Source organism: Hibiscus syriacus, unplaced genomic scaffold (assembly GCF_006381635.1).
Source record: "Hibiscus syriacus cultivar Baekdansim isolate YM2019G1 unplaced genomic scaffold, ASM638163v2 tig00016563_pilon, whole genome shotgun sequence".
Lineage (NCBI taxonomy): Eukaryota > Viridiplantae > Streptophyta > Magnoliopsida > Malvales > Malvaceae > Hibiscus > Hibiscus syriacus.
Genome location: NW_024062387.1, coordinates 82,273 through 201,889, shown reverse-complemented (window position 1 = coordinate 201,889; position 119,617 = coordinate 82,273). Strand labels below are relative to the sequence as shown.

Sequence of the window (119,617 nt, the reverse complement as noted above, 5' to 3'; positions counted from 1 at the left end):
AAAGTTGAAGATCTAAATGCAAGCACCTAAAACATTTAGTGACAATTTATATAATTTACCCTAACGGAAGTGAAACAACCGTTACGTCGGGGACCATATTGTAAATAAACTAAACATTTGGTGACTGTATTGCAAGTTTTAAAAGTTAGAGGATCTAAATGCAAGCATCTTAAAAGTTCAGTGACCATTTATTTACTTTACCCTTTATGTTATAATAAATAAAAGAATGTTATAATTTTTCCGGGTAAAGACAAACTTAATTCCTTTAACTTTTCAGGAAAAACATATAAATTATTCGAGAGTGGACCAAGCTGCGCGTGCCGGAGAGGAGTTTCATCCATCTCGGGAACTTTCTAAATCCAACGGCTGATATTTTGTTTTGACAGTCAAAGATTGATCGATATCCGCCACGGAAGATCTGAGAAAAGACAAGTGTGGAAGTACAGTTAGATGGATCTAATCATCTGATATTTTGTGTTTGGCATGTAAATTAATTAAATTCAGAAATTTTTAAGTAAACTATTTTTATATAAGTCAATAATTTTATTAAAAAAAGAAAAATCATAATTATAATTAAACACATAATTAAGATTTTTTCTTAAAATTGTTGAGACAAAATTAATAACTTAAATCACATAAAGACCATATAATGAACGATTAAAAAAAATTTCACTAAAACTCGAATAAGAATATATATAATCAGATCTGATTGCATCGGTAAACGAACAATAAAAAGATATCAAACTATTTAAAGATCATCGATAAAATTACAAATCAGTGTCGAGCGACATACAAAACCTATCCACAAAAATAAACCAAGTATACAAATTTAATATGAGGGTCAAATGTAAAAATCAACATGATCGCAAATAAACGTCATATTGATAAGTTATGACAATGTGAAATAATCAAAAAATAAATAAATAATGCGTCAAAACATATAGAAAAACGTGTTTAAATACTAATTTATTGACAATTAAAAATAAGATAAAAATAAAGATGTAATATAAAAAATAAAGAAAAATAAAAATATCAATAATTGACAACTAATATCAAAATTAGTTCGCTCGCTAGTCAACAAAGGTGAAAAGAATAAATGTTTATGGCAAACCAAAAATTAAACTAAAAAATAACTAATTTGAGAACTATAAAATTATATAAAAAGTTATTACCTTGTAATAGTTTGTTTTATTGAATAAAAATAAAATTAATATTTTTTATATATCATTTTACTACTCAACTTCCATTAACTTTTTCGTGAAATAAATCTCAATGAACACTTATTGGTATAAGAATGGGTCGAGGGGTGGGTGGGGACATCAAATTTCTTAAAAATTTAAAATTATCATATATTTTAAATTTATTATACAATTTTTATTGAAAATTTATTTCACCTTCCTTGAATTTTAATTTGTATTTTTCTAAAATTTTAGATGTTCGGCCTGTAACATAAAATTTTACGTTCGTCCATATATTATTATATCACATATGTTAATTTTATCAATTGAATTATAGTATAGATGATAGAAGATTTAATTATATTTTTTATTAATATTAATTTTAAATGTGATCTCAAAATAATATTTTCTTAAATTTATTTTTTTAGAATATCTAGATTTAGTTAAATTCTTGCACATGTACAGAAAATACTATTTGTTTCAGTTGAGAAAAATAATTTATATTTTATTACTAATACTGCTCTTTAGATTATTTTCTCTAATCTTAAAATTAAATAATACATGTATTCCAAATATAATACGATTGAATCTACATTTTTTAAATTTATTAAAATACAGCTTCGTATATTCAGAAAATAAGCTGCCACGACGGATTGAAAATTAACCAAACAATACACGTGGTCAGTTCCAATTGGGTCGTGGGCTCCTGCTACCTCTATTCCGACATGGTAAGAAGCCTTGGGAAAAACACGTGTTTTGGGGAAGAAGTGTTTATTTTTTAGTTTTAAGGTCAATTAAAAGAATAAACAAATTTAAGGACTTAATTATTAGGGGTTAGGTTACCCCTATATATTGCATAAGCATTCAATTATGGAATTAACAAGCTTTTCACTCAATCGTAAGGGTTAAATGCAGTGTAATGCACCAGACATCTTTAATGAAATAGTAATTTATTAAGTGATTTCAGTGATAAAATAAAAGAGTAATCTTTAAAAATCTTAATTTCGAGTAGTTGTGTCATATGTTGTGTGCGTTGTTAATGATTAAAAAAATATTCTGATAAAGTATTATCTTATAATCATCGTAGACTACTAAAATATAAAATTACGAGTCTTGAATTGTAAAATAAATAAAGCAAATTAAAATACATTAAATATCATAATTTTTAAAGTTTCTTCTTTAGAACATGTGGGGAAAAAACATAGCTCGAAAAGGAGATAATCCCATTGATTAGGCGGTTAATTAGTGAGAATATTAGGCATGCTTTTGTAGGGATTAGGGAGTCCTTTATTTAGTTGTGCAATCGAAGTTGGAAATACTTTGTGGTTATAACTTTATTATATTGTTAGAAGATATGAAGCAAATTATTGTAGTGATCACATCCTAATAATTAGAATACATTGAAAAACGTTAGTCTAAATAATAATTACATGATTAGGAAACTGGCAACATCAAACACTACTAACTAAAAGCTAGACAAAGAAAGGAACTGGCTTTTGATATAGCGAAAGAATATGCTAATAATATAATTAATTAAGCCACAATATATACTTTTACGAACTCATCGACTGAATTTAGTGATTAAAACAAGTGTGGTTCTTCATTGAGGTATTAAGTTCAAATAATTATATCTTTGGGAGAATGCATATCGTATATCAATGACTAAAAAAGATAAACAGACACTATATTGTTACCACAATAGACTATTCGACATATATATGTATTATTTAGTATATCGTAGATAGAAATGTAATTTTACTAATAAATATCAAATCGTAACCAGATTTATTCCATGATCCCTTCTAGATGTAAACTTTTTATAGAGAAATAAATTCACAAGGTGGGAGTTACAACTTGCAACCAACTAAAGAAGGAAGGTAGATGAGAGTTGGTCCATTTAAAAACACCGTTTTTTTTCCCACCCTTATATTAATGATTTGGTGATTTTTTTTTATTACAATTGCGACGTGAATGGGATGACTATATTGTTTTGTTTTTTTTTTATTGAACATTGAACATTCTTTCAGTAGGTAGAATAGGTTTAACTCCAGCGATGAGATATATTTTACTTAGATTTGTTTATGGGTTGAGTTATAATTTAGATTTGTTTAGCTTTTAATTTCGATTATATTATCTTTTTTAATATCAATATTGTTCTACCTTATATAGGTTTAACTGTGATATTATTTTAAAAGTAGGGTAAACTACATAAATAGTTACCAAATTTTTAGGGTTCATTCAAATTTTAAAACTTACAATACATTCATCAAATTTTTAATTATTTTTCAATAAGAACCCTGACATTTTCTCTCGTTAGTTTTATCTGACGTGTTAACCTTCTTCTTCTTCTTCACCTTAGTCCGAAACTAAGAAAAAACATCAATGAACACATTATTTTCAACCCACTGTTCATCTCAATGGGAAGTCTTCTTCTTCTTCTTCTTCAATGAACACATTATTTTCAACCCATTGTTCATCTCAATGGGAAGTTTTCTTCTTCCATTGTTCATCTCAATGGGAAGTTTTCTTCTTCTTCTTCTTCAACAACATCTTAAATACAATTGATGATCTCACCAACAAAACCCATGAAATTCACACCTTCTTCTTTAACAACACAAACGAGATTGTTTTTAACAGTTTGGTGGCGGTGGAAGCCATGACTACCACCAGCAGTGGCAGTTAACAAATTAGAAGAAAGAAGAAAAGGGTCGTAGAAGGAAAGAAAACATAAACATATTTATTCAAGTTTGGTAGTGGTGGAAGCCATGGCTACCACTGTACTTTTAACATCAAAGAATAAGCATGAAAGAACTCTATGGAATTTTCAATTTTCAATTTAGAAACAAGCACAAGACTCCCCTGAGCAATAATGGCAGGGGATTACATTCTTGGGGGTCAGAATCCTAATATTTCCCCATTTTCAACCATTCAGAAATCTCACAGGATTACAAAGAGGGGGAAAAAAAAGAAATCTTGGATTGTAATTTTCTACCCATTGATCTCGCCGATTCAATAACAAAATACAACATAGGTGGGAGGAGGAGAAAGAAGAAGAAAAAGAAGAAGACTACATTGCATGTTCTAAAATTTGAGGTACTAAAATGAAAGTACCCTAAAAGTTAGGTGATTATTTCTGCAGTTTACCCTTAAAAATATAATACCTCTGTACTACTATATTGCAAGTTTTAAAATTTGAGAGATCCAAATGCAATAAGCTTAAAATCGAGTGACTATTTATATAATTTATACTTAAATTATCGATTTCACTTTTTCCTCATCGATTGGGCCTGAATTGGCTGTGGGAATCGAGAGTTAATTTTATAAGGGTCTAAAATATAGACCTCTAAGTCATGGGTTCCTACTACCTAGCCCATTACATCTCATTTACCAATCAACTTGAGAATTCTTCTTTTTTTTTAAAAAAAAATGTTTAAAAAATTGATAAATATATTTCTAAACTCCCTTTACATTTAAATTTTATTTTAATATAAGATGCTAAAATATGAAATAATTTACGAATTATTCCAAAATGATCTAAAAACCACATTAAACAATTTTTTAATCAAATTACATCTTAAAATCAAATTCAATTATTAATATATTTATCTATATATATACATATACCCCTAATTTTATATGTGAAGGTTGGCAACACTTCGATGATAAGGAGAAGCACATCCACGGCATTTTATTCACTTTTACGTCGCTTAAGATTGAAACCGTCACTAATTAATATTTACTGATATTTATTAAAAAATGTCGGTATAAGCAATTTGTATTGCCAATGTTCTGTTACCTTTTCTCAAGAAAAAAAGAGAGAATAATATAACGTAGTACTTATTTAAAATTTTCTTAATTTATAGATAAATCTATGAAAATTAACATTTATTTTTACCATTAAAACTATTTTATGAGTTGATTTTGTTAGTCCTCTTAATTAGCTTAACCGAGTGATTATTTTTTCTGTTTCCCTGCGGGTTGATTTCGTTAGGACAAGTAAATAAATATGACATTGACACATCCATGATCTAAATTGGAAAGCCAAGGACAATGTTTCAACCCTGTAGGGTAGGAAGTATTAATCGGTGACGTGAAAAACGCGCAGAGGGTTGAAATAATCCATGTAATCGCCTTATTTTATTGTTCCCCCTTATGAAGTTAGAATTTCCAGACATTGAAATAGTTTGACACTGACGTAACTATGTTCTAAGACGAGGAAGACAACGACAATGCTTCACTACCTCTGTCCTTTTTCCCATGCAAACCATAGGTCTTCTGTGTGGCATTTAGGTTTAAATGTGTCACAGTTTCTTTCTAGGTTTAAATAATCCATTTTCACTCAAACTTTTTAGTTTCAACCGTCAAAGAGTTAATTTAATCTTGATCCCCAAATATTGTATAGGTGATTATTCAAAATGTGTTTTGGTCATTGACAGTGCACACGCTTTCCATCCATGGCCCATGTATGTGAAAATTAACAAAAGAAAGTGTCAAAGAATCCATCCCCCGGGCCTGAAATACATGAACCTCACCAAGCAAAAAGGAACTTCACCAAATAGAACACTGCAAGAGTGAATGGTTAAGGGACACGTGAAAGCAAAGGGACTTTACCTTTAAGCGAAGGGTTCTGTTGCATTTGTTGAGTAGTAGTCCAGCACCAAAGAATTGAGAGACTACATATCCTTGAGCTATTTTCATCATAAATCTAGCATGAGAAAATGAGACAATGATGTAGCCAGAGATGTCTTGCCGATCCATAAATTACATTTTTTTGAAACAAAAATCCAACGGATCCATAAATTGCATGGTTAAATAATGATAGTAATTTTTTCATATAAACATGTAGCATGATTTATATGATAATGATATAAATATGTTGGCCGGCAAGTCATCCTTGGCTGCATCGTATATATATAATCTCATTTCCCCATGCAAGACTTGAGATGAAAAAACATTGCGATTCACGGCAATAATTCTCTCTCCCCAAGCAAAACAAAGCATCATTTCAACCAATGAATTGAAACCCAGAATCCCATAAAAGTCCCAGATGAAGAGATCTAGGAACTTTCCCAAAGAAGACAAGGTATAAAAAAAAAGAAGAAATCAACCATCATCATTCAAAGGAAGAAAAAAGGGAAAGGCAGAGAAGAAGAAGTGGGGATTGGAGGAGAAAGGTGTTGATGGCAGAGGAATGGGTAGGGTTTTGGTTATTTTTATAAGAGAAAAAAGGTTTTCACAAATGGAGGATGCGAGAGCAATAACGGGGCATGCATTTACACAAGGAAGGCAGCTATGGAACTGAGTGATAGGGGTTCTGGTTGTCCATTGGGGTATAAGAGGGAAAGTGAGTATCTGACAGCCATGGATGTGACTTTGCATGGAGGGTGATACAACCAACAGTCTTCAGCCTTAAAGATCTGTCCTTTTCATTTCTAGTCTGTCTGGTTTATTTTTTTCTGACTTCTTGTTATCGACTGTCGTTTAAGAGACTTCTGATTTAACAGTGCACTAATTTTACACTGTACTATCAACAATAAATTACTAGGGAAATTAATGGCAATATTCTCGGCGTAATACTTCTTTTCCTATCAAAATGGCATATAAATATAAAATTAGGGTAAAGTATAGTAATGCTCACTGAACATTTCAGAAGCTTGCATTTAGGTCCCCCAACATTTAAAACTTGCAATACAGTCCCCAATATTTATTCCGTTTGCAATATGGTCCCCCAACTTAAACCACAGTTAGAAAATTAGGATAAATTATATAAATGGTCATTGAACTTTTCAGTCACTTGAATTTAGGTCCCCCAACTTTTAAAACTTGCAAAACAATCATCAATTTCATTCTAAACCCCAATTTCCAAAGTAATTCAATTTTATTCTAAACCCTAAATTCCAAAATACTTAAATTAAATTCAATTATGTCAAAGTTATTATTATTTAATTTCATCTTATTTCATGTGATACGTATTTTTTATATAAATATAATAGTATAATTCTTATCTGTTGAAGAAATTTTTTAATTAAAAAAGTAGTTAGGATATAAAAGAGGTTGAAAATAATTCGAATTTTAAATTTATAAAATGTTATTTTGACGTATAAATAAAAGTGTAAACTACTCGGTTGACAACTTAACTATCTAGCCCTTTTTACTTTTGTCATCGATCTTTTTAAATTTATCAATCATACCACATAATTATTTAACTGTTTCAACTAAGCCACTAGTTGTTACCAATTGATAAAAATGATGATGTGGCAGTTAAAAGGAATTGACATTATTATACATTCAGTCTTTATTATTTATATAATCAATTTGGTCCTAAATTAAATAAAATTAATAAATTAATCATTTAATTAGGATCTGACATGTGTTTGCACATGATCATGACACGTGTCATTGGTGACACGTGTTACCACCTAATTATTTATATATGCTATCAATTTGGTCCTAAATTAAATAAAATTTAATAAATTAATCATTTAATCAGGATCTGACATGTGTTAACACATGATCATGATATGTGTTATTGGTGACACATGTCACCTCCTAATTAGAAGAAAATTAAGTTACAAAGAAGTAAAATTTGGGTCTTGGGCAAACTCAAACCTGAGTCACGCAAATGAAAGATATAGGGTGGAGCCACTAAGCTAACACCATCGTTTGTGTAAGAGATATACAATAATACATATACTAATAGTATGACCAATGCCAGAAAAAAAAGAATATAATGTAAAATGGAAATAATGAGATTGAACTTCGGCAAAAAATTTGAAAGCAATAAATGATGGGAAAATATTATATTTTTTACAATAAAAAAATATTATATTTGATAAATTGTTTGATAGATTTAATATATTTTTTAAATATTAGTTGATACAATATTTAAAAGAAAAATTTAAGATTTATATATTTTTAAACTAAATTTAATAATTATATTTTTCATATTTATAATTCATGATATATATATAATCTTAAGTTGAGTATTTCTAATATAATTAATAATTTTAATTTCTTATTAAAAATAAAATATTCAAAAAATATAAATGATTCATACATTAATATATGAATATATTTTTTATTTATACATCTAAATATAAATATACATTTATATAAATATATTTTTATTCGTTGTGTCTGTGCCTTGAACTCTTTCTTCAAGCCTATATTACCTTAAATTGAAGTATTTTAGAATTTAATTAAAGTATTTTAGAATTTAGGGTTTAGAATAAAATTGAATTACTCTGGAAATTGGGGTTTAGAATGAAATTGATGACTGTTTTGCAAGTTTTAAAAGTTGGGGGACCGAAATTCAAGTGACTGAAAAGTTCAATGACCGTTTATATAATTTATCCTAATTTTCTAACTGTGGTTTAAGTTGGGGGACCATATTGCAAACGGAATAAATGTTGGGGGACTGTATTGCAAGTTTTAAATGTTGGGGGACCTAAATGCAAGTTTCAGAAATGTTCAGTGACCATTACTATACTTTACCCATAAAATTATTAATTAAAATGACACATTTTTAGTAAAGGAAGCGAATTTCAAAATGCATAGTTTATAGGATGTGTCTTTGTATTATAGGTGATATATTTTTTTTAAATTTCATACATTGACTCATTTTAAGATTTAAATGAAATAAATTTTATTAAAAAATAAAATATATAATACACGTCCAAGTCACATATTTACACAAATATAATTAATCATCGACGGCATTGGCACATGTATAGTAGAAAATGATATTTAAATAAAATATATTTAATAACTTATAGATATAATTACAAGAATTAAAATACAGGGGCTCTTCTGCTGGGCCAACCGAAGGAAATTTGGATTTTTTTTAGATCATTATGGATTTTAGATTTTTTATTTAGCCCATTAAGGCGTTCGGAATTTTATTTTGAAGAATACATAAAATGCTATAGTGAATCTGGAACTCGTCACCTCGAGGTGATGAGTTTGAATAAAAAATATTTTTTATTCAAACTCGTTACCTCAAAGTGACGAGTCCCAATAAAATATATTTTTTTATTAAAATTTATCACATTGAGCTTAAAAAATTAAATAAAATATTTTTTTATTTAAATCGTCACCTCAAAATAACAAATTCTAATAAAAAATTACAAAATAGGCCACATACACTCTTATTTTGAGAACTACAGTATTTTCTAAGGTGCAAGAAACTCGTCACCTCAATTTTACAATTTTTTTCTGGGCTGCCCTATTGGGCAAATAAAAAAGGGAAATTTGCACTTATCCTCGTTTGGGAACCTGGGCTTTGGCGAAACAGAAAACTCATCTCCTGCCCCATGGATCTCATGGAAGACCTGAAAGGAAGAAGACGAGACAAAATCCAATAAAGAGTGCTATAGCAGACTGAAACGGATAAGAGAATGCGCGGTCTAAAATCAGAGAGGACCCAAATGGCTCAAGCTTTATTCAAACCAGCGAGGTTTCTGCACCTTAACCACGTAACTAAGCTCCTAAAAGTTTTATCCGATACAAGAAATTTAATACTAGGCAAATTAATCCATTCCCATTTGCTAGTAACCAATCAAACCTCCTTAGGATTTAGCATACAGCCGTTAAACTCCTTGATCAATATCTACTTGAAATGTAACCAAATTTCTATTGCCCGGAAAGTGTTTGAGAGAATGCCCAACAGAAATTTGGTTTCACGGTGTTCCCTTATGGCAGGGTATTTGCAAACTAGGTTTTCACTGGAAGTATTAAAGTTGTTCGAAAATATGATTTTGATGGATGGTTTGAAGCCTAATGAGTATGTTTTCGCAGTAGTTTTTTCGGTTTGTTCCGATGGTGGGAAGGCATTAGAGGGTAGACAGTGTCATGGTTATGTGGTCAAGTCAGGGTTGGTTTTTCATCAGTATGTTAAGAATGCACTGATAAATATGTATTTAAAGTTTGATGACTGTCAACACCCAGAGTCGATTCAAATTTATGAGAAAGTAAAAGAACTTTTAGCAAGGATCAAGCCATTGTGATACATACCAGATGCTGCTGTGTTGCATGATGTGGAGGAAGAGCAGAAGGAAAACTATCTTAGTTATCACAGCGAGAATTGGCCATTGCATTTGGCCTCATGCATGCTCCCTTAGAGGCACCGATTCGCGTGTTTAAAAACCTTAGAATGTGTGAAGATTGCCACTCTGCTACGAAACTTATTTCTAAGCTCACAAACAGGATGATCGTCGTGAGAGATGCAAATCGCTTCCACAGTTTTCAAAATGGATGCTGTTCTTGTTCAGATTACTGGTAATAAATTAACTGACTATTTCTTTGGATGAATGGAGAACAAATTTGCATGTTCTAGAGCGTAAGGGCATGGATTCAACTCCTATCTCCAGGACACCGGGGATCTATTATACTCATTCTTTGTACCTGGATCTCTGTAAGTATTTCAACGGATGTTCTTAAATAGCTTAGAGCTGCCCCTAAGAAATGAAAAATGGAATCACAGTATATGAATGTTATTAGACTGATTCAGAAAAAATTATTCTCCATTAGTTTTACAAATTCCTGAAAATCTATTCTGCCATCTCTATTTACATCAAAGTTGTTGATCATTTTGTTGCAATTCTCAATCTTTAGACCTTCCTTTAGACCCAGAATACAGAGAACTCTCTGCAACTTTTGTGCATCAATAAACCCATCTTTATTCACATCAAACACATCAAAAGCTTCCTTCAACTCTTCGAAGCTTGGCTCTTCCTCAAACAGCCTGGAAAGCTCATCAGAACCAAATGATTCATTTAGCTCCTCACTTTCTCGGCTGCAAAAAAAGCCCAGATTTCCCATCAACTTCTCCACATCTTTTCCGCAAACTGTCACACAATCTTCTTTCTTATGAAATGGAGCTTCTTCGGTTGAACACTCAAAATTCTGGGTTTTCTGCAAGTCGGGTGATGCCTTTGAGCTGCCATGTTTGGATTGATGGAAAGACCAATAAGTTAACAAGAAACTTTTAAAGCTGTCATAACATGTCAAGCTAAGAAACAACAAGATCATACTGATATCAATGAATGGAATTAGGGTATAGTTTGAGTTTGTTGATGATGCCTCCATTTTGTAAGACCAAAAAGAAGAAGAAGAAGAAGAAGAAGAAGAGTAGAACTATTTGATTGAATGAATGAATTAGGATGTAATGATTGAGGATTGGGATTGCGGTATTTGAAGGCACCATAGATGGCAGACCTGGTCAAGTTTTCAAAGGCGGTTAAGAGGGGAGGAAGCTGCCTATGGTGCAACCGAGAGACCACCTAGGGAACTTGGTCTCCTTAGCTGTCTTCTTCTTATTTGCATGGAATGTGTCTGGTTTGTTGCTTAGAACCTACCGCTATCCTATCGTGTAGGAAAATAGTGTTTTTCAATGGGATTTTTGTTGTCTTTTTGGGACGATGAAGTTTCTTGGAATTGAAGAGTGCTGTGTGTAATAGGCGGTTGCTGCGTTTGCGTTTTCCACTACCCCATTGACTACTGGGATTATTGTTTTTCTTTTATGACTTTGGACAACATATTTAATAACAAAAAACATTTATTTTAATTTAATTATAATATATAGATATTAATATATATATATTATAAAAAAATAAGATTTGTTCGGGTCAAGCCTATAACTTCAAAATTTTATAAAAAATTCTAAATATGAAATTCGTGAACTTGTCTATTGGATGGAATCAAAATATGTTTTGAATTTGAATTAAACTATCCATATATATTAAGCATGTCTCCGGCCTCCTTGCTCATGTGGAGTAGTGGGAAAAAAATTCTCATAAAAGACTCTCCTCGTATTATTTCTTAATCTAGGGTGATTGCTATAGTGTAAAGGAGTCAGGAACACCGTGCTACTTTAAATTTTTGGATAGAAGTCGCATAATAATCCATGCATTTTCAATTTTACCAAAGCTAAAAACGCATAGTAATCTTGGAGTATTTAAGTAAAGACTCCATACAATGGAGTATTCTAAAATATTGTATCATTTGGCCTTGTCCAGAAAATAATGTTGGAGGTGGATTACTTTGATAAATATTTTTTTCAAAAGACATTATTTCAACCATTTCCCCATTACTCCTGTTAAGAAAATTAATTTTAATATAAATATTGATATTATGTAATAATATGATATAACATAAATAATAAAAATATTAATTATAAATAAAATAATAATTTAATTTTGAAACGTAAAATAAATTATAAACAAATTAAGTGAACAAAAAAAAGAAAAGAAACTTTTAATTTCATTCTAAACAATGAATTCGAGGTATTATATAACATTAATTATCGTTTATTATATACATTATATTATTGCATACCAGGCATTAGTGCCATGACAATTAATAATTTTTAGGTTTAATTATAAAATAAGTACCCAAACTATAATTTTTAGGTGCCCAAACTTTTTTTTTAATTGTCTAGGTGCCTAATTTTACTAACGTTACCACTTTAGGTACCCGGGTCATAATGGCCATTAAAAAATTCCGTTAATAGACACATGTCATGTTTTTGTAATTTTGAAAATTTTCTTTTTAAAAAAACTTAAAATAATAGTTTAAAAAAAAGCCCAAAAATTTCAAAAATTAAAAATCTCCCCCAAACTTTGAAAAACCTAAATATAATCCCTATACCCACGCCACCCGCCACCATTGTCGTCGATCGAACCTCCACCCGGTCACGCCTCCATCGGCAACTAGTTACCCGACAACAAGAATGACCATCTCGACTAAATCGGAGTCCGTAGGGCCTAAATCCCTAACGCCATGCCCTAAATCACAACTCCAAGTCGCCTCGACGACCGCCTTGATAGTAAGGACAAGTCGTCCGACTAGGGAGATGATAAGGATAATGTCAACAGTAGTGGCCGTGGTCGACAAGGGAGGTAAGGTTAAGGTTAAGTATTTGAGATTTTTAGGGATTTGGGTTTTTTTTTTATAATTTTAGATAAATTAGGGTTTTTTAAACATAAACATATTTTAAAGTCTTTTTAATATATTTTTTAAAATTATCAGAACACACGTGTCACTTAACGAAATTTAACAATGTATTGCCCTGGCACTTAAAGTGATAACGTTTGTAACATCAGACATATGGATGATTCAAAAAAAAGTTTGGGCACCTATTTTGAGAAAAGGGTATAGTTTAGTCACTTATTTTATAATTAAGCCTAATTTTTAAAAGTTTTATTAATTTAAACATGATTAGTATATAATGATAGTTTGGAGATGAAATTGGAATATTCAAAAGTTTGAACATTAATTTTGAATGAGGGTCAAAATTTGAAGATGAAATTGAAATGTTAAAAATTTTGCGGGCTAATTTAAAATGAGAGACAAAATTTAAAGATAAAATTAAAACATTCAAAACTTTAGAGACTAACTCAAAAAGATTATAATTTAATAAAAAGTGATACAATCAAATAAAATTAAAATATATTATGAAATAAATATATCATATATTATATTTAAAAATATGAATTTAAAATATAAAACTCGATCTGGTAAAATTTTGTAGATTATTTCAATCACCCCACTTTATGTATCTTTAAATTCCTGCTAGCCAAACATAAAATTAGAAAAAAAACTTGTAAATAAAGACTAAAAAGAAAACCCCAACGAGAAATAGAGAAACCAACGTCCAACTGAGAAATGGAATTTATTATTATTATTATGCCAAAGTAATATTTGTTTTAAATATTCTTAACTATTTGACAATGAATATTCGGTCATTCTATTGCAACCGCTGGTACTCGAGCCCATAAACTCTATGAACAACAACGATTTTTTTAACCACTGAGATAAGTTAGTTCGCGCGGTTTCTTAAGCTGGAAAATGAATATTTTTTCCTCAATTAAATTGAGTTATTATTGGATCATGGGTTAAATGCTTATTAATGATGAAAATAAATGAATAAGTTTGCTTACCAAATGATTTGTGTGACCATTTATATATTTTAATTTAATTAATTCGTTTATAAATATGAACGAGTAATCAATATTTAGAGTCAAATTGAATTTGACTTGAAAAATCGTATTAAAATTATAAATTCAGACTAACAAAAAATTAAAATTCCACCATCTATGGAATTTGAACTCACGTCTTCAACATAGAAGATATCATAATGGTAAGTAGATACCATTAAACCATGCTTACGAATAAGTTTGTAAATGAGGCGAGGCAGATGGTGAGTTATTTCAACTTGTTCGGTTAATTTGAAAAATACTCAATTCGAGTAGACTTGATTCGAGCTTGAAGTCGACTCGATTTCGTAGTAAGCCGAAAAAAGCTATTTGATATTCGACTCAAAAAGCTCACGAGCAACTCGGAAAAAATAATATATCATTTTAAAAAAATGAATTATTAATAATATTAACATTATGTGCTATTTATTTTTTTAAAAATGCAATTTAATATTTTTCATGTACTTGAGTTTTAGGTTTGAGTTTGAGCTTTAACCGAGTTAAGGTTAAGATTTTTTTTTTGATTTCAAGCTTTTTCGAATTTCTTCGAGCATCAATTCTTGGTTTCAAGTTCGAGTCGAGTTTAAAAATTTTAGGCTCGCGAACTTTCAAGCTGAACCAAGCTCCATTTTAAAGTTTTCGAGTCGAGTCAAGCTCAACAATAATCAAACTCGACTTAACTCGTTTACGGCCTTATCTGTGAATACACATAAGAAGCTTATTATCGTAAAACTCTTCTTTATAATATTAGAAGTTTAGGGTTCACTTTAAATCCCAAATCTCAATGAGTAATTAGCAGTACTTTGTAAAGAATGTAGAAAATTTTAATTGTTCAGAGCATTTGAAAAATTATTATGTTAAAAAATAAGGCTCAATCATTATTAATTTCTCTTCGATTGATCATTTATTAAGAGGATGCCCATCTACGTCCCTCAAAGCTTATGCTTAAATACACAAGCTAAAAAGCTAGTATATATATATATATATATATGTACATGTGCACGTTGAAATAAATGTAAAATTTTATGTTAAGAGATACGAAATTAATAAATTATATTAAAAATATAAGAACCATCAATAGAAATATAAAAAAAAAACCTTTAAATTACATAAAAATTTGAAATTTTCAAAAAAATGGCCAGATCTTCTGCATCCTTCACTCCATCCCTGAATGCATGTAGGGTACCTTGGGTCAGAATCATATCCTCGGCTTGTAGCTATGGATTATTGGCAAATATGAGGTCTAAATCATGCAATATCAGATAGCACAATCCAGACCCCAAATATCTATTGCCAGATGTATTATCCAACATTTACATTACCTGACCCATGTCCCCTTTCTTTTCAACCATCCCAAAATAACACCTTGGGTTCATGTAGCCAACTTTATGAGATAATATTTATGTATTTTGCTTAGAAACCTGATGTGTAAAATAAGAATTTAATTCAATTGATTTGTACAAGATTTACTTGGTAAGAAAAGGCAAAGAGACAGGCAGAAGGAAAGGGAAAAGGACAGAGAAGAACAAGAGTATTCATGCATCACATGGTTTGGGTCCCATAACCAGTTCATGGCTCAAATGGAGACCAAAACTTTCAGGCAAAGAAGAGGAAAAAACACATCAAAATATTTTCATGTTTGTTTGCTGTTCTAAGCTTTAATCTCTTAAAACATGGTGATTCTTATTAGTTCGATTTTGACATGCAACAATCCAAGTGAAATAAACACAGTACTTTTGTATGGAAAAACATTTGAATTTACATGATAGATTGATGTAGTAGACATGCATCAATGCCTTTAAGACTCATTTCAAAGGTTGTTTCAACTATATGAGAATTTAAACACGATTATAATACGGGAAAACACTAATTGCTAAAAAGGAAGTGTTATAATAGTGATTAGGGAAAAAACAAAAGAAAAAAGAAAAGCAACCACAGAAAAGAAAAGAAAAGAAAGAACTTTATGATAAACTTTCCACCTTTTTGGTGCTAGTTGTTTGGATTCTATGGTTATGGAAAGGGAGAGATCCTTGGACTTTTTCTGAATACAATTCATCTGTCAAACAAGAAGGGCCTACATGGACCTTTTTGTGCCTTCCAAGTTGCATATATATATATATATATATATGATACTTGAAATACATGAAAAAATTTATAATATTTACATTAGAGTTCAAGAAATATAAGCAGCAAATGATAATGGATTCTGCATCAGTTCATGAGAATCAAAGAATCTGCATTCTAGATCTTCAGAAAAGACAGATTTAAGGAAGATTTGAAAGAAACTCGAGTTCCCAAATTTATTTAAATACAATGGGGATTTATGGTACAGAAACTTACTTGGTCCTACCTCTCACCATCTTATATATATATATATATCATGTACAGAACTCTGCAAACCATCTAACTGAAAAACCCTGATCATACCATTAATGGAAAGGAAAGGAATTCCGAAAACAAAATTAAACTGAAAAAGGAAAACGGGAAAGAAAAATCAGTTTCTACTTAAGCTAAACACTCTGCCTTCAAACCCCTCTTCCTTTTGTTCTCCTCAGTTATATACTTTGAGAGTTGGTTATATAGAGGGGCGATGGTGAATGAATATGACCAAGCGGCTAACGAAGTAGGACAGGTTTCGTATAGTAATTAAGCAATTAAAAGTCATAATTTACACGATTATGAGCTCTCGTGGAAGTTTATTGACCTCGACAATGCTGCTGGATTTGCCTGCAAGACTGGAGAGGTTTCAGGAACCTGAGTCCTTTCATCACCCTTTGATTGAAATGCTTTGAAGAGTCCTCCGCCGCCTATTGAATCAGATTTGTCATTCTTAATGCCAAGTGTCGCCCATATAGAACTCTTTGCTGCTTCTCCAGGATCATCGATCCTCAATGTTTTCGGAATCCAAAGGCTTCTCTCAGCATTTTCCTTTACTGGCTCCTCTTCTCCGGAGTTGCTTGGTTTGCTCATGTTCTCGTCTCGTGAATGTTTTCCCAAGGTAGGGGAATCGGGACCAGCGTTTTGGACCGATTGCTTTGGTGTAGAAGGCTGAGGCTGCCATGGGGCGTTCCATGTGCCTGGTACGTTACAACCCCCAGTAAGCAGCTGCGGGATAGAATGGCATTGGAAAGCAGCCTGGAGGGCAGAAAGCAGATGGAGGTACAGGAGAGCTCCATTGAGTTCCGGTCCACGGGTAAGGCCAAATCGCCCTGGATAGCATGGCATCTGAGGTGGAAAACCCTGACAATTCTGCATCATTTGATCTTGCGACCTGGCTTTACCTGCCTCATCCTTTGAAGTCAGGACAGATGATCCATTTGAACACTCAACCCCGTTTTCTCCACCTATAAGAAACGGGAATTTTTAACTCCTCAGGCTTATGAAATCCATTCCGAGTGGTATTATGCATTGTTTTATCTGCAAGGTTCAAAGCAGAAGCCATTGACTCATAGAGGGGTGTGTCCGAGCCAAAGGTCAGAACTGTACCATTAGCTTTTAGTGCAGGATGGTGAACTCCATTAGGAATCTCAGCACGAGCATTCTGCAGAGCTTCAGAGACAGTTATGTGACGGTAGTGAGAAGCTGAACTCTTGTTCTTGCGACGTCCAGCACCCACGGGCACATTTCTCATAGTCCCACCAGCTGTCCAGTATCTCTGGCAGTTCTTGCAAAAGTGTCGGGGTTGATTGACATTGTAATTGTTGTAATAACAAAACTTGGTGTCCATGCTGTTGCAGCGGGGGCATGGAAGAATTTTAGTAGGTTTCTTCAAGGTTTTGTCTTGCGGGTTACTTGTTTCACTTTGATCTTCTTCTGTTTGTGAAGTTTTTAAAGCAGGGCTCTCCTTCTCGACTGAAGGTGTTTTAGTGTTGTCACTTGCTCCGGAGATTGCCTCCAGATTTGTAGACTCTACAGAAGTAATCGGAGGAGCACTATCATCCTGTTCAGATCCGTCTTTTCTATCTCCAACTTCATGTTCAACGTCTGTTGTTTTATCTCCTGCAGCGTCCTGAATAATTCGAAGAAAGTAAAATCAGCAGGAGAACCAAAAGGAGTTGAAAGAACATGATCATGTACATAACTAGAAAGTACAAATCATATGAAACTATGTAACCACATAGAGAATCGGTTTCACACCGACAGCAACCACCCTTCTAACAGTTGTAAAAGAAATCATCACAACAGAGAAGTTGCTTAAGAACTTAGGAATCCATAAATGATATGTATGGCTATGTAACCAGCACGGATAATATACAAACATGAGAAATTTTAATATGGCTAAGAATCAGATAAAAACTGGTTGTAACTTTCTCGTGATTCCAGGAAGATTGAGCTTTTACTATATCACGAAAGCTAAAAGTAACAAGGAGCAGATTTTGATTTTGCTTAGACTTATATTGTGGTGATCCTAATCATAGCTGACAATCCTCATGGAACTAAGTGAAAAGAGATCCAGATAACATCTCTCACAATTCACCAGCTATACTGAAAGCAGTCAACCAGGTGAATGAAGCTAAACTACCAATTTCAAAGAAGCTAGCCAGAAAATTTTCCAAGAAAAAATGGAAAGCGATGAAACCCTGAATAAGATTCCAAAACCATTTTCCAGAAAGTTGAAAGAAAAAAACATTAAACACAAATAATATGAGGGGTAAAAAAACTACAATTCAGCAGTTAGGCAGCAAGCTACCTTATAAACACAGCTAACCAAAATAACCGAAAAGCAGTTAACCGGGATTTCATCATGAATAATTGGATCATGCTTGAGAAATTACATTCAGAGAAGCCAATCCTAACTTAACAAAATGAAAAACACAAGTTCTTAAACCACGATCCAAAATTAAACCAATATTCTAATAATCGAGCATAATTAACATTGAGGAAGCAATTTTATAGGGGGGGGGGAACTAAGAATCAAAGACGACCCTTTTTCCTTTCCATATTCGAAACAAAGGGTGTTCTTCAAAATTCCCAAAAGAAGAAATTAAAATAGAAATTCCTCTGACCTTTTCTTCTTCTTTTTCTTCCCCTTTATTTTCCTTCGGTGAAGAATTTGTGGAACAACAATGATCTTGATCAATATCATCATTGTTGGGTTTTCATCACCACAAGTAGCACACAAGTCACCTGCTGCTACTTTGGGAGATTTCTCAGGCAAAGGGATCATTTTCCCAAACAATTTGATCGCCGGATCTTTTGGTTCCGACATTTCTGTTTTCTCTCTCTGTGTCTTTTTTTCCCCCTTTTCTTCTCCCTAAATCCTTTAGCCAACACAAACTAAAAACTGAAACTTTCTAGAGAGAGAAAGTTTTGTAGCAAAAGCTGACTGCTTTCATACAAACTTTTATTGTCATCAGAAAGTTAAAATGAAAAAAAAAAATACTTATGCAAAAATAGTTTTTACTTTTTTCCCCTCTTTTTCCTAGTTTTTTCTGGGTTGGTTTGTGGGAATAAAAATAGCAGCCTAAATTACGAAATAAGGTCAAACATTCAAAATATTTGTCGTTATGGTACACAAAATAATGTATTCAATAAAAATGAATTATAACCAAAAGAATAATTAAGATACTTTCTTTTCCAAAATAAATTAGGGTATATTTTATAGGGTAGAGTAGATCATATGATTATTAAAAGTTACAAAATATTCTCATAATTAGGATATATTTTATTGAGTCCACAAAACTACTAAAAATTACAAAATGATCACTTTATTATTCATATATTCCAAACTCATCATTTCTCATATAAAACTAAGGTCATCTTAGTTGGACGTTAATATTAATTGTGATACGATAAATCATATTTTAATGATGTCTGCTGAGTCGAAGATATATCTCAAGCACTGACTCGACGACGTAACGTAAATGAAAAGTCGATTCACAAAATACATCTCAAACGGTTATGTGATTAGATTTTATCATACATAGTCAACAAGTTAACTTCTAATTCAGGTGGTCATTAATTTTTATCGAAAAATAATGAGTTTGAAATGTATGAATAATTGAGTGATCGTTTTGTAACTTTTAAAAGTCGAATGACTCAACAGATAAAACTACGTACTTAATAACCATCTTGTAGCTTTTAATAATCGTGACTCGGCAAAGTAACTCCCCGTGACCGGGGATCATTTATGTATTTTACCCACTTTCTTAATAGAATATTAAAAAGGAGTTTTTATTATTTTTTTGTGATGAATAGTTTTCATTGTGAGTGCAAAGCATAAATAAGGGTATGTTATGACCCTGTTTTGTAATTTGGAAAAACAAAAGCGTAGAAGGAGACGATGGTCTCGTAGAGTCTACATTTTATATTTGTTTAAAACAAGGAAGGAGGATTTTCATCCACAACTTCCTTTGTGGCCTCAACAATATCTTTCTCTCTTTTCATTTCTTTTCTTTTCGTTTTTCTTCTTCTTTCTTCTTCTCACTTTTTGCCATATCATACCACCAATTATTTTTCTTTTCCTAGCTTTATTTAAAGATAATTTTAATTCTAAATTAAATATTATGTGCTTAATAAATATAAGTGTATCCAAATTTCGATATATTATTTAATATATATAATTGCATGACATATATATATATATGTGAAAGGTTAAATGATTAAATAGATGATTGTTATCCTTAGAGGTATCACTCTCGAGCACCAACGACTGCATGATTTGAGAGTTCATTGTCAAATGATTGAGAGTCTTTAGAACATATGCTATCACTTGTAATCGCAATAGATTAATAAAAACTACACTCGATTAAGCAATATGATTAGCATGAATAGAGCTATCTTAGTGATCAAAGGAATGATTGTTATCCCTAGAGATTTTGAGTTCGAACACATTGTATGTTAAGGGTATTTAAACATTTATTATCGAATAAATTGAGAATCTTTTAAAAATATATTACTTTATAATTACCTTTAGATTAATAAAGAAATAATATGATCACGGTTAAGAATTACAAAAAAAAAAAGACAATATGAATGCACAAGAAGACGAAAACATCCCTGATCTTAATATATCATGAGAAGTTTTGTACCAAATATTTATTATTACGATATATAATATTTCATTTTACTATATCAACTCATGGTTAGTATTTATTTATTTTTCTTCTACCAGAAGCCGATTAATTTTCCCCCTTTTTACAATATAATAAAGACTTCACGGTGATTGCCAACTATAAAATCTTTTTGGTGTAATTTGTGGTTGAAATTATAAGGTGGCCCATTGCTCCACTTCCTAGTCCTTTCATATCTCTTTTCTATGGTTCATAATCTTATTGCTTGTTACATCCCCCCTGCTCACCCATGTGACACACAACCCTAGTCTCTCCCCCCCCCCACACATTATTTTATTTTTCTTATTATATCTATTTTTTTAAAATAATGATAACGACACAAACCAAACAATGTTGATAATTAAAGATACGAATATTATTTTTAAATATATCAAATTTAAACAAATCGCATATAAGATTATTTGAATATTTATTATCAAATATTTAATTTTGTTGAATATATATTATATTATAATAATTTAATAATAATAATACCGTTCTCCGATTTTTATTTTTAGTTTTTCGTAATATCGTCGGACGATGAATATGACGAAAAGTGTTAAAATAATACCCCCACAGAAATTAGAAAGAAAAAAATCCATGTCACCGTCGGGTTTTTAAAAGCACCAGTTGTGCGGGTCCCACGGACGAGTTCCGAAGGCCAAGAGTTTTTGCCACATCAGCGTCATATTCCCGCATGGACCCCACCTCAGCAAAAAGAGTAAAGTGAGAGAAAAAAGGGTCAAAAAATCAATAAATAATAAGAAAATCATTTTCTCCCTTTAGTTTTCTCACACGCGCGAATCAACTTTCTGTATAAATGAAGAATCTTTTTCTCGTGGCTGAGAATTCTCCTGGGTGAGTGGAGGATTGGTCTGGGATGACACGTGTAAGCTAGCAATCAAAGATGGAGCATATCTTTTCGGGTAAACTACGCGTTTAGTATCTCAAATCATTTTTGATCCATTTTAGTACCTGAACTTTCAATTTTTCAAAACTATATTTAATGTTTAGTTTTTGTTTCATTTTAGTATCCACCATTTAAAAAAACTTAACGTGTGGAGTACCTAAACTATCAGTCTTAGTCCGTTTTAGTACTAAACTTTTAATTTTCTTCAGAACTTAATTTTAAGTTTTTGGGTAAATTATGCATGTAGTACCTAATTTTGGTCAATTTTAGTACTTAAACTTTCTAAATTTTCAAAACCATACCTAAAGTGTGTTTTTGTTTCATTTTAGTACCCCATTCAAAATTTAACATTAAGTTTTGAAAAAATTGAAAGTTTAGGTACTAAAATGGACAAAAACTGACAGTTTAGGTACTAAACGCATTAAGTTTTTTATGACGGATACTAAAATGAAACAAAAATTAAACTTTAGGTATGGTTTTGAAAAATTAAAAGTTTAGGTACTAAATCAAACAAATGATAATTTAAGTACTAAATATGTAGTTTACCCTAATTTTTAACTGGGTACTAAAATGAAACAAAATTAAACGTCAAATACGACTTTTGAAAAAAAAATAGGTACAAAAATGAACAAATTTATAATTTATGTAATAAACGCATAGTTTACCTTTTTTTTAATTAATCATTGGTATTTGATCTATTGACCGGTTAATCCAGATCAGATTTTACAGATGACCATTATGAGGGCGATCCCCCAACCTAGTTTACTTCAGACACAAATACCATTATTCGAACCTTGACATTGCTTAAAAAATCTAGTGCCTCATCCCACCAGAGATGTGAACGAGATGAGGGTTTGAGATGATCATCAACATCCACCGTTGAACTTTCCCATGAATAAAATGGTAGTCATCTTTTCCTTACTAATTATTCAATTATTTATGAATTAGGTCAAAGTGTTGCAATTTGCACTTTTGGCCATTCACCTACTTGCTTCAAATGTTCTAGCTCTTTTTATTTGTAAGGTAAATTACGTGTCTAATACCTAAACAATCAATTTTAGTTCATTTTAATACCTAAACTTTTAGTTTTTTAAATCATACTTGAAGTTTATTTTTTATTTCATTTTAATATCATGCCGTTAAAAACTTTAGTTTTTGTTTAATTTAAGTATCTCCGTTCAAAATTTAACGTTATTTTTTTTTAAGTTTAGGTACTAAACGGACCAAAATTGATAGTTTATATACTGAATGCATTAAGTTTTTAAAGACGGGTACTGAAATGAACTAAAAACTAAATGTTAGGTATAATTTTGAAAAAATTTAAAATTTAGATACTAAAACAAATCAAAACTGATAGTTTAAATACGAAATGCGTAGTTTACCCTTAAATTTATTTTATGTGTATTTTTCCAAACATTTTATTTAACTTTTATCACCCATGATCTATTTTTTCATTCTTTTTTAAGAGATTATCTATTTATCTAATTCTCAATTTTGTGCGAAAGATTTTAAATATTTATTGGATTAATTTTTTAAAATAAAAGCAAATTTGTTATCTTAAACTACTTAATGAACAACTCTTACTAATAATTTTCCCCCATAATTTTCGCTATCATAAATCTTTGTTCACAAAGAACTCTTTAAAATAATGTTTAAAACAACATTTTAATTTATACATAAAATCAAATTAATATCACTAAAGTTATCGTCAAAATACCCTAAATTAACGTAATTTGGAAAAAAACAAAATTAACATAATTTGGGGTACGAACAAAGGCTCGACTGAATATGAAATAAAACTTTTGATGAGCTAGTTTTATCGTTCGACAACCTGATTTAAGATTAAGGAACGATAGGGAATATGTCCAATCGAAAATGTTATAAAAAGTTATAACATTTTCCGTTGGACGTAATATAAAATGTTATTTTTATTTTTTATTTTTCTCTAATATTTTAGGTTGTATATAACCGAAAATAGTATTCCTTTTATAACATTCTCAGTCATATTTATATTTTTATCCTTCCTAAAATTTTAAATTAGACTATCGTCCTTAGATGTTCCTCTTAACGGGCTTGAATCTTGATTTTGCATCAATGAAAGAGATACTTCTGGGGAAAAACTTATAGCACATGATTGGAAACACTGAATTCTAGGAAAGCAAAGTTCAAAAGCCCATGTTGTTTTTTCTACCAGCGTGTCTGATTCTCCTTTACAACAAAAACATGGCCCGGAAGCAATCCAAAAGCTCGATCATGAAGATTTTAATGCCAGGAGGATAAAAAGACCTTCCCTGTCCCCATCTATTTCTCTAATAACCGGCCTTTCCTGAATTTAATTAAATCAATTCCAGTTCTTCTCTTGATCCTTTTAATTTCCATCTCAAATCCCATTCTGTGATTGACAAATCCAAAATATTTTTGGTGTTCTCCACGAGAAATTTAATCAGTTGAATACTAATTAAATCACATGATATTGGGGTGGGAGTAATAAAGTTGTTTCCTCCTTGTCCCCATCTGGGTTTGGCGTTTTGGTTGGAGGAAAATTGATGGGAGTGTCAATTAGGGACTCCGTTTGTTTTTGGATTTAAAATTCTGGGTTTGATTTGAAATGGTTTATTTCCATAGCTCAATCTCAGTCTGCAACTCGGTTTACCAGGCTTCTTCAGCTACAATCATGGCAGATTCCATGAATTCAAATGATATTGCGATGAACTCGAAACCACCACCACCACCCATCTAGGAACAATTTTACAAGAAACAAAGGGCATCCAATTCACCAAGTGTTTAAAAATTCCATGTTGTGGAAGATCAAGATCGGCTGCCATGATGTTGTCATCTTCATTGCAGTGGTATCCGCTTGTGGGTTCTTGTTGTCTCCAAGAATAAAGTGCGTATCTTTGAAACTGATTGAATTCACTGGAACTGCTTTTAATGTGACTGGAGAGGAATCGATGAGAGCTCCAATTATATATGGATCTATTTTACTTGGTTCTCCTGCGCTGCATTAACTGCTTGATTTTGCACCTGTATACAACAATAGGAAATGCAGGAACCCCAACTGCAAAGGGCTTAGGAAGGCAGCCGAATTCGACATTCAGTTAAGAAGGGACTTTTCGAATTGTCCTGCGATCATCACAGGGAATTGGAAGCTGAACTGAAGAAGATGGAACCGGTTAACGGACGAGCGGTGCTCGTGTTTCGAGCTAGGTGCGTATGTTCCGTAGGCAGGTTGGAGGGTCCGGGGCCGAAGAAAAGAAAGATCAAGAAGTAGGATTTCGGAATAAGAACATCATAGATAGAGTAACTAAAAGCAACACAGGAAGTTGTTACAATGCAGTGAGTTGCAAGGATTATATATACAGTTGGTTATAGTGGAGACTATAAGAATGTTTACCTTTCATCTATTTAATCACTATCTTAATGGCAGCAGATTCTTCAGAACTTGTGTTTAGGGTTCTTGAGTTGCAATTTCTTAAATATATTTTCAACAAAATCAATCTCGCATTAGAGTAACGATAAGACTTTAATACTCATTAATATTATTTTGAACCTCATCGATCTCGTTTTATTATGAAAAATCAAATCGATTTCATCTTACTGTATCAGTTACATATATTAATCAATGGATCTACTTCAACATTTGGAGATGGTGAACAAATTTGGTGATGAAGTCTCTCAATCATGTGATGTTATTAAAAGGAGAGTAGAGACACATTTGATTTTTTTTAAATTTGTATTTTATTATACCGAGTTCTTGTGAGAAAATGACCATGTATTATGTGTCTTAAAATATGATGTACTTTTATGTATACTGAACTTTTGTCTCACGATTTTTAAATAAGATATAACGAGACATATTTATGATGAATATTTAAGATGAAGAATTATTTTATGAATGTTAATTATAATTAGAACTCTATGTATTAAACGAGATGACTATGGAAAGGCCATTTGTTGGGTTAATTGGGTAGGAGGGGTTGCACCTCAATATTTTTTAAAAGAAAATATTTTAATTTATTGTTAATTTAGATATTAGTCAAATAAGATATTTAACGCTCTTAAATATTTAATATATATTTGTCTTTTTTAATATTTGATCCTAGTTCCTTAATGACGATGTGCGTTGGTATTAAGACTTTAATGTTCATTAAAATTAAAAATTTTATGATATATACTCATTATATCTATAAATATAAAATATTGAAAATCTTTATACTACTAGTATTAATAAGAAAGCCCGTTTTGGGCTTATATTCCCCAACCAAACGCCGCCGTTCAAGGGTCTGGGCACCCGTGTTTTGCAAGGATGGGGTAACTACACTTTAGGTCCCTTCTCCTTTGTAATGCTTATTTAAGTCATTTAATGAAATTATTTACTGTTTTATTTCGAGCCTTTTAGTTTTAATGATTGCATTTCAGTCATTAATTTTTATATTATGTTTGATATTATAATTTGGTTGTGATTTATATTATTTCGTTTTAGTCACTGTTTCAGTTATTGTGCATTTCCTTTGATATTCGGATTTGGTCATGAAATTTGCAAATGTTATATATAGTCATGTTTGTGTTTTATATCATATTTGTCTATATTGATCTGGATTTAATATTTTCAAATATTTCAATTTAATCACTGATCCCATGCATTTTTATTATCTTACTGTTATTTGAATTTGGTCACCATATTCGTATATTCTATTTTAGTCATTGTTTGATGTTTGGTTTAATTACTTGTGATCTTTATGTTTCTGTTTATTTCATTTTAGTCCTTACTCTTTATATTACTACTTTCGTGAATGTTTGAATCTGATCTCGTATTGTGTAATATTTATTTTAATCATGAATAAACTTTGAATTTTTGAATTTTTGGCATCAAGTTCTAATGCTTGTATTTAGTCATTTTCTGTTTTTTAATATATTTGGTTTAATGTCTATTTTATTTTCTTTTGTTTTGGGCATCTATGTTTCTTTGTTATATTTTAGTCCTACTAATGTACGTTATGTCATTTTGTGGATATTTGACTTTGGTCTCAATGTTTGTAATAGTTTCATTTTAGCCTTGATTTTATATGTTAGGTTTTGGTTGATGTTCGAATTTATCCCTGACATTTGTGAATATTTTATTTTAGTCATTATGTATGATTTTATGTACTTGTTATTCGGTATTTGTATTATGCAAATAATGTTCTTAATTTCATTTAACGTAAATATTTTATTTTTGTATTTGCAATTACATTTTTATATTATATTTTATCTATGTATGAATATTTGGTTTATTTTCAAGAACACGTATGCGTAGAATGAGCGTGGAAAGTATCACTTGGTCGAAGTGGGCGATCCCATACGGCATTTAACGACATAGGAACTTGAAATAAATTGAGTATATTTTATTAATTAATTTGTTTAAATGATGCAATGTGTGTAACAATTTACTTATTTTATGTAAACTTCAAATTTTTCATTTTATTTTCGATTCATTTTTTAGTTAATCAATTATTTTGTTGATACAAACGTCAATTTATTTATATTGATTTGCATTTTATCAAGAGGGAAATATTCTTTATGGATAAGAAATAGTCGAGTAGCTTTCCGATTGAGGATTGCTAATTTCGAGATTTCTTTTCGAGTTAAAGAATTTTTTTTAATTATTTAATTCGAAGCAATTAATCAATGTTCGATAAATAGATCATATTTTAACTTATATTCGATTTATAATTTCCACCATTTACAACGATGTGTAAGGACACAGTACCAATTTTGGGCGTTGTGGGAGTGTTACCCTTCCCCGCACGTAACCGACTCCCGAATCCATTTAAATGAATCTTTGGTAACGCAGATCGAATCTTGTTCTTAAAAAATGATTTTTCTTAAAATTGTTTTAAAAGACGTTTTTAGGTATTCAACCTACCTAACCAAAGGTCGATGACGACTCTTTTCAATTTTATTTCAAATTAATCCAAAACCACCAATTTTTTCAAATAAAGTTATAATTGTTTTTAAAAATAATATTTAATTGTTTTACGAAAAAAATGGTTATGACAAAGTTCTTTGAGAGATAGGTTTAACCAGTATTTTCAGACTTTATTTAAACTTCTTCATAGGTTCCTTCATTGAAGTTCATTGAGAGATAGGTTTAACCAGTATTTCAGACTTTAGCTTTAAACTTCTTCATTTTTAACACATGAGTTTATTTTTGCATCCTGTTTTTCATACTAAATTTGGCTTGCTGTTGTTTCCTCTAGGCGGACTTTTCTGAATTCTCCTGCTTCTATGATTTGTTTTCTTCGTGTGCCGAGGAAATGGCCAAAATAATATCAGTAGTTTCTCATGCTAATTAGTTACATGGAATACTTCTACTGATTATCGTTGGAACAACATCGAGGTTATCTAGCTCTAAAATAGTAGGAATTTCCTTGGTTGTATTTAATTCTCTGGCTTTCGTTGTGATTGATAGCTGTAAGCAGGGCGGTTGCTGCATGGAGATTAGTCTTGGCTGGCAGGTTTCGATTGCTTGAAAAATGGTGTAAATATGTTGAGGTATGAGCATGACTGGTACTGAGTTGCTAACAGCCTAAACTTTATGTTCGTCTTGGAGATATCTTGTGACACTATTGGCTGTTGTTCCATGTATACCCTTTAATTTTGGACAGAAGTTTCATCAGAATTGGGATATGATTATAAATGATTTATATTACTGTAATGGGTAGAAGATTTTACATGCATTCGTGCATATAAGGAGTGACATCTGCTGCTCCAGTTTGTCTGTCAGCGAGGGAGAAGCGCTCCATATTTACTTTAGTTGCCTTATACTTGCCTTTGAAAATCCTTATAGTGCATGCCAAGCATTTGAAAATGGATAAGTCTCTTGGACTAAACAATTGTTCCAACACACAAACACACCATAGGTTGAAACCTTCTAATGACTACTTCCAATCTCTTGATTAATGCAACTAATGTCTTTGATTTCCTCAGGAAAATCAACGTCACAATATTTCGGAGGATACTTGGCAGCAAGTTTTAGCTTTTAGTAGGTGTGTACATGAAAATCTGGAAGGCTATGATCCTGAAGGTATTAAGCTTCCCTAAATCTGCCCTATCCCCTGTCTTGTATCTGTGCGACTTGGATCTTAGTTGTCTGGTTTTTTTCCAGGTGCTTGGCCTGTTCTGATTGATGACTTTGTGGAGCATATGTACAGGTTTGGTTTGATACTTCAGCATTTTATGTGATTATGGGAATCCTTGTGGCTAATTTCTAATTCATTGGTTTATTTTAGGCTATAACTCTGAGTTCTATTGTGATCGTTTTAATATATTCCAACTCTTTATTTTCCTGAAGTATCAGAGTCCAATCCTAGTGTTCAGTATATATTTGGACATGAGTATAGGAGTACGGTCTTTGAAATATATGAAAAAACAGTTAAGCTTACCCATGTTAGACGTATACTCGTCCCTAATACTTAACCCTTGAGTCTAAGCAACATAGATTTTATCCTTTTGTTTTATTGTCCTACTTTTTAAGTTCTAATCTTTTCGTTTTTTGTAGTTTACTGAATAACTCTTATAAGATCACTTGCCCATGTTCATTTTGCATTGACTGATTGACAACCATGCCTTGTGTCATTTTGTCATTCATGGTGCCGATATTCCGGAATGTTCTAATAAAAATAAGGATTAATGTACCTTTTGACCCCCCGACTTTGGCATTAAGCTGCAATTTGACCTGATTTTTTTGGGGTGCAATTTAGCACCTGGCTTTGGCTTTGATATACATTTTGACCCTAATTATTTTTGTACAATTTTAAAATGATGATTAATATTTTTATTTATAAATTTAAAATTATCTGAAGTGTTAAAGATTTATACTGCACATTTAATACAAATTCAAAATTTTAATAAGGAAAAAACTACCAGAAAAATATATCGAAGTCAAGGGCCAAAAGTTGCATTAACCTTTAAACTAATGCTACTGCATGCACACTATACATAGATGCCTGAAATCCCTTATCCCAGCTTGCTCCCCACTGCAGAATTTCGGGATCCAACAAAGATTCAAACGTTTTTTGTTGCTGTGTTGATTTGGAGTCGCAGTCGTCTGCATACGAGGACACTTTGCCTGGTATGTCGTATACTAGCTTTCACATTTACCTTTGTATAAGTTTCCTGCAAATATGGAAATTGTAATGACATAACATAACGCGGCAGGATTAAGGATATATCCTGGGATGAAGAGGAAATTGCCTGAATGCCTAGACGATGAAATGGAGTCTATCGATTCGCACTTCTTGAACTCGCCAGACCTGAATTGCTCATTGAATTCTAAGAGAAGTAAGTTGATTGCACACCGATCGGTTAATAGGGAAGATAATCCTCCCCGGAATTCAACTGATGATTGCATGGAAATTGCCAAACACAGTAGTCCGATGTGTTCCTCGAAGTCTCCTTGTGCAATTGAAGGTTGCCTATCAAAGGGTTTCACAGGGCTCTTATCGAGTTGCTCCTATTTTGCAGTTTGTCCCGGAAGAATTCCCTGTAACACGAGTTCACATCCGAGTATAATATAGAACAGAATGTTTCCTTTGCAAGCCCACGATTTAGATGTATTAAAATCTCTGCAACTCCTATTTTTCGGATGATTTTGTGGGTTAATTTCCTAATGTTTGTATGTCTGATGCATTATCCCTGTCCTTATCTGTTGTTTTCCAGAATAATTATATTAGATTTGCTTTCAATCTCCAGCATTTTTGTTTCCCTTTCATTTATCTCACTGTTGAGGTTGAGCATCGAAGAAAATCAATGATTTAATGTAATACCTCCATAAATCACAAGAAAGAAAAATACAAAATCAGTAACAGCGGAACATTCTTCTGCAGGGACTGTCGAAGAAATTTATTCTTACAAAAACATTTGATATTATTATCTATCTATACTAAGACACTAAATTCATCAAGCAGCCATGCAACCAACACCAAATCTAGTTTTGGGAAACACAAGAAACAGCCACTGCAAATAATCCCCACCATCAAGGGGAAACCCTCCATAACTTGATCCATCTCCTTCTCGTGTCCTGGAAAAACACAGTTGGTAACTCTATGATCCGAGAAAGCGATCGCCATGAACACCAACACCGACATGACAGCATGAATGAAATCTGTGAGTCCGACCTTGTACTTGTCGTCTTTCGGAGATTCGACTTCGAGACCAGGCTTGAAAAGGGCCAGTCCGTTGGGCGTGACGAAACCGTAGTAAACCGTCCCGTCCGGGCCTCGGAAACTATCGGTAAAATGGAAGAAGAAGCAAGAGACCGCGCAAAGGCCCAAGAGGGAGTAAATCATCATGGTGGTAACATGGGTGCAAGCACCGTGACGGTAAACAGAAGGCAGAACCAACTCGAAGGTTAAAAGGGTGCCTGTTGGTAGGAAGTTGACAAGCATGGAGGTTTTTGATATGGTTTTTTGAACCCCTTTGGCCACGACCCTCCTCTTGCGGCCGGGTTCCGAAGGCAGGCGAGGGAGGGAGGAGGAGGTTGTAGGGTTCTCATGTGGTGGTGTTGCAGTGTAAACTTTAATACCAATTCCGTGGTCAGTTTCCTCCATTTTTTTTTCAGAACAGATAAACAGCCTGATGGTAAAGAATTGAAAGTTTTTGGGGGTGATGATTTGATATTTAAAGGCGTTTCAAATTTGGAACTTTATTTACAAGGTGGTTACTGACAGTTAAGGAGTTTGTATCAATGGTAACTATGATAAATTGAAAATCAACGTTCAAACCTTCTCCCCTTCAGTTTGATTTGAATTAATGCATTATGTGTTGTAACAAAATAATGCATATACAAAACCGTTGGTGTTTAAAACTTGCCAATTTTTTCTAAAACAGATGTATAAGTACCAAATGAAGCCACTGCAACACTCATCAAATGATCAGGCTTACTGCAACCATTTCGCCGTTGAATCTTCGGTAAATTCCCGATATCTTCAAGTAGCAGACGCATGGTAGAGTGACCGAAGCCGTGATACTTAAGAACGCTCCAACTAAGGACATGAGGAAGCCAAAAAAGGGAACCGCAAGAGCCACCAAAACGGTGCTGATCACCAGGGTGGTGCCGGCAAAGACGTGGAGCACTCGCTTCTCAATTCGATACCAACTCAGGCTCTTAACGGTATTCACAATCGGTTTAACCATCAATTCATATTTCGATATGGGGTTGACCAGGGTGGTATATATTGCAATCCTTGAACTGAGTTTGTCAGTAGGAAGGTTCAGAGTTATCTGTGATTGAACATCTGATCCGAACATTAAGTACCCAAAAATCGCCATGGACGAGTAACAGATGGTACACAAGACAAAGCAGACAAACAAGACCTAAAAGAAACCAGACAAATTCACTTCAAAACCAGTCAGACAATTGCAGAAATTACAAGATACAGACACTTCATACTTACACTGGAGAATTGGTTCCTTTTTTTCATTGAAGTGTAAAGGGTAGGGAAAACTGGATGAGTGCAATAACAAAAGGCATATAAGCTAACTGCAGTGGGAATTCCATTACAATCTTTCCCTTTTGTTTAAACCCGATACCATCAAAAGCACCGGTCCAGATGATCGAAACCAAGATGATTGCAGAAGCCAAAACCCCACTGGCTTACACGTAAGACAAGAGGCCCAAGTTATCCAACCAAACAGTAGGCAAAATTATGAGAGCTACGATCATAATAAACCCTGGTTTCCCACCGACTGTTAGTCCTCCAACTTGAAACTCTCCAATGGGTAACAAGTTATGCAAGTTATCTCCTTCGAGAATCAGAAAACCAGCAGCCACTAAGTAGAGCTCGATGTTCATAACGATCGATGCTGTAAGTCTCCCTTTGTTCCCGAATGCACGCTCGCCTATGTTGGGATAAGTTGTGATTCTTGGATCTGTGCCCAACTGTCCATGCATCTTTGAATCAGCAAGGCCGAGTAGAATGCACAAGCAGCTATGACAACCATCCACCTGATGCCAGTGCATATGGGATATACAATATCCCTACTCCTGTATAGAAAAATGGGTTTTCTTTTCATATATATATATAAACCAAATGATCAACATGTTGAAAACTGAAGAAGGAAGGAAGAAAAGTGGACCTGAAAGAGCATTGAGGCCATTGAAACAGGTTCTGGAAAGAGAGACTGTGGTTGCTGCACTGTTATGATGCTCTAATTCCTTTACTTGTTTGTTGTCTTCTTCAAGGAGAGGCACAGTGAAGGATAATTCCTCATGTGACATCACCTTTCTCCAGTGATGGAAACAGAGAAAATCTTAAATTTCAAGCGGCTTCTTGGTTGACGCTTCGATTTGTAAAAAGGTTTCCAATCACTCATTTTCTTCTTAATGCTATCCACGCATGTAACGTAAAACATTTTTACATCTTTTAGATTATTGAATTAACCGAGTGACACATAGGTTAATAATATAAATTTTTTAAATGGGATGAGTCTAAATAAAATTTCAGACGGGCACCGTCCGTAAATAAGTAACTAATCGAAGAAAACTAAAATTTTAAAGTGGACATCATTAATAAAATAAGTAACTAATCGAAGGAAACTCAAATTTTAAAGTAGGCACGTGTTCACTCTCACTAATACGTGACTCCACCACTGAAATTATTCCAATTTAATATTACTATTAACTATTCATTTACATATCTATTATACTCCCACTATGTGGGTGAAAATAATAAAATTACTCTTTTAAGTGTGTGGTTGGAAGGAGTAATTATATATATTATTAAGTTAAGGAGATTGTAAACTAATATTTGTTCTAATTTTTTTTAATTATTTGATAATGAATACCTAATTACACTCGTTATAGTCACTGATACTTGAATCTAACAATTGTAAAAATAATAACTTTTCATTTAACCACTGAAATAATTTAATTCGTGTCATGATGATACACCTTTTTCTTGTAAGTTTGAATATTTGAGTCATTGGAGGGAAAAAACATTTTTAAGATAAAGGTTTAATAATATAATAATTTATTATTTTTAAATAAGGAAGTTATTCAAGTGGACGGATAGTTTTCCCTTTTTCTTATACAAAATTTTGGTAAATTTTTAAAGAGAAAAAGGAAGTTAGTGAAGGATTTTTTATTATTATTTCAAATAAGGCAGTTAATAGATGTTTTTTTAATAGGGTTAGTTTTTATTTTATTTTTTATGTTACTACGTTATTTTTTATTTTTTAAATAAATTCATGTAGTCTAATTCAATCAAAATCATTATATATCATAAATATAGATATATATTGAAATTACAAAAATATTTAATAACTCAATCTAAATGTTTTTTTTTTATAGAAGCTACTAATTTTATTCAAAATAGGAAATATCCCAAATTATAAATATTTACATTCAAAATTGTAAAATAAGCAATTAATTAGAAAATTTTCCTATAATCATTGAAATAAAACTAGTAACTTAAGATCGCATAAAGACCATACAAAGAAAGATTAAATCTAACCAAGAAACTAGAACAAATATAGATACAAACATATCTGATCGCATAGGCAAAGAAACCGCAAAAGGAGATAAAGCTATTGAAAGACTATCGACAAACTGTAAATCAAACTCGAACGACCTGAAAAGCTATCCAAACACAAATTAGGTATCTAAATCTAATCCGAGTGTCCAAAGCAAGAAATATCACAAGATATTAGGTAAGCGTCATCTTGATCCGTCGTGGCGATGTCAAAAAGCATAAGATAACGTGTCATAAAGGCAGATGAAAACGTACTACACATACAAACTTATTGAAAATCAAAAAATAAAATAAAAATAAAGATACAATATAAAAAGAGAAAATAACCTCAGTGACCAAAAATCTATAATATAAGATTTTAACCAACTTTTTCCGGATTTGCCAAAATGACCAACAAAATCGCAATGCGATCGCTAATTCGCAACGCGATCTCCATTATCGCAAATTCGCGTTGCATTTTCGCAAATTCGCGTTGCATTTTTGCAATGCGATAGTTGAAAATCGCGTTGCGATGGTCTACAGTATCGTTGTGATTTTCCCAATTCGCAATGCGAATAAGTAAATCGCAACGCGAATTGGGAAAATCGCAATGCGATACTGACTATCGCAATGCGATACTTACTATCGCAATGCGATAATACAAAATCGCAACGAGATACTGACTTTCGCAACGCGATTCTGACTTTCGCAACGTGATTTACATAGCGCCATTCGTATTAACGCGTATTTTTTTTTCAAATTCCAAAGACGAATTTTTTCTTAATAAATCGGAAACTGAACCGTCCACAGTAATCGCAACTCATAACCTCAAACCCAAAAACACAACACTCAGCCCCATCTCCATCTCTCACTCTCTACGGCAAAATCCGTCCCCATCTCCGAAGATTTCCGTCCCCATCGCCGGCGAAATCCCTCACAACCATTCACAGTCAAAAATCCTCACAATCATTCAGAAATGGAAAATCAACCTCCGAAGGTTAGTTTTTTTTATTTTATTTTGAAATTTTTGCATTATTTTAGGTTTTTCATATTGAGATTGATGATAAGTTTACTGGTAATTTCAATAATAGATTAATCATTTCACTTAGATTTCTTATTAAATTCATTCGATTACTGCCAATACTGCTAAACTGTTTAGCCTGTGAAGTTAGTATTTGTCTTTGCTTTGTCTTTTGGTTGAAGTAATGCAGAAGAAGAATAGTTTCGAGAATGAAAATCGCAACGCGGAAATAACTATCGCAACGCGAAATAAAAATTCGCAACGCGAAACCAAAATCGCATTGCGATTTTCATTTCGTGTTGCGATTTTTATTTCGCAGTTGCGATTTTCATTTCGCGTTGCGATTGTCTGGTCGCGATAGTCATTTCGCGTTGCGATTCTCTCGTTGCGATAGTCATTTCCGCGTTGCGATTCTCATTATCTCGTTGCGATTTTCATTTCAACAAAAAGACAAAAACAGTGTTGCAAATTTTAGTTTCAAGAATAAACTACTATTTATGTTTATTGTTTTGTTTTTGGTATATCTTGACAGTGTAATTTTTGGTATATCTAACTTGGTATGTTATTGTTTTTTGTTAGAAATTTTTTTCGGCTTCATTGACATTAAGGAATAAAGTTAGCCTAGCCACTACAATTGCTTCGAAGCTTTCACCTGCACAAAGAAAATTGTTTGAAGAAACCTGCTTCGGGCCATGGCTGAGAGTACAACATCCGGGTGGAGATGCTAGTTTGACCCATTTGTGGCTTCAGACCATGACTAGCGATCTACCCGACAGTATATAACGTGGTGAGGAAGAGATATGGTTTCATTTTCCACCGGCGTATACTTGTTTTGGGCGGAAGGAGTTCTGCTTAATCACTGGTCTACGATTCGGACACGATGATGTAGGCCGGTACACTCGTCATATCACCCGCCCATCATGGTTATCCAGGGTTTTTCCTGATGAGTCAATAGAGAAGCCGAACTTACACGTCGACGACATGAAGAAATTGTTTAATAAGAAAGATGGTTTTACTCGGATGAATGACGTCGATGTTGTTCGAGTATGCCTTCTACTACTTTTGTATGCCGGCTTTTTAGACAGAGAGGCCAGACAACCTATTCCTCAGGAGCTAATATTATTGGTAGAGGACCTAAATGCATGGAATCTGTTTCCGTGGGGTTCGTATATATGGAAAGCTACCTGGACTAAGTTGTCGTCTGCCTTTGATGACCGCAAAAGTTTGCGGGGTGATGGGTCGAAATACACTTTGTCAGGCTTTGTTTGGGCCTTTAAGGTAAGAATTTCTATATAATGTTTTCAAAATTATAATTAATTATTTAACAATTACTAATGTTTGTTATTATATTGTTTGTAGATTTGGATATTCGAGGCTTTCCCCAGCATGCGGACATATGCATTAAAATCCTCAGATGATATTCCTAGGGCTATTTCCTGGAAGAGGAAACGTATGTTGGATTGGGAAGACTTAATACCATATGCGACAATAAATAATGTAAGTTAACACAAATACTATCATATAAACAAGTTATTAATAGTAGACGTTTAACTTTGTTTTAGTTTTTATATTTTTAGGAGGCCAACACTCCATTAATGAGACTGACACCCACGGAGGCTGAGCTTGCCACTGATTGGTGGCAAGCTAGTCAGCATTTTTTTGATGGCACGAATGATGAGCAGCCTCCACTTCCTCCACTTCGAGAGCCATCACCTCACCCAGAGCCATCACCTGATCGACCCGACTATACACCTCTACAACGAGAGCCATCACCTATCCCGTCACATCATCGAGTCTCTTCTCCACCATCACCTCATGATAGGCGACCGACAAAGATGCCACGACTTCTATCTCCCTATTCTCCACCTCCACGGGATGAGTCAAGGGAGTTACGTGATGAGGTCAATGCCTTGCGTGAGGAGATCGGTACTCTACGCGATAACGATGGTGCATGGCGTGTGGAGGTGTCTACTTTACGTGGTGAGGTTGCCGCTCTACGTGAGATGGTAGTATCGTTGCAGAATGAGGTTCATACTCTACGCAACGAGGTAAGTTTAAGATTTTCCATATTTAACTTGATGATAAATTTACTCGTAATTTCACTTAAATTAACCATTTCACTTAGATTGCTTAGTAAATTTATTCGGTTGCTGCCAAAACTGCTAAACTTTTTACTTTAACACTGTGAAGTTAGTATTTGTCTTTGTTTTGTCTTTTGGTTGAAAGTTTGAAATATATTTATCTTTGTTTTCACTGTTTAAATATCATGTCTGTTTATTTACTGATATTTGTATTTTATTTAGCGGACCGATAAGGTGGATGCTTTACGTCGGGTTTTTCTTGCACGACAGAGTTCACGCATCAGACGGCGTGCACGTGCTATTAAGTCTCCGTATACCCCAATAGTGCGAAGACACCGCAAGAAGAAGCCCGACTCGCCTATCATCCCTCAAGAGTCTACTCCTATCGTTGAAGAGGCCCCTATCATTCCTCGAGAGTCCCCTCCCACCGTTCAAGAGGCCACTGTCATCGTTGAAGAGGTCCCTCCCACCATTCAAGAGCCCAATTCACATGGCGTCATATGTAGGATTCTTGAGAAACCCTCTGACGTGCCGGACATGATGGATTCAAGTTGGCTCTCGTATGAGTTACCGGCCAGTACCATACCGGTATCTGAAGAGGAGAGGAAACAACTACCGGACACAATTCTGGATAACACCCTTTGGGCTAAGACCGCAGTTGATTTTTATCTACATGAGCGAAGCCAGGGGTGTTTCACTGACATATGCAAGCTCAATGATGATATCTATTTGTTGCTTGATCGGTCTTGGTGGGGCGTATTATTAGGGGTCGAAGACAATGGCTATTTCGATGGAGGGGTAAGTCTTATATTTTTCTTATATTTTCATTTGATTATTTTTTTGTAAATTTATGTAAGTTACTAATATATGTATTTTTTTGTAAAACAGCATATTGATGCGTGGGTGTCACGTCTTCTAATAATTAGGAAACTTAAGGAAAATAAAAGAAATACACGGTATACAATTATGCCGACGTCTTTTAACGCCGTTCACTTGAAGAATCAACGAGATGAATCATTTGCGTTGGGCAGTGGACAAGCTAAACTTTATCCTGCATGGTGGGAGGTCGATAAGGTTAGTGTTTATTTTAGATTGAGTTTAAAGGTATTCATAAATAAGTGCGCAAATGAATGAATTATTACTTATGATTGTAGGTGTTTATCCCTGTTTTGGAACGTAACCATTGGCTTCTCGTCGAGCTTCAGATCCCATCCCTTAAGGCAATAGTATATGACAGCATGATAAATTACATATCATTGGCTGATTTAAGAGATATTATTAAGGGATGGAGCTCTTATTTGGCTAAATACTTGGATGCGATAAATTATTGGACTCGTTCTGGAAACAAGAAGCCAAAGAAGCTCAATATTACAGTTAGCAGAGACGAGACCGCACCACAACAAACGAAAGGACCCAGAGGGGATTGTGGTCCTCTCGTATGCTTGGCGTTGGACCGTTTGATCACAGGAAGTATAAAGTATCTACCTCCCACCGATATAGATAGAGCTGCAGTAGGCGTGTGGTTTCGACATTATATGGCTAGATTGATATATACGAGACGCTGCCTACCTGCATCCGCGTTATAAAAATGTCCATAAACAATTGGTATGTTTATAGGCTTGTGGTTTGAAAATGTTTGGTTAAGTACCTAGAATTCAATAATTTGCTGTTTGTAGGTTTTAGATGTGTAGAAAGTGTTGTTTGAGCAAATGTTTGGTTTATGCAGGTTAATCTCAGAAGTGAGCTGCGTGAAAATGATGTATGGCTGCAAAAGTTGATTCAATAGTAGAAGTGTTATTTTCTCTAATAATTATTGCTTATTTTTTGATTGTTTGTTTAATTGATTTGTAAAAGGTGATTTGTAAAAGTTGATTTGTTTAATTGATGTTAACATAATTCTTATTTGTGCTTGTTTAATTGATTGAAATGTAATGGTTGATTTTGTTGATTTCAATCTGCATTATGTTGAAGGCAAAAAGTACTATCGCAATGCGAAATGAAAATCGCAACGAGAGAATCGCAACGCGAAATTAAATTCGTGTTGCGATTTTCATTTCGCATTGCGATTCCCTCGTTGCGATTTTCATTTCGCATTGCGAAATTAGCGTTGCGATTTTCATTTCGCATTGCGATTCTCTCGTTGCGATTTTCATTTCGCATTGCGATAGTAATTTCCGCGTTGCGATGGACATTAAGATGATTGCCTATTAAGTGATAACAACTGGAACAGATCATAGCAATTTTTAAACTCAAGTTACTAATACATGCCTAACTGAAAATGTTAAAAGTTCACACATAAAATCTACATAATACAACGTTTGCATTTAAAAATCACCTAAGTTAACAGTCCCAAAAGGTGAAGCCAGTTGTGATTGGGATTTTAAAGATGATTGCGATTTTGATTGCCTTTTTCTTGACACCATATGAGCTTTGGATTTTGATGATGATCCATATTTTGGTAGAGGAAAAGATGATTGTGATGGCACTGGTGATCCACATGTCAACCTTGTATGACCACTTTCTTTGCACCGACTACATGTCGATCTCTTCTTCTCTTCACCCTTAGACGGTATACGATCGTGACTTTTTGGTCGGCCAGGTAGCCTTCTGTCCATGGCTGGTGGCAAAACTGTTTGTAAGTCATCTGGTATGTCCCACTCAGAAGGATGTGAAATAGGGTAGACAATCTCGGCATAAGTCTGTCGATATACTTCTGTAGTGTAGCAATCCATAGCGTATGTGCTTGAATCATCTTAGTTTAGATGAAGAGCAACTTTTATAACATGGCCACATGGATAACCAGATGTTTACCATTTCATACAACTACACGTCCTTGCATTTAGATCGACAAGCCCATTTAAGTTATTATCCAGTACTTCAAACAAAGTGTTTGAACATGGTTCAACTCTCCATGACGTTGACTTCACAACACGTTTCGTTATCTTTTTTCAGTCCATGGTGTAACACGATGTTCCAATGTTCCTGTAAATTTAAATAAATAATACTTAGTAAAATATATGATAAGTTACGAATTCAAAGAAATAATACATGCATGATTTCTTTTCTTGTAGTACCACTGTTGAATAAAGGCTCGAAAAAACTCCATTAACATAGTAATGGGTAATTTCCGGGAATGACGACTTAGAGCGTTAATTGATTCTGCACTATTAGACGTCATGAAACCATATCTTGCTCCAAGTTGATGTACTCTTGACCATCTTTCAAACCCGATATCTTCTAGTGTTTGAGCACACTGAGGCAAAACACGTCTTAAACAGTTTATATGCTTATTGAAATCCACTTCCCGATAAGCCTTTACAGCCTTCCAGTATGTCCATTTGTGCTTTTTATACCAGCAGACCTTGATTTTAGATTTCTATACAAATGAACACCACAAAGTCCATGAAAAGCATCTGGGAAACACCTTCTAACAGCGTTGTCAATTGAGTTTGCCCTATCGGATATGATTTTCAGATTGCTAATAGGACCTATGCAATCCCTAAGATGCCCCATAAACCATGTCCATGAATCAGAGGTTTCAGATTTACCAACCCCGTAAGCTATTGGCAATATCCCATTGTTAGCATCCATGGCTACTGCTAATAAGTTTACTCCAAGGTATTGACCTTTCAAATGTGCTCCGTCAAGTATAATAACTGGGCGCATGCAAGTAATAAACGAACGAATCTACAAAATAATATACACAAGAAATATAATCATTTAAATGTGAAATGCATGTAACTAACAGAAATGAGTCAACATAATTATATTGATTTACTAACCGCAGCACCAATGGCGATAAACAGCAACTCAAAGCGTCCATCTCTATCTGTTTTGATATGAGTTACCGACCCATGATTTTTCAGCTTTAAATTGTGACAATAAGCCGGCAGTTGGGCAAACGATGCTTCTGGCGACCCCCTCAACAATTCCAAGGCATAACATTTGGCTCTCCAAGCTTGAGAATATGATATACTAATCTTGAACCGAGCATTCATGTCAGTCATAATTTCATGTCCCCGATATACCATGCCATTCAAAAACATTAACTCAGCCAGAAAACCACCCAACACCTTTTTGTTTGCCTGTCTATGGTGAGGAAAAACTTGGGTTCTTGAACATGTATGTTTATTAATAAAAGTCCTAACTTGAAACATTGCGCAATCTTTTATCCTCTTTGCAATCATACGCCACGTACAGTTTTTGTCAATCGTACACCTTGTTTCGAAACGATCTTTGCTTGATTTGTTAACTTTTAGTTGATAGCCATCTTCCACACATTTCGTATACAAAGCTATCTTCAAGTCTTCTTTTGTATCAAAACAATCATCTTTCTTGATACGAATAACTTTTGTGTAACAATCAACTGCTTTCTTTGCCAACTCTTCTTCCGGTAACTGAAGTAATTCTGGTATATTCCAGTTATACTCCCGTGGCATTTTCTTTTCTTCGGGGACTTTTTCTTTTTCTTTTTCTTCTTCAGGATTATATGAATTACAGAATGGATGTTCAACATGTTCATTCACAGTCGTAACTTCCTCCTCATTATCATCAACAACATCTTCCTCGGCAACGGGTGTTTCATCATCAAAATTCGGGTATTGACCAATATCAAAATCATTACACGCAGGGTATGTTTCTTCTTCTGAAACATCATCAAAATTCGTGTATTGACCAATATCAAAGTCCGGGTATTGACCAAGATCAAATTTCGAATACTGACTAGTACTCACAATTTTTTCTCTTGGCTCATCATCGTCTAATTGGTCAATACAAAAACCGGAATTTGGTGCTGAAAGTTGATTTGGATTTGGATTAGAGAAAAGCTGTGGGTTTTGAGACCCACTTAGTTGATTACTACCCGCTACTGACCCAACAATACTACTTCTAGGTTCAACAACATACAATGTAACATCATCACTTGAAACATTAATGTAAGCAATGAATCGTTCAACATCTTCATTGTCGGTTAACAAATAAACTTTACCATTTCTCTGATAAAATAGTCTAAATCCACTTAGGGGCTCTAAATTCAATTTCTTTGAAACACGTAACATTAGGGTTTCATAAGTTAACTTCTTTAATGACAGTTTTAGTTGAAGATTCATGGGTAAAGGCATATATTGTAAAACACCATGAACATTCTCTCATGACCCTCCAAAACACAAATCTATCCAAACATGATCAACATTAGATGATTTCATGGTTGTAACTAAACAAACGAGATGTGAAACTAAGACCTGTTGCCGGATGGGGAAGGATGTCGTTGCATATTGGAACGGATGTCGCCGGAGAGAGTGATAGATGGAGATGGAATGAGTTGCGATTTAGGGATTTAGGTTATGAGTTGTTGCTGCTGCGTATATACATACACAAAAAATTTGGCTTGCGAAACTAAAACCTGTTGCGAACTTTGAAACTCGCATTGCGATTCTGTATTATCTCGTTGCGAAAGTCAGAATCGCGTTGCGAAAGGCAATCATTTAACCATCGCAATGCGAACTGCAAATCGCAACGATAGAATCGCAATGCGAAATGAAAAAGGCAACGAGGATTAACATGCATAAACTTTTAACAATTATTATTGAATTCTAGGTACTTAACCAAACATTTTCAAACCAAAAGGAGTATATATGTTAACAAAACTTGCATTATGTGTATTTTATGTGTGCACTTTTAACATTTTCAGTTAGGCATGTATTAGTAACTTGAGTTTGAACATTGCTATGATCTGTTCAATTGTCATCACTTATTAGACATTCATTTGACTATCGCAACGCGAAAATGGCTATCGCAACGCGAAAATGGTTATCGCAATGAGAAAATCGCAATGCGAAATGAAAATCGCATTGCGATTTTCTCCTTGCGATTTTCATTTCGCATTGCGATTTTCATTTCGCATTGCGATTTTCTCGTTGCGATAGTCTGTTTTGCCTTCAACATAAAGCAGATTGAAAATCAACAAATCAACTATTACATTTCAACACAAATTATGTACACATCAATTAAACAAATCAACATTTACAAATCATCTTTTACAAATCAATTAAACAATCAAAAAATAATAATAATTCTTATTTCTTCATCAATTATTGAATCAATGAATCAACAACTTTGTGGACCCGTACATCCATTTCACGCAGCTCACTTAAGGATTAACCTGCATAAACCAAACATTTGCTCAAACAAGACTTCCTACACATCTAAAACCTACAAACAACAAATTATTGAATTCTAGGTACTTAACCAAACATTTTCAAACCAAAAGGAGTATATATGTTAACAAAACTTGCATTTGACTTACCAATTAACAATGAACACTTTCATAACGCGGATGCAGGTAGGCAGCGTCTCGAATATATTGCTCTAGCCATATAATGCCGAAACCACAAGCCTACTGCAGCTCTATCTCTATCGGTGGGAGGTAAAAACTCTGTGCTTCCCGTCGTCAAACGCGCCAAGCAAAGGCATACAAGAGGACCACAATCCCCTCTGGCTCCCGGCGATTGCTGTGGCACGGTCTCGTCTCTGACAACTGTGACATTGAACTTCTTTGGCTTCTTGTGTCCAGAATGACTCCAATACTTAATCCCATCCAAGAATTTAGCCAAATGAGAGCTCCATCCCTTGAAAATATCTCTCAAATCAGACAGTGATATGTAATTGATCATGCGGTCATACACTATTATCTTCAGGGATGGGAGCTGAAGTTGGACGAGAAGCCAGTGACGACGTTCCAAAATAGGGATAAACACCTGCGATCATAAGTAATAATTCATTTATTTGCGCACTTATTTATGAACACCTTTAAAAAATTTAAAAAATAAACACTAACCTTATCTACCTCCCACCATGCAGGATAAAGTTTAGCTTGTCCATTGCCCAACAAAAATGATTCATCTCATTGATTCTTCAAGTGAACTGTGTGAAAAGCCGTCGGCATTATTGTATATAGCGAATTTTTTTTATTTTTCCTAAGCTTCCTTATTATTAGTAGACGTGACACCCACGGATCGATATGCTGTTTTACAAAAAAATACATATATTAGTGAATTACATTAATTTTTAAACAAATTAATCAAAATCATATAAGACAAATATAAGACTTACATCCCCATCCAAATAGCCACTATCTTCAACCCCTAATAGCACACCCCACCAAGACCGATCAAGCAACAAAAACATTTCATCGTTGAGTTTGCTGATGTCAGTGTAACACCCTTGGCTCCGCTCATGTAGATAAAAATCAACTGCGGTCTTAGTCCAAAGGGTATTATCCACAATTGTTTCCGGTAGTTGTCTCCTCTCCACTTCAGATACCGGAAGGGTACTAGCCGGTAACTCATACGAGAGTCAACTCTCATCCATCATGTCTGGAACCGGTGGGGGTTTCTCAATACTTCGATATATTACCCCATGTGAATCGGGCTCTGGAATGGTGGGAGGGACCTCTTCAACGATGACAGTGGCCTCTTGAACGGTGGGGGGGGAATCTTGAGGGAGAATAGGGGCCTCTTGAACGATTGGATGGGACTCTTGAGGGATGACCGGTGAGTCGGGCTTCTTCTTGCGGAGTCTTCGCACCATTGGGGTGAACGGAGATGTAATAGAACGTCCACGCCGTCTGATACGTGAACTCCGTCATGCAAGGAAAACCCGACGTAAAGCATCCACCTTATCAGGCCGCTAAAAAAAATTAATACATAAATCAGTAAATAAACAGACATGATATTAAACAAAGACAAATATGTTTCAAACTAGCATTGTATTCACCCAAATCATTATTCTATCATAGTTCACAAAATGCTCAGATAACATTCCAGAAGTAAGCACTCATATAAACATTTAAAAGGACAACATATATAAACATTCCAGAAGAAGAATAGTTTACTTTCGCAACACGAAACTTAAAATCACAACGCAAAATGACTATCGTAACGCGGAAATGGCTATCGCAATGCGAAATGAAAATCGCAACGACAAAATCGCAACGCGAAATGAAATCGCAACGACAAAATCGCAACGCGAAACACAAATCGCATTACTATTCTTCTTCTGCAAATTGAAACTTGAATGGATTGCATTACTTCAACCAAAAGACAAAAACAAAACCAAAAACAAATACTAACAAAAACAGTTTAGCAGTATTGGCAGCAACCGAATGAATTACGAGTATGAAAAATCTTAAACTTACCTCGTTGCGTAGAGTATGAACCTCATTCTGCAATGATGCTACCATCTCACGTAGAGCGGCTACCTCACCGCGTAATGTAGACACCTCAACACGCCATGCACCATCGTCTTTGCGTAAAGTACCGACCTCCTCACGCAAGGCATTGACCTCATCACGTAACTCCCCTAACTCATCCCGTTGAGGTGGAGGTGGAGAACAGGGAGATAAACGTCGTGGCATCTTTGCCGGTCGCCTATCTTGCGGTGATGGTGGAGAAGAGGCTCGATGATGTGACAGAATAGGTGATGGCTGTCGTTGTGGAGGTGTATAGCCGGGTCGATCAGATGATGGCTCTGGGTGAGGTGATAGCTCTGGGCGAGGTGATGGCTCCCGAAGTGGAGGCTGCTCATCAACCGTTCCATCAAAAAAACGCTTACTAGCTTGCCACCAATCAGTGGCAAGCTCAGCTTCCGTGGGTGTCAGCCTCTGTAGAGGAGTGTTGGCCTCCTAACATATAAAAGCTCAAACAAAGTTAAACGTGTACTAGTAATAACTTGTTTATAAACATATGGTAGTATTTATGTTAACTTACATTATTTATTGTCGTATACCGTAGTAAATCTTCCCATTGCAAGGTCCGTTTCCTCTTCCAGGAAATAGCCATGGGAATATCATTTGAAGTTTTTATTGCATATGTCTTCATGGCGGGAAAGGCCTCAAATATCCAAATCTACAAACAATATAATAACAAACATTAGTAATTGTTAAATAATTACTTATAATTTTGGAAACATCATATAAAAATTCTTACCTTAAAGGCCCAAATAAAGCCTGTCAAAGTGTATTTGGAACCATCGCCATGCAAACTTTTTCGATCATCCAAGGCAGACGATAACTTATTCCATGTAGCTTTCCATAAATACGAGCCCCACGGAAACAGGTTCCACGCATTTAGGTCTTCTACTAATTTGATTAGATCATTTGGAATAGGTTGTCTGGCCTCTCTGCCTAAAAAGCCGGCATGCAAAAGAATTAGAAGGCATACTCGAACAACGTCGACGTCATCCATCCGAGTAAAACCATCTTTATTATTCAAAAATCTTGTCAGGTCTTCTACGTGTAGACTCGGCCTCTCCAGCTCAGGAAAAACCCGGGATAGCCATGATGGGCGTGTAATGTGTCTAGTGTACCGACCTACATCATCGTGTCCGAAGCGTAGACCGGTGATTAAGCAAAACTCCTCCCGCCCAAAACACGTATACGCCGGTGGAAAATCAAACCATATCTCTTCATCACGACGTTGTATAGTCTCTGGTAGATCGCTAGTCATGGTTTGAAGAAACAAGTGTGTCAACATCGCATCTCCACCGGGATGTTGTACTTTCAGCCATGGCCCGAAGCATGTATCCTCAAACATTTTTCTTTGTGCAGGTGAAAGCTTCGACGCAATTGTTTTGGCCAGGCTGACTTTATTTCTCAAGGTCAATTGAGCCGAATAAAAGTTCTACAAAAACAATAAACATACTAAATTAGATATACCAAAAACTACACTGTGAAGATATACCAAAAAAATAATAAACATAAATAGTAGTAGTTTATTCTTCAAACTTAAATATGCAACACTGTGAATTTCGTATTTGTCTTTGTTTTTTGGTTGAAGTAATGCAATTCATTCAAGTTTCAATTTGCAGAAGAAGAATAGTTTCTGAAAATGAAAATCGCAACACGAAAATGACTATCGCAACACGAAAATGACTATCGCAACGCGAAACTAAAATCGCGTTGCGATTTGCATTTCGCGTTGCGATTCTTGGTTGATTTAATAAGCAATCTAAGTGAAATGGTTAATCTATTATTGAAATTACCAGTAAACTTATCATCAATTTCAATATGAAAAACCTAATAATAATGCAAAAATTTCAAAAAGAAAATAATTAAAAAAACTAACCCTCGTTGGTTGATTTGGTTGATTTTCCATTTCTGATTGTGAGGGTGGCTCTGAGAGATGGAGATAGACGGATTTCGCCGGAGATGGGGACGGATTTCGTCGGAGATGGGTGAGAGAGTGAGAGATGGAGATGGGACTGAGTTGTGATTTTAGGTTTTAGGTTATGAGTTGCGATTACGGGATATACTGTGGACAGTTCAGTGTTCCAATATATTAATATTCATGTTTTGAATTTAAAAATAAAATGCTTGGCCATGATACTAATGGCGCTTTGAAAATCGCATTGCGATTATGTATTATCGCGTTGCGAAAGTTAGTATCGCGTTGCGAAAGTAAGTATCTCGTTGCGATTTTTTATTATCGCATTGCGATTTTCCCAATTCGCGTTGCGATTTACTTATTCGCATTGCGATTTTCCCAATTCGCGTTGCGATTTACTTATTCGCATTGCGAATTGGGAAAATCTCAACGATACTGTAGACCATCGCAACACGATTTTCAACTATCGCATTGCGAAAATGCAACGCGAATTTGCGATAATGGAGATCGCGTTGCGAATTAGCGATCGCATTGCGATTTTATTGGTCATTTTGGCAAATCCGGAAAAAGTTGATTAAAATCGTATATTATATGGTATTTTTGGTCACTGAGATTATTTTCTCTATAAAAAAAATACCAACAATCGATAATCAACATTAAAATTAATGTTGTTATCGATTAATAAAGATAAAAAAAAATGAGCGACACACCAAAATAAAAAAAATAGATTTTTGGCGATGTAAATATGCTTGAATAAATGGTACGGTAATTTTACTAATTTATTTATCCTTTCACATGTGTATATTTATAGTTGTAGCTAGCAGTGTAAAAGCCGGTATCAAGTCAAATATGATACATAATAAATTAATGGATAAATCATTTTTCGTTCCTAATAGAAATAAACATATATTTAATTATTTATATATTTGCGCTTTAGAAGTGTAAGTGACACATTTTTTTTATTAATACACTGAGAAGCACTCGAGCATACTAGCTTGCCAAGTCACCAGCAGACATATCGCCTGCTGCTTCCACCCGCAGGAGCGGATCTTGACATTTAATCTTGGGGGTGTCAATTAAAAAATATTTTTTTTTATATTTTAATTAAATTTCATTATTTTTTAAATTAATATGATTTTTCATTAATTGTAAAATTTATTATTAATAAAATATATAACAATAACAAATATACAAAAAAATAACAAAGACAATGTGTGTAATATATATGAAACATTTGTCCACCCATTCGGCGGCGGGCACCACCGCAGTTCTTGACGACTAGTCGGCAGCATCAACTTCGGTCTCACCAACACTGTAAATGACTTTGAAAACCTGCCCTTAAAAATATATATGAAACATTTTAGTAATCAAATCAAATTAATTTTATACTTTTACATAATTTTTATATGATTATATTTTAATAAATTCGTGTTTTGATTTAGTAATATATTTTAACTAATCATACATAAAAAAATTGTAGTCGACTTAATATTTTATCACATCAATTGAAAATATTATTTTTAAATATATATTTGACAATTACAAAAAAATCTATATGAAATGAAACAAGTAGTCAGATGATTTTAATTTTTTAAGATTAAAATTTGTAAATATTATTATGTAAATAAAAATAAATATTATAATCCAATTAAATAAGTAAAAAATATTTGGTATGTGTGAAATTGGTGGTAGATGTTGGTATACCAACCCCACCTTCACGGTTATTTTGCCCACGTAATGCTTTGAAAAAGAAAAATTCTTCACATGGTGCATTTGATCAATTATTTGTTGAACTAACGTGATTTTTATTGTAAGAGGGTTGGTCGCCAGGTGTTCCGTTCGACCTGTGCAGATCGCCAAGTCGTCCGAGCGCTTCTTGCATCATTTGGAGATAGGTCGCCAAGCAATCCAAGGTTGGCCCGTGATTCCCCAGCCTCTGCTCCCTTGTTGTCTGGTAAACCAAAATGGTAGCAACAGCTAAACCAGAAATGCAGCAACGTAAATGCAGCAACGTGAATGCGATGAAGCATGCATGCATGAAATTTTTTTAAACAATTGCTGCAAAAGCCGAAAATTAATTGGAATTAATTGGTGAATAGCTAGGTGAATAATTGGTGATATTATTGGTACCAATAATGCTTTAAAAATGTTGGTTATATATTACACGGACACATTTGGCCGAGAAATACCCTTTGGTCGCATGGAAGGGATGGCAACTTCCTTTGGTATCGCATGGAAGGGATGGCGACCAACTCTGTTACTGTAGCATCATCCCCATTTCACAAAATAATTTGTTCGAATCATTATTTCATGAATTCTTTTTCTCAATACCATTATATAAAACATTTTGCCCCACCTTCACTAACGGGTGACACAATTCTTATTTTCTTAAAAATATTATTTATCCTAAACTGTCATGTTAGTATTATAGGATGTCACATCAACATCGTTGGTCATAGGATCATATAAGGTTTATTTTATGAGTTAAAACAATAATTCCCCAATACATGACCTCTTATGCCCTTTTGTAGTTTTTTTTTAATTGTCCCTTTTGTTTTTTAATTGATATGTAAGATTTCTTTGTTGATTTAATAAAATAAAGTATTTGATTCTTTTAATAATTTTTATAGTTTAAAAATTTAATATTGTGAATAAAATGGATCGAATTGAGATTATTAAAATAAAAATAAATTAGATCAAAATCAAATATGTAACCTAATCTAACCTTTAATACACTTAAAAACAAGTAATTCACCACGATTAAAGAATGTTGACATCTTCAAAACTGTTGTCTTAGAGAAAATCCTAAAATTTCTCCTTAAATAAATATGTAAAGACGATTTTTATTAAGAGAGATGGATTTATTTAATATTACATGACTATTAAATGAATTTATTTTATTTTTATGTGATATATACTTATGATAATTATATATAGTACATATTAAAACATTATATATACTTAAATTGTATTGGTGAATAGATTATAATAAATGTTCTATAATGTTAAATTAACAATTATTAGGAGAAAAAAAGGAAGTTGAACATGATGAAGCATTTATGAATACAACTGAGTCGAGGGGTTGGTCCAAACTATTTTAAAATCCTTTTAATATAATACCCTATAATATACATTGAGATATGGATTTATATATTAAAGTAAATGAAATTGATCACTCAAAAATAATTTTATATGTTTGTGTATCTTATCAATCGTATGTACTTTAAAAATTAAAATATGCTTAATCTGCATTATCATATTTCTTTCATTTTCACTCATTATTATTTATAAATTATTCAAATTAAGCATATGTTATAAATACAGTCATAATCATACATTGATGATATTAAACTCATAAATATGCTCAAATCAATGGAGCTTGATGTATCTTTTATCTGTTGAAGATGAAAGATAATCTTAACTCGACCCAAGACAAACATTAAACAGAACAAAACCTTTCAAGTATATCCACTTCCGTGTTCCTTCTCTAACATCATGTATGATTATATGTTTGGGTTGGAATATGCCCTGTTTACTGTTGTTAGTTAACAGCAAGGAATGATTTTTCTCTTTCTCTCTCTCCTGCCCGAGCTGCCCTCTTTATCTTGTTTCATACTGCCCAAACTGCCCTCTGTTGAACACTTTCCCTCTTTCACAAGCGGAGGCCTCCTTTGTCTTTGTCTTACTCAAAATCTCTCTTTTGACTAAATTCCATAATCTGGGTCTTGGTGATTCCCAGCTAAAGATCCTTCCTTTTTTTTTTCTTTTTGATTTTGCTTGAAATCACTTGATTTGAGATGTTTTAAGATGGTTTTTTTTAACGATTAAAAATATTTCTGGCTGTTGAAAACTTTTTTTTAGGGAATTTATATCAGTTTCTGGAAAGATGGGTTTTGGTAACGAATCTAGAAAAGTGATGGAGAAAAATTCAACAAGGAAGAAGAGAGATGATGGAGAAGAAGAAACAGGGTGCTGGGTTAAATTAAGGTTCATGGGAAGCTGCATGTCTTCAAGATCAAGAGTTGATAACTCTGTCAGTGGAAGAACAAGCACTCGCTATGGTAATCTTCTCTTTCATTTCTCCTCTTTTTTAAACAACTATTTTTAATCCTCAATTTTCTTATATTATATTGTATATATGTATGTTATATGTGATGTTTATATATTCAAGTGAACAAAAAGGATGCTTAAGAAATGTTTTTCCCAATGGATTGAGGTAAAGTATGTGATCATTTGTTGAGAATATTTAGGAGAAATTTTAGTATAGAATCTTAAGGCTATAGCAAAGTATTTTGGGGTTAAAAAAACTCATCTTTACAGTATAAATCAGGCAGAGAAAGTCTAGTTTTGTGTTTTTACTGAGAATAAATACCAATTAGTGATGTTTTTTAACATGTTTTGACGGTAAATTCTGCTGAATTAGGTCAATTAGTTGAAAGAATAGAAGTTAAAGCAGAGTGAAAAGGATTGATCCTTAAAGGGGTTAATTAGTGTATGATAAATGCATGTATATAAAATGGTACATGATAGTTGATAGTTTTGATTTTTGTTTTAAAACCATCAAGCTTAATGACTCGGGTCTTTTTACAAATTCAGCGGAAAGCGAACCTACGAAAGAGAACAGCAGAGATCAGCCAGTTGTTCCAGTGTCTTCTACAACCACTAGTAATGCGGAAAGTACTTCATCGACACCGAAATTGAGTGAGGAACTGAAAGTCGCTTCACAGCTTCGGAAGTTCACTTTTATTGACCTCAAGTTTGCTACCAGGAATTTCAGACCCGAAAGTCTTCTCGGTGCGGGCGGGTTTGGTTGTGTATTCAAAGGCTGGATTGAGGAGAAAGGAACTGCTCCCGTAAAACCCGGTACAGGGCTAACTGTAGCTGTCAAAACCCTAAACATCGATGGACTTCAGGGTCACAAAGAATGGCTGGTTTGACATCCGAATCTGTTTTGTTTTCTTTCTGTGAATAATGTTTCTTTCATACTGAATTTTCTATTAATCTTTCTTGTTTTGCCTCATATGGCAGGCTGAAGTGGATTTTCTTGGTAACCTCCTCCATCCTAATTTGGTTAAATTAGTTGGTTACTGTATTGAAGATGATCACAGATTACTAGTGTACGAGTTTATGCCACGAGGAAGTCTGGAGAACCACCTCTTCAGAAGTACGTAATCGCGTCTTGTTTCGTGAAACCTTTAGTTTGGCCGATGTTTTCCTAGTGTTTATTACGATTATTTTGTGCCCTTATGCATTTGCAAATCCATGGTCGATAGGTGCTTAATTTTATCTGGTAATAACCATTTTTGCGCAGAAGGGTCCTTGCCACTTCCTTGGTCTATTAGAATGAAAATCGCACTCGGTGCTGCCAAGGGTCTTGCCTTTCTTCACGAAGAAGCAGAAAGACCAGTGATTTATCGTGATTTTAAAACATCTAATATCTTGTTAGATGCGGTATGTAGCCGAGACTGAAATATATTAAGTTCCCTCCCTAGCTTTATTTCTTTTTTTCTTTTTAAAAAAACTGTTTGCCAATATCAGGATTACAATGCCAAGCTCTCCGATTTTGGACTGGCGAAAGATGGTCCCGAAGGAGATAAGACTCATGTATCTACTCGAGTTATGGGGACATATGGCTATGCAGCACCTGAATATGTAATGACTGGTATGTGGTAGAATTACCACTTTATGTCTGAAATTATTTCTCTTTATACCCAACTTTCTTGCTGTTCCTGTTTTTGAATTAGCTCGCTTTTGATGTTTGTGTTAACCGAACTGCATAACAATTTTATCGGGAACTTGCTTTCTTCTATGGTTGTTTCATTATCATCTGAATCTTTGGTTACATAAATCTAACACAGTTATTAATTAGGGCATTTGACATCGAAGAGTGATGTGTATAGCTTCGGAGTAGTATTACTTGAGATGTTGACTGGCCGGAGAGCCATGGACAAAAACCGACCAAATGGGGAGCACAATCTTGTGGAATGGGCTAGACCACATCTAGGAGACAAGAGAAGGTTTTTCCGGGTTTTAGATCCTCGCCTTGAAGGGCACTTTTCGATCAAAGGTGCACTGAAAGCTGCTCAGCTTGCTGCACAATGTCTTTGCCGAGATCCCAAAGCCAGACCTCGGATGAGTGAAGTTGTTGAAACACTAAAGCCCCTTCCAAACCTTAAAGACATGGCCAGCTCCTCCTATTACTTCCAAACTATGCAATCCGATCGATCCAGGTCCTCCAACTTAACTGCCAAAAACGGCATCAGAGCACAGGCAAGATTTGTAACGAGGAACGGACAACCTATGAGGAGCTTATCCAGTTCGAACGGTCCCCATGCTTCTCCATGTCACCATCTTTCTCCATCACCAAAGCCTAAAGCAAAAGAACAGTAAGCTCAAGCTTTTGTATGTTGATATTTAGAATCCGGTCCGTGTCCGTGCCCTGTACCCGCATCTCTAGAATGCATAGTCAACACAAGATAGATAGCTACCTCTTGGATTTCTTCGACAAGGATTGTTTTACATTATTCCACTGTTTCATTGTATTAGTAGAACTGCACAAGCCATAATGGATGTCCTGCATTGTGGTTAGTTCATCTTGCTCAAGGAAGTTCGTCTCGTTTATTTCTCTTTTATTCATCACTATACCGTACTGCTCTCCTGCACATTCTGGGATACTCATGTTTATACGGCTTTGAAACGAATGAAAATGTCGATGCCTACGATTTCTCAGGTATTTGTGGAGATAAAAAGTGCGTGGCCTTAAAGTATGTTGTAAGGCATGGTTGCCCATTCTCTACGCACTAATTTTAGAATCACAGTTTCCTCAGAAGCATTATTTAAACCCCCCCAAAAGGCTGTTGAATTCCACATAGATGATATCTAAATAAGCGAATTAATCGTTGGCCAACCTTGAAAAGTTGGCACTTAGCAAAGCTTAGTGCCTTGGATAAAACAGGTTTACACCATTTTCTTGTTGGTTTTTAACTGCGATTGAACTTGTAGTTACTGTTCAGTCCTGAATCCTAGGGCCTTCTGTATCGAGTAAACACGAAAACGAAGACAAATCGGAGAGAAACAGGAATGAAGACGAGACTGGCCTTCCTGTTTTCATTTGCCACACTAATTCGAGCCCTATGGGGATATAATATTTCTGAATATGATGAAGTATGGAAGCAACGTGCGCTACGGGCATGGAAGAACACCCTGGCAGCTTATGACCCTAACCCAGAAAACGCCACCAGGAAATTCAATCAGCATGTTCATTTGTAAATCTCAATCATAACTTCTATTATTCACATGTGGCATATTTATATATGTATGTGTGTGTGTGTTATAATTAATTGTATTTGATGGACAATTTGGTTCAGGGCTCTTAAAAGATCCAGCAAGGAGACCAGGGGTTTGGTTGATGGTGATGATGGTGATAGTAGTAACACCACCAGCAGGAGGAGCTTGAGGGGAAAACACAAGAAGTACAAGGGTCCATGCATGGCGACCAACCCCATCGACACATGCTGGCGGTGCAGGGATGACTGGGCCGAAAACCGTAAGAAGCTGGCGAACTGCGTGGTTGGTTTTGGCCACAAAACTGAAGGAGGAAAGGATGGTGACTATTATGTGGTGACTGACGATTCCGACGACGACGTGTTAAATCCCAAACCGGGAACTTTACGTTGGGCCGTGATCCGGGAAGAGCCGTTGTGGATCATTTTCGCTCATGACATGCACATCAAGTTGTCGCATGAGCTAATTATGCAAAGCAAGAAGACTATCGACGGTCGTGGAGCGAACGTCCATATCGCATTTGGAGCTGGCATCACGATTCAATTTGTGCAGGATGTCATCATCCATGGCATTCATGTTCATCACATCCTTCCAAGCAAGGCTGCGGTGATAAGGGACTCGATGGATCATTACGGCCAGCGGACAATGGGAGACGGAGACGGCATCAACATATTCGGATCAACAAACATCTGGCTCGATCACCTTTCGATGTCGGAATGCCAAGACGGGCTCATCGATGCAATCCAAGGCTCCACGGCCATCACAATCTCAAACTGTCATTTCACCCATCACAACGACGTAACACCTACACTCCACACTATGCTCTTCACATCACCTACATATTTTCACCAATACGTCACATAACCAATGGTATACATGGTTCAGGTGATCTTATTGGGTGCAAGCGACAGCTACGCAAGAGATAAACTGATGCAGGTCACGGTAACATTCAACCATTTCGGCAAAGAATTGATACAGAATGCCGAGATGCAGGTGAATAGAAACGGACCGATCAAATTGTCGTATATTTTAAAATTTTGTCTCCTCTTAAAATAAAATCATGCGTATGTCGTTGCAGGTTGGGTTTCTTTCATGTTGTTAATAATGATTACACGCATTGGAAAATGTATGCCCTAGGAGGCAGCAAGCATCCCACCATTATCAGCCAAGGCAACAGGTTCGTAGCACCGGAAGACAACAATGCGAAAGAGGTGACGAACAGAAACTACGCGCCGGAGTCGGAATGGAGCAAATGGATATGGAGATCGGAAGGAGATTTGTTGTTGAACGGAGCTCGTTTTAGGACATCGGGACCACTCGTATCTCCACATTATGACTTCACCAAGATGGAGATGATCGATGCCAAGCCGGCAACATTTGTCGGAAAACTCACTAAATTTGCCGGCGCTCTTGAGTGCAAAAAGGGCAGCCCTTGTTAACATCTTCATTCTTTTCTTCTTCTTCTTCTTTACTTTTTTAATCATGTCAAGAAGATGAACACTAGGAGATGATGAGCGACTGCCCCGGTGGATCTACCTTGCACTTTTTAAAATTAAATTATATTTTTATTAGTATTTAAATAAAATAATTTTTAAAAAAATTTATTAACAATGACCCATTTTTTATTCAGTCAAACAAACACATACTCAAATTCAAATATCTAAAATGGTTGATCATCTTTTCCATAATTATTAAAAATTGTTGTGCTTAAGGTTAAGGCAGACATCAACATACCTCAATAAAATAACAACTATGTCCATGTTACATAACCATCTGAATAAATTTCAAAACTATACATTAATAAATTCATTCATTCTTTAAATATTATTTTATGAATAATATACCAAGTTAAAAACTTGTTTTAGAGGTTAAGCCTTAATTACTACATCTGAATCTCATCCCTACTAGGTTATGATATGTGACATTATCCTACTAGATTATATTAATTTATTGAAGAGAATGACATGTTGACATATTTATTCAGTTGTCGTTGACATGTGAGCATGCCATATCAGATTTCGTTAATGGTTTAAAGATTCAATGATAGAAATAAAAGTTTTTCTTAATTAATCTGACTGTAGTGGAAGTTTCTAGTATCGGTGACCAAATTGAAAGTATCCTAAAAATTTAATGACCATTTGTATAACTTATCATTTTTATTTTTTTAACAACATTTTCTCCAAATCGATATGGAAGAGAAATTTGCAGCTCTCAAACATCCAATGACAAATTATTATTATTAATTTATTATTTCCCCAACGTCGAAATAACCGAAAGCTTGATTAATCGTCATTTACTTCTTTGGTTTTACTTATCGGCCGATGCTTTACGCTGACAATAACAGCAAATGATTTAAAACAGAATGAAGAAATTGAGAAATTATTGATTAAACGCAGTTTCGGCGCAACAGTAATCAAGCAATGGAGCGAAAATGGATGTCGCCGCTAGCTGTTGGCTCCATCGTTTCATTGTTTTTACTCTTTTTATCAACATTGACCTCTTTCGACGACTCCCCATTTCTTTTCTTCTACCATCCCTCCGCCGTACTCGGCGGCTCCTCCCCTTTCGTGGAGAACCAACTCAAACCCATCCCTGTCTCCACCCTCCCTCCACCTCCCCGCTTCGCTAACCTCTTTTCGGGCTCCGCCGGATGCTGAGAAGGTCCCTGTTAGCGCTTTACCATCCTTTGAATCAATACGTAGTTCATCTTGACAGGGAAGCTAGCTCCGATGAGAGGCTCGATCTGGAGAAGTATGTGAAAGATCATCAAAAGTGTTTAACAGATTTCGGAACGCTAGGACGATCGTGAAGGCTAATTTGGTTACTTATAGAGGTCCTACTATGGTTGCTAATACGCTTCACGCTGCTGCAATTTTGTTGAAAGAAGGTGGAGTCTGGGATTGGTTTATTAATCTCAGTGCTTCTGATTATTCCCTTGTTACTCAAGATGGTGAGTTTGGATGTTCCAAAAATTGAATTTTTATCCCATTTTTTGGGTTGAAAATTCTTTCTTCTATATCCCCCATTGTGGTTATGACAAAAAAAAAAAAAAACAATTTCCCATTCTCATCCCAAGTTTTTCTTTTTTCCAGATTTGTTTCACATATTTTCATACTTGCCAAGGGATCTGAATTTCATTGATCACACAAGCAATATTGGGTGGAAAGAGTGAGTACTTTTAAAGCATTGAGATTTCCATTTTCCTCAGTTTCCGCTTTTGGGTATAATCTGTTTACGGTAACTGAGTGATTATTGGGGGTTTTCGTTGTTGTAAATGGTAGGTTTCACAGAGCAAATCCGATTATTATAGATCCAGGGTTGTATAATGTGAAAAAATCTGATGTGTTTTGGGTTACTCAAAGGAGAAGTGTCCCTACTGCATTCAAACTCTTCACAGGCAAACATGCTGAAACCTTCAACTTCCTCAAAGTTTTGTGTTTGTCACTTCAAATTGTATCTTTTCTTTGTTTAATAGGTTCTGCTTGGATGGCACTGTCTCGATCCTTCATCGATTACTGCATTTGGGGATGGGACAGCCTACCTCGAACGGTCCTCATGTACTACGCCAACTTTTTGTCTTCTCCGGAAGGTTATTTCCACACCGTGACTTGTAATGTCGGGAATTCCGTAACGCTCCGTAAACAGTGACCTCCATTTTATATCATAGGATAACCCTCCTAAGCAGCATCCTCATCGGCTCCGGCTCGCCGACATGCAACGGATGATTAACCGCAATACCCCTTTCGCCAGAAAGTTCCCTCGGGACGATCCGGCGGTGCTCGTCGAGATCGACTCTGAGCTCTTGTCTCGGGGTCCAGGCATGTTTACTCCTGGTGGTTGGTGTGTGGGAAGTGGGCAAAATGGGAGTGATCCTTGTTCTGTCATCGGTAATACAAGAGTCATCAAGCCTGGCCCTGGTGCAACAAGGTTGCAAACTTTGATTTGCTCTCTTCCATCCAACAACAATTTTCGACCCCGGCAATGCAAGTGACGGCATCGGAAGCTTGGTTAGTGACACATTCATGGCAATTAGGGTTTGGTTTTACATGAATCAGGGGACAAAGACGATGATGAAGATGATGCATTGGGTGTGCAGTTTTCCTTCTAGTAACGGACGTGAAGAGATTAGAGATTGCCATGAATCCTGGCGCAGAGAGATGATGTGTATCTCAAATATTCAAATGAAATACCCACCATCTTCCTTGCGACAGGATTCCATCCGCATCTATTTGCTATCTAATAATCTCCATTGCTAGCTGCTTTTACAATCTGGTATACCTATGGATATATATATATGCAAAAGAAAACACTGTGCATGTAGAAGGAAGACTGGGTTACCTTGGGTTGAGTAAACTGTGCTTTGGTTCAACGTTTTTTAAAGGGGTTTGAAAAATTCTTGAGTTCATACAAGATGAGATAAAAAGGAATTTGCCTGTGGTGTGGAGCTGGGACCGGAAGGATCCGGGTTGGTGTTCTAATCAACGCCAAATCAAAGCACCAATGAAAATGTATCCACCATTGATTGGTTAATTGACCAACTCGTTTTCATAGACTCCGAAGTCGAATCTCTTTTGAATCATAATTTGGTTTCAAATAAATGTTTACTTTCATGACCTGATCACGTGAAGACCCTTTAGAAATTTTTGATTTCACACATGAACCTACGTAATATTTCATAGTAACATGAATTTATAAAATGAGAAAATAACCTCAGTGACCAAAAATCCCATATAATATACGATTTTAACTAACTTTTTTCGGATTTGCCAAAATGACCAACAAAATCGCAATGCGATCGCTAATTCGAAACACGATCTCCATTATCGCAAATCAGTTTTCAGATTCGCAACGCGATTATGACTATCGCAATGCGATTTTCCAATTTCGTGTTGCGATTTTCCCAATTCGCAATGCGAATTTGGAAAATCGCAATGCGATATTGACTATCGCAACGCGATAATACAAAATTGCAATGCGATACTGACTTTCGCAACACGATACTTACTTTCGCAACACGATACTGCCTTTCGCAACGAGATAATACATAATCGCAATGCGATTTTCAAAGCGCCATTAGTATTGCAAAGCGTATTTTATTTTCAAATTCCAAACACGAATATTAATATATTGGAACACTGAACCGTCTACAGTATATCCTGTAATCGCAACTCATAACCTAAAACCTAAAATCACAACTCAGTCACATCTCCATCTCTCACTCTCTCACCCATCTTCGACGAAATCCGTCCCCATCTCCGGCGAAATCCGTCTATCTCCATCTCTCAGAACCACCATCACAATCAGAAATGGAAAATCAACCAAATCAACCACCGAGGGTTAGTTTTTTTTAATTATTTTCTTTTTGAAATTTTTGCATTATTATTAGGTTTTTCATATTGAAATTGATGATAAGTTTACTGGTAATTTCAATAATAGATTAACCATTTCACTTAGATTGTTTATTAAATCAACCGAGAATCGCAACGCGAAATGAAAATCGCAACGACAAAATCGCAACGCGATTTTATTCTCTCGTTGCGATAGTCAAATTCGCGTTGCGATTGTCATTTTCGTGTTGCGATTTTCATTTTCAGAAACTATTCTTCTTCTGCAAATTGAAACTTGAATGAATTGCATTACTTCAACCAAAAAACAAAGACAAATAAGAAATTCACAGTGTTGCAAATTTAAGTTTGAAGAATAAACTACTACTCTTTATGTTTATTATTGTTTTTGGTATATCTTCACAGTGTAGTTTTTGGTATATCTAACTTAGTATGTTTATTGTTTTTGTAGAACTTTTATTCGGCTCAATTGACCATAAGAAATAAAGTCAGCCTGGCCAAAACAATTGCGTCGAAGCTTTCACCTGCACAAAGAAAAATATTTGAGGATACTTGCTTCGGGCCATGGCTGAAAGTACAACATCCCGGTGGAGATGCGATGTTGACACACCTGTTTCTTCAAACCATGACTAGGGATCTACCAGATACTATACAACGTCGTGATGAAGAGATATGGTTTGATTTTCCACCGGCGTATACGTGTTTTGGGCGGGAGGAGTTTTGCTTAATCACCGGTCTACGCTTCGGACACGATGATGTAGGTCGGTACACTAGACACATTACCCGCCCATCATGGTTATCCCGGGTTTTTCCTGAGCTGGAGAGGCCGAATCTACACGTGGAAGACCTGACGATATTATTGAATAAGAAAGATGGTTTTACTCGGATGGATGACGTCGATGTTGTCCTAGAATTCAATAATTTGCTGTTTGTAGGTTTTAGATGTGTAGGAAGTCTTGTTTGAGCAAATGTTTGGTTTCTGCAGGTTAATCCTTAAGTGAGCTGCGTGAAATGGATGTACGGGTGCAAAAGTTGATTCATTGATTCAATAATTGATGATGAAATAAGAATTATTATTATTTTTTGATTGTTTAATTGATTTGTAAAAAATGATTTGTAAATGTTGATTTGTTTAATTGATGTGTACATAATTCTTATTTGTGCTTGTTTAATTGATTGAAATGTAATAGTTGATTTGTTGATTTTCAATCTGCATTATGTTGAAGGCAAAACAGACTGTCGCAACACGAAACTGACTATCGCAACGAGAGATTCACAATGCGAAATGAAAATCGAAACGAGAAAATCGCAATGCGATTTTCATTTCGCGTTGCAATTTTCTCGTTGCGATAGCCATTTTCGTGTTGCGATAGTCATTTTCGCGTTGCGATAGTCAAATGAATGTCTAATAGGTGATAACAACTGAATAGATCATAGCAATTTTCAAACTCAAGTTACTAATACATGCCTAACTGAAAATGTTAAAAGTGCACACATAAAATATACATAATACAACGTTTGCATTTAAAAATCACCTAAGTTAACAGTCCCAAAAGGTGAAGCCGGTTTTGATTGGGATTTTGAAGATGATTGCGATTTTGATTGCCTTTTGCTTGACACCATATGAGCTTTGGATTTTGATGAGGATCCATATTTTGGTAGAGGAAAAGATGATTGTGATGGCACTGGTGAACCACATGTCAACCTTGTATGACCACTTTCCTTGCACCGACTACATGTCGATATCTTCTTCTCTTCACCCTTAGACGGTATACGATCGTGACTTTTTGGTCGGCCAGGTAGCCTTCTGTCCATGGCTGGTGGCAAAACTGTTTGTAAGTCATCTGGTATGTCCCACTCAGAAGGATGTTGCGAAACTAAAACCTGTTGCGAACTTTGAAAATCGCATTGCGATTTTGTATTATCTCGTTGGGATAGTTAGAATCTCGTTGCGAAAGTCAGAATCGCGTTGCGATTTTGTATTATCGTGTTGCGATAGTCAGTATCGCATTGCGATTTTCCAAATTCGCATTGCGATTTACTTATTCGCATTGCGAATTGGGAAAATCGCAACGCGAAATTGGAAAATCGCATTGCGATAGTCATAATCGCGTTGCGAATCTGGAAACTGATTTGCGATAATGGAGATCGCGTTGCGAATTAGCGATCGCATTGCGATTTTGTTGGTCATTTTGGAAAATCCGGAAAAAGTTGGTTAAAATCGTATATTATATGGGATTTTTGGTCACTGAGGTTATTTTCTCTTATAAAATTTAAGAACGAAAATATATTAATAAATAAAATTTATAATTAATCTAACCAACTCCTCAATCTATCATGATTTCACGTTATTTTGGTTTTCCAACTTTCATCGAGTGTGTGTCTTTTAATTTATTCAACATAATAGTTTGGTTGATGGCGCAAACTAATTATGACAATGAAATTAATGTGTTATTGAACCATAGGAGAGGGGACCCAGTAAAAAATTAGGCATGCTGAAGGCATTATTGATATATAAATTTGGGTTTCATTGAATAGGGCCCATGTGGATATCAATCCCCGGGAAAAACAATCATTCCATGCAGTGATTCAACCGCACCTGGCACAAAAAAAATTGACTGGCTCATTTTTTATTAAGTAAACTACAACGGATACCACTGTATTTTTACCTCTAAAATATTAATTTTTCAATTATAGCACTAAGTTTTAGTATTGGCTTCAATCGTGTCATCGGGTCGATATATTTTACCGGCACGATGACAATGGACGGATCTTTCTATCACATGGACAAAACAACCTTGTTTGGTGATGATATTGATGCCTAAACGACATCATTTTAGGCAATAAAATTTAAGGATATATCGATTTAATCACTAAACTTTAAATAGGTTCAATTTATGTCACTAAACTTTTTCAATTGTCGTTGACAATCAATCATCGCCCGTCATCGGTCGTTTTTAGCAGCAAGACCAATATCAAAACATTTGCATTTCACTCGTCTTTCTTCTTCCAGGATTATTTTTTCATGAAACCCGCTCAAAATCGATGAAAATACATTAAACATTCGACGTGCAAATTCTTCGATCTCCTCTGATAGTCGTCCGATGAGGCTAGTTTTTGTTGGTTTTTGGCAAAGTCCCACATTGATTGTGTATAAGGAGGAGGGGAAATTCTTTTGTTATAAATAAAGACATCCTCCTCCTTAGTTAATCATCCCACAAATATAAGCCTTCTTCTATATTAAAGGTTATTTGTATTCTTTCTCTCTTTGTAATATTTCCTCTATTAGTGAAATATTTTGGTGTTCTTCTTTATGTTGATGTTATGCTAATATGGTCTCTTTTGCATCACCAATTTCAATTGATGACGTTCCTGCCACTTTTAATGAAGCAGTTCAAAGTTCAGAACATAAAAAGTGGAGGATCGCCATGAATGAAGAAATACAATCCCTTCAAAAGAATCAGACGTGGAAACTAGCTAGTCTTCCGAAGGGAAAGAAGGCAATTGGGTGTAAGTGGGTATATGCAAAGAAAGATGGATTTCCTGACAATAATAACATCCGCTACAAAGCAAGATTGGTGGCTAAAGGCTACGCTCAAACGGAGGGAGTTGATTATAATGAAGTATTTTCTCCAGTTGTAAAATATTCCTCCATCAGAATTTTGTTGGCTTTGGTAGCGCAGTTGGATTTGGAACTAGTTCAGATGGATGTAAAAACTGCATTTTTACATGGAGACTTGGATGAGGAAATCTACATGACTCAGCCAGATGGATTCAAAGTTGCTGAAAAAAAAAGAGATGGTGTGCAAATTAGAAAAATTGTTGTAAGGATTGAAGCAATCTCCAAGGCAGTGGTACAAGCGATTTGACAAGTAATTTTAATAGGACAATAATTAACAACAACTGTACCTGACAATAGCTATTAAATAGACATAAAAGAGAACACCAAAATATTTCACTAATAGAGGAAATATTACAAAGAGAGAAAGAACACCAAAATATTAAATCTCTACTGCAAATCTAACATTTGTCACAGCTGTTGACGACGATGTGGATGGTTTTGTTGCGTCTGCCATTTCTGCTACAAATTATATTTAATAGCTGTCAATGCGGAATGCAAATTATCCCAAGAAATTTTTTCTGATGTGGAAGATCAGCCTAAGTCGCAACCACAGAGCATACTAAAATAAACCAAGAGCGCTAATACCAATTGTTAGATTTGCAGTGGAGATTTTTGATGGCACCGGTTATTTCGACATGTGGCAAAGTGAGGTTCTAGATGCCCTATTTCAGCAGGGTCTAGACATTGCTATTGAAGGAGAGAAACCAGATGATGTTGAGGAGAAAGAATGGGAGATGATCAATAGATTGGCATGTGGTACTATTCGAACGTGTCTTTCTAGAGAGCAAAAGTATGTATTTTCTAAGGAAACTTCTGCAAGTAAACTGTGGAAGGCACTGGAGGAGAAATTTTTGAAGAAAAGCGGTCAGAACAAACTCTACATGAAAAAGAGATTGTTCCGCTTCAACTATGTACCAGGTACCACTATGAATGATCACATTACTAGCTTTAATCAGCTGGTGACTGATCTGATGAATATGGACGTGACTTTTGAAGACAAATATCTGGCTCTGATGTTGATGGGATCACTTCCTGATGAGTTTGAGTATCTTGAAACTACTCTACTTCATGGGAAGATTGATGTGTCTCTCAGTGAAGTAACTGTTGCCTTGTATAGTTATGAATTGAGAAAGAAAGACAAACAAGAAAACACAAGTGTCGAAGCAGAAGCTCTTGTTGTTAGAGGTCGTTCGAAGAGTCAGAATAAAGGAAGCAGAGGGAGATCGAAGTCAAAGTCTAGATTGAGCAAAGATGAATGTGCCTTTTGTCGAAAAAAGGGCAGTGGAAGAAAGAATGTCACAAGCTAAAAAATAAAGGCAAACCTGAAAGGGGGAAGGCTGTCTCAGAATCAAATGTGGTCGAGTATGATGATACAGATTCAGATTTCGCATTCGCTGCTACGCCATCAACCAGCTGTTCCAGTTCATGGATGTTATATTCAGCTTGTAGCCACCATATGACCCCCAATAGAGAATGATTCTTTGATTTTTAAAGAACTAAAATGTGGAATTATCTACACAACAAATAATTCCCCTCTTGACACACTTGGGATTGGTTCAATTCGCTTGAGGAATAAGAATGGATCAATCAGAACCTTAACAAGTGTCCATTATGTACCAAATTTAATGAGAAATCTCATCTCTGTGGGAACCTTAGAGTCAAAAGGTTTAGAAGTGAGGGCAAAAGATGGGATTATGAGGATTATCTCTGGTGCACTGGTGATAATGAAGAGAATCCGAAAAAGAAACAATGTGTATTACTTTCTGGGTAGTACAATTGTTGGGACAGCAGCAGTGGCAGCTTCTACTGATGAACATGAGTCAGAAGCAACCAGGTTATGGCATATGCGCTTGGGGCATGTTGGTGAAAAATCCTTGAAATTACTCATAGATCAAGGATTATTGAAGGGTGCTCGGACTTGCAAATTAGCTTTTTGTGAGCATTGCATCAAAGGGAAGAAGACGAGGGTGAAATTTAGAACAACAATCCATGATACTAAAGGTATTTTGGATTATGTTGATTCAGATGTATGGGGGCCTTCCAAGACAACTTCATTGGGAGGAACACACTATTATGTCACATTTGTTGATGATTTTTCCTGGAGAGTTTGGGTGTATCCAATGAAGACAAATGATGAGGTGCTAGGATTTTTCCTTAAATGGAAAAAAATTATGGAGACTCAAACAGGCAGAAAAATCAAACGTCTCCGTACAGACAATGGTGGAGAGTACAAAAATGATCCATTTCTGAAAGTCTGTGAAGAGAAAGGTATTGTCAAGCACTTCACTATCAGAGGTACACCACAACAGAATGGGGTGGTAGAACGTATGAACCGGACATTAGTGGAGAAGGTTTGGTGTATGTTGTCTAATGCTGGGTTAGGCAAAGAATTTTGGGCTGAGGCTTTGGTCTATGCTTGTCACCTTGTCAACCGCTTACCATCGACTGCTATTGGTGGTAAAACACCATTAGAGAAATGGTTTGGAATACCTGCTACAGATTATGATTCCTTACATGTGTTTGGTTCCACTGCATACTACCATGTTAAGGAGTCAAAGCTGGATCCAAGAGCAAAGAAGGAGATCTTTATAGGGATCACCTATGGTGTGAAAGGCTATCATCTTTGGTGTCCAGAAACAAAGAAAATAATCTTCAGCATGGATGTTACCTTTGATGAATCTACCATGTTGAGAAAGGTGACTTCAGAAAAATTGGACCAGACAGATGGAACTCCCAAACAGGTGGAGTTTGAAGGAAGCAAGATTGTCCCAACCAGTAAAGAAACTGATGTTGACTCTCCTATGGTAGAAGAAGAGGTTCAGACCCAAGAACCTCCACAGTAACATGAATCAATTGCACTCAGAAAGGGAAAGAGGACCATTAGACAACCTGCTCGTTATACTCTGATACCAATTGTTGTGGAATTCAGGTTAATTTCCACCAATAACAGATTCACCTTCGAAACTATTATCTAGGTGACCAGTGTGAAAACAATTGTACTAAAAATCACCCCAAGGTATATTCCCAGGAAAGAGGAGAGGTCACAATGGTCCCTCTTAAAACCCACTTTCCTTAGACAGAACTACCAAGATAAGTAATTTTAATAGGACAATAATTAACAACAACTATACCCGACAATAGCTATTAAATAGACATAAAAGAGAACATCAAAATATTTCACTAATAGAGGAAATATTAAAAAGAGAGAAAGAATACAAATAGCCGTTAATATAGAAGAATGCTTATATTTGTGGGATGATTAACTAAGGAGGAGGATGGCTTTATTTATAACAAAAGAATTTCCCCTCCTCCTTATACACAACAATGTCAAATTTGCCAAGGTGAAGATTTGTTGGTTTTTGGCAAAGTCCCACATTGGTTGTGTATAAGGAATAGGGGAAATTCTTTTGTTATAAATAAAACCATCATCCTCCTTAGTTAATCATCCCACAAATATAAGCTTTCTTCTATATTAAAGGTTATTTGTATTCTTTCTCTCTTTGTAATATTTCCTCTATTAGTGAAATATTTTGGTGTTCTCTTTTATGTTTATTTAATAGCTATTGTCGGGTATAGTTGTTGTTAATTATTGTCCTATTAAATTACTTGTCTTGGTAGTTCTGTCTAAGAAATGTGGGTTTTAAGAGGGACAATTGTGACCCCTCCTCTTTCCTGGGAATATACCTTGGGTGATTTTTAGTACAATCGTTTTCACACTAGTCACCTAGATAATAGTTTCGAAGGTGAATATGTTATTGGTGGAAATTAACCCGAATTTCACAACAGTTTTGAGGCATGTTGTTTGTCTTCTTGAAATAATGCTTCTCATTGTTCGAATTTTCTAACAAACACCCCAAAAACCTCAAATATAAGAAAACTCTCAAACCCCTAAAAATGGTAAAAAAATTATTTAATTTCGTCAAATTTAAGTAGGTATCGTGAAAAATCAATCCTAGGAAAAAAGAGAGGAGTAAAATATGTACATTTTGGTATCAATCTTGTCGCGAATGAGATCAGTGACAAGCAGTGATTGGTTGTGACGGTGGTTGAAAAAGTGCAATACCCAAAAGTGAACTATTTAAAAATTTAGTGGCAAAATCAATATACACATAAAGTTTAGTGCCTAAATGTCTTTTTAGGCATCAATAACCACACCAAAACGATATCGTTTTGTCAATGTCATCACACCGTTCAGATTTAAATGACCTAATGACATAACTGAAATCAGAACCAAAGTTTAATACTATAATTACAGAAATTGAAAGTTCAGTAGTATAAATGATACAAGATTTAAAATTCACTAGTATCGTTTATAGTTTACTATTTTTGTCCATGTCATCACCGATTGTTGGTGTTATATGCTCCACTACCATTATCTCCGAGCACCATTTTCTTTCCTCTTATTTGGCATTCGATGTTTATTTGGTGGTTGACTTTTTCTTGGTTGTATATACTCTTTTCCCTCACCTATGTTAGAGGTTTTTAACGAGATATATAACTAAGTGTTATTTTTTTTATTAATAAAACTACCTTGCTGAGAAAATAAATAAAGTGTAAACTACCTATGTTAGTGCTGCTGTGTTTTACTGACTTTTCGTTGGCATTTCCACTTTGTTCCAAATTAAAGGACATGGAAATTAAATTGGAAATTGATGGCAACATGAATATGGGCGGCTGCAAATTCCATTTCCCTTTTCCTAAAAGTATATTCAACATTAATACCTTTGTATCTTAAAAAAAAAATATCTTAACCCATCAAATCTAATCATAAAAGAGAAGTTATTCTCTTTAAAAATTCTGGATTCGAACAACTACATCGATGTTATAATAAGTTAAAAAAGTTCTAAACATATACTACCTTAAGCCTATACATACTCCCCTCAATAAAATGGATTGAAACCTTAAACTAATAAGTTTTTTTTTAATAATCTGAAATGATTAGAAGATTATCTGTTCAAAATCTTTCTTAGCCACATAAATTTTAAAAAGAACAATATTTCTTACTTTTAATTGCACGTTGAGATCAATTGATGGGTTAAAACTAACCAAACTAAAGATATGTTAAGTGAGTAATAATTTATCACTAAATTATTAAGTGTAATGATAAGATTTACTATATTTATAGTAACAAAAAAATTAAATCGGAAACATACACAGTATATTTAGTCCGAAAGATACCAAAGAATCGTTAGCTCAGAGAGGATAAGGTTAAGGGTTTCGACAGAATTTAAAACACAGAATCTCCTTGTGATATGGGTTGAGTAAGTAGAGACAAGGGTAAAAACCAAAAACAAATGTCAGATGAAAAAGAACAATAATAGTATATGTCCCATATGTAGTTACAGGCATCTGTCGTGATGGAAAACAAAAATAAGTGGAGCGGGAACGGTCTAAATGCAAACTGATTAATCTCTATATTTTTCCATCTCAAGGGATTGTTGTCATTTCAGATTAAATTTATTCAAAATGTTTGGGTAGCATCCAGAGATTAAACTAGATTTAAATACTTTGAAGGGTAATCTAAGGATCATAGGAGCTCTTGATTAAGAGATTTGATTGAGGCGAATGCAGGTTGATTAATCCATGGAGTTGATATTACTTCGAGCGAGAGAGAAAAAAAAAACACTTACAGGGACGATGAATATCGGTGACAATCGTCGGCCACGAAAACTGGGAAAAGGAGGAACAAATTAAAGAAGTTGCAGGTATCTTGTCACAAGGCGATGGCACTGCGCTGAGTTATATAAAGCAGTGCCATCACTCCTGCGACAAGACTCCCCCAACCTCCATTTTTGCACTTCTCGCTTTGCTCTCTTTCTCTCTCTATATATAATTCAGAATATATTTTCTGTGTTTCATTTTTCATCTTCATGGATTGCAGACACACACACACACAGACGTATAAAGAGAGAGAGAGAGGGCTGCAGAATAATTGGCATAGAACAATGCATGGAAATTTCGTGGGCGAGATGGTTGGTTTTGGTGCGCAAAGGGAAGCAAGGGAGAAAAGTCTGGAAAGACTTTGTTATTCACATGTGTTCAACAATGTTGAAAGCCTCCTCATCCATCCATACTTAATGTATAAGTACATCAAATATACACGTATAACAACTAAGATATAATTCATATTCTAATCACGTCATATATACACACATATATTTTCATATCGGGAGTGTTTGAAACATCATTTAGCTCAAACATCATAGGATAACACAACTATCAATCTATCATACGTTATATATAATATATACACGTAACATATAAACAAATGTAAATTAAGCATATTCATATAGTCAAATCAGTAAATCTAATTTTATATACATATGAATTATTACCACACGTATTATACACTTTTATCTCATACATGTACAGGTATTACACATGCTTTCATTATCATACATTCATATCTTTAACACTTATATAAAATATTCTTACTAGATTAATCGTGATTTAAAAATTTTGTACCTAAACAACATGTATAATAAGTCAATTTAATAAATTATTTATTTTTTAGTTTTTGTATTTATTTTTAACATTTTGATAATTTTTATATATCAAATTTAAATATTCTCCTAATTAAAAAATTAAATAAAATCATTCAAACTCGTAAAAATAACTAAATTTTCACACTTTACAGAAAAATCAATTAAATTTCTTTATCAAGTCATCATCTATCGTAAAACATGAACTTAATATTGTTGACTATTAATTTAACACCGTGAACCATTATATTAACAATATAATAATAATAATGCCACTTTTCATTGATCCAAAGATTAAATTTATTTTCTTATTATACTAAATATAAAATAAATTTATATGTCGAACTGATGTAGAATTCAATTGGGTAGTTTCCTATGAGTTGCGAATCTTAATTTCAAGCTTCATGGTCTCGACACAAAGACGAGATGTATTCGATGAATTTAATCAACCAAAGATGGTTATTAAGTGATAACCTGGCAATTTCCTAAACAAGTTTAGGCCAATAGTTGAACCCACGAGTCGTTTTTAAGTTACTTTAATTTTTTGGCATTAAATTTCAGTGAATGAGACGGAAAGGTAATTAATTAATCAAATATGTTCTGTGGAAAATTGAGACTTTGTTTATGTGTTGATTGTTGAACTTCTAGAAATATAACTGCAAATTATATTGGGTAACTTACACATTTAATATCTAAACTATCAGATTTTGTCTGTTTTAGTACCTAGATTTTCAATTTTTTCATAACCATTGCTAACCTTTAGTTTTTGTTTTATTTTAGTATCTATTGCATTTTTATGGGTGAGTTAGATCATTCATCCCTCAACTATCTTCTCACTCCTATTTTGGTACTAAAGTTTACAAGTTTTCAATTTAGCTACTCAACTTTCAAATTTCTCCTATTTTAATCACTCTAATTTATTTTATAAATAATTTTTGGGACATGATTTTTTTTATCATTTTAATAATTTTTTATTATTTTATTAATATATAATTAAGAAATAAAAAACCCTTAAACCCTAGCTGCCTCTATTTTCTTTCAACTAGTTTTATTTAAATATTTTTGTATCTTCTTCTTCTTTCTCTTTGATTTTTGTTTAGCTGACGGCGGCACCAATCTTATTATTGGTTGTTGACCGCCTGTGACTATTAGTTCTTTTATCTTTTTTGCTTGAGTCTTTTTAATTCTGAATAAGATTCTCTGTCCTTGTGACATGATTTTTCTATGCTCTTGTGGCACGATCCTCATGGTTGTTGGTACATTTTTCGCATACATATGAGGTCGTTTTGGTTCTCACATAAAAACCATCTCAACATTTATATTCTGATTGTTAGTCGGTGGTCATGTATAGTCAGATCCACTCTTTTGGTAAAATGTTGTTTGTCGATGAAATCAAATTGTGTAGTGAAGAAGCCAGCCAGATTATTTGGTTCGCTTTCCACTCCTTTATCCTTTCTTTCAAGCGCCTCATTCGATATAGACAAGGAGTTTTTTTTAAGGTTATTGGGTTTTGATGATTGATCACCATTCTTGTTGGAATGTTTCAGTTTTCTTCATATCTTTAATTTTAATTTTTTCTTTTGTATGAATATTTTGGTGACTATTGTCTCCAAATTTTTCTCCATATTTTGATGCGTTGTAATTTTGATTCATTCCATTATTAATAAAATCTAGATGTCATTGTTCAAAAAAAAATTAAAAGTAAATTTGAAAGTTAGAGTGATTAACTTAGGAGTAATTTGAAAGTTAAGTAATTAAATTAAAAAAAAATTTTAGTGACCAAAAAAGGAGTGAGAAGATAGTTGAGTGATGAATAGTGAAAATTACCCTTAAAAAATATGCCATGTGCAAATCACTCGTTAACTTTTTAACAATGAGATATTAAAACGAAACAAAAACTAGGTATGGTTTTCAAAAAATTAAAAGTTTAGATACTAAAATGGACCAAAATTAATAGTTTAAGTACTATAAGGACAATTTACCCAATTAAAATTTGGTCTTGATTAACTTGATTTGCCAAGACGTCCACCAAATAGGAGTTAGATTTATAATTTTTTTATAAGAGATATGTAAGAATATCGTAAACTATAATTTGGTTTCCCAAGTTTCAAAAAGATTGATTTTAGCCCTTGTAACAGAAATATATAAAAACATAAATAAATTATTTATTGTTCGGCTATGTATGCATCGAACACCACGCCCTCCACCATTCTTATTTTTACACTTTCTACACTTGTACATCAAAAGCCTCTCTTTTTCACACCACATTGTTATTTTCCCCAGAAAGTGATGGAAAGTTCATCCGACGTGGTAGGTAGCACTATCAAACTTGTACCATCCGAGGTAATTCTAGGGTATAATTGTTATTTTAAAAAAGAAATAAAATTTATTAGCAAAGTGAAGGGTTGAATTAAAAATGGAACGAGGAAAGGAATATAGAAAACGAAAAATACACATAAATAATACAATGAAGAAAGGTGACAAACAAAATGGCGGGTAAATCAAAGAGGATTAATTTAATTTATGTGAGGTTAAAGTTAACAACCTTTCTTACCTATTCTTACCATTTACTTTTAAGGACATTTTTATTGCTTACTTTATCAAACTGTACGTAGCTTCCTAAATTCATTACTCACATTTTAAGTTTCTCGTGGAATCTCTTTATATAAATAAGGGCACATACCGTAGCATGTCACTCCATTTTCATAAAATTTCATTTTGGTCATCGAAAAAACAAAAACGTTTACAAAGTAGTCACCGCTGTTAAAAGTTATTTCATGATCCGGAAGTGCATGCCTTTTCTTTTCGATGTTTGTGGCCGTGATTCAATCTTGCAATTGGTTTTGCGTCATTGTTCTTTCATTAATGGCCGACTGCCATTAATTCCATCGAAGGCCATTTTATTCGAAAAAAGGCCAAATGCCTTTCTTTTACTTACTTTAATGGCCAATTTCCATTTAACGTAGTTTTCTGCAAGCAAATTTTAATATTCACGAGCACGAATTAAACTATCTCACTGTAAAGGGATGGTTGGTAATTTTAAAAATCTCAAGTTCGAGCACCAACGAATGTAACCGTGTATTTACGCATGTATGGTTAAATGATTGAACTAACTTAATGAAAATATATAAAATATATGATACTTTTAATCCTTATTAAATGTTTACTCATATTTTCTTTTATTTACTATTCGTGTATATTTTAATTGGCCAGAAAAAATAATTCAACTAATGTACAAAATGAAGTATATTTTATTTGACCAACATACCTTTATGAAGAAATCAAGAAGGAAAAAAGCGACGTAAAACTTTACTACAAAATATAATCGTTGTCTCCAAAGAAATATTTTGGAAGTCTCGGTGCCCCCACAAAGGCTTTTATTATATATAGAACTCAAAGCATGCATTGAAGCAAACTCTAAACGAAGCTTAAAGAGAGAAAAAATTGTTCTAAAAGCCTAACAATGGCGAAACCAGGGGAAAAGAGTAATTTATTGTTTCCAAGCATTGCCCGATGTGCATCAATCCGACGTGAAAAAGACACGGTGGTGGCCGACATGGACGGAACCCTGCTAAGAGGACGAAGCTCTTTCCCTTACTTTGCATTAGTCGCCTTCGAAGTTGGCGGCGTATTCAGGCTTCTCTTCTTGCTTTTAGTTTCCCCTATGGCCGGGATCCTTTACTATTTCATCTCCGAATCGGCCGGCATTCGGGCTTTAATCTTCGCGAGCTTCGTCGGGATGAAAGTTTCCGATATCGAATCCTTGGCTCGAGCTGTTTTGCCAAAGTTTTACTCCAGCGATTTGCATCCGGAGGCTTGGAGGGTGTTCTCTTCATGTGGGAAGAGATGCGTGCTCACGGCGAACCCTAGGATTATGGTGGAGCCGTTTCTGAAGGATTATTTGGGAGCCGATACGGTGATCGGAACCGAAATCGATGTGTTTAAAGGTAGAGCGACTGGTTGGGTGAAGAATCCAGGGATTCTTGTGGGACAAAACAAAGCCGATGCACTTGTGAATGCCTTTAAAGATGAGCCTATGCCCAATATTGCTCTTGGTGATCGAAAGACTGATTATCCTTTCATGAGATTGTGCAAGGTGCAACTCTTTTCAAGTACACTCTTTACAGAATAGTAAATTATAGATAACAAAATTCGAATTCGTATATGTCTAATAATTATCAAGGTGACACATGAGACGCTTATAACGTTATGTTAATCTTGTGTCGTATTTGTAAATGCTATGTTACGTTGTGACCGTAATTTAATGTTACGTTTAAGTTTTAAAAGGCTTTCTATTTTGGTTTGCAGGAAGCTTATGTGGTTCCAGCAGAGCCTGAAGTTAAACCGGTGAACCTCGATAAACTACCGAAACCAATAGTTTTCCATGATGGCCGGCTTGTTCAAAAACCAACGCCATTCATGGCACTTCTCATCATCCTTTGGATCCCTGTCGGTTTCCTCCTCGCCTGCCTCCGCATCGCTGCCGGCTCCCTCCTCCCGATGCCATTAGTGTATTATGCCTTTTGGGCACTCGGTGTACGAGTTTACATAAAGGGCAACCCACCCGCTCCGGCTAAAAAATCAATAGGTCAAAACGGAGTCCTTTTTATATGCTCTCATAGGTCCCTACTTGACCCTATCTTCCTCTCCACGGCTTTAGGCCGTCCGGTAGCCGCCGTTACATACTCTGTGTCGCGATTATCCGAAATCATCTCCCCTATCAAGACCGCCCGTCTTAGTCGCGATCGCGCCGCGGATGCTTCCATGATGAAAAAGCTTTTACAAGAAGGCGACCTAGTCATCTGCCCCGAAGGAACAACATGTAGGGAACCATTTTTACTGAGGTTTTCGGCTTTGTTCGCGGAGTTAACCGACGAACTTGTTCCGGTAGCGATGTCGAATAAGATGAGCATGTTCCACGGAACGACGGCTATGGGGTGGAAAGGGATGGACCCATTTTACTTCTTCATGAACCCTAGCCCGGCTTATGAAGTAACGTTCCTAAACAAGTTGCCATATGATTTAACATGCAGCGGTGGGAGATCAAGCCATGAAGTTGCGAATTACATACAAAGAATGATTGCTGCAAGCTTATCATATGAATGTACAAATTTTACTAGGAAAGATAAGTATAGAGCTTTGGCCGGAAACGATGGCACCGTGGGGCAGAAGCCAAATAAATTTTTGGGGTGCTAGAAAATTAGACTACATTTACTTCTAGAAAATATAGACTATTTTTATTTTCATTTTCTTAAAAAATAAAAAACGTTGAAGAAAACATGTTTGTTTGTGAAATTAGAAAATGTTTTCTAGAAAATGAAAACAAAAACAAGTAAAAATATGAAAATATAATAAAAATATTTTCAGTGTTTTCATTAAAATTATTTTAGGAAAATAGAAAATAGGAGAATATAGATATATATTTTTAACTTAACTTACATGAGTTTGAATCCTTCTACTATTTTTTTAAATTAATGGTATCTAAAATTCTCAAACTTTAAAAAAAATCAAAATGACTCCTGAATTTTTTTATACTTAATGTGGTCCTTAAATTGATATTTTTTAATACTTTAATTTTTTAGCATTTTTATATTTATTGTATCGAATATCATAATAATTGTTTATATTTTAAAATTAAATATTTTTTTAATTGTTTATATTTTTATATTTTTTAATTGATTATTTATTAATTTACATAATTATTTATATTTTTATATTTATAGTATTGAATATCTTAAATTGATCTTTAACAATTCAGAGGTAAGTTTGCTCCAAGGGAGTGTAATCGAGTTGCATTTCCAATTTGCTCCTAGGGAATGTAATCGAGTTGCAGATAGATTAGCATGCCTTGCTCTGGGTGGGAACCTGGATGATGCGAGAGCTGCTTGAGCCACCGGTGGAGGTAACGGGCTTACTTTTGGAGGTTGCTCAGGCAGAAGTGAACTGTTAAGCCTTTTTCGTTAGTTTTCCTTGTAATTCAAAAAAAAAAAAACAATCCAGAGGTAAGTCTCGATCGGTTGATGAGGTGATTACCTGTATTAGAGATGTTGTTCGGCTGAGATTGTATAGGTGCAGGTTGGATAAACTTACTGGGGTGAATGCGCAGATTTGTACTGAGAGGGGATTAAAGGTAGTTTGGTTTTGAGCTCTGTTTGTTACTGTAGGATGTACAGCTTTGACTGTTTTCTTTGGATAATTATGAAATCGATTTATCCAAAACAAAATAAGTACTCAAATTAAAAAAAAAAATCAATTATATCCTCAAAGCCAAAAAAACAATTAAACTCATCTATCACATAATCGTCCATCGTGTACTATCATAATAATATCGTCAACTATCACATCGAAATATTAGAGATTGTCATGTAAATTTCATAAATTGTCATGTAAACATCGTGATGGTCAACTTTAATCGGTGAAAGAGTTAAATTAGTTTTTTCTTCTCAATTTAAGGGTCACGTTAAATGTAAAAAGCGTGTAGTAACTGCACTAGTTTTACCTCAAAAAGTTTGAGGACCTTAATTACCACTAAACGAATTTTTCTTTTAATAACACTTTTGTGTGGTCCTTCTTACAACAATATTTTTTTTTAAAATTTAATGGATGTCGAGACCATTAACATTATATTTTTATTGTAAATTAAAATGATTATTGTATTATGAAATTTATTATCAACTTTATTGTTTTATATTTACATAACTCATATGTTAAATTTATGTAATATTTTTTAACAATTACAGTTTAATTTAGTTATTTAATAACTATTTGTCTAATTTTATTTTAAAAAATTAGATATTAAATATATTTTCATTATTTTTATTTATGGATTCAAGTTTTCGTTTATATTAACTAAACATGTTTTTTAATTTTTAGAAAACTGAAAATAAAAACTGTTTTATAAAAACAAAAACAAAAAATATTTTTTAAAGCCAAACGGATCCTTATTTTTCTACTTAACATTATTTTATTGGGTAAATTACAAATTTTAGCAATCAATTTTTTTTTCACTCCTGGTTTGATCACTATGCTCTTAAATACTAAACGATGTTCTAAATCAACAAAAAAACATCTAAAGGTTTGGTGTTTCAATACTTCGATATACTTTGATGACCGTTTGACGAGACAAATCGCGAGTTATTTATATTCAATTAACACTCAAATTGAATAGACTCAACTCGAGCTTAACTCGATTTCTTAACCAATTGAAACGAACTACTTTATACCGCTTCGAAAAACTAACGAGCAACTTGAAAAAAATAATATATTAAATTACTAATAATGTTGTTCAAGAAGCATATATGTTCACCTTGGCGATCTGAATATATCTATACAGAAGAATAAAATGACAAACTGATCGTAGAAAAGGCACGATACAACTTGCAAAGATTAATTCCTCACTCGAGGTTAAAAAAACAAATGAAAATCTAAGCATTCGCCTTTGTAAAAAGAAGAATTCTTGCCTATAACTGCAGTTGACCATAATTGCTCTGGTTGATTTGATTCAACCCTACGCAGCACAGCATGTTCTCCGGCAAGTCATCGGCTTTATTTCCTTGTTCATACGTCGGAACTATATCAACGGCAATGTCCGAGTAAAATCTCGAAACATAGAAAGCAGCGTTGGGTAGTCGAGAGGTTCACCTGAACAGTCAAGCCAAAATCCAGTGTACACAGCTTATATCTGTCCTGAAACGCCGTTTTCACCCTGAAAGTGTGTTAACGTATCAGAACCATTCGAATCGTGAAGAATAGAACTATCCGAATCCGTAGTATTTATCACGGAACAATCTCGTTCTAAAGAAGAAAAATTGAGGGAGAAAAATACCAAGTTTGAAGCAAATTCCTTCTTTTTGTTCCTATCAAACGAGAAAATGGAAGTATCACTGACTTTAGTTAGCTGGTAGCAGCAAAAATAACAAGGAAAGGAACCTATAACAACAAAGACAAAAGTAAGCAAGTAAAACCGATGAAGAATATGTGCTCTCACTAAAGTAGTTGCGGCCACGGACCTTGAAAGAACTTGGCTCAAACGTGTAGTTTACCCAAAAATATATTATGACAAAATTGAAAGTAAATTATACACAATCCGATTATAGAGTGTTGATTTGTTGAGTCATTCAATTATTAAAAATTATAAAATAATCATTTGATTATTTATATGTTTTAAATTTGTCGTTTTCTTTTAAAATTTTGACGGTCACCCTAGTTGAACGTTAACTTAATGATTAAGATATGATAAAATATGATCTTAAAGCCGTTTGAATTGTATTTTATAGATCAATTCTCTGTTTAATCGTCAAACTAGTGTTTGAAACATTATGTCATAAAACTAATATTTAAAAGCAACGATGATATAAGTATATATTATTAAAATATTATTTTATCATATCTCAATTAAAAGATTTACATAATACGTGAATAACACTCACTTCAACCTATACAAGTTAGGTCGTTCAATAAATTTAATCATGCCATCTTAAAATTTTATCAAATAAACAAAAAATAATGTAATATATAGTTAATGTGTAAGTTAACGTTACATCTCAAAAATATTTTAAAATTATGGGTAAACTACATAATGACCATTTAACTATGGGTCAGGTCGCGAAATGACCATCATTTTCAAAATTGTGACAAATATACCACTGAACTATTTAAATGAGTTCAAAATGGTCACACGACGTTAACATTTAACAAAGATATTTACATGGCATTTAAAAAAGTTGGTATGATTAGGGCGCAGGTCCTTGTAAAGTTACGTATTCGCGGCGCTGACACACTGCTTTGTTTTCTTCCATTTTGGTCACTACTTGCATATGATTTGTTTTTTTGGATTTTCATTTAATCTAATTTGATTATGATTTTGTTTTTAATTTTTCTAATGCTTTAATTTGAGCATTAACTTTAAAATATTTTATTCTAGTCATGTATTAAATTTGTAGATTAAATCCCCTATATTTTAGAATTAATCAATTTGATCACCAAGATTAACTTTAATTCTTAATTTTAAATTAGGTCCTAATTTCATTTTAATTTAATAAATTTATTTCTCCAATCAAATTGTGACACATGTCACAATCTTATGACTATAATTTGAATATTAATTATAATATATAATATATATTTTTTATCATTAATTATAATATATATTATAATTTGAATATTAAAATATTTTTTAATGATTTCATATATATAATCATTAAAAAATAAATATGAAAAATAATAAATTTAGTTTAAAAATATTAAAATCTTAAATCAATTATAAATAAATTATTTTAATGATTTAAGAGTTGTCATATTCTCAATTAACTTAATAATATGAAACATTAATTATATAATATTATTTTTAACTATATTATGTCAATTATATCTCCCTAACATCACAATAATTCCATAATTAATAAAAATTATATGACTTCACCACGAGCACTCCCCAACATAAGCTGCGAACTCATGTATATCAAAGTACGTATAGGAGATGAAGAAGATGATTGTGAAAGTACTAAAGATGAAAAGCCGTACTAAAGTTTAAACGAGTTCCCAACGCTCTATGCAAAGATTTCCAAAATCTCGAAGTGAATCGAGGGTCTCGATCAGAGACTATAGAAACAGGCACTCTATGCAATCTAATAATTTCTCTAATATACAGTTCCAAATACTTTTCCATAAAGAAATTTGTTCTGACAGGAAGAAAATGTGCTGACTTGGTCAATCGGTCAACAATTACCCAAATTGAATCTCTTTTGTTTGGAGTCAGGGGTAACCCCAAAACAAAATCCATCGTTATATTTTCCCACTTCCATTGTGGAATGGAAAGTAGTTGCAACAATCCAGACGGAACTTGATGTTCTTCTTTGACCTGTTGACATGTCAAACACCTAGACACAAATTCGGTGATGCTTCGTTTCATCCCTGGCCACCAATACCGATCTTTTAAATCCATATACATCTTAGTTCCACCCGAGTCCATTGTCAATGGACTGCAATGAGCCTCTGTCAATAAATCTTTCTTCAACTCTTCATAATCTGGTATCACAATTCTTCCTTTATAATACAAATTTCCATCCGACTTAACCTCAAAGTCTTTAATCGCTTTGCTCTTTACTTGATCAATTCTTTTCAAACATGTTTCATATTTACTTTGACATTCTCTTATTCGTTCCAACCATGCTGGTTTAAGTTTTAACACTGCACATAGACTACCGTCTCCAGTCAAAGATAACATTGCATCCATAGCTCGTATAGCTGCAAACGTCTTTCTACTCAAAGCATCTGCTACCACGTTAGCCTTTCCGGGATGATAGTCAATTATTATATCATAATCTCTCTAAAACTCCACCCATCTCCTTTATCTCAAATTAAGCTCTTTTTGAGTCATCAGGCATTTCAAGCTCTTATGATCTGTATACAAATAACATCGTTCTCCATACAGATAATGATGCCAAATCTTGAGGGCGAACACCACTGCAGCCATTTCTAAATCATGGGTGGGGTAATTCTTTTCATGTGGTTTCAACTGCCTCGATGCATACACTACCACATTCCCTTCTTGCATTAATACACACCCCAACCCGTTATGGGACGCATCACTGTATACGACAAAATTCTTGCCAGATTCCGGTTGAACCAATATAGGAGTTTCTGTCAGAATCCTCTTTAAAGCTTTAAAACTTTCTTGACATTCAGAAGTCCAAATAAACGGTACATTCTTTCTCATCAGCTTCATTAAAGGCATCACTATCATCGAAAAATTCTTAATAAATCTTCGATAATAACCGGCAAGTCCCAGGAAACTCTGAACTTCGGATACATTCTTGGGAACTTCCCAGTCCATTATAGCTTTAACCTTTTGAGGGTCCACTCTAATCCCATCTGCCGAGATCACATGCCCCAAGAAAATTACTTCATTTAGCCAAAATTCACATTTGGACAATTTCACATAAAGCTTCTTATCCTTGAGAATTTGCAAAACTAGCCTTAGATGTGTGCTGTGCTTTTCAATGGATTTCGAATACACCAGTATGTCATCAATAAAGACAACAACAAACTGGTCCAAATAGGGCTGAAAAATCCTGTTCATGAGATCCATGAAAGCAGCAGGTGTATTCGTTACTCCGAATGACATTGCAATGAATTCATAATGATCATATCTAGTTCTGAAAGCCGTCTTCGGAATATCTTTCTCCTGAATCTTCAATTGATGATGACCCGAACGTAGATCGATATTCGAAATTACCAAAGTTCCTTTTAGCTGATCAAACAAGTCATCAATGCGAGAAAGATGATACTTATTCTTGATGGTCACCTTATTAAGCCGTCGATAATCAATACAGAGACGCATTGATCCATCATTCTTCTTAACAAATAACACCGGAGCTCCCCAAGGCGACACACTTGGTCGAATAAATCCCTTTTCTAACAACTCTTGCAATTGATTCTTTAACTCTTCCAATTCTTTCGGAGCCATCCGATAAGGTGCCATTGCAATCAGAGCTATTCCCGTCATTACTTCAATTTGAAATTCTACCTCTCTATCTAGAGGTAATCCTGGCAACTCAATAGGGAAAACATCAGGGAATTCCCGAACTATTAAAATCTCATTCAATCATTATTCTGTAGCTCTTGTATCTATCACATTTGCAAGAAAACCCTGACATCCTTGTAACAATAGCTTCTTAGCAGACATTACTGATATTACTAAAGGATTAAACCTTTCACTACTCATACATATTTCTGTTCCTCTGGACTTTTCAGGGTTACATTTTTCGATCTGCAATTAACATCTCCATAGTAACGGAATAACCAATCCATTCCCAGAATCACTTCAAACTCGTCAAAGGGTAATTCCATCAGATTAGCAGGGATTTCAATTCCTTGAATCTTTATGGGATACCCCTTACAAACTTTGTTCACCCGAGCACTATGGCCTAAAGGATTAATTACTATAATCTCATTACTCGTAGCTTCTAAGGGAATCCTCAATTCCTTTACTAACTTACTCGTAATGTAAGAATAATTAGAGCCTGGATCAATCAGTACTAATACTAATTTATCGTACAGCTAAAAAGTACCTACTATAATATCATGGTCATCACGGTCATCACTTGTCTTTAGATTGTACACCCGTGTGGTTGACCGAACTTCAGGTTGAGCAGAGGATTCATACTGGTTCCTTCCTCTGTCTCTTCCTCGTCCTCTTTTTGAGGCAGAACCAACTCTTTCAGATGGTGCAGGCTCACCAACCATCAATGGACAATCCTGGATAAAATGTTTGGCATCTCCTCATCGAAAACAAGTCCCAGCAGTCATCCGACAAGCCCCAGAATGATTTTTTCCACAGTGCTGACACTGTCTCGCTTGACTCGGAGTAGATCTCCCAACACCAGATCCCACTGACTGTGTCTGTCTAGGTCTTGCCTGACTTGCTCCCCTAGCAGATGATGCAACTGATTCTGATCTAGCTTGTGATCGAAATCCTGAGTCTATTCCTCTTTTTAGTGGTGTTGAGCTAGAAGAAGCACCCGTCCTCTTTGATGTATGAACTTTTGAGTACCAAAATCTCTCATTCTGAGCTCTTTCAAGAGCTTTGGCATGATTGATCACCTCTTGGAACGAGGACAAATTCAATACTATCATCATCTCTTTCAATCTAGGGCGTAAGCCCTCCACAAACCATTCACAAGCCTCTTTTTCAGTAGGCACAAGCTCAAATGCAAACCTACTCAGCTTTTTGAACTCACATTCATACTCATATACAGAGCGGTTCATCTGTTTCAAGTTCATAAACTCCTGCTTCATATGCCGAATAAATTGATCTCCAATATACTTATTTTTAAATTCATCTAAGAAAAAATACCAAGTCAATTGGTTACTTGACATCCTCATGGTGACGTTCGTCCACTATATCCTCGCCTGACCCCTCAGTAAAGAGACAACTCCATCTAGCTTCTCCACTTCAGAGCAGTGGAGACCATCCAACATGATTTTCAAATCATTTAGCCAAAGATCCGTCGCAATCAGACCTTCCTCGGCTTCTCCCTTAAATTCGGGAGCTCCTAAACCTCTAAACTCTTTTGCTACATTCATTCATTGAGTTGGTGGGGCAGGAGGTTGAAGACGCGTCAGAATAACGTCCAACATCCTGAAGAAAGTGTCTTGATCTTGTACAGGCACTCCCTGAGATGCCTGTCCTTCACCTATGATACCATTAAATGTAACACCCTCAACCCGTTAACTGACCCGGATATGAGTTCAGGATGTCACATTGACTAAACAAAATAGTACTAAAAAACCGATAAAACATTTGAACTTATATTATTAAAATACAATAATATACATATGTTAATACAAATTTATCAAAATAATCAGAGCATACACCACTTGACACTTTGATTACATGCCAACATTCATTTACATAGCAAAATGACCTACTACTCAAGTTGCCTCTGATATGATAGTTACAGGAGTAATATCGTCCAGCTGCTTAACATTGATCGTCCACTTTCTCGAATCCTAAGTGTGAAACACTCACACGCTAAGTCATCGACTTAGTGAGGTAATATAATAATAATGCTAAAAAAGAAATGTAATGGAAATGCCATAATTAAATGGAATTAGACGAAATCAAATGCTTAACTATGCAGTTTATTTCACCCTGTTCTTTACCTGTAAGCATAATATATTAACATTCATGAATTCATATTAATAAGATTATTAGCCCGTGATACCATACTGAGAACCTAAGGTATGTGAGTACTGTGAGGTTGTGCATTATGCTGTCACCACAGCTCGTATAAATGCACCGAAGTGCCACGTAGAATTGCACCGAAGTGTCGCATATAATTGCACCGTAGTGCCATATAAGATTGTCCCTAAGGACCACGTAGAAAAATTCCATAAGAATCATATACATATGCCAAGGATCAAGTGTGTGTCTATCTCAAAGGACCGCGTAAACCCTATACTCCTGGCATGCCAACTATACCTATAGTTCTCATCTACATAACATGGGCTTTCACCATTCCCATAATTTATATTGTATAAACATATAATTTCCATACCTTTATCACATGAACATATCATGTTCCATCACTTTATCACATAGCTTATATAATATTTCATGCATATTCATGTCACTTAATGCATATAATATGAATTCATGTCATGTATCATAATATGAAATGCGATCATGTATCAAAATATTGAATCTAGACTTATCACAAGTCTAGAACTGAATAGAATACCATATTCATGCTATGCGTATGCACTCACCTATATTTCCTTGTTTTTTCCTCGATCGATCTTACGAGGCAATTGTTCTGGAACTTGTTTAGGCTCGGTATCTACAGAGTAATTCATTGATGCTAATCAGTATACTAATTAATGTATTCTAAACTATCATTTCTTGGGCTAAAAGAAAAGCCATTTTGATCTTTTAATGAAGGTATGCATCGATGCACCACACCATGCATCGATGCATAAATCCTATTCGATGTTTATATTTAAGGAGGTGAATCGATGCACTCCTTATGCATCGATGCATTGATGGCATTCGATGTTTTTATTTTAAAAGAGTGCATCGATGCGCTTCATGTGCATCGATACACCTCGAATAATTTCTGGGATTTATCCTTGATGCATCGGTGCACATAGCCTAAAAATGTCATTTTAAGCACGAAAATCTCTTTATAATCTTCTCTACACTTTATATTTCACCTCCTTTTATATCCCTAACTTGCATACACTTACTTAAACTAATTATTATCCATTCGATACCTTTAAAACTTAGAAATCCAATTCTCCATATAAAATTTAAGAATTTCATTCAATTTCCAACATGTTCTAAATCGAATTCTAACACTTCATATCCTTTAATTAGCTTGATGACAAGTCAAATCCCACTTCTAATTCTTATTATGAACTCTAATCCAAGATTTTACTTTTCTACCTCCTTTATTTAATCCTTCTTAACCCCATCATCTTATGGTTTTAAGATAACCTAAGCTTTCCTTAAGCTTAGTTATCATCTAATGATCAATAAGCAACCTTAAATTCATCAAGAATTTGATTAACAAGAAAACTCACCTTTAGCTTGGTCTCACGGGGAAGAAGAAGAAGAGAAATCTGAAAACTTTTGGTCTTTCTCACTAGCTTCCACACGGTTTATAAAATCCCATCAACTAATATTTAATTGTTTCCTTGTCAAAAGACTCATTTACCCCTTTAATTTCCCTTCTTTGCTTATCCATCCTACATGAAACATTCCCATTAAATCTTTCAACTATTCAATTTATCTACTTTGGTCACTAAATTTTAAAATTTCACAATTTGATCACTAACCCGGTATGGAGGATGTTACAGTATCCGAACGAAATGTTCGGGTATCAAAGTTTCGGCCAGTGTCTCATTACATCTGGATACCCATATTTTCGGGTCGTAGGTACCCACTTTATAATTTTTTATTTTCTAGAATTATATTATTTTAAAAATATATATATAGAAAAATTCTAAAATTCTAAAATTTAAAGGCCTATAATATATAATTCACACATAAAGTTTAAGAAATCAAATAACATGATTGAAAAAATATATTAAAAATTATAATTATAATTATAATTAAATTTCAAATGTTTCAAAGTTAAAATAAATATTTTTATAAATAATTTAGAATGTTAATGTGAAATAATTTAAGAAATTAAGAATTTAGAATGTTAGAGTGAAGTAATTTCAGAATTATAAATTAAAATTTAATATAAAATAATATATATATATATATATAATAAACTGGGTACCGGGTATGTGGGTACCCGGTTAAACAACATTTTGTTATATTAAATTGAAATTAGGACCGAATTAAAAATTAAGAATTAAAGTTAATCTTGGTGATTAAATTGATTAATTATAAAATCTATAAGATTTAATCTGCAAATTTAATACATGACTAGAATAAAAGAATTTAAAGTTAATGCTCAAATTAAGGCAGTAGACAAATTAAAAAAAATCAGAATCAAATTGGATTAAATGAAAATCCAAGGAAACAAATCATATACAAGTAAGGACTAAAATGGAAGAAAACAAAGCAAGGAGCCAACGCCAAAAATACATAACTATACAAGGACCCACTCTATTTATATCAAATTTTTAACTTTCCGTTAAACATTAACGGCGTGACCATTTTGAACCTATTTAAATAGTTATGATATATTTGTCACAATTTTAAAAATGATAATCATTTAGCCACATAATTATATGGTCATTTATGTAGTTTATTTTAAAGTTAATTTTATATTATATTAATCAAACATACTTTTATTTTAAAATTAATTATTCTAAACATAAATTAATTTTCATATTATAATATCCAAATTCGAAACTCTCGTTTATATATAAATATCACGAGAGAAGACACCTTAATATAAGACTAAAATAAGGCGTTACATGTTTTGTTATTGTTTAAATAATAAAACTGGTAAAAAATTATCGATAATATTATTATTTTTACCTAAAACATAATTTTTTTAATATTTTCGATCATTTTTTAACGCCTAATAATATTTTCGATTATTTTTTTACTGATTTTATTATTTAAACAATAATAATAATAAAATCGATAATATTTTTTTTACCGTGTATTAAAACTGTCGCACCGCAATGCAAATTTGTAAATAAACTCAAACATGCAATCTCTCCATCATCCTCGTCAGTTTTTGAAATCCAATTTTAATAGTATTTTATAATTCAGATTTTTGACTCTATCCCACGTACCAAAGTTTGTTCTCTCTGTTTTCGTTCGCATGTATTCTGCTTCTCCGATTCTTCTTTCTCTCACACAACCGAAGATTAAGAACCACAAAGGATCATAAAAAGAGAAAAAAGGCTACTGGATTGTGTTTCTGCCTTTTCTATCTCATTAAGATCTGTTACATAAGAAGTAAGTTCCTTTAACCCAATTGTTAAGATGGGTATCTTTTAATTTCTTCAAAGATTTAATCCTGTTATAGAATACGTTCAAAGATTTAATCCTGTTATAGAATACGAATTCACTTCTTCTTCTTTTTTGTTCTTTTTGGTTTACAGGATGAAGCGAGCAAAAGATGATTTACATTCTGGTTCGCATTTCAAACGTCCATTTGGCTCTTCGAGGCCCGAATCGTAAGTTCTTTGCTTTTCTTCTTTTGAGGATTTGTATGGATGGTTTTGTTCTTATATGAAAGTTTGCCCTATTCTTTTTGGTAATATTGGTTGTTTTTGTTCTGATTACTGGTCTGTTATTGTTGTCAGCTTTGATGGTTGTGTTTGATAAGGTTAGCATGGAATTTTGTTGAACTTTCGTGATGGTTTGTTTTGTTTATAATTTGAATTGAGTGATTTGTTTATGATTTTGACTTGTAACTTTTTTTTTTGGTTAAATCATGTGGGTTTTTTTGTGACTCTGGGGTCATTACTTTAAGTAGGATTTACCACTTGGTTTTGCAATATCTAGTAAATTTACTTCTAATTGAATGGAATTTTAGGTTCTTTTCAAAAGTAGTCATCTGTTGAAAGTATATTAGGTTTATTTGGCGTTGGTTAAATGGCTGTGGTTCTTAATTATTTTTATTGTTTCTATCAATGAAGCTATGGGCAAAACCAAATGCCGACTGCTGGTGGGGGTGGGGGTGGAGGAGGTAGTGGGGGGTGAAGGTGGAGGAATGGAAGCGGCAAGTGTAGGAGAAGTAGGTGTATCACAGAAACTGACTACATACGATGCTTTAACATATCTAAAGGAAGTCAAGGGGATGTTTCGGGATCAAAAAGAGAAGTATGACTTGTTCCTTGAAGTCATGAAGGATTTCAAGGCTCAAAGGTATTCTGTTTTTCAAATGCTATGTTCCGTAAATGGAATGGACAACGAATTGTTGCTTTAAACTACTAAATGTTCTATCCATCTTCTGTCTTTTGCAGAACCGACACAATTGGTGTCATTGCCAGAGTTAAAGCATTATTCAAAGGACATAACAACTTAGTTTATGGATTTAATACCTTCCTGCCAAAGGGATATGAAATAACCCTTGATGAGGATGAGGCTCCACCAAAAAAGACTGTTGAATTTGATGAAGCAATCAGTTTTGTAAATAAAATAAAGGTGAAATAGTTGTGTGATCTTTTGCTTTACTAACGTCATTGTTTTGTTGTCTAATTTATCCATTTTACTACAGAAACGTTTTCAAAATGATGAGCATGTATATAAATCATTCCTCAATATCTTGAATATGTACCGGAAGGAGCACAAGGACATAAATGAGGTCTATAGTGAGGTAATATGTCTTGTTTTGGTTGTTATGCACGTTCATTGGCTCTTTGATACTTACTGAATCTTAATCTCTCAATGTTGTTTTCTCCTCGGGAAACATCACTTATTTGTTTCAATGATTTCAGGTTGCTTCTCTTTTTGAAGACCATCCAGATCTGCTTGAGGATTTCACAAGATTTTTACCAAATTCTTCAGCAGCACCTTTGATGCAACAAGTTTCATATGGTCAAAATTCTACTCAGCGTTATAATGAGAGATGCTCTGCTACAGTTACCTTGCGGCAAATACAGATGGACAAGGTAACTGTTCTCTCTTGTCTGTTAACAAGTGTTTTCTTATAAATTTCTATTCTTAAATCTGATTATTATATGAAATAATGATCAAACTTTTTTAGCAGCGTCGAAGGGATAGGATTATTACCTCCCATGCCGATAGTGTTGGTCATCCTGAACTGGATGACGAAAGAACTATGGTGAGAATGCAAAAGGAGCAGAGAAGGCGTGTCGAAAAGGAAATCAGGGATAGGAGAATTCGTGATCTAGATGATCCCAAGCATGACAACAATAGGGATTTTAATATGCATCGTTTCCTGATAAAAGAGATATGGGAGGAAGATTGAAGGATTTGCTTCTTATGATGACAGAGATACTTTTAAAAGTGAGTTGCTCAACCTTTGATTGCGTTTATTAGTTCACAATATGCAAGGCATCACTCCCCCACCCCTAGCGGATCACAAATATATAGTTTTCTTATAGTGTTTATTTTAAGATAAACTTTTGGTAATCCGAATTTGTTATCCTAAATTATTGGTGACGAGCCTTTTCAGCTTGTCTTTTGAAGCTTTCAGATATGTTTCCTTGTATATTGACATTGGGGGCAATGTACATTTTTTTTTTTTTTCAAATATCAACCTTTTAATACTTATGGTTTTCTATTCAAATCTCAGGCATGTGCAACAAAGGGTTCATGTTCTGTGAGAAAGTTAAGGAGAGGCTATGCAGCTCAGATGACTACCAGGCATTCTTAAAGTGCCTTAACATTTACAGCAATGGAATAATCAAAAGAAATGATTTGCAAAATTTAGTATGTTTTACACCATCTTGAGCAGTTATCTCTGACTTATCAGATTGTTCAATCTACTTTGTTGTATTATCAAGAGGCACATGTTTAACCTTCTACCTTTCTGGTAGTTTAATTAGATACATCACTTCTGCCTATTTCAGGTGACTGATACACTTGGGAAGCATCCGGATCTTATGAATGAGTTCAATCAGTTCTTGGAGTGTTGTGAGAATACTGGTAAGTGGGAACTTCTGGGATATCATTTTAAGTTTTTTTTTTCCTATTGATTCTTTACCCCTATGGCTGTTTCTAATCTAAATTTCTCCTCCTGCAGAGGGGCTTCTTGCTGGTGTTATTGGTAAAAGTATGTAACAAATGACCTCCTTTTCTGTCATTTTGTTATACATTTTCTTATTTTTGTTGGTTGTTTGTAATCTATGTTTGTTATTTCCTGATATGTACGCAATTCATTCTTATTTGACCAAATTGGAAATTATATTATTTTATATAAAAATTCTGTAAACTGCAATGGTGTTTACCTCTTGATTGAAGAATCACTTAACGGCGAGGAAAAAGATAAGGAGCCGAAACGTGAAATGGAGGGAACTAGGGAAAAGGAGAGATACCGGGAGAAGTATATGGCAAAATCCATACAGGAGCTTGATCTTTCTACCTGCCAACGTTGTACTCCGAGCTATCGACTTCTACCTGATGATGTATAAACATTTGGTTACTTTTGTTAACTTGCAAATTGTGCATGATTTGGAACTGATTTTGGTTTGTCTCTCAGTATCCGATACCTTCAGCTAGTCAAAGATCAGAGCTTGGTGCTCAAGTGCTGAATGATCATTGGGTATCTGTAACATCTGGAAGTGAGGATTATTCTTTTAAGCACATGCGCAGAAATCAGTATGAGGAGAGTTTGTTCCGATGCGAGGATGATAGGTAAAATTTGCTGGTCCTCTATTTGTCCTGGTACAATATATGCAATGTCTATATTCCATCTCTTTCATAATTTGAGTTTTTTATTATTTCTGCTACAATTTTATGTACTGCATGTGAAGTGGAGAATGAGTTTTACGGAGAACAAAAGTCGATTTGTGCTGATTCATTATTCTGGCTCATTTTGGGCTTTGGAAGTTCTAGATATTAACTCATTCTAGACGTAACAGACTTTTTGTTTTATGATCTTAGATTTGAGCTGGATATGTTGTTAGAATCTGTGAGCTCAACTGCCAAGCGTGCTGAGGACTTGCTGAACAGGATCAATGAAAATAAAATCAATATGGATTCTCCAGCTCCCATAGAAGACCATTTTACTGGTTTGTATTTATTATCAGGTTATCAATTTTTGTGTAGCTCACCGCAATGTGAACATTTTCCCCATCTTTTTTACTTTTGGCCTCTTCTGGACTACTTACTGCAGTTATACATTTAAGGTGCATTGAGCGTTTATATGGTGACCATGGTCTTGATGTAATGGAAATATTACGTAAAAATCCTGCTCTTGTATTACCTGTCATTTTAACTCGTCTGAAGCAGAAGCAAGAAGAGTGGACAAAGTGCCGTTTTGATTTTAACAAGGTTTGGGCTGAAATTTTTTTGAAAAACCATTACAAATCACTTGATCACCGCAGCTTCTATTTCAAGCAGCAGGATTCAAAGAACTTGAGCGCGAAATGTAAGTGGAATTTTCATACCAAATATGCTGCATTTTCCTCTGTTGCAAAATGTGGTTAAAAGATTGAGGATGATTCTTTACAATATATTCTAACATATGGTGTTCGTTTATGCTCTTCCACATCCTTAATACTTTGTCTCATTGACATTTCTTTGTAATGGCCAGCTTTAGTGGCTGAAATCAAGGAGTTGAAAGAGAAGGACCAGAACGAGGATGATGTTCTTGTGGCGAGCATTGCTGGTCACAGACAAGCCTTGGCTCCACACCTTGAATATGATTATTTAGATATTGGCATTCATGAAGACCTGTATAAACTTATGGAGTATTCATGTGAGGAGATGTGCTCAACCAAAGAACAGTTAGAGAAAGTCATGAGGCTTTGGACCACTTTTTTGGAGCCAATGTTGAGTGTTCCTCCTCGACCTAACAGCAAAGAGGGTACTGAAGATGCTGGTAAAGCTCAGAATCCTACTGTAAACTGTAATGCATCAAACATTGCTGAAAGTGATGGAAGTCCTGGAACTGATGCTACTGTTAATTTTGAGCAACAAAAGGGTGCTAATGACGGAGATGAGAACAGATCACTGGAACTAACTAACTATTGCAGAAATGGTTTGACAAATGGGGAAACTTTGGTCAAAGAAGAACACTCAGGTCGTCTTTATAGGGGTGATTCAACGCTAGAGAAAGAGATCAAGTGTATAGCTGATAAAAGGCCTGGAGCTAACATACTTGCAACTGGAACTGAAGCCCTTGCAATTGAAGCAGAAAATAATCAAAGCAGAAACAACACTGAAGGGGCTTCAGGTGTGTTTGCCAGAAAAGTTTTACATCACAATCTTTTTATGATTTTTTGTTTACTGATCTAGTTTTTTATTATTACTTTTTTTTATTATACCTTCCTTTCCAAATCATGTTGCAATACTGAGATTAGTTTAAATTTCAATGTTGTGCAGCAACATCTAGATTGAGTAGCGTTGCTGCTGGTGAGGGTCATGAATCTGAAGTTAATGCTGATCTTCTACATACATCAGAGGTAGGGTTTTATACATATCGGCTACTTGGCAGTTAGCATGGGCTAAGCTGGTGTTACTAATTGGTTCTGGTAAAATATAGCAATATATGGTATCTGTGACCTTCCTTTCCTTGATTAAATCTCCTCATCTCCTTGTCGAGGTTAAAAAGCAAGGAGTTGTTTCCTTTGATTTTCAGGCATATAAGCTTATGTAAATTTTCTTGGTTCTTCAGGGTGGTTGTGTAACAAAACATGCTTTATTAGTAAATGGAGTGCCTACAGATGGCTCTTCTGCTAGTATATATCATGAAGAATCAGCTGGTCCTTCCAAAATTGAAAAAGAAGAAGGTGAATTATCACCTAATGGTGGTGATTTTGGCGATTATTTTGCTGCCTATGGCGATGATGGTCTAACGAATGTGCCAAAGGCCAAGCATGCTATAGAAAATGGACAGTACTGGTCTGGAAATGGCAAAGGGTTGCATCCTGAGGATGCTGGAGTAGAAAATGACGCAGATGCTGATGATGAGGATAGTGAAAATGCCTTGGAGGCTGGTGATGATGCGTCAGGCAGTGAGTCTGCAGGCGGTGAATGCTCTCCTGAAGACCATGAAGAAGAAGAGGTAGATCATGATGATGTTGATGGTAAGGCCGAAAGTGAAGATGAAGCCGAAGGGGCTATTGATTCACTTGTGGGAGCAGATGGTATGTCCTTGTCATTTTCAGAACGTTTTCTTTTTACAGTTAAGCCTCTTGCAAAGCAGGTACCTGCAGTTTCACCTGAAGATGGATACAGTTCTTGTGTTTTTTATGCAAATGAGGATTTCTATGTTCTTTTCAGACTTCATCGAGTACGTAGGATTTCTAAAGATTTTTAGTTTTTTTCTTTCTCTATTTCTCTCTCTACATTTAATAAGTATTCTTCAACCTTTTAATTTTTGTTTAGATTCTCTATGAAAGAATACTGTCAGCGAAAACAAATTCAGCAGCTGCTGAAAAGTGGAAAAATTCAAAAGATGCTAGTTCTTCAGATTTATATGCCAGGTGAATTGCATAAAAATTTCAGTGCCGAACAATGTGAATGTCTGATGCATTCGCATTCTTATGTGAAAAATATATCTTTGTGCTGCACAGATTTATGAGTGCGCTGTACAGTCTGCTTGATGCATCTGCCGACAATGTGAAGTTTGAGGATGAATGTCGAGCTATAATAGGAAACCATTCATATGAGTTATTTACACTGGACAAGTTAATATATAGATTGGTTAAGCAGGTTTGCTTTCTATGACGGTCCTTCGCTATAATCCACCTCGTTTTTCCAGCAACTGTTCTGAATTATAGTTTTTGTTACAGCTTCAAGCTGTTGCAACAGATGAGATGGATGATAAGCTTCTTCAATTGTTTAAGTATGAAAAATCCCGGAAACATAGGAAGACAATGGATTCAGTGTATTATGAGAATGCACACGTCCTTCTTCACGAGGATAATATATATCGGTTGACATATGTAAGTTTTGCTTTACGAGCCCTTTCTTAAAAAAGAAAGGAGGGAACATAAGGCACATGAATGCCATACTATTTCTATCTGCATATATGATATATATAGGTTGACATGTAAAATTTTTTTTTACATTAGTTCCTTTTTGCAGTCATCTTTGCCATCTAGATTGTCTATTCAGATGATGGATAATGTCATTGAAAAGCCTGAAGCCTTTGCTGTTTCAATGGAACCTAATTTTTCAGTTTCGTTGCACAATGATTTTCTGTCTGTCAACCTTGGGAAAAAGGAGCCACATGGAATTACACTAAAGAGGTAACATCTGATAACATTAACATTATTGCATTTCATAACATTAAAGATCAATTATTTTGTAGTTCTGCAATTCATTTTTCTGGTGGTAGGATCTGCCAGCCTTTCATGTATTATTATTTATGATTGTAACAAGAAAGATATTGAACAAAAAGTTAAATATCTGCTGCTTAATATGATTTTCCTTTACTGATATATGCAGAAACAAGAGGAAGTATTCAAGTCTAGATGAATTTGCTGCTACTTGCGTGGCCATGGAAGGTGTTGAGCTGGTTAATGGTTTGGAGAACAAGATAGCTTGCGACTCATACAAGGTATCTTGCCATTATTTGTATCTGGTTTATTCTTTCTTTGCTGTTATGGACCAAGTGGACAGTTTAATGGTGTTAGATAAGAGCTGTTAATCCCACATTCGTTGTGCGTTAAAGGTCGATTGTATATACAGTTTACGTTGTCTTCAGCTTATGAGATGCCTTTTGTGGACAAAACTGTTAGGCCTATTGGGCTGAAGTTGACATACCTTGTAGGTTGGTGTATCACTAAGAAATTGCTTGTGTACGTGACATTTACTTTGGGTCTTTTGATGTTGACAGACTTCCTATGTGTTGGACACCGAAGATTTCTTCTTTCGTCGGAGAAGAAATTCAACACAATGCAGATCATATAATAATCAAGCTAGAGTTCAACTGTTCCATAAATTTTTATCCGCTTCACAGTAAGTCCGGAAAATGGTAAACACGAAATCACAAATCTTTACATCTCCACAACCATTTAGGTTGCTCTTTTCTGGGATTTCAAAGATGACCTAACCTTCATGCTTTTCTCGCAGCAAGGGCCAAAGGCATGTTTCTTATACGTTCATGGATTGATGCTAATTGGGTCATACCAGTAATGAAGGATGAAGGGTTAGGAAATGTTGCACATTTGTAAGATCATATGAGCCATTATCGTGTAAATAGGGTTTTGCATTATATTTTGTAAAAAAAAAGAACATTAAGCTTTTTTATGGGGTTATCTATTGTTCTCATTGACAGGCTAACATGTTTTTGGGTTGCCCCCATGAATCAAACTTCTGTTTCCAATTTGCACCTCTTATAAATTTTGAACTCTATATTTCCTGTTAATAAACTTACTTGTGTCGAGTTAGTGTGAATAAATAAATATTTATATAGATATTTAATCTTTTATTCCGTTTTGAATTAGAAAGTTAAATTATTATTTTTCACCAAAAAATAATTTTTAATCAATAAGTACAGGAATTTCATTGTGCCATGACAAGATAGTCGAAAAAGCTAAAACTATCAAGTTCACATATAAGAGAAAACAGAAGCATACTTGTATAGCAAGTCATGATATTGAAGCTTTAAAACCAAATGTAATATTGTTAAAAAGATACGTCAATGAATTGAACTTTATTGAAGGGAGATGATAAATGATTAATCAACTTTTCTCTCTTTGATCTCAGAATATGCCAAGCAAAAATCTAACCATCCGATCGAGTATTCAGACAAAAATGCTGAAGAACTCGAATGGACAAGACCCAGATGTTAAAACGACTGTAGATAGATAAAGCAGGAATAAAATAAAATTTAAACTTCATGGCTCAAGAGTACTCACTTCTTGCCATTCACCACCATCAACAGCTTCTTTCCACAATGTGACACTGTTATTGGCATCAGCGACGGACAGTAAGTTTCCGGTCAGTGACCACGAGAGACTCCAAACTGGGGTCTTGAAATCCTTCAAAATCTTACCCTTCCATTCCCCTTCTTTACCACAAGTCCATATAACAACTTTCCCATCCTGTGAAGCGCTTGCAATGGTGGATTTTGGGAGCCCCAAGTTGGGTGCCCAAGCAACATCCCTCACCCAGTCGGTATGCATCTGGAGGGAATGGGGACAGTCCATTTTCCAAGTCCCATTATACAGCTTCCATAATTTGACCGTATTGTCACATCCACCGGAGGCCAGCTTCTGAACAGGATCCAGTAGACCGGATCCGATGAAAGAACCTGGCGCGGTTGTTGGTGCCCATGAAACCGAGGTTACCCCGACAGGGTGAGCTTCCTCTATCCTGTTGATGTCCCAATCACCATCATCCCTGGCGGTAAAAACCGATATATTCCCATCAGAAGATCCGCACGCCAAGCAGAGGCCAAGCTCATGGGGTGCCCATGCAATGGAGTTCACAGATGATTTGTGATCATTGAAAACATGGGCCTGCAGCCACTCGTTTTGATTATTTTCCTTCCAGATTATCACCTGGCCGTCGTAAGAACATGAAGCAAGGACTGATCCGAACTTGGGGTGCGCCCAAGCAACCCTCCAAACAGGTCCTTTATGGCCAGGTAAAACAGCAAGCTGCTGGGAAGTAGAGCCGGTTATACCAATGATCTTAATAGTAGTATCAGATGAAGCAGTCGCCAACCGTCTTCCATAGTGATCCATGGCAACATCATGGAGAGCGTCCTCATGACCTGTCTCGATTTTCTGTGCTGGCATCTTTTGAACTCCAATTCTCAGCTCCTTAATATCTTCAAAGTTTAATATCCAAAATCATATCAAATATACACTAATAAATAATATCTACCCTATCCAAGTCTTTCAAAGTAATTCTAAAAATTCCGTATATGCAATCGCAATTTAATACCATAACATTTGTGATTATTTCAACCAAAAATCATAACAATATAAAGATCAATAAAAGAACTTATTTTTACAGAATAACAGAATTCAAATAAAAACAACCCATAATAAAAAAAAATACAGAAAACAAAAGTTCAATCCATCAAGATCTTCAGTCTAAATCAATCCCATATAAATTATAACAATAGAAAGATCATTTTTTCCAGAAAGAACCCGATTTATTTTACATAGACATTCAGATCAAAACAACCCAGAATCAGAAATTCGAAAATAGTTTCATGTCATCGAGATCTTCAGTCTACAACATATGGATCTTAATCAATCTCATATCACAAATTAAAAAAAAAACAGAGCTGAAGATAGGATAATACATTTGAAGAGCAGAATTGTTGAAAATTAAAGAACCTGATAGAAAGAAAGATTGGGAATTTGATAACTGCTAAAGCTATAGATCAGCTCTGAAATTGTTAAAATATTGAGCGAGAAGGAAAACTAAAGAAGTTCCTTGAGTTGTGTTTGGACCCGTCGATTGTTTTTACCCGAATAGTAAGTAATAAGGATTACCCAAAAGTAATCCACCAAGCAACTGTGGAGTGAAAAATTAGAGAATGGATAAATAAAACTACTATTTAAATATAACAAAATTACTAATATAATCTTATAAATATAAATATTTTATATTAATTTTTTTAAACATACAATTTTAAAGTACAATTTTTATATTATTCAGATTCTCTCTCCTCATAAATTAATTAATATTAATTATTTAAATAAGTTCAATCTCACGTTCTCTTTATATTATATCGATAATTAATGTTAATTGAATTAACATTAAAATTTTAAACAAACAAATTTTATATTAGGGTAAATTATATGTTTAGTATTTAAACTATCAATTTTAATCCGTTGTAGTACTTAAACTTTTAATTTTTTCAAAACCATATATAAAATTTAGTTCTTATTTCATTTTACTATCACTATTCAGAATTTAACGTTAAATTTTAAAAACAATTTAAAAGTTTTCGTACTTAAACATATCAAAATCGATAATTTATGTACTAAATGCATACTTTACCTTTTGTATTATTTGAGCTTAATTCACTTTGTTACTAGTCAGAGTACAAAGCTCGTATGCCTTCAATATCATCTTGGTCGAGATTAGGGATGGTAACGGGCCGAGTATTGATCCCTCTGTCCCCGTCCCCGTTTAAAAAACTTGTACCCGTCCCCGTTTAAAAACCGCGAGGATTTAAACGGGGATCCCCATCGGGTAATCGGGGAAAACCGTGGGGAAACGAGTATTCCCGTTTAGCATAAACGGTTATTTAAACGGATATTGGGCCGGGTATATATATTTAAATTAAATATATAAATATTATATATATATATATATATATTTTTAATTTAATTTAATTTAAATTTAATTTATTAATATTATATATATATATATATATATATATATATATATATATTTTTAATATTTATCGGGTCGGGTATCGGGTCGGATATCGGGGCGGGTAATCGGGTAACCGGGGCTGGGATTACCAAACCCGTCCCCGTCCCCGTTTAGCATAAACGGTTTCTCCCGTCCCCGTTTAATTCGGTTTTCGATTTTCCCCGTCGAGTTCGGGTTTTTTTACCATTCCTAACCGAGATCCCTTTTAATAGAACTAGACATATAATATGGGTACATAATCGCATCTGGGTCCCGACTATGCCCAGTCCTATTATATGTCCTAGTTCATGATCAGATATAGATTCCCATTCGATTTGGTTAAATCTCGTAACATTATTACTACTCCAGTTCTCGTCCGCATCGAAATGGAGCTTGTCGTATCGTGGTGCAAAAGCATGAGCCAGAACGTTTCCAGGACCGTCGAACGGGTAGCCGTCCCCGTGTTCACGACGGTGAAACCCCAACACGATATCCTATCGATTAAGAAACCTCGCTTCACGGAACGTGAAACCGGATACAACTGCCCATCTATGCAATGCCCTAGCGATGATAGGCCTTAATCGTCCAACACTGACCACACGTGCACTGGAACGGAATTTGTAGGTCAGTCGACGCCTGCTCCATCGAGGCATCCTCTGGAAAAAGGTATAGTTAGCTGCCGTGACGAACTCGACGCTATCGTTCGAGTGGTCGAAAATATCGCGGACTCCGCACCGCAGGATTGACATCGTTTTCGTGGTATCGGGGTCCATCCTTCCGGTTATCTTTGCCAAAAGAATTGTTTTATATTAAATAATTGGGTCCGTATTGATAATAAAAAATAATGAAGTTAGGCTTAGCCTGCCTCGAAATTTTCTTTCAATGCCAGAATTTAATGGCCACTTGCCTTGTAGATGTAAAGTTTATATGGACTCCATTTATGTGGATATATATACGTCATTTACTGTAAAAATTACTCCGGCAAATAATGGGAAAATTTACGAGCTGCTTATCAGTAGTCTAAAGTAATATAAAATAAATATACTCTTAAATCATAACGTCAAAAGTTTGGTGATTAATTAGGATTATATAAGTTTCCAATCTAAAAGTCATGTGATCAATTATAATTTTAAAATGAGAAAATAACCTCAGTGACCAAAAATCCCATATAATATACGATTTTAACCAACTTTTTTTTGGATTTGCCAAAATGACCAACAAAATCGAAATGCGATCGCTAATTTGCAACGCGATCTCCATTATCGCAAATTCGCGTTGCATTTCGCGTTGCGATAGTTGGAAATCGCGTTGCGATGGTATACAGTGTCGTTGCGATTTTCCCAATTCGCAATGCGAATAAGTAAATCGCAACGCGAATTGGGAAAATCGCAATGCGATACTGACTATCGCAATGCGATACTTACTATCGCAATGCGATAATAAAAAATCGCAACGAGATACTGACTTTCGCAATGCTATTTACATAGCGCCATTCGTATTAACGCGTATTTTTTTTTTCAAATTCCAAACACGAATTTTTTCTTAATAAATCGAAAACTGAACCGTCCACAGTAATCGCAACTCATAACCTCAAACCCAAAATCACAACACTCAGTCCCATCTCCATCTCTCACTCTCTACGGCGAAATCCGTCCCCATCTCCGAAGATTTCCGTCCCCATCGCCGGCGAAATCCCTCACAACCATTCACAGTCAAAAATCCCTCACAATCATTCAGAAATGGAAAATCAACCTCCGAGGGTTAGTTTTTTTTTTTTTTTTTGAAATTTTTGCATTATTTTAGGTTTTTCATATTAAGATTGATGATAAGTTACTGGTAATTTCAATAATAGATTAACCATTTCACTTAGATTTCTTATTAAATTCATTCGATTGCTGCCAATACTGCTAAACTGTTTAGCCTGTGAAGTTAGTATTTGTCTTTGTTTTGTCTTTTGGTTGAAGTAATGCAGAAGAAGAATAGTTTCGAGAATGAAAATCGCAACGCGGAAATAACTATCGCAACGAGAGAATCGCAACGCGAAATAAAAAACGCAACGCGAAACAAAAATCGCATTGCGATTTTCATTTCGCGTTGCGATTTTCATTTCGCGTTGCGATTGTCTGGTCGCGATAGTCATTTCGCGTTGCGATTCTCTCGTTGCGATTCTATCGTTGCGATAGTCATTTCCGCGTTGCGATTCTCATTATCTCGTTGCGATTTTCATTTCAACCAAAAGACAAAAACAGTGTTGCAAATTTTAGTTTCAAGAATAAACTACTATTTATGTTTATTGTTTTGTTTTTTGGTATATCTTGACAGTGTAGTTTTTGGTATATCTAACTTGGTATGTTTATTGTTTTTTTGTAGAAATTTTTTTCGGCTTCATTCACATTAAGGAATAAAGTTAGCCTAGCCACTACAATTGCTTCGAAGCTTTCACCTGCACAAAGAAAATTGTTTGAAGAAACCTGCTTCGGGCCATGGCTGAGAGTACAGCATCCGGGTGGAGATGCTAGTTTGACCCATTTGTGGCTTCAGACCATGACTAGCGATCTACCCGACAGTATACAACGTGGTGAGGAAGAGATATGGTTTCATTTTCCACCGACGTATACTTGTTTTGGGCGGAAGGAGTTCTGCTTAATCACTGGTCTACGATTCGGACACGATGATGTAGGCCGGTACACTCGTCATATCACCCGCCCATCATGGTTATCCAGGGTTTTTCCTGATGAGTCAATAGAGAAGCCGAACTTACACGTCGACGACATGAAGAAATTGTTTAATAAGAAAGATGGTTTTACTCGGATGAATGACGTCGATGTTGTCCGAGTATGCCTTCTACTACTTTTTGTATTCCGGCTTTTTAGGCAGAGAGGCCAGACAACCTATTCCTCAGGAGCTAATATTATTGGTAGAGGACCTAAATGCATGAAATCTGTTTCCGTGGGGTTCGTATATATGGAAAGCTACCTGGACTAAGTTGTCGTCTGCCTTTGATGACCGCAAAAGTTTGCGGGGCGATGGGTCGAAATACACTTTGTCAGGCTTTGTTTGGGCCTTTAAGATAAGAATTTCTATATAATGTTTTCAAAATTATAATTAATTATTTAACAATTACTAATGTTTGTTATTATATTGTTTGTAGATTTGGATATTCGAGGCCTTTCCCGCCATGAAGACATATGCAATAAAAACTTCAAATGATATTCCCAGGGCTATTTCCTGGAAGAGGAAACGTCTGTTGGATTGGGAAGACTTAATACCATATGTGACAATAAATAATGTAAGTTAACACAAATACTATCATATAAACAAGTTATTAATAGTAGACGTTTAACTTTGTTTGAGTTTTTATATTTTTAGGAGGCCAACATTCCATTAATGAGACTGACACCCACGGAGGCTGAGCTTGCCACTGATTGGTGGCAAGCTAGTCAGCGTTTTCTTGATGGCACGAATGATGAGCAGCCTTCACATCCTCCACTTCGAGAGCCATCACCTCACCTAGAGCCATCACCTGATCGACCCGACTATACACCTCTACAAAGAGAGCCATCACCTATCCCGTCATATCATCGAGCCTCTTTCTCCACCATCACCTCATGATAGGCGACCGGCAAAGATGCCACGACTTCTATCTCCCTATTCTCCACCTCCACGGGATGAGTCAAGGGAGTTACGTGATGAGGTCAATGCCTTGCGTGAGGAGATCGGTACTCTACTTGATAACGATGGTGCATGGCGTGTGGAGGTGTCTACTTTACGTGGTGAGGTTGGCGCTCTACGTGAGATGGTAGTATCGTTGCAGAATGAGGTTTATACTCTACGCAACGAGGTAAGTTTAAGATTTTCCATATTTAACTTGATGATAAAGTTACTCGTAATTTCACTTAAATTAACCATTTCACTTAGATTGCTTAGTAAATTTATTCGGTTGCTGCAAAACTGCTAAACTTTTTACTTTAACACTATGAAGTTAGTACTTGTCTTTGTTTTGTCTTTTGGTTGAAAGTTTGAAATATATTTATCTTTGTTTTCACTGTTTAAATATCATGTCTGTTTATTTACTGATATTTGTATTTAATTATTTAGCGGACCGATAAGGTGGATGCTTTACGTCGGGTTTTTCTTGCACGACAGAGTTCACGCATCAGACGGCGTGCACGTGCTATTAAGTCTCCGTATACCCCAATAGTGCGAAGACACCGCAAGAAGAAGCCCGACTCGCCTATCATCCCTCAAGAGTTCACTCCTATCGTTGAAGAGGCCCCTATCATTCCTCGAGAGTCCCCTCCCACCGTTCAAGAGGCCACTGTCATCGTTGAAGAGGTCCCTCCCACCATTCAAGAGCCCGATTCACATGGCGTCATATGTAGGATTCTTGAGAAACCCTCTGGCGTGCCGGACATGATAGATTCAAGTTGGCTCTCGTATGAGTTACCGGCCAGTACCATACCGGTATCTGAAGAGGAGAGGAAACAACTACCGGACACAATTCTGGATAACACCCTTTGGGCTAAGACCGCAGTTGATTTTTATCTACATGAGCGAAGCCAGGGGTGTTTCACTGACATATGCAAGCTCAATGATGATATCTATTTGTTGCTTGATCGGTCTTGGTGGGGCGTATTATTAGGGGTCGAAGACAATGGCTATTTCGATGGAGGGGTAAGTCTTATATTTTTCTTATATTTTCATTTGATTATTTTTTTGTAAATTAATGTAAGTTACTAATATATGTCTTTTTTTGTAAAACAACATATCGATGCGTGGGTGTCACGTCTTCTAATAATTAGGAAACTTAAGGAAAATAAAAGAAATACACGATATACAATTATGCCGACGTCTTTTAACGCCGTTCACTTGAAGAATCAACGAGATGAATCATTTGCGTTGGGCAATGGACAAGCTAAACTTTATCCTGCATGGTGGGAGGTCGATAAGGTTAGTGTTATTTTAGATTGAGTTTAAAGGTATTCATAAATAAGTGCGCAAATGAATGAATTATTACTTATGATTGCAGGTGTTTATCCCTGTTTTGGAACGTAACCATTGGCTTCTCGTCGAGCTTCAGATCTCATCCCTTAAGGCAATAGTATATGACAGCATGATAAATTACATATCATTGGCTGATTTAAGAGATATTATTAAGGGATGGAGCTCTTATTTGGCTAAATTCTTGGATGCGATAAATTATTGGACTCGTTCTGGAAACAAGAAGCCAAAGAAGCTCAATATTACAGTTAGCAGAGACGAGACCGCACCACAACAAACGAAAGGACCCAGAGGGGATTGTGGTCCTCTCGTATGCTTGGCGTTGGACCATTTGATCACAGGAAGTATAAAGTATCTACCTCCCACCGATATAGATAGAGCTGCAGTAGGCTTGTGGTTTCGATATTATATGGCTAGATCGATATATACGAGACGCTGCCTACCTGCATCCGCGTTATAAAAATGTCCATAAACAATTGGTATGTTTATAGGCTTGTGGTTTGAAAATGTTTGGTTAAGTACCTAGAATTCAATAATTTGCTGTTTGTAGGTTTTAGATGTGTAGAAAGTGTTGTTTGAGCAAATGTTTGGTTTATGCAGGTTAATCTCAGAAGTGAGCTGCGTGAAAATGATGTATGGCTGCAAAAGTTGATTCAATAGTAGAAGTGTTATTTTCTCTAATAATTATTGCTTATTTTTTGATTGTTTAATTGATTTGTAAAAGGTGATTTGTAAAAGTTGATTTGTTTAATTGATATTAACATAATTCTTATTTGTGCTTGTTTAATTGATTGAAATGTAATGGTTGATTTTGTTGATTTCAATCTGCATTATGTTGAAGGCAAAAAGTACTATCGCAATGCGAAATGAAAATCGCAACGAGAGAATCACAACGCGAAATGAAAATCGCAACGCAAATTCGCGTTGCGATTTTCATTTCGCATTGCGATTACCTCGTTGCGATTTTCATTTCGCATTGCGATTCTCTCGTTGCGATTTTCATTTCGCATTGCGATAGTAATTTCCGCGTTGCGATAGACATTAAGATGATTGCCTATTAAGTGATAACAACTGAACAGATCATAGCAATTTTCAAACTCAAGTTACTAATACATGCCTAACTGAAAATGTTAAAAGTTCACACATAAATCTACATAATACAACGTTTGCATTTAAAAATCACCTAAGTTAACAGTCCCAAAAGGTGAAGCCAGTTGTGATTGGGATTTTAAAGATGATTGCGATTTTGATTGCCTTTTCTTGACACCATATGAGCTTTGGATTTTGATGATGATCCATATTTTGGTAGAGGAAAAGATGATTGTGATGGCACTGGTGATCCACATATCAACCTTGTATGACCACTTTCCTTGCACCGACTACATGTCGATCTCTTTTTCTCTTCACCCTTAGACGGTATACGATCGTGACTTTTTGGTCGGCCAGGTAGCATTCTGTCCATGGCTGGTGGCAAAACTGTTTGTAAGTCATCTGATATGTCCCACTCAGAAGGATGTGAAATAGGGTAGACAATCTCGGCATAAGTCTGTCGATATACTTCTGTAGTGTAGCAATCCATAGCGTATGTGCTTGAATCATCTTGGTTTAGATGAAGAGCAACTTTTATAACATGGCCACACAGATAACCAGATGTTTGCCATTTTATACAACTACACGTCCTTGCATTTAGATCGACAAGCCCATTTAAGTTATTATCCAGTACTTCAAACAAAGTGTTTGAACATGGTTCAACTCTCCATGACGTTGACTTCACAACACGTTTCGTTATCTTTTTTTCAGTCCATGGTGTAACCGATGTTCCAATGTTCCTGTAAATTTAAATAAATAATACTTAGTAAAATATATGATAAGTTACGAATTCAAAGAAATAATACCTGCATGGTTTCTTTTCTTGTAGTACCACTGTTGAATAGAGGCTCGAAAAAACTCCATTAACATTGTAATGGGTAATTTCTGGGAATGACGACTTAGAGCGTTAATTGATTCTGCACTATTAGACGTCATGAAACCATATCTTGCTCCAAGTTGATGTACTCTGGACCATCTTTCAAACCCGACATCTTCTAGTGTTTGAGCACACTGAGGCAAAACACGTCTTAAACAGTTTATATGCTTATTGAAATCCACTTCCCGATAAGCCTTTACAGCCTTCCAGTATGTCCATTTGTGCTTTTTTATACCAGCAGACCTTGATTTTAGATTTCTATACAAATGAACACCACAAAGTCCATGAAAAGCATATGGGAAACACCTTCTAACAGCGTTGTCAATTGAGTTTGCCCTATCGGATATGATTGTCAGATTGCTAATAGGACCTATGCAATCCCTAAGATGCCCCATAAACCATGTCCATGAATCAGAGGTTTCAGATTTGCCAACCCCGTAAGCTATTGGCAATATCCCATTATTAGCATCCATGGCTACTGCTAATAAGTTTACTCCAAGGTATCGACCTTTCAAATGTGCTCCGTCAACTATAATAACTGGGCCCATGCAAGTAATAAACGAACGAATCTACAAAATAATATACACAAGAAATATAATCATTTAAATGTGAAATGCATGTAACTAACAGAAATGAGTCAACAGAATTATATTGATTTACTAACCGCAGCACCAATGGCGATAAACAGCAACTCAAAGCGTCCATCTCTATCTGTTTTGATATGAGTTACCGACCCAGGATTTTTCAGCTTTAAATTGTGACAATAAGCCGGCAGTTGGGCAAACGATGCTTCTGGCGACCCCCTCAACAATTCCAAGGCATAACATTTGGCTCTCCAAGCTTGAGAATATGATATACTAATCTTGAACCGAGCATTCATGGCAGTCATAATTTCATGTCCCCGATATACTCTGCCATTCAAAAACATTAACTCAGCCAGAAAACCACCCAACACCTTTTTGTTTGCCTGTCTATGGTGAGGAAAAACTTGGATTCTTGAACATGTATGTTTATCAATAAAAGTCCTAACTTGAAACATTGCGCAATCTTTTATCCTCTTTGCAATCATACGCCACGTACAGTTTTTGTCAATCGTACACCTTGTTTCGAAACGATCCTTGCTTGATTTGTTAACTTTTAGTTGATAGCCATCTTCCACACATTTCGTATACAAAGCTATCTTCAAGTCTTCCTTTGTATCAAAACAATCATCTTTCTTGATACGAATAACTTTTGTGTAACAATCAACTGCTTTCTTTGCCAACTCTTCTTCCGGTAGCTGAAGTAATTCTGGCATATTCCAGTTATACTCCCGTGGCATTTTCTTTTCTTCGGTGACTTTTTCTTCTTCTTTTTCTTCTTCAGGATTATATGAATTACAGAATGGATGTTCAACATGTTCATTCACAGTCGTAACTTCCTCCTCATTATTATCAACAACATCTTCCTCGGCAACGGGTGTTTCATCATCAAAATTAAGGTATTGACCAATATCAAAATCATTACACGCAGGGTATGTTTCTTCTTCTGAAACATCATCAAAATCCGTGTATTGACCAATATCAAAGTCCGGGTATTGACCAAGATCAAATTTCGAATACTGACTAGTACTCACAATTTTTCTCTTGGCTCATCATCGTCTAATTGGTCAATACGAAAATCGGAATTTGGTGCTGAAAGTTGATTTGGATTTGGATTAGAGAAAGGCTGTGGGTTTTGAGACCCACTTAGTTGATTACTACCCGCTACTGACCCAACAATACTACTTCTAGGTTCAACAACATACAATGTAACATCATCACTTGAAACATTAATGTAAGCAATGAATCGTTCAACATCTTCATTGTCGGTTAACAAATAAACTTTACCATTTCTCTGATAAGATAGCCTAAATCCACTTAGGGGCTCTAAATTCAATTTCTTTGAAACACGTAACATTAGGGTTTCATAAGTTAACTTCTTTAATGACAGTTTTAGTTGAAGATTCATGGGTAAAGACATATATTGTAAAACACCATGAACATTCTCCCATGACCCTCCAAAACATAAATCTATCCAAACATGATCAACATTAGATGATTTCATGGTTGTAACTAAACAAACGAGATGCGAAACTAAGACCTGTTGCCGGATGGGGAAAGATGTCGTTGGATATAGGAACGGATGTCGCCGGAGAGAGTGATAGATGGAGATGGAATGAGTTGCGATTTAGGGATTTAGGTTATGAGTTGTTGCTGCTGCGTATATATATACACAAAAAATTTGGCTTGCGAAACTAAAACCTATTGCGAACTTTGAAACTCGCATTGTGATTCTGTATTATCTCGTTGCGAAAGTCAGAATCGCTTTGCGAAAGGCAATCATTTGACCATCGCAATGCAAAATGCAAATCGCAACGATAGAATCGCAATGCGAAATGAAAAAGGCAACGAGGATTAACATGCATAAACTTTTAACAATTATTGAATTCTAGGTACTTAACCAAACATTTTCAAACCAAAAGGAGTATATATGTTAACAAAACTTGCATTATGTGTATTTTATGTGTGCACTTTTAACATTTTCAGTTAGGCATGTATTAGTAACTTGAGTTTGAACATTGCTATGATCTGTTCAGTTGTTATCACTTATTAGACATTCATTTGACTATCGCAATGCGAAAATGGCTATCGCAACGCGAAAATGGCTATCGCAACGAGAAAATCGCAATGCGAAATGAAAATCGCATTGCGATTTTCTCGTTGCGATTTTCATTTCGCATTGCGATTTTCATTTCGCATTGCGATTTTCTCGTTGCGATAGCCATTTCGCGTTGCGATAGTCTGTTTTGCCTTCAACATAAAGCAGATTGAAAATAAACAAATCAACTATTACATTTCAACACAAATTATGTACACATCAATTAAACAAATCAACATTTACAAATCATCTTTTACAAATCAATTAAACAATCAAAAAATAATAATAATTCTTATTTCATCATCAATTATTGAATCAATGAATCAATAACTTTGTGACCCCGTACATCCATTTCACGCAGCTCACTTAAGGATTAACCTGCAGAAACCAAACATTTGCTCAAACAAGACTTCCTACACATCTAAAACCTACAAACAACAAATTATTGAATTCTAGGTACTTAACCAAACATTTTCAAACCAAAAGGAGTATATATGTTAACAAAACTTGCATTTGACTTACCAATTAACAATGGACACTTTCATAACGCGGATGTAGGTAGGCAGCGTCTCGAATATATTGCTCTAGCCATATAATGCCGAAACCACAAGCCTACTGCAGCTCTATCTCTATCGGTGGGAGGTAAAAACTCTGTGCTTCCCATCGTCAAACGCGCCAAGCAAAGGCATACGAGAGGACCACAATCCCCTCTGGCTCCCGGCGATTGCTGTGGCGCGGTCTCGTCTCTAACAACTGTGACATTGAACTTCTTCGGCTTCTTGTGTCCAGAATGACTCCAATACTTAATCTCATCCAAGAATTTAGCCAAATGAGAGCTCCATCCCTTGAAAATATCTCTCAAATCAGACAGTGATATGTAATTGATCATGCTGTCATACACTATTATCTTCAGGGATGGGAGCTGAAGTTGGACGAGAAGCCAGTGACGACGTTCCAAAACAGGGATAAACACATGCGATCATAAGTAATAATTCATTTATTTGCGCACTTATTTATGAACACCTTTAAAAAATTTAAAAAATAAACACTAACCTTATCGTCCTCCAACCATGCAGGATAAAGTTTAGCTTGTCCATTGCCCAACAAAAATGATTCATCTCGTTGATTCTTCAAGTGAACTGCGTGAAAAGCCGTCGGCATTATTGTATATAGCGAATTTTTTTTATTTTTCCTAAGCTTCCTTATTATTAGTAGACGTGACACCCACGCATCGATATGCTGTTTTACAAAAAAATACATATATTAGTGAATTACATTAATTTTTAAACAAATTAATCAAAATCATATATAAGACAAATATAAGACTTACCTCCCCATCCAAATAGCCACTGTCTTCAACCCCTAATAGCACACCCCACCAAGACCGATCAAGCAACAAAAACATTTCATCGTTGAGTTTGCTGATGTCAGTGTAACACCCTTGGCTCCGCTCATGTAGATAAAAATCAACTGCGGTCTTAGCCCAAAGGGTATTATCCACAATTGTTTCCGGTAGTTGTCTCCTCTCCACTTCAGATACCGGAAGGGTACTAGCCGGTAAATCATACGAGAGCCAACTCTCATCCATCATGTCCGGAACCGGTGGGGGTTTCTCAATACTTCGATATATTACCTCATGTGAATCGGGCTCTGGAATGGTGGGAGGGACCTCTTCAACGATGACAGTGGCCTCTTGAACGGTGGGGGGGAATCTTGAGGGAGAATAGGGGCCTCTTGAACGATTGGAGGGGACTCTTGAGGGATGACCGGTGAGTCGGGCTTCTTCTTGCGGAGTCTTCGCACCATTGGGGTGAACGGAGACGTAATAGCACGTCCACGCCGTCTGATGCGTAAACTCCGTCGTGCAAGGAAAACCCGACGTAAAGCATCCACCTTATCGGGCCGCTAAAAAAAATTAATACATAAATCAGTAAATAAACAGACATGATATTAAACAAAGACAAATATGTTTCAAACTAGCATTGTATTCACCCAAATCATTATTCTATCATAGTTCACAAAATGCTCAGATAACATTCCAGAAGTAAGCACTTATATAAACATTTAAAAGGACAACATATATAAACATTCCAGAAGAAGAATAGTTTACTTTCGCAACACGAAACTTAAAATTGCAACGCGAAATGACTATCGCAACGCGGAAATGGCTATCGCAATGCGAAATGAAAATCACAACGACAAAATCGCAACGCGAAATGAAATCGCAACGACAAAATCGCAACGCGAAACACAAATCGCATTGCGATTTTCATTTCGCGTTGCGATTTTGTCGTTGCGATTTCATTTCGCGTTGCGATTTTGTCGTTGCGATTTTCATTTCGCATTGCGATAGCCATTTCCGCGTTGCGATAGTCATTTTCGTGTTGCGAAAGTAAACTATTCTTCTTCTGCAAATTGAAACTTGAATGGATTGCATTACTTCAACCAAAAGAAAAAAATAAAACCAAAAACAAATACTAACAAAAACAGTTTAGCAGTATTGGCAGCAACCGAATGAATTACGAGTATGAAAAATCTTAAACTTACCTCGTTGCGTAGAGTATGAACCTCATTCTGCAACGATGCTACCATCTCACGTAGAGCGGCTACCTCACCGCGTAATGTAGACACCTCAACACGCCATGCACCATCGTCTTTGTGTAAAGTACCGACCTCCTGACGCAAGGCATTGACCTCATCATGTAACTCCCATAACTCATCCCGTTGAGGTGAAGAACAGGGAGATAAACATCGTGGCATCTTTGCCGGTCGCCTATCTTGCGGTGATGGTGGAGAAGAGGCTCGATGATGTGACATAATAGGTGATGGCTGTCGTTGTGGAGGTGTATAACCGGGTCGATCAGATGATGGCTCTGGGTGAGGTGATAGCTCTGGGCGAGGTGATGGCTCCCGAAGTGGAGGCTGCTCATCAACCGTTCCATCAAAAAAACGCTTACTAGCTTGCCACCAATCAGTGGCAAGCTCAGCTTCTGTGGGTGTCAGCCTCTGTAGAGGAGTGTTGGCCTCCTAACAATATAAAAGCTCAAACAAAGTTAAACGTGTACTAGTAATAACTTGTTTATAAACATATGGTAGTATTTATGCTAACTTACATTATTTATTGTCGTATACCGTAGTAAATCTTCCCATTGCAAGGTCCGTTTCCTCTTCCAGGAAATAGCCCTGGGAATATCATTTGAAGTTTTTATTGCATATGTCTTCATGGCGGGAAAGGCCTCAAATATCCAAATCTACAAACAATATAATAACAAACATTAGTAATTGTTAAATAATTACTTATAATTTTGGAAACATCATATAAAAATTCTTACCTTAAAGGCCCAAATAAAGCCTGTCAAAGTGTATTTGGAACCATCGCCATGCAAACTTTTTCGATCATCCAAGGCAGACGATAACTTATTCCATGTAGCTTTCCATAAATACGAGCCCCACGGAAACAGGTTCCACGCAGTTAGGTCTTCTACTAATTTGATTAGATCATTTGGAATAGGTTGTCTGGCCTCTCTGCCTAAAAAACCGGCATGCAAAAGAATTAGAAGGCATACTCGGACAACGTCGACGTCATCCATCCGAGTAAAACCATCTTTATTATTCAACAATCTTGTCAGGTCTTCTACGTGTAGACTCGGCCTCTCCAGCTCAGGAAAAACCCGGGATAGCCATGATGGGGGGTAATGTGTCTAGTGTACCGACCTACATCATCGTGTCCGAAGCGTAGACCGGTGATTAAGCAAAACTCCTCCCGCCCAAAACACGTATACGCCGATGGAAAATCAAACCATATCTCTTCATCACGACGTTGTATAGTCTCTGGTAGATCGCTAGTCATGGTTTGAAGAAACAGGTGTGTCAACATCGCATCTCCACCGGGATGTTGTACTTTCAGCCATGGCCCGAAGCATGTATCCTCAAACATTTTTCTTTGTGCAGGTGAAAGCTTCGACGCAATTGTTTTGGCCAGGCTGACTTTATTTCTCAAGGTCAATTGAGCCGAATAAAAGTTCTACAAAAACAATAAACATACTAAATTAGATATACCAAAAACTACACTGTGAAGATATACCAAAAACAATAATAAACATAAAGAGTAGTAGTTTATTCTTCAAACTTAAATTTGCAACACTGTGAATTTCGTATTTGTCTTTGTTTTTTGGTTGAAGTAATGCAATTCATTCAAGTTTCAATTTGCAGAAGAAGAATAGTTTCTGAAAATGAAAATCGCAACACGAAAATGACTATCGCAACGCGAATTTGACTATCGCAACGAGATAATTGCAACGCGAAACTAAAATCGCGTTGCGATTTGCATTTCGCGTTGCGATTCTCGGTTGATTTAATAAGCAATCTAAGTAAAATGGTTAATCTATTATTGAAATTACCAGTAAACTTATCATCAATTTCAATATGAAAAACCTAATAATAATGCAAAAATTTCAAAAAGAAAATAATTAAAAAAACTAACCCTCGTTGGTTGATTTGGTTGATTTTCCATTTCTGATTGTCTCTGAGAGATGGAGATAGACGGATTTCGCCGGAGATGGGGACGGATTTCGTCGGAGATGGGTGAGAGAGTGAGAGATGGAGATGGGACTGAGTTGTGATTTTAGGTTTTAGGTTATGAGTTGCGATTACGGGATATACTGTGGACGGTTCAGTGTTCCAATATATTAATATTCGTGTTTGGAATTTAAAAATAAAATACTTGGCCAGGATACTAATGGCGCTTTGAAAATCGCATTGCGATTATGTATTATCGCGTTGCGAAAGTCAGAATCGCGTTGCGAAAGTCAGTATCGCGTTGCGAAAGTAAGTATCTCGTTGCGATTTTGTATTATCGCATTGCGATAGTCAGTATCGCATTGCGATTTTCCCAATTCGCGTTGCGATTTACTTATTCGCATTGCGATTTTCCCAATTCGCGTTGCGATTTACTTATTCGCATTGCGAATTGGGAAAATCGCAACGACACTGTAGACCATCGCAACACGATTTTCAACTATCGCATTGCGAAAATGCAACGCGAATTTGCGATAATGGAGATCGCGTTGCGAATTAGCGATCGCATTGCGATTTTGTTGGTCATTTTGGCAAATCCGGAAAAAGTTGGTTAAAATCGTATATTATATGAGATTTTTGGTCACTGAGGTTATTTTCTCTTTTAAAATTTGTTAAATAATTTCCTTGGATAAATCAAAAAGGTATTTAATTTATCATTTGATTAATTCCGTTAGTGTATTGCATAAATTTATTATAGAGGCGGTCTTTCTAACTCAATTGTTCTATTCACAACGTAACGATGCGGTTTTTTTTTTGGAATTACAAGGAGAGAAAGACTTTAAAGATTCACTGCTGCTTGAGCATCCATAAGCATCTGATTCAACACTTCCGCTGGTGCCTCCGGCAATGATCGAGAATCCAGCGCTCCGTCCAAGCTAGCCGTGCTAAGCCATCTGACACTCGATTGCACTCCCTAAGAACAAAAAAAAATTCGTAGCTGCCAATCCCGCTGAGTTAATTCCTGAAGATGAGGGACCATCGAAGAAATACCAACAACTTTGGGTTGTCCTTGAAGAACGACGACTGCCTCCTTGCTATCCGATTCAACTATAATGCTCCGATAATTCATATTCCAGGCCAAGAGCAGACCCTTATAGAGCCCACACATCTCTGCATCAACGACCGAGCAATAACCAATATCTGACCAAACCCCGCAACCAGTCAGTGTGTTCATCTCGAAGCACTCCTCCACATATGGAAAGTCCCCACGAAGGATTACGCACCTTCTGTCGATACGCATAATACATTTTTTTTCGTGAGTCGACGACTATGCTAGACAAGATTCTCTCCCATTATGAATTCTGGGTCAAAGATGATCTTGTTCTTACGTTGTCATATACTCTAAAGCATCGATCCGAACATGATATCCTAATCCTTCTCTACAATAGGATACATATTTGGATTTCAGAGGTTTACCTCCAAAGATGCCACCATATCCAAACTCAAAAACTCCTGTAACAAGCTTGGTTTTATTAGTGATTCTCAAGCCAATTTTACCAACTGATAATCCCGAAAAATATGTTCCACATTTTCAACGGCACCACTGCATATCTGACAACTGGAATCCCAAGTCAAATGACGTCTAACCCCCTCTGCATTCGACAACACTCGGCCATGGCAAAGATTCTATAACAACGTCTTTACTCTCGGCAGTCCACGAAACCCTTTTAAAACATTCCGTTGACGAACTTGCTCCCTAACAACTAGCTCCAAACGCTTCTCATACGCACTAGAAACAGTGAAGACCCTCTTCTGCGAATTCTTCCATCCTATAATATCAGCTCCTCCTCCAACTAAAGGCAAACGCACAGCAGCTAATGCGTGTTGAACAATGATAGGGAGACACTCTCGGAGATAATCCCAATCTCACTCTCCAATTTCGTTAGTCAGAGTGTTGACCATTTGCCCTTGAACCGGCAGCTCCTGTTGAGAGGAAAAATACTGGATTAAAGGTCCTAAATTGTCCAGCCATGCATCTTATCAAAAATCAATCCAAGTCCCATCTCTTAGTCAAGACAATATTATCTCGAACGTCCTTCCAGACCATCAAAATGCCCTTCCATATTCTTGAACAAACACGCCGGTTCACATCCTCTGGCATCAACTTGCTCATCTTATACTTTGATCTTAAAACTCGGACCCAAAGCTGATTCGTGTTTTGAATAAAAAAGAATGCCAGCTTCATCAAAAACGCCTCATTCTGTATATGGAGCATCTTCATCCCAACGCCACCCAATTCCTTCGGTTTGCAAATATCTTCCCACTTAACCAAATGAATAGCCCGAGTCACACTTGTTCCTCCCCAAATAAAGTTCCTAATTAGCCGCTCAATATCATCACATATATTTTTTTGGGAGATAACTGTCTGCATAGCAATATAATGGAATGGCAACCAACACCACATTAGCTAGAATAACCTGTCCAGTGAATGATAAATGTCGTGTCTTCCATCCTGCTAGTCGATCCTGAACTTTTTTAATCAAGTATCCGTAAGTTGCAACATTTACTCTTGAATGAAGTAGTGGTACCCCAAGATATCTCCCTAAATTCTCCACTTGAGTAAACTGGAATCCCGAGTTTAACTCATTCTTACACTCTTTTAACACATTTTAAAAAAAACAAAAGTTTGTCTTTGTTAAATTGAGCTTGTGACCAGAAGCAGAGCAAAACTCCAAGAGAATGGCTCTTATAACATCCACTTGAGCACGAGTGGCCTCTACAAAAAGAATTAGATCGTTTGCAAAAAAATATGAGATAATGTAGGACCCCATCGCGACAGAATTATTGGTTTCCAAACACCATCATTTACAACCTTCTGAATTGACTGCGCCAGCCGCTCCATACATAACAAAAAAATGTATGGGAATAGTGGACTCCTTGTCAGATTCCTCTAGTTGGCTTGAAACTATCAGTTTTCATGCCATTCCACAAAACCTGAGTAGTCGCAGATGTAATATAGTTCATTACGAGCTGTCGCAATCACTCAGGAATATCCAAATCCATCAGAGTATCTTCAATGAAATGTCGTTCTAGTCGGTCATATGCTTTTTTTTTTATCAATTTTAATCGTCATTCATCCTTTCTTCCCTTGCTTCCGCTTCATCGAATGGATTACCTCATGGGCAATAACTATGTTGTTTGTAATGCTTCGATCTGGGACAAAACTCGTCTGAGTTTTCATTACCCAACTAGGGAGAATGAGCTTAAGTCTATTTACAATTATCTTTGTTATCGCCTTAAAAATCACAGTGCATAAACTAAACGATCTGAATTGGGAAAAGTTTTTTGGACTCGTTACCTTTATAATGAGAACCAAAAGAGCCCGATTAATGTCAGGCGGTATTTCATCATTGCGGAAACATTAACGCACAAAACATCACACATTTTGTCCAATGATCTCCCAATTCTTTTGATAGAAAGCCGCATGAAACCCATCAATTCCTGGAGCTTTATCCTGATGTATCTCCATGAAAGCTTGCTTTATCTCATCATCTCTTGGATCTTTCGCCAATTCACTGAGAGTGTCATAAGGGAAACGGAAGAAAACATTCCTCGTGTGATATGCTTGTCCCACCTCCCCACTTGACGTAAACAAGTTTCGAAAGAAAGTAACAACCTCACTTCTTAATTGGGTTTGATCCTGGAACCACCTCCCATTACCTAGTTTTATAGAGAATATGTATTTTGCCTTCTACAAGCTTTAGCACACATGATAAAATCGAGTATTCTTATTCCTATTTTTGATCCAGTCACAATGCGCCTTTTCCCTCTATACACTCTCATCATCCTCCAAAATTGATTCAAGATCTTTACGGAGTTCATCTTCAAGATTTTTTAAGTAGCTTGAATCTCTTTCTATGAGTACCCTAATATTTCACTCCTTTAGCGCTACTTGAAGATTCGTTAAATTTTGCTTAACATCCAAATCTCTCACCCAACCGGAGCATAACAGCCCCTTGAAATTCTTGTGACTTTGCCATGCAAGAATAAAATGAAATGGATGAGCTTCACAATTAGCACTTACTCGATCTCATCTTATCGAGATGAAGAACAATGGAGTTCGAATATCATCATATCCATTCCTCATTAACCAAAAATGATCGAGCTTCTTATGAAGGGATCCACTCGACCATGTAAATCGCGGACTGTGAAACCCCAGATCCCTCAAACCATTATCAAACACAAAGTTAGTAAACCCCATACTAAGCACAATCCTTCCAAAGGCTCCTCCCCGTCTCTCATCAATACTAAGGAGAGCATTGAAATCACCACCAATCAGCCACGGAGAATTTAGCCCCGGATCCAAATCGTTGAAACTCTCTCACATATGATTACGAATCGAAACCATTGGACTAGCATACACCACTGTGATGAACACCAGACGCCCAAGAAAACCATCCTCCACTAAAACATGAACAAACTGATTTGCTACACAAATAACCTCCTCTTTCACTGTGTCCCTCCAAAGTAGCCATATACCCCCACTGAATCCATGAGCCTCCACCCTAAATGAGTTAAAAGATCCCAATAACCAAATAATTTCATTCACACGATGACCAATGATCTGCGGCTCAAGTAACGCTACTAAAGAAGGATTATAGTTGACCGTAAACTGATGAAAATGACGACGAAAACTTGGGCTTGCAACACCCTAACAATTCCAAACCATACACTCAAACATGATACAAAAAACAATCAAGGTTGCACTACATCATTCTCCCCTGGCATCGGATCAATCCGAGCCCTTGGCACGTTATTAAGGGTCCTTTCTACTTCACTAATTGTGTGCCACTCTTGTTTTTGACTGTCCGTTGTTCCCCAAGCTATTTATTCGAACGGTCACAGATTGTACCCACTCGACAAGAAGAGGCCAATTGGGAGCCTTGTAAATCAAATTCCGCTTCACGCTACTCCATTACACCATTACTATTCTCCCCACCTTTATAGATGTAACCCTCTCCCTTATTCCTGCTCTTTTCTCCATTATACCATCATTTATTTTCAGTGTTGCATGATTACCACCTTCTATATTTGGGAACACTGCGAAAACACTCACATCCTTACCCACCATCGTTTGCACTACGCTCATATTCTCCATGTCCAATCTACTTGACAAAGTATTTGTCACGTCCCCCAGAGGTTTCGTGTTCATCGTTGTTGGGTTTTCACCCTTATGTACTGATTGGGACTTAACTATAGAACTCCCATTTTTTAATTTCTGCGCTTTACTAACAGATTGATTTCGAATCGTTCCAAGAGGCTCTTTCCCTTTACTTTCTTTGGTTAACTCACCTACTACGACAACCCTCGTTTTACCTTTCTCAAAGTCCATACTGGTGCCATCAACATCATTCGACTCACTCTAGAGAACTGCAAATTGTGATTTTCTGTTAAGATCATTTTGCTTCGTTTGCTGAGCACATCTTTCCTTAGTCTTGTTCGGGCATCGCTTCTTCCCCAGAGCCATCATCCATGGCCATTCAAAAAATCATTGGAAGTCGTGGTCGTTTCCCCTATTTTACCCTATTCTTCGGCCCCCGTTGTTGGGTTACTTCTAGTATTCGGTTGCAAGATTCACTGTTCCTTCACAAGTCCTTATAAATCGCACTGGGAACAAATGTTCTGTAGCCTCTCGTATTCCAGTCATTGAACAAATCCATCAATCCCTATACACGGCAGAAGCGATTTATTAAGATCAACAACCACTGCTACTCTAGCAAATTTACCACGCTCATCGACTCTTGTATTATAATCAATCTTGATAACCTTCCCAATCTCCTCTGCTAAAAGTCGAAACAACGACCTGGTATACTATCTATATGTTAATCTTGACAATCTAATCCGTACTATTACTTGGGATGGATGACTATTCGCCGAGGCAAAATTGCGACTCCAAGGTTGAACTGTTAAATAACTACCAAATATCACCGAAGGCCCTTTAGTAAGCACCTTCGTGTAGTCGTGATCGATCTCAAATTGCACCAAGAAATAATCATTATTCAAGTCAATCAATTGAAATCTACCCGGTGGTTGCCACAGGATATTGATCTTGTTCCAAAGCACCTGATATTCTATTGACATTCTCAAGAGTCGCACATGACCCTTCGGCGCATGTTATGATCAATGGAATCATACACTCTATTGGAAAACTAGATCATGGGATAAGCGTCACTCTGATCCACCACTACGTCTCCCTCTTGAATAGATATCTCCTTATTGAGCAACTCAAAAAACGGAAGCGGAGACTAGAGATCTCCTCCATTAATGTTCCTGCATATAACTTGCCAGAACTGCTAGGTTTGAACGGAACCTGATTCAATTGCCCCTTCGAACCCGATCCCCTCACCATATCGCTATCTCCCATAGTAACATCGTTCACTTTGCCAGAAACACCCTCACTTAACAAAATCCCCATAATGGAATTCGTTCTAGCCTTCTTTCCATCCGGTTGTAGATAACTCCCCACCGGAGATCCCGACCGTTCCAGCGACGGCACCACCACCAATTCCATCACCACCTCAGGCGGTGGTTGCAAATTGCTACTCATGCACAAACCCTAGTCGCAAAACCCTAGTCCGATAAAAGTAATCAGTTATCTCTTAAGTAATATCCAGTTTTACTAAATATTATTAAGATGCAAAACTTTGATATTGATTAATAAATTTAGTGACTCATCCTAATAGATTAATTGATTATTATTTTTAATTATTTTAATTGTAAAAAATATTATTATTTTTTATAAAATATTTAAATTCGAGTAGTCATATTTATAAAGTGTGTAAAAGGATAGATGTATAAGTTTATATTAAGAGATAAAAATTCTAAAATTTTAGAATGTGACAAATATATAAAA

The 119,617-nt window shown here is 35.2% G+C and overlaps 5 protein-coding genes and 8 pseudogenes across 8 annotated transcripts; 7 read left to right on the top strand and 6 right to left on the bottom strand.

Moving 5' to 3' along the window:
* Positions 1 to 10,642: 10,642 nt before the first annotated feature.
* On the bottom strand, positions 10,643 to 11,338 carry LOC120208388 (probable calcium-binding protein CML46). The gene is made up of 2 exons (XM_039207675.1): positions 11,308 to 11,338; positions 10,643 to 11,275 (listed from the first exon to the last, which is right to left on the bottom strand). The coding sequence occupies exon 2, from the start codon at positions 11,262 to 11,264 to the stop codon at positions 10,683 to 10,685; it is 582 nt and encodes a 193-aa protein (XP_039063606.1). The 5' UTR covers positions 11,265 to 11,275; positions 11,308 to 11,338; the 3' UTR covers positions 10,643 to 10,682.
* Positions 11,339 to 16,423: 5,085 nt separating this feature from the next.
* LOC120208387 lies at positions 16,424 to 19,533 on the bottom strand (annotated as a pseudogene).
* Positions 19,534 to 24,629: 5,096 nt separating this feature from the next.
* On the top strand, positions 24,630 to 25,449 carry LOC120208345 (annotated as a pseudogene).
* Positions 25,450 to 25,736: 287 nt separating this feature from the next.
* On the top strand, positions 25,737 to 30,849 carry LOC120208469 (annotated as a pseudogene).
* Positions 30,850 to 31,054: 205 nt separating this feature from the next.
* Positions 31,055 to 31,704, bottom strand: LOC120208468 (protein DMP9-like). Its single transcript, XM_039207750.1, is given in 2 exon segments — positions 31,055 to 31,110; positions 31,113 to 31,704. Coding segments are annotated over 2 exon segments (648 nt in total).
* Positions 31,705 to 31,955: 251 nt separating this feature from the next.
* On the bottom strand, positions 31,956 to 33,374 carry LOC120208467 (annotated as a pseudogene).
* An 18,174-nt stretch (positions 33,375 to 51,548) lies between these two features.
* On the top strand, positions 51,549 to 54,483 carry LOC120208385 (probable serine/threonine-protein kinase PIX7). 3 transcript variants are annotated; one of them, XM_039207674.1, is made up of 6 exons: positions 51,549 to 51,928; positions 52,467 to 52,798; positions 52,896 to 53,031; positions 53,179 to 53,318; positions 53,406 to 53,529; positions 53,737 to 54,483. In XM_039207674.1, exons 1-6 carry the CDS (start codon positions 51,754 to 51,756, stop codon positions 54,255 to 54,257), a joined length of 1,428 nt encoding a protein of 475 aa, XP_039063605.1. In that variant the 5' UTR covers positions 51,549 to 51,753; the 3' UTR covers positions 54,258 to 54,483. The 3 variants fall into 3 exon arrangements, with proteins under 3 accessions (XP_039063605.1, XP_039063603.1, XP_039063604.1); XM_039207672.1 differs by having other exon boundaries at positions 51,550 to 51,928; positions 52,464 to 52,798; XM_039207673.1 differs by having other exon boundaries at positions 51,552 to 51,928; positions 52,464 to 52,798; positions 53,182 to 53,318.
* A 446-nt stretch (positions 54,484 to 54,929) lies between these two features.
* On the top strand, positions 54,930 to 56,623 carry LOC120208386 (annotated as a pseudogene).
* An 890-nt stretch (positions 56,624 to 57,513) lies between these two features.
* On the top strand, positions 57,514 to 59,217 carry LOC120208356 (annotated as a pseudogene).
* A 14,816-nt stretch (positions 59,218 to 74,033) lies between these two features.
* Positions 74,034 to 75,797, top strand: LOC120208357 (glycerol-3-phosphate acyltransferase RAM2-like). The gene is made up of 2 exons (XM_039207649.1): positions 74,034 to 74,696; positions 74,909 to 75,797. Exons 1-2 carry the CDS (start codon positions 74,064 to 74,066, stop codon positions 75,794 to 75,796), a joined length of 1,521 nt encoding a protein of 506 aa, XP_039063580.1. The 5' UTR covers positions 74,034 to 74,063; the 3' UTR covers position 75,797.
* Positions 75,798 to 87,306: 11,509 nt separating this feature from the next.
* LOC120208384 lies at positions 87,307 to 95,583 on the top strand (annotated as a pseudogene).
* A 257-nt stretch (positions 95,584 to 95,840) lies between these two features.
* Positions 95,841 to 97,596, bottom strand: LOC120208383 (protein transport protein SEC13 homolog B-like). Of its 2 annotated transcripts, none has more exons than XM_039207670.1 (2): positions 97,511 to 97,596; positions 95,841 to 96,993 (listed from the first exon to the last, which is right to left on the bottom strand). In XM_039207670.1, the coding sequence occupies exon 2, from the start codon at positions 96,959 to 96,961 to the stop codon at positions 96,056 to 96,058; it is 906 nt and encodes a 301-aa protein (XP_039063601.1). In that variant the 5' UTR covers positions 96,962 to 96,993; positions 97,511 to 97,596; the 3' UTR covers positions 95,841 to 96,055. The 2 variants fall into 2 exon arrangements, with proteins under 2 accessions (XP_039063601.1, XP_039063602.1); XM_039207671.1 differs by lacking the exon at positions 97,511 to 97,596 and adding an exon at positions 97,477 to 97,494.
* A 618-nt stretch (positions 97,597 to 98,214) lies between these two features.
* Positions 98,215 to 99,501, bottom strand: LOC120208466 (annotated as a pseudogene).
* Positions 99,502 to 119,617: the final 20,116 nt, after the last annotated feature.

Bases quoted from the DNA above. Each gene is read 5' to 3' on its own strand.
- LOC120208388 (XM_039207675.1), bottom strand. From the start codon at position 11,264: ATGGAGGCATCATCAACAAACTCAAACTATACCCTAATTCCATTCATT.
- LOC120208385 (XM_039207672.1), top strand. From the start codon at position 51,754: ATGGGTTTTGGTAACGAATCTAGAAAAGTGATGGAGAAAAATTCAACA. The intron at 52,799-52,895 runs GTTTGACATCCG...CTCATATGGCAG, and splicing joins AGGGTCACAAAGAATGGCTG to GCTGAAGTGGATTTTCTTGG. The intron at 53,530-53,736 runs GTATGTGGTAGA...GTTATTAATTAG, and splicing joins ACCTGAATATGTAATGACTG to GGCATTTGACATCGAAGAGT.
- LOC120208357 (XM_039207649.1), top strand. From the start codon at position 74,064: ATGGCGAAACCAGGGGAAAAGAGTAATTTATTGTTTCCAAGCATTGCC. The intron at 74,697-74,908 runs GTGCAACTCTTT...TTTGGTTTGCAG, and splicing joins CTTTCATGAGATTGTGCAAG to GAAGCTTATGTGGTTCCAGC.
- LOC120208383 (XM_039207670.1), bottom strand. From the start codon at position 96,961: ATGCCAGCACAGAAAATCGAGACAGGTCATGAGGACGCTCTCCATGAT.